Here is a 140,009-nt window from a genome sequence, read left to right as displayed (position 1 = left end):
ATTAGGGAGTCCCATGATGACATGATAACCTATGAATAAACCTGCTATTCAACATGTTTGACTTACAGTATTCTTGGCTTGGAGTCTTGCAATGGCAGTCTGGCTGCTGTGGTAATGGCAGTAATACTGGAGGAGGTCCTTGGTAAGGATATAGTGTTAATATGTTGTCAGGCCTTATCTATTCAGATTCGCCAATGTCCCCCATTCTGAGAATATTGAGACACCAACGAAAAGTGAGGTTGAACCTCACAAAGCAATCAGTCTATGAAGGAACAATATATTTTTCTGTTATCAAGGATTCAACAGTCTTAGTCAAGGGTTTAATAAAATTGGTTTTATTTAATCAGGTACTTTTTCATACAGTATATTAACTGTTCTCACATACACATTACGCACGCACACACACATACTTGTTTATATGGTTTATGAGGTCAATCGGTTAATAACATGGTTTTTGGGGACCCACCTTTCCCATGGTCCTATCAATGTAATGTGATTTTATATGTAGAAGACATCTCTGACTTCAGATTTGTTGATAGGATCATATTGAAATAACATGCCTGTAAACACATACACACACCAGTGGAGACTGCTGAGGGGAGGACAGCTCATAATAATGGCTGGAACAGAGCGACTGGAAAGGCATCAAACAAATGGAAACCAGGTGTTAGATGTACTTGATCCCATTCCACTGATTCCGCTTGTCATTACCACGAGCCCGTCCTCCCCAATGAAGGTGCCACCAACACTTGATTTGATATCATTCTCCTCACTCCTACTCTTGAGGAGGGCTGGATGGAGGCCAACTTCAACCTGAAAAACACATATTGTCCACATACCTTCTCAGGTTGTACAATGCATTTAACACATTTGTCTGGAATAAAATATTTACACAATCGTTGTGTCAAATGCTTTGTATATCAGTTGTACAACCTGAGCATGTATTGGGACATTAAGGGAAAAAAAGACATTAAGTATTCAAGCTGTAATTTCAAGAAGCTGGAGATTTGTAAAGTCATGTATTGGTTGGTGGTGAGATATGACTTACTTCACTTTTAGCTCCTAGTGGAGCATAGGGCCTCACTAGCATTTAGGGTTCAGCCAACAGGGTCATGGAGACGTGATGCTGCTGCCCTACCACCACTGCGGACAGTCAGGTCCAATTATTGGCACCCTTGATAAAGATGTGCTCAACAGCATCATGAACTTTACCTAGCACCAGGACATTTTAGCCAAAAACCTGGTTGCCTCTGCCAGGAGGCTGACACCTGGCCGCAAGTGGATTTTCCAGCAAGAAAATCAAATCAAATTCAAATCAAATTTATTTATATAGCCCTTCGTACATCAGCTGATATCTCAAAGTGCTGTACAGAAACCCAGCCTAAAACCCCAAACAGCAAGCAATGCAGGTGAAGAAGCACGGTGGCTAGGAAAAACTCCCTAGAAAGGCCAAAACCTAGGAAGAAACCTAGAGAGGAACCAGGCTATGTGGGGTGGCCAGTCCTCTTCTGGCTGTGCCGGGTGGAGATTATAACAAAACATGGTCAAGATGTTCAAATGTTCATAAATGACCAGCATGGTCGAATAATAATAAGGCAGAATAGTTGAAACTGGAGCAGCAGCACAGTCAGGTGGACTGTAAAATAACCCCAAGCACACATCAATATCCACAAAGAAATTGTTAATTGACCACAAAATCAATATGTTGCAAAGGCCATCCCAGTCTCCGGACTTGAACCCCATTGAAAACCTGTGGTTTGAAGTGAAGAGGGCAGTCCTTAAGCACAAACGAAGGGCATCAGGGATCTGTAAAGATTCTGTGTGGAGGAATGGTCTAAGATCCCTCCCAATTTGTTCTCCAAAGGCTCAGTTCCGTTAGCGTCACAAAGTGAGGTATTGAAAAAGGGTGCCTGGTTAAACAAAATATTTTTCTCTAAGCAATTGTATTAATATAAAATAATATAATTTTCCCATACTTTGGAGCATAAGTATACTACTTGTATTATTTATTTTATACAGTATTTTTTGCTCATCATTCATTTTGAACCTGACTGCAACTCCAGCTCCAGTAGGGTTACATTTGTTATGTGCCTGGGGTGTGGATAAACTCTATAGAGATTGTTGAGCTTGGATGAGGCAATCATAGCAGATAAGCACTGTCTTTTCTGGTTGCAGAAAACCCTTATCAGGTCGCTCTTCCTCTTGCAAGTCCAAAAATATTGCAAGCATTCTGTACCTGGTGAGATGGTTTGGGGTAGAAAGCAAAATCATAACATTTTCTAAAAAAGGTTGTGGAATGAGAACAGCTCAACAAGCCCAGGGGCATCAAAAAGAAATGTAGTATTTTGTCCATTATTACACCATAAACCCCCAACAATGATCATGCCTTAATTTGGAGAAAAAAATGAAATTTGTGAATGCTATTCCTTTCTATATGACCAAAAAGGGTCACATTTTTACTTCAAAGACCCTGTTTATCATGAACAATGTCTGGATTAACAAAATAACATGAACAGATAGAACATTGTAGTAAGAAAAACTGCAAAACAAAGTAAGTTCACATAGAAAGAAAATCACATTTATTATAGGAAATATTTGGTTTAAAAGTATGCCATTTGTGTCACGCCCTGGTCTTAGTATTTTGTGTTTTCTTTATTTATTTGGTCAGGCCAGGGTGTGACATGGGTTTTGTATGTGGTGTGTTTTGTCTTGGGGTTTTTTCGTACGTATTGGGATTGTGGCTTAGTGGGGTTTTCTAGGTAAATCTATGGCTGTCTGGAGTGGTTCTCAATCAGAGGCAGGTGTTTATCGTTGTCTCTGATTGGGAACCATATTTAGGCAGCCATATTCTTTGAGTGTTTCGTGGGTGATTGTTCCTGTCTCTGTTTGCACCAAATAGGCTGTATAGGTTTTCACATTACGTTTGTTTTTGTATTGTTCGTTTTCCCGTCATCATTAAATATGTATCAAGAATACCACGCTGCATTTTGGTCCGACTCTCCTTCACCTCAAGAAAACCGTAACAGAATCACCCACCAAAACAGGACCAAGCGGCGTGGTGACAGGCAGCGACAGCAGGAGCTACGAAGTCTGGAGTATACGACTTGGGAGGAAATAGACAGGTGGGCGGTCGACCCAGGGAGAGTGCTTGAGCCCGCCTGGGATTCGCTGGAGCAGTGCGAAGAGGGTTATAGGAGAATGGCGTTGGAGAGACAAGCACGGCGGCGCGGACGGAAGCCCGAGAGTCAGCCCCAAAAATGTATTGGGGGGGGGGGGGGGGGGGGGGGCTCAGGGAGAGTGTGGCAGAGTCAGGAGTCAGACCTGAGCCAACTCCCCCTGTTTATCGTGAGGAGCCAAGGAGGAGACCAGAACCAGAGCCGGTGTTGGAGGTGAGCGAAGCAGAGACTGTGAAGGAGTTAATGGGGAAATTGGAGGAGAGAGTTATGAGGGAGTTGCTGTGTTGGTGCTTTAGGTACGGAATTCGCCCGACGGAGCGTGTCGGGATTTGATGGCACCTGGGTCAGCGCTCCATACTCGTCCTGAGGTGCGTGTTAGTCGGCTGGTGAAGATTGTGCCAGATTCACGCACCAGGCCTCCTGTGCACCTACCTAGCCTTGCACGTCCTGTGCCAGCCCTACTCTCAAGCTCTCCAGTACGCCTTCACGGTCCGGTCCATCCTGTGCCACCTCCACACACCAGTCCTCAGGTGGCAGCTCCCCGCACCAGGCTTCCTGTGCGTGTCCTCGGCCCAGTACCACCAGTGCCAGCACCACACATCAGGCCTACAGTGCGCCTCGCCTGTCCAACGCTGCCAAAGCCTTCCTCCTCTACAGCGCTGCTGGAGTCTCCCGCCTGTTTAGCGCTGTCAGAGCCTTCCTCCTCTCCAGCGCTGCCGGAGTCTCCCGCCTATCTAGCGCTGCCAGAGCCTTTCTCCCCTACAGCGCTGTCGGAGTCTCCTGCCTGTTCAGCGCAGTCGGAGCCTTCCTCCTCTCCAGCGCTGCCGGAGTCTCCCGCCTGTTTAGCGCTGCCAGAGCCTTCCGCCTCTACAGCGCTGCCGGAGTCTCCTGCCTGTCCAGAGCTGCCAGTCTGCAAGGAGCTGCCAGTCTGCAAGGAGCTGCCAGTCTGCAAGGAGCTGCCAGTCTGCAGGGAGCTGCCAGTCTGCAAGGAGCTGCCAGAGCTGCCAGTCTGCAGGATGCCGCCAGAGCTGCCAGTCTGCAAGGAGCCGCCAGAGCTGCCAGTCTGCAAGGAGCCGCCAGAGCCGCCAGTCTGCAAGGAGCCGCCAGTCAGCATGGAGCAGCCAGAGCCGCCAGTCAGCATGGAGCAGCCAGAGCCGCCAGTCTGCATGGAGCCGCCAGAGCCGCCAGTCTGCTGGGAGCCGCCAGAGCCGCCAGTCTGCATGGAGCCGCCAGAGCCGCCAGCCTGCATGGAGCCGCCAGAGCCGCCAGCCTGCATGGAGCCGCCAGAGCCGCCAGTCTGCATGGAGCAGCCAGAGCCGCATGGAGCAGCCAGAGCCGCCAGTCAGCATGGAGCAGCCAGAGCTGCCAGTCAGCATGGAGCAGCCAGAGCCGCCAGTCAGCATGGAGCAGCCAGAGCCGCCAGTCAGCATGGAGAAGCCAGAGCCGCCAGTCAGCATGGAGCAGCCAGAGCCGCCAGTCAGCATGGATCAGCCAGAGCCGCCAGTCAGCATGGAGCAGCCAGAGCCGCCAGTCAGCATGGAGCAGCCAGAGCCGCCAGTCAGCATGGAGCAGCCAGAGCCGCCAGTCAGCATGGAGCAGCCAGAGCCGCCAGTCAGCCAGGATCTTCCAGATCCGCTATTTAGCCAGGATCTAGCAGCCAGCCAGGATCTGCCAGAGCCAACTACCTGCCTAAGCTTCCTCTCTGTGCTGAGCTTCCTCTTGGTGCTGAGCTTCATCTCAGTCCCGAGCTACCCCTCAGTCCCGAGCTACCCCTCAGTCCCGAGCTACCCCTCAGTCCCGAGCTACCCCTCAGTCCCGAGCTACCCCTCAGTCCTGAGCTGCCCCTCAGTCCCGAGCTGCCCCTCATTCCAGTGGGGTCCTGGGTGAGGTTTACTAGGCCAAGGTCGGCGGCGAGGGTCGCCAATCAAAGGACGCGTTACAAGGGGACTAAGACTTGGTTGGAGTGGGGTCCACGTCCCGAGCCGGAGCCGCCACCGTGGACAGACGCCCACCCGGACCCTCCCCTATGGGTTTAGTTGTGCGGCCGGGAGTCTGCACCTTGTGGGGGGGGGGGGGGGGGGGTTCTGTCACGCCCTGGTCTTAGTATTTTGTGTTTTCTTTATTTATTTGGTCAGGCCAGGGTGTGACATGGGTTTTGTATGTGGTGTGTTTTGTCTTGGGGTTTTTTCGTACGTATTGGGATTGTGGCTTAGTGGGGTTTTCTAGGTAAGTCTATGGTTGTCTGGAGTGGTTCTCAATCAGAGGCAGGTGTTTATCGTTGTCTCTGATTGGGAACCATATTTAGGCAGCCATATTCTTTGAGTGTTTTGTGGGTGATTGTTCCTGTCTCTGTGTTTGTTTGCACCAGATAGGCTGTATAGGTTTTCACATTACGTTTGTTTTTGTATTGTTCGTTTTTCCGTCATCATTAAATATGTATCAAGAATACCACGCTGCATTTTGGTCCGACTCTCCTTCACCTCAAGAAAACCGTAACAATTTGGGCAAATTATTAACACGTTATGTAGACTTGATTACTAAAATATCTGCGAAGCTAAGTGACATTCACAAGAGGTGAATGGCCATACCTCTCCTCACTCTCCCTACACCATGCAGTTATCTAGGTAACACACAGTACATGGCACCGCTCAGTGAACCACATGATATCCTGTCCTTTAATTGATATGATCTAAATACACTGATCTAATCATCCCCAGCTTACAATTGGCTCATTCATCCCCCCTCCTCTCCCCTGTAACTATTCCCCAGGTTGTTGCTGTAGATGAGAATGTGTTCTCAGTCAACTTACCTGGTAAAATAAGGGTTAAATAAAAATAAATAAATATAAAGTCACAAATATAGGCTATATTCTATTTGAACACACTACATTGCCAAAAGTATGTGGACACATGCTTGTCGAACATCTCATTCCAAAATCATGGGCTTTGATAAGGAATTAGTCTCCCTTTTGCTGCTATAACAGCAGCCACTCTTCTGGGAAGGCTTTCCACTAGATGTTGGAACATTGCTGCAGGGACTTGCTTCCATTCAGCCACAAGAGCATTAGTGAGGTCTGGCACTGATGTTGGGCGATTAGGCCTGGCTCGCAGTCAGCATTCCAATTAATTCCAAAGATGTTAGATGGGATTGAGGTCAGGGCTCTGTGAAGGCCAGTCAAGTCCTTCCACACCGATCTCGACAAACTATTTCTGTATGGACCTCGATTTGTGCACGCAGGCATTGTCATACTGGAACAGGAAAGGGCCTTCCCCAAACTATTGCCACAAAGTTGGAAGCTCAGAATCATCTAGAATGTTTGTATGCTGTAGCGTTAAGATTTCCCTTCACTGGAACTAGGGGACCTAGCCCAAACCATGAAAAACAGCCCCAGATCACTATTCCTCATCCACCAAACTTTACAGTTGGCACTATGCATTCGGCCAGTAGCGTATTCCTGGCATCCGCCAAACCCAGATTTGTCCGTTGGACTGCCAGATGGTGAAGCGTAATTCATCACACCAGAGAAAGCGTTTCCAATGCCCCAGAGTTTGGAACTTGGTAGTGTTGCAACCGAGGACAGATGATTTTTACACGCTACGCACTTCAGCTGTCTCGTTCTGTGAGCTTGTGTGGCCTACCACTTCGCGGCTGAGCTGTTGGTGCTCCTAGACTTTCCCACTGCACAATAACTGCACTTACAGTGACCGGGGCAGCTCTAACAGGGCATAAATTTGACAAACTGACTTGGTGCTACATTGAAAGTCACTGAGCTCTTCAGTAAGGCCATTCTTCTGTCAATGTTTGTCTATGGAGATTGCATGGCGGTGTGCTAGATGTTATACACCTGTCAGCAACGGGTGTGGCTGAAATAGCGGAATCCGAATAGTTATGAATATATAGTGTATGTTCCTTTTTATTATATTTGTATCATGCATATCAGAGTTCAATTGTCTTCTGCCATGTGAATGAATTAAATAAATTTGTACCGAAAAATAAGGACAAAGCACTCGTCATGTGTAATAGATATGTCACTGTGTAATTTTAGCCATGAATTTGCCACAAGCCACAGCATCCTGATAAGTTTTGTAGATTGCTTGTCATCTGCACTCCGTATTTGGCTGACAAGGCTCCTTTGCTATCACAATATGACAGGGTAAACAACATTAGCAGAATGTCCTTTATCTTCTCCCAATGTATTTACAGCTATCGTATACACAGAAGGAAGGGATAGAAGGAAGAGGCTCAAGAATATACAATCGGCTTGTGAAATTGCCCAGTGTGAAGGCTACTTACTATAAGGCAATGTTGTGCTTTGAATTTGAAGTGGAGATCTAATTGTATTGTGTGAGATTTTGCCACCATTTCAGATTGGTGAAATTGTACTTAACATGCATCTTTCTCTCCACGGCCCTCCTCTCCACAGCCCTCCTCTCCTTGCGCATCCTCTCTCCTTGGCTCCTGAATTAGAGAGAGAAATATGAATAGATACATGCGTAATTGATCAGATACATTATGAAACATATTTACAAAAACATTTGAGGTTTTAATAATTATTAACTCTAACACACACTGAGGAAATAGTCTTAACTTACGATGATGCAGATACTGCCATCTCCTTAAAGCCAAGGCCTTGTGATAGACTAGCATCCTGTGCAGGGGGTGTACTTGTACATCAAGATGCCTCACACTACAGAACCGGAAATAGGCTCCTGCTCCTGTGAGTCGTTCCAGCTCGCACAAGCCAAGGCTTGTGCAAGGCTACTTTACTTTAAAGCCAAGGTAACGTATGACCTGCCCTGTGGGTGCTAACTGATCATCATCCAACCCTGCCTATAATAAGTAGGCCTAGTCAACTTACCATGACTACTCTTATACCTGTAGCTATGTTGTAGAGTAATTATATAGCTTGCCTACCTGCAACAGGACATTAGACACTATTCAACCATGTGGAGTCAAGCGCAACACTTACAAACCCTCCTTTGTATTAGTCCTCATACTGTTAGCTGGGACAGAAGCCTGCACACCCTGTGGAGTTCCAGGAACAGGGTTGGTGACCAATGCCCTACATGCCATGCCCGGAAAGCCTGATCCCAACTAACCCTTGTATAGGCAGCCCTACTATACCTAATAGCACTGATAGTCTCTTGTTATTGTGGTGTTGGCCATTAGACCACATGAATGCAGTGATGATCTGGGTCTGGACTCAGAGCCCAGGGTCTTGGTCCATTGGTATTAATCCCTGAAACACAAATAAACCCATAGCCCCTAGAAACTTGTTGTGTACATCTGGAAGTATTGGATATGTGTAAGCAATTTGCTGGTAGCTCCATCATGACCTCTAATAGGCCAGGTTAGATTAAGGAAATGTCCTGTTGTGTGTTGTCTTTGTATTTTATATACATATATATATATTTTACAGAAGCTAGTTAGTAAGTTTTCAAAACGTGCTTGCTGGAGCTCTAATCTTGACACTGCTTATATCTGCAATATAGTTACAGGTAGGTACCTAGGTATACGTGCAGGTGAATGTAATATAAAACCACTTCTAACACTCTTTGCCCAGTTTATTAACACCGTAAATATGCAGCTACAGCAGCTAGCTATTTGCAGCTAAACAATCACAGCTGATCGTTTTGTGAATATAACTCGTGTGCATCACATTCAGGTTTACTTTGTTATATAAAAAAAAAAAAAAACGTGAAATATTTGTGTTGCTAAGTAGCTACATTATCTAGCTATATATCTGTCTGTACACATTGTTGATGATCCATTAACCTCATCCTTGTGTCTTCTGTTAAAGTCCAAACACGTAAAAGACACACCCTATCCCTTCAAATTAAGTGGACACTTCTGATGACGTTTCATGACGTTTGACGAGAATACACTTGCAGGGCAAGAGGCAAGGGAGGGAGGATATTGTACCCCCTAGCTCGATTGTACATTGTATATAATCTATATATACTTGTGTTCCCTCATGTACTTTCTGTATTGATTTGTTGTTTAAAAAAAAAATTGGCAAGGGAGGAAGGAATCATTTTTAAATGGGCCACCCTTGACTGGAAATTCGTCACACGATAATTATGTTTTCAGCCACGGGTAGCTTGTGGGTGCTTTATATTCGCGACAGTCAATTATGAGTGCACGTCTACTTATATTAAATATATAATTATTAATATACGCCAATTGTATGATAGCTAGCAAATTAATTCGCTAACTAACGTTAGCCTGCCTAGCTGGAACATCTGAAGGACCTTTTTTTTATTTCTATTTTTTTTTACATTATATTTATTCCAAAAGATAACCAAACAAAAACATATTTACGAGACATGTTTGTGCATTAGTAGCACAAATTCGAACTTATTTGCATTCGTTTTAATTACACTTGTATAAATTATGTTCACTTCAGGGCCTGAAACTCCCCACAATTCACATAACTTCTCCATTGATGTTGTTTTTAAGTTTTCGCGGACTTTTCTTAGCGGATGTGCGGTCGTCGCGAATTGTATTACGGGGAGTTTCAGGCCCGGAAGTGAACATAATTGTACACTCGCAAAGCCGAATGACAACGAGGGCGGAGGGGATTGCTACGGGGATTCTCTCAATGGTACAAATCTAGGGTGTGTATTTTAAGTGTTTCGACCGTACTTTTAATCTACTGTACAGGGTTATGAATCCATGATGTCTTCACGGCTAAATCGCAAACTAGATTCCAGAAACCTAAACAAATCCGGACCAATTAAATATAACCGAAGATTTGTATAACTAACCCAAGACAGACCACTGCCCTTCGTTTCAAATGGAAGCAAGTGAATCATAGTGGACAGAACAAGCAAGGAGGTGGGCAGAGACCGTCACGCCTATTGGTGCGTTATAGCATATATTTGCATTTTTCCTATAGGGATCGCCTACTCTGAAGTAAATTCGCCCTTGCATTTAAAAAAAAACTTTGGCAAATGGTAAAGTCTATAAAAATGTATCCACTCTGTTCGTAACAGATTACAGTTTCGTTTCTAAAACTAGATTTTGATCAAGTGTTTTATCGATGAGAAAATTAGCAGAATGTCGGCCAAAATCCATCTCGCTGCATCTTCTCCCACTGCCGGCACCGGGCTTCCTCTCACCACCATATTTGATAGTGAATTGAAACGCCAACCGGATGCTTCACATTTATACATCCGATGAAATATCTGTCTCATTGTTCTATCTGTGCTAGAGCTACTTAGTTCGGACTTCACATACACATGTCCATATATGGCAAAGCGTTGGCAGCCTGGATTTCTTATCCAGTGATATCCCTGGAACGGGGACCGCGTTACACCTCCAGAATGTTGCAGACTATTTGTCAGATAAAGGAGAGCTGGAAGGTATGTGGCTATATTGCTCAGTTGTTACCACAGCGCTAATGAAGGCCAGGAGTGGAAAGATTCTGTCGGATTCCAAAACAAACCACAGGGAAGCCAGGGCATTGCCATATGCCATGTTGGTAAATATCTTTGTAGGCACACTGATGATTCCAAATCAAAATTCCAGGTCACACAGCAACATATTTGAGGGCATATGCGACCGAAATGGTGGTACATTAGAGCCATGCTGCTACCACTTTATTCTGATAGGATGGGAACAATGGTATTTTGTCAAGGTCAGACAGTTTTAGAACAACACACTTTATTTATTTAGAGAATGTAAACAAACATGAAATACAACAGAGTTCCTTTAGTCTCTTCTCTATACCGTGGCAGGGAGGAATGACTCCATTACAGTGTGCTGTAGGAGAATAGTTTGAAAATCAAATGGGGTTTCCTGCAGATGAGTGAATAAATTGTAGTAGAGTGTTCAAACCTGACATACAAAGACGTGGTCAGTTCACCGTAGCCGATCATTTTCAACCAAATACATTTATGTTTTTGTATCATCATGTGGGAGACACGTAGAAAATGCAAGAGCTTTCAAAAACTAGTGTTGTATTCTGTTCGCTCTCAGGGCCTGTGTTTGCCATAAATATGGTTTATTTCTCAGTGACAACAATACAAGATGAAAGAGTATGAACACAGAAATATGAATACAGGACAAATGTCGGTTGCATTATGATGAGCGTTAGTCCTAAGGGAGGAAAGGGAAAAACATTCTGAAATGGAAAAGCTTCATATAACTATCTCTGTACCAAATCTTAATTCAACAGGCAGTCCATCAAACATTATCTCCTCAATAAAAATGTAGGCAACCATTTCAGCATAAATAATGAATAAATTAACATACAAGAAGGCGGTTGAAAATAATTTGTATCAACAATCTGAAGCCATGTTCCATTCTGGTCCATTCACATTCAATTTGGTCATCTGGGTGATCATTGACCAAACTGTCCAATTATTTCACACAGTACCAAAACGTATTATGTACTCCCAATACAGTTTTATGAATATTACGTATAACAATAGATACACTTTCTGTACATCTGCCTCACACAAATTTGGCCATGAAAAGCTGCTTCTCTATGAGCTTGCAAAGTGTGTATAATGCAAGGTGACAGTGATTAAGAGAACAGGTGGCGCTCTCTAGTGGTTACTTGTCCCATAGTACTTTGGGCATAAAGTACATCTGAACTTGAGATGGAGAAGGATGATTATAGCGTTTGGGAAAGATGAAATTCTGGTCATGATCACTTAAAATAAAAAAGTATTTTGATACCTTCAGAGCAGCAGCTTGAAAAGACTAATGCTAACGAAACATGTCCATGTACAGTAGCTAAGAAGGTGTCGGTATTTTATGTTACAGGTTCAAGTGTGATAACTCAATGCCATGGCAAGGGCTCAGTGTTAGGACAGACTGACAGTGACATTGTCCTTGCTTTTCTCCATGTTAGAGTCTTTGTCTGTGGGGGCAGATGCTGTCGTTCCTCTGGGAGAAGTTTGACCACTGTTGGACTGTCCGGAGGCTTTGTTTGGGCCATCTGCCGTGGACCCTGACTCAGGCTCTTGCTGTGAGGCTGTCGCTACAAAAGGAGAACAGAAATATATAACTATGCAGTTGTAAGACCATTAGTACCTATATTCAGATGGAATCAATGTTCTTTAACTAGTATAAATCCAGCTTTGAATATGGCTGGTGTGTGTTACCTGATTGTGTGCAGGACTTCATGTGTTCTGGCCAGTGGGCTTGCTGGCAGGGGTAGTCACAGTAGCTGGTGTTCCAGCAACAGTAGAAGATGGCTTCCTTCCTGCAGTTGGCACACCACTGTTTCTTTTTGGTCTCATCCACCACCTGCTGTTTCTCCACTTCTGTCTGCTTCTTTACCTCCGCCATCAGACGCTCCCTCTCCTGCTCCAGACTCTGCCTCATCTCAGCCATGGTTAACTCTGCACATGTACACACAGCAGACAATAACATAACCTTTTCTATAGAATAATGTGATTAATTCTCCTCAGTCAATGACATCCATTGTTATAGACGGGTTGGCTGACAACCTCGTGAAAATCGCAGTTGTGGAAAAAGTACCCAACTGTCATACTTGAGTAAAAGTAAAGATACCTTAATAGAAAATTACTCAAGTAAAAGTGAGTCACCCAGTAAAAATACGACTTGAGTAAAAGTATTTGGTTTTAAATGTACTTAAGTATCAAAAGTCAATGTAATTGCTAAAATATACTTACAGTTGAAGTCAGAAGTTTACATACACCTTAGCCAAATACATTTAAACTCAGTTTTTCACAATTCTTGATATGTAATCTTAGTAAAAATTCCCTGTCTTAGGTCAGTTAGGATCACCCGTTTATTTTAAGAATGTAAAATGTCAGAATAATAGTAGAGTGTGATTTATTTCAGCTTTTATTTCTTTCATCACATTACCAGTGGGTCAGAAGTTTACATACACTCAATAAATATTTGGTATCATTGTCTTTAAATTGTTTAACTTGAATCAAATGTTTTTGTGTAGCCTTCCACAAGCTTCCCACAATAAGTTGGGTGAATGTTGGCCCATTCCTCCTGAAAGAGCTAGTGTATCTGAGTCAGGTTTGTAAGGCCTCCTTCCTCGCACAGGCTTTTTTTGAGTTCTGCCCACACATTTTCTATATGATTGAGGTCAGGGCTTTGTGATGACCATTCCAATACCTTGAGTTTGTTGTCCTTAAGCCATTTTGCCTCAACTTTGGAAGTATGCTTGGGGTCACTGTCCATTTGGAAGACCCATTTGTGACCAAGCTTTAACTTCCTGATTGATGTCTTGTGATGTTGCTTCAATATATCCACATAATTTTCCTTCCTCGTGATGCCATCTATTTTGTGAAGTGCAGCAAAGCACTCCCACAATATGATGCTGCCACCCCCGTGCTTGACGGTTGGGATGGTGTTCTTCAGCTTGCAAGCCTCCCACTTTTTCCTCCAAACACAACGATGGTCATTATGGCCAAACAGTTCTATTTTTGTTTCATCAGACCAGAGGACATTTCTCCAAAAAGTACGATCTTTGTCCCCATGTGCAGTTGCAAACCGTAGTCTGGCTTTTTTTATGGCGGTTTTGTAGCAGTGGCTTCTTCCTTGTTGAGCGGCCTTTCAGGTTATGTCGATATAGGACTCGTTTTACTGTGGATATAGATACGTTTGTACCTGTTTCCTCCAGCATCTTCACAAGTTCCTTTGCTATTGTTCTGGGATTGATTTGCACTTTTCGCACCAAAGTACGTTCGTCTCTAGGAGACAGAACGCGTCTCCTTCCTCGGCAGTATGACGGCTGCGTGGTACCATGGTATTTATACTTGTGGACTATTGTTTGTACAGATTAACATGGTACCTTCAGGCGTTTGGAAATTCAACCAGACTTGTGGAGGTCTACAATTTTTATTCTGAGGTCTTGGCTGATTTATTTGGATTTTTCCCATGATGTCAAGCAAAGAGACACTGAGTTTGAAGGTAGGCCATAAAATACATCCACAGGTACACCTCCAGTTGACTCAAATTATGTCAATAAGCCTATCAGAAGCTTCCATGACATCATTTTCTGGAATTTTCCAAGCTGTTTAAAGGCACAGTCAACTTAGTGTATGTAAACTTCTGACCCACTGGAATTGTGATACAGTGAATTATAAGTGAAATAATCTGTCTGTAAATTTTTTGGGGAAAATGTTTGTCATGCACAAAGTAGATGTCCTAACCGACTTGCCAAAACTATAGTTTGTTAACAATAAATTTGTGGAGTGGTTGAAAAACAGGTTTTAATGACTCCAACCTAAGTGTATGTAAACTTCTGACTTCAACTGTAAGTATCAAAAGTAAAAGTATGAATCATTTCAAATTCCTTATATTAAGCAAACCAGTAGGCACAATTTTCTTGTTTTTAAAAAATGAACTGCTAGCTAGGGGCACACTCCAACACTCAGACATTATTTACAAACGAAGCATTTGTGTTTAGTGAGTCCACCACATCAGAGGCAGTAGGAATGACCAGGGATGTTCTCTTGATAAGTGTGTGAACTAGACTGTTCAGCTAAGCATTCAAAATGTAACGAGTACTTTTGGGTGTCAGGGAAAATGTATGGAGTAGAAAGTACATTATTTTCTTTAGGAATGTAGTGAAGTAAAAGTTGTAAAAAATATAAATAGTAAAGTATAGATACCCCAAAAAATGACTTAGTAAGATATAAATAGTAAAGTATAGATACCACAAAAAACTATTTAAGTAAAAATACTTTAAAGGACTACTTACAGTGCCTTGTGAAAGTATTCGGCCCCCTTGAACTTTGCGACCTTTTGCCACATTTCAGGCTTCAAACATAAAGATATAAAACTGTATTTTTTTGTGAAGAATCAACAACAAGTGGGACACAATCATGAAGTGGAACGACATTTATTGGATATTTCAAACTTTTTTAACAAATCAAAAACTGAAAAATTGGGCGTGCAAAATTATTCAGCCCCTTTACTTTCAGTGCAGCAAACTCTCTCCAGAAGTTCAGTGAGGATCTCTGAATGATCCAATGTTGACCTAAATGACTAATGATGATAAATACAATCCACCTGTGTGTAATCAAGTCTCTGTATAAATAAACCTGCACTGTGATAGTCTCAGAGGTCCGTTAAAAGCGCAGAGAGCATCATGAAGAACAAGGAACACACCAGGCAGGTCCGAGATACTGTTGTGAATAAGTTTAAAGCCGGATTTGGATACAAAAAGATTTCCCAAGCTTTAAACATCCCAAGGAGCACTGTGCAAGCGATAATATTGAAATGGAAGGAGTATCAGACCACTGCAAATCTACCAAGACCTGGCCATCCCTCTAAACTTTCAGCTCATACAAGGAGAAGACTGATCAGAGATGCAGCCAAGAGGCCCATGATCACTCTGGATGAACTGCAGAGATCTACAGCTGAGGTGGGAGACTCTGTCCATAGGACAACAATCAGTATATTGCACAAATCTGGCCTTTATGGAAGAGTGGCAAGAAGAAAGCCATTTCTTAAAGATATCCATAAAAAGTGTTGTTTAAAGTTTGCCACAAGCCACCTGGGAGACACACCAAACGTGGAAGAAGGTGCTCTGGTCAGATGAAACCAAAATTGAACTTTTTGGCAACAATGCAAAACGTTATGTTTGGCGTAAAAGCAACACACCATCCCCACTGTCAAACATGGTGGTGGCAGCATCATGGTTTGGGCCTGCTTTTCTTCAGCAGGGACAGGGAAGATGGTTAAAATTGATGGGAAGATGGATGGAGCCAAATACAGGACCATTCTGGAAGAAAACCTGATGGAGTCTGCAAAAGACCTGAGACTGGGACGGAGATTTGTCTTCCAACAAGACAATGATCCAAAACATAAAGCAAAATCTACAATGGAATGGTTCAAAAATAAACATATCCAGGTGTTAGAATGGCCAAGTCAAAGTCCAGACCTGAATCCAATTGAGAATCTGTGGAAAGAACTGAAAACTGCTGTTCACAAATGCTCTCCATCCAACCTCACTGAGCTCGAGCTGTTTTGCAAGGAGGAATGGGAAAAAATGTCAGTCTCTCGATGTGCAAAACTGATAGAGACATACCCCAAGCGACTTACAGCTGTAATCGCAGCAAAAGGTGGCGCTACAAAGTATTAACTTAAGGGGGCTGAATAATTTTGCACGCCCAATTTTTCTATTTTTGATTTGTTAAAGTTTTAAATATCCAATAAATGTCGTTCCACTTCATGATTGTGTCCCACTTGTTGTTGATTCTTCACAAAAAAATACAGTTTTATATCTTTATGTTTGAAGCCTGAAATGTGGCAAAAGGTCGCAAAGTTCAAGGGGGCCGGATACTTTCGCAAGGCACTGTAAGTACTTTACACCACTGTGAAAATGATGTATGTGCATCATGATTCTGAATGGTCAGATAGCTAGCAACAAGCAACTGCCATGTGGGGAATTGTAGGTAGCTCGTTTCAGCTCATTGTATCTTGTTATTGATTCCATGTCTTGTTTTGAGGTGTTTTGGCTGATTTCATGTAAATGCTAATATGGCAAAATTTGCTAGCCAGCTAACCAACAACTCTAACAATGCATTTGAGAAACAACAAGTGCTTATTGTGCAAATGCATTTATGATTTCAATAAACATTGTTTACGTGTTGTCAATGCTAATATGGGAAAAAAAATGCTATCTAGCTACAACAATAGCAATGTATTTGAGAGACAAGTGCTTATTGTGCAATTGTATTTATGATTTCAATAAACATTGGAGGTGAATATTGTTTACGTGTTGTCAACAATCTAAGCCAACCCTGTCTGTTTTGGCACATAGTTGCGCACACGTCGGTTTTGTTGCTAAATAACCAACCCGTCTATACTGAGAGTCCTTTGACCCAGAATTGTCTGGGTCATCTGCAGTGGAAGCTTGAGTAATGCAAAGGTCCTTACCTAGATTGTGCTTCATTTCTGACAGCTCCTGTTGATGAAGCCACTGCAGTTTTTCTATTTCAATTCTCAATCGTCTAATCTATGTGGGAGAGACAAGGACATACATTCACTCCCCAGAGTCATACAGCTAACTATTATATGCAGGGTGTTATTCGGTGCCAGCAGATAGATCGACCAGCAGATAGATACATACCTCTGCTATTGTGTTCCCTGAAGTGCTTTTGGAAAGCTCGGTGTACAGCTCAGTCATCGTCCCTTTGATTGCATCCACTATCTGAGGAAAAAGGAGAAATGAAGCAAAAATGTCCAATGTACCCAAGAGACCGCTGACTAGTAATAACTTCATTAAATAATAACTCATATTTGATTGGTTGAGAATCTTTATCACACATCCATGCAATCTCCATAGACCAACATTGGCAGTAGAATGGCCCTACTGAACTCAGTGACTTTCAATGTGGCACTGTCATAGGATGCCACCTTTCCAACAAGTCAGTTTGTCACATTTATGCCCTGTTAGAGCTGCCTCGGTCAACTGTAAGTGTTGTTATTTTGAAGTGGAAACGTCTAGGAGCACCAACGACTCCGCCTCGAGGTGGTAGGCAGCACAAGCTCACAGAATGGGGCTGCCGAGTGCTGAAGCACGAAGCTTGTCTGTCCTCGGTTGCAACACTCACTACCAAGTTCCAAACTGCCTTTGGAAGCAATGTCAGCACAAGAACTGCTCGTTGAGAGCTTCATGAAATGTGTTTCTATGGCCGAGCAGCCGCACACAAGCCTAAGATCACCATGCTCAATGCCAAGCTTCGGCTGGAGTGGTGTTAAGCTCCCCACCATTGGACTCTGGAGCAGTGGAAATGCATTCTCTGGAGTGATAAATCACGCTTCACCATCTGACAGTCCAACGGACGAATCTGAGTTTGGCGGATGCCAGGAAAACACTACCTGGCCCAATGCATAGTCCCTACTGTAAAGTTTAGTGTAGGAGGAATAATGGTCTGGGGCTGTTTTTCACGGTTCGGGCTAGGCCCCTTAGTTCCAGTAAATGGAAATTTTAACGCTACAGCATACAATGACATTCTCGATGATTATGTGCTTCCAACTTCGTGGCAATAGTTTGGGGAAAGCCCTTTCCTGTTTCATTATAACAATGACCCCGTGCACAAATCAAGGTCCATACAGAAATGGTTTGTTGATATCGATGTGGAAGAACTTGACTGGCCTGCACAGAGCCCTGACCTCCATTCACCTTTGGGATTAATTGGAACGCCAACTGCGAGCCAGGCCTAATCTCCCAACATCAGTGCCCGATCTCATGAATACTCTTGTGGCTGAAATGAAGCAAGTCCCCGCAGCAATGTTCCAACATCTAGTGGAAAACCTTCCCAGAAGAGTGGAGGCTGTTTATAGCAGCAAAGGGGGGACCAACTTCATATTAATGGAATTAAATGTTTGACGGTGTCCACATACTTTTGGTCATGTAGTGCATGTAAAATTGTCACCCAAAAGTCTGTATGCTTCAATAAGCTCTGCTCCAAGCCCCAAACTATCGTAACATACTGTTAGTTAGTGTAGTGTACATCCTTCAGTTTGTTTACTCTGTGGCCATCAGTCCAAGTCTTGCATACTCACTTTATTAGTGTACTTGGCGATGTCAGCTGCTACGTCTGCTGATGCGGTAGGGATCTGGAAGTCCCCTGCCATGGAGGTGGAGGGGCCATTGCCTACTCCGGGAGCTGCCATCATGGCCACAGAGGCTGGGATACTGGTCACCAGGGTAACAGCCGACGTGGACGTACTGAGTGGGGGGTCTTTCTGCTGGACAGCTACAGTAAACAACAACAATCAAAACTAATCATTGACTTCACAGTCATGGTATTTAGGCCTACGGTTGCACTCAAATAGTTTTTTTAGCTGTCTCCCCTTTTTCTGTAGTGTGCTAATTTAATGATCAACTAATACGGTGGTGTACCTTTGACAGATTGCCTGGTCTGGTACCGCGTGCTTTGGGAAGGTTGCTCTGGCGATAATGATGATGAAGATGTTGCAGAGGCCGGCGTTTGGGGCAATTTTTGTGTCTGTGGCTGGTCAGGTGATGCTGTCTGCAGCTGAGGCGTATCTGGCTGCGGATTCTGCTGCTGCCGCTGCACCTTCTGCATGTGCCACTTCTGGGAGGACGTCTGGAACTTGTTGGTGGGGTTCCACACCACTGCCCGCTGCACCACCGGGACAGTCTCCCTGGGCAGCAGAGGGCGCTGTTTCTTTACTGCTGTGGTGGCGGAGGAGGCTGTGATGGGGGCTGTTGATGTGGCACTGGCCAGGGTGGTCGGGCCAATGGTGGTGGGAGCAGCAGTAGTGAAGGGCACCATGTTTAGAGGGATGGCTAGTGGAGACTGTGATGAATCTTTCACACTGGGGGTTAAGGAAGGGGCTGTGTTGTTTTGAGATGGAGTAAGGGCACTTGACAGGGTGGGGGCTTTACCTAGAATGGAAAGAAATTAATTAATAATAGCATCTATTATTTTTGTCAAATAGTGGTAGAGAATAGGAGGACTCTCACCCTCTGTCTTATTGGTTGGTGGATCTTTGGATGCGTGTGCATCTTTCCTAGTCCTCTTCCGGTCTCTGCCCCCCTGGTCCTCCCCCAGGTCAATCACCAGCTCCCTCTCAGAGTCGGAGTCATCCACCAGAGAGGTCTGCCTGGCCTCCTGCTTCACCTGGGGCTTCTCTCTGGGGGCTAGGGATGCAGGGACTGCTTTGGCTTTCTCTGGGGGCTCTTTGTCTGACACTACACCCTGCTTCTCTTTTGACAAGGATTCAGAGAGGGTAGATGGTACCCCTGCATCTCCCATGGTTGCCGTTGCAGTTGCTGGCCCTGGCCCCTCTGTTTTGCCCTCCTTGTTTTGGATGGGGGGCAGGGGGTCTTTGGACCCCCTCTTGGAAGTGTCCTTCTCGCCCTTGTCATTGGCCTCAGTGTGCTGGCCCCCTTTAGGTTTCTGTTCCTCATCGCTGGCGTACTCACTGTCACTCGAATCTGATTTATCAGAGTCCTCGGAGTCGCTGTGTTCCACTCCCTTATACACGTCCTCAGAGATCTCATCTATACCTGTAAGCAGAGAGGGGAAATTGGGGTAAATGTATAACATCAAAGGTTTCAGCAGTGGTTTTCATGGTTGTTTTGATAAAGTAAAAAAAAAGTTGAATTGTCCTGGTATCTTAATAAGCGGTTATTTTCTAGCGGTGCGATTAGGTCACTCACCCAGCTGGGCCTTGCAGCTCTTGATGGTTCTGTCCAGGTTGAGCTGGAAGCGGCTCCTGATCTGTCTTTTGGGTGAGGTGAGGACTGGTGGCACCCCCTGCTGTTGCTGCTGCTGCTGCTGCACAGTCTCACTCAACTCCTTTAGGTCCATCTCGGCTTTGCTTCGGTCTGAAAGGCCAGCACAAGAAACCACAAACAATGTTATGAGCTGGTTGAAATCAGCCACAATCACTAGATCATCAAGTAGGACTGCCTCTACATGTGGTTAAGGTTTCTAGGGTTTATGGATGGTGTTTTGCTGTCATGAAGTCTTACCCAGGTCAGGTGTGCTAAATAGCTGAACTTTGATGATGATTGAGGTTTTGATGACAGGTGTGTGGCAGCTCACCCAGGTTGAGATTAAGGATGCTCCCTGTGGGTGTTGCTTTCTCCTGCTTGGGAACAAGAGTCAGGGCAGGGCCCTGGGTGTGGAATGGTTTAGGGCTGTCCTTGGCACCAGAGACAGGATCAGGTCGAGTGGAAGCCGGTGATGCTGTGGGGAGAGTTAAGATATACAGTATCTATCAATGTCATGCTCTTCTTTGGATCTGCATTTAAGAGGTAGGTTTTATTAAAATAACTTATGGTAATTGAACTCAACATGCCCTTCGTTTACAGTACTTGTTTTAAAACAAAAACCAGAGTCTAGGTTGCTGTTACAGTATACTCCATAGTCCCAGGACTCTCCAGACCGTTAGAGAGGCAGTGTGCAGTACCTACCTGTGCAGTCCATGGACTCCTCCCCAGCACTGTAGTGGCTAGCAGGGGCTCTAGCCTGGCCCTTGTCTGGTGTCTCCTGCTCTCCATCAGAGCCTGTGTGACCAGAGGAGTTAGTGCTCATGGGCGAGCGGGGCATATCTGTCAGGGAGATCCTCCGGCCTGTACTCCCGCCAACCCCGCCCATGCCCCCGCCCCCTCCTGACAGCATGCTCCTGGACAAGGGCATATTGGGAGATGCAGTCATGTCGAAGTTGAACTTGATCTTTTCATGCTTCTCCGGCCGGACCGAGCCGGATGAGGGGTTGGCGGGGTCCAGCAGCATCTGGTACTGGTTGTCAGGGGTATAGGGCGTCCTGAAGGAGGCATAGGTGAACACTCCAAACTTCTTCCTCATGTTCTCCACGTAGACCTCCATTTCCTGCATGGCGCTGTTGAAGATGCTCTTAGTCTTCTTCACAGAGAAGGGAATCTCCTTGGACATGAGGTAGCAGTTGTTTAAGGGGACCCACGCCCTGGAAGGTGAAGAAACATAACACAACTAAACAGCTGGCTAGAGACAGAGTCTAGAGACAGAGAGTTGAGAAATGCAAATGCACTGATGAGTATAATTGACATAGGTAGGTACCAAAGGGGAATTACCTGTCGTGTTGCCCAAAGAAGCGAGCATCCACCTGCCCGTCTTTGTCCCGCAGTGCTTTGGCAGGCCAGAATGGAAACCCCTTCAGCTTGGCCCACACTAGAGGGTGAGGATCACTCTGAGCAAAGTAAGCAGGAAGACTAGTTATCACACTGAGACCATTATATAGGCAGCATTCAGTATACACAAGGCACTACAATTCCAATGTATGACTCGTTTAGCACAAGCTTTGATACAAGTAAATAAGAGAGTTTAAGTAACTGAACTCACACATGGCTCACAGAACCAGTTGTCTCTCTTTTGGCAAGCTGACAGATAGCATTCCGGACAGACTTCAATCTCATTCATCTGAAAGAGAAGAATCATTGTAGGTGTAACAATTGTAGGTGGCTTCTGAAGGCCTGAAATAATTATTGAACGCCTTCCCATACTCGCCTCATGTTCACAGATTTTCACTATGACCTTAGCTGTGGCAGTGAGCTTATGATTTCCTGGAATAAGAAGGTCACCATTAGAAATAACCACAAACCAGTTATTGAAACCAGTGAAAATCCATTGCAATCTAAACACGGACACTGACCTCCATTATAAATTATGCAGTTGTGCAAAATCCATTTCACATCTGCCAAGAAAGCTTCGGTACAGCCATACATTTTCTTCTTTGTATTCTGGAAAAATAAAATAGAAAAGGTCAGTGATCAACAACTGGTGAGGTTTGGGATTGTAGTTCTAACCCCAAAGAAATAAGCAGAGAACATTAACCTTCTCTAATGTACAGAGGTCCATGGCGTGAAAAATATACTCTGCGTAGTCCGGATGCTGTTCCAGAGATACTGGCTTCTGGAAGGGTTCCGTCTGGAGAAGATATACAAGAGACGTGCACAGTGAATTAACCTTCATATTCCAAATACAGGCCTCACTTAGGCCAAATCCTAACTTGAGACACAAGCACAGCTACAACTTTCATGTAATTATATCAAATTGGCATCAATTCCAAATTTAGGTCAAGATTTAAAATTGCCTGCCTTGCACGCATCTCAATTTAGGATTAAACTGCATGACCTCAACACACACACACACACACACACCTTATCACCCATACTCTACCACCCCAGGACAGACGACAGCAACTAAAAACAGACACACAAAACAAAAAGAACACTCCAAACAGGAGGGGGAAAAAACGAACGGAAAATATGATGGGGGTCTTTTTTTAGTGTGTTTGATTGATTACCCAATTAAAAGCCTTTCTCTGCGTGGCGGCTGCATGGGGGGAGTGAGATGACGAGCGTGGTTGGTCCTGAAAAAGAGTAAGAGGGGCAACTGTATCCTCACCACACCACGCTTTACAAACTGCACCCTTGGTTCAATGGTCCCTTTTCTCTTTATGCCATTGTAGAGGAGAAGACTGGCGAAAACAGGCTTGGGGTGGTTTAGTGTTGTTAGAGAGCTTCCTAACCACTTTGTAACCAGAACACCAAAAGATACTTCAGACTGAGTATAGGAAATCATTTGGCTGGGTGCAGTTCTCCATGTATTAGGGCAGGGGCAATGGACATCATCACTGATGGAAAATAAAATCATGAGTAAGCATTAAGCAGTCTTAGAATCAGACCATATCAACAAGCGCAAGACCATTCCATTGTGTTTGTGCGAGAGCTCTGTTCACTCGCATTGGCATTACTAATACATCTATCTCTGTTCTTCAATAGTCCAATATATCTCCTGTCAAAACAATTAGTCAATGACAATAGTTAGAAAAGGTAGAAATTAAATAGAGTTGTTCCATGACAATGTGGGGAGGGTGAAAGCAGAAGCACAAGCCATTGCAATACGTACTATATCCAGTTGAACAGACCTGATATTTGTTTATAGTGTTACTGGGACTAATCAGCCAGGTAGAGGAGGGAGGTCAGTGCACTTACACCTGGCTGTTTCATCTTCTGGAGTGCAAACTTTAGCAGGTAAGACAGCTGGTCTAGTGTTAGCATCGTCATTGCTTTACTCTGAGTCTCTATGCACTCAGCAACTGTTATTTTCTGAAAGAAAAGAGGTAGAGCGAAAGATGTTAGCTTCAAATGTATTTTGCCATCTCAAAGGATATTCTCAGTATCAAGCCTCATTTTACTACCTTGACAACATCATAAACCAACACGATCAGAATTTATTTTAGCTCCAAGATTTTGCTCAACTCTGTAACTTCCAATAAATAGGGATGTCTTTCATCATAGTCAGGACTCAACCCCCAGCCTCAAACCTCCCACGCATTTTAAAGTTGTCTTCCTAGTAGACAACTGGTTTCCAGTCCCACCCACAAGTGAGTACCTCACACTCAGGGCAGAACCAGTCACCCTCGGGCTCTGCGGGCAGTTTGAGGCACTTGGCGTGGTACACCCTCGGGCAGAGCTCACAGCAGAGCACCTGGCCCTCGCGGTGGCACAGCCAGCAGTAAAAGTCATTCCTGCCGTCCTGCGGTACAACATCAACAGGGTCTGTGGTGAGTGCTGGCTGCTTCGCATAGTAAAAGGGACCATGTCTTAGTTCTGACTGAAATGCAGGCAAGAGAAGGAGAAAGTTGGAGGGGTTCAACATTTAATTTAGGCGTGAGATTACATGAGCAGCACAAACATGCAAACATTTTTTTATAATCAACAGAAGTTACATAGTAACGGTCCAAAGCACAGACTGCTTAGAACCCTGTGTTGCAACATAAGGCATTCAAAAGTGTATTAATTGATAATTTCTGTTATCAAACTGGAAGAGAATCACTGTAGATTATATTGCAAATCCCCTTTCAAAGGTCAAGACAGTGAAAAGGATCAGTTTGAGAAACTAGCCTTTAGTATCACTTAATGATTGGATCTGAGAAGCTGTGTTTTGGTCCACACCCACTACTGTTTTGCATTGAGACAAGCTTTGGTCCATGGCTTATAAACCAATGTTGCTATTATAATTGACCATTTATAAAGCTGATTAAAAGTGTTAAACATTAATTGCATCAGTTTTTCTTTGAGCAATATCCGAAAACTCAATCAATTTCTTGATTTCAGTGGGCAAAATTAAGCATGCAAACACACATTAACGAAACAATAATAATTTAGATAACAATTGTATTAGGACATATAGGCTTACTGTAACACTATAAGAAAGTATAAACCCTTGGTCTCACAAACATCAAATAGTCCCATGGCATACCAAAAGACTCAATTGGAACCGAAAGTTAGTTTTTTTAGTAGGATATATTGCAGTGTAACTGCAGTGTAAACCCAGCAGCCTCACAGTGTGAGCACAGAGGAGAGTGGAGGGGGAGGTCGCACCTGGTCTTTACTGCTGCTGACTGCTCCTGGTTTCTTCTTCTTTTTGACCGGGCTGGAGGAGGTCTCAGCAGGGGAGTGACCGTTGGATGAGTGAGGGGGGCTGGGCACCTTTCGTTTCTGCGCCGCTCGCTCCACTAATCCAGGGACTGAAACTGCAGAGAGGGGTCAAAGGTCAGACATGACAGATGCAATATTTCTAAGAAGAAGGTGCATGTACTAGCCATAGAACAGTTGTTTTCCTACAGTACAGAAGATAAAACCAGTTGCCATAGCGATAAGACATGACAGCGATATGAACAGAAGCAGCACATTAGCCTCCATCTTGTACCTTGTATCGTTCAGCTCTGTACCAGACACACACACACATGCATGCACACATACAGTACACTCAACATGGGAGCAATAAAATAAACCCTTTCACCACATACTCCACACAGGCATAGGCAATAATAAGTAATAGTATAGCTCAGCTTTGTGTTTTTTTCTCACCTTTGGATCGTGTAGAGATCTCCATCCCCTCTACTGCATCTGACTCAGTCTTCACCTCCTCCTCAGCCACACTGACGCAGGGAAAAGAGGCACTATTAATGCCCTGTTATGACAGCACCTACAGAAAGACTCCCAACATAGATCATTTCATCCAATGCGTTCTACAGTTTGACTCCCTATGCTTTAACCAGACATAGCTTCATCCACAGTATGTTCAGTGTGCACTTGGTACCAATCATAAAATCACACTGTATAAGAGCATCTGCTGAAGTCTTACAAATCTTATTTGTGTGGATCTAGTATCATTTTCAGGGGAAAGACATAATCCCGTCTGGCTGTAAAGGTCTGCTTTAACACAGACTCACTTGGCAGTGAGACTCACTCTCTCAGTCTCACTACAATGGGGTGTTTCTTAGAGCGAGAGTCCATTTGGCCCAGAAGCAAACTCTGTCTCAACCAATTCTGACTGGACACAGACACACGCTGTTCATTTGGGTGCCGGCTCTGGCCAGAAAAAGTCCCTCTCTTATTGGGAGAAGGAAAATGTTTAGTAAAGCAATTTCAAAACAGGAAACGCCACGTATTCATTTAACCATTTATTAGAAAAAGATGACAACATGTAATACATTAGTCTTGGCGTTAGGCTCTGATCCTTTGGGGTAGCTCACTACGTGTGTCATGTTAAGATAATAATGATAATTACAGGCATGGCACAAGTTACGCTATACCAATCCCACTGCAAGAAGGAAACAGAACCAAAAAGGTGGAGGATGGGGTGGGTGCTAGAAAATGCAACCGCATACTATCAAGCAACCAACAGAAGTACAGGTAGCAGAGAATGAGTGAGTAAAACCGATCAGCTAAATAGACCACCATATTAAAGGTAGGAAGTGTTTGTAGAATATGATGCAACGTCAGTTGATGCATCAGCTAATGCATCGCAGAAGCCAACACTCGGGTTCCCTGTATGAATTAGCACTGCCCTTAATGTCTAGTAAAGAAGTGTTCCAATGTTAAGAGTTCCCGAGTGACAAACTGACAGAATGTGATTGGACTAGGTCAAATTATTTGTTTAGTTAATTAGGATCCCCATTAGCTACTGCACATTGAGCAGCTACTCTTCCTGGGGTCCACACAAAACATACAAATACATGACCGAGTACAGAACAGTTAGACAAGAACAACGTAAGATATTACACAAAATAAAAGTAAGAGTTATATATAGGAAAGACACAACAATAAAATGTACATACAGTTGAATTCAGAAGTTTACATACACTTAGGTTGGAGTCATTAAAACTTTTTTTTCTTCCACTCCACAAATTTCTTGTTAACAAACTAGTTTTGGCAAGTCGGTTAGGACATCTACTTTGTGCATGACACAAGTATTTTTTCCAGCAATTGTTCACAGACAGATTATTTCACTTATAATTCACTGTGTCACAATTCCAGTGGGTCAGAAGTTTACATACACTAAGTTGACTGTGCCTTTAAACAGCTTGGAAAATTCCAGAAAATCATGTCATGGCTTTAGAAGCTTCTGATAGGTCAACTGACATACTTTGAGTCATTTGGTGACCTCCACAAGTCTGGTTCATCCTTGGGAGCAATTTCCAAACGCCTGAAGGTACCATTTTCATCTATACAAACAATAGTCCACAAGTATAAACACCATGGGACCACGCAGCCATCATAACGCTCAGGAAGGAGACTCGTTCTGTCTCCCAGAGATGAACGTACTTTGATGCGAAAGTGCAAATCAATCCCAGAACAACAGCAAAGGACTTTGTGACGATGCTGGAGGAAACAAGTTACAAAAGTATCTATATCCTCAGTAAAACGAGTCCTATATCGACATAATCTGAAAGGCCGCTCAGCAAGGAAGAAACCACTGCTCCAAAACCGCCATAAAAAAGCCAGACTACGGTTTGCAACTGCACATGGGGACAAAGATTGTCCTTTTGGAGAAATGTCCTCTGGTCTGATGAAACATAACAACATAATAAAAAACATAATAAAACTGTTTGGCCATAATGACCGTTAGGATCGTTATGTTTGAAGGAAAAAGGGGGAGGCTTGCAAGCCGAAGAACACCATACCAACCGTGAAGCATGGGGGTGGCAGCATCGTGTTGTGGGGGTGCTTTGCTGCAGGAGGGCTGGTGCACTTCACAAAATAGATGGCATCAAGAGGCAGGAAAATTATGTGGATATATTCAAGCAACATCTCAAGACATCAGTCAGGAAGTTAAAGCTTGGTCGCAAATGGGTCTTCCAAATGGACAATGACCCCAAGCATGCTTCCAAAGTTGTGGCAAAATGGCTTAAGGACAACAAAGTCAAGGTACTGGAGTGGCCATCACAAAGCCCGGACCTCAATCCTATAGAAAATTTGTGGGCAGAACTGAAAAAGCATGAGCGAGCAAGAAGTCCTTCAAACCTGACTCATTTACTCCAGCTCTGTAAGGAGGAATGGGCCAAAATTCACCCAACTTATTGTGGGAAGCTTGTGGAAGGCTACCCGAAACGTTTGACCCAAGTTAAACAGTTTAAAGGCAATGCTACCAAATATTTATGTGTGTAAACGTCTAACCCACTGTGATGAAAGGTTGCAAAATCATGTGATGAAAGAAATAAAAATCTGAAATAAATCATTTCACATTCTTAAAATAACGTGGTGATCCTAACTGACCTAAGACGGGGAATTTGTACTAGGATTAAATGTCAGGAAATGTGAAAAACTGAGTTTAAATGTATTTGGCTAAGGTGTATGCAAACTTCCGACTTCAACTCAACCTTTTTATATTCTTAAATACAGTACAGTTAAATTAGATTTTATTTTTTAAACGAAGAGAGGCGCTGCGACCCAATATGTTTTTTAAATGTGTTTTTTAAAGCTAAACTTGCTTTTTGCCAGAGTAACCTCTGGTGGCAGAGCATTCCACGATGATAGGGCTCTATAGATAACTGAGTGACACATTCAAATCAGTTTTTGGTTTGGGTTTCGTGAAGAAACCCATAGTGACATGTCTGCTTTTATGTACAGTGGGGCAAAAAAGTATTTAGTCAGCCACCAATTGTGCAAGTTCTCCCAAGATGAGAGAGGCCTGTAATTTTCATCATACAGTGCCTTGCGAAAGTATTCGGCCCCCTTGAACTTTGCGACCTTTTGCCACATTTCAGGCTTCAAACATAAAGATATAAAACTGTATTTTTTTGTGAAGAATCAACAACAAGTGGGACACAATCATGAAGTGGAACGACATTTATTGGATATTTCAAACACTTTTTTAACAAATCAAAAACTGAAAAATTGGGCGTGCAAAATTATTCAGCCCCCTTAAGTTAATACTTTGTAGCGCCACCTTTTGCTGCGATTACAGCTGTAAGTCGCTTGGGGTATGTCTCTATCAGTTTTGCACATCGAGAGACTGACATTTTTTCCCATTCCTCCTTGCAAAACAACTCGAGCTCAGTGAGGTTGGATGGAGAGCATTTGTGAACAGCAGTTTTCAGTTCTTTCCACAGATTCTCGATTGGATTCAGGTCTGGACTTTGACTTGGCCATTCTAACACCTGGATATGTTTATTTTTGAACCATTCCATTGTAGATTTTGCTTCATGTTTTGGATCATTGTCTTGTTGGAAGACAAATCTCCGTCCCAGTCTCAGGTCTTTTGCAGACTCCATCAGGTTTTCTTCCAGAATGGTCCTGTATTTGGCTCCATCCATCTTCCCATCAATTTTAACCATCTTCCCTGTCCCTGCTGAAGAAAAGCAGGCCCAAACCATGATGCTGCCACCACCATGTTTGACAGTGGGCGTGGTGTGTTCAGGGTGATGAGCTGTGTTGCTTTTACGGCAAACATAACGTTTTGCATTGTTGCCAAAACGTTCAATTTTGGTTTCATCTGACCAGAGCACCTTCTTCCACATGTTTGGTGTGTCTCCCAAGTGGAGGTGACCAAATACAGGTGGCTTGTGGCAAACTTTAAACGACACTTTTTATGGATATCTTTAAGAAATGGCTTTCTTCTTGCCACTCTTCCATAAAGGCCAGATTTGTGCAATATACGACTGATTGTTGTCCTATGGACAGAGTCTCCCACCTCAGCTGTAGATCTCTGCAGTTCATCCAGAGTGATCATGGGCCTCTTGGCTGCATCTCTGATCAGTCTTCTCCTTGTATGAGCTGAAAGTTTAGAGGGACGGCCAGGTCTTGGTAGATTTGCAGTGGTCTGATACTCCTTCCATTTCAATATTATCGCTTGCACAGTGCTCCTTGGGATGTTTAAAGCTTGGGAAATCTTTTTGTATCCAAATCCGGCTTTAAACTTCTTCACAACAGTATCTCGGACCTGCCTGGTGTGTTTTAAATATCCAATACATGTCGTTCCACTTCATGATTGTGTCCCACTTGTTGTCGATTCTTCACAAAAAAATACAGTTTTATATCTTTATGTTTGAAGCCTGAAATGTGGCAAAAGGTCGCAAAGTTCAAGGGGGCTGAATACTTTCGCAAGGCACTGTAGATACACTTCAACTCTGACAGACAAAATGAGAAGAAAGAAATCCAGAAAATCACATTGTAGGGTTTTTTATGAATTTATTTGCAAATGATGGTGGAAAATAGTATATTGAAGTATTTGGTCACCTACAAACAAGCAAGATTTCTGGCTCTCACAGACCTGTAACTTCTTCTTTAAGAGGCTCCTCTGTCCTCCACTCGTTGCCTGTATTAATGGCACCTGTTTGAACTTGTTATCAGTATAAAAGACCACAACCTCAAACAGTCACACTCCAAACTCCACTATGACCAAGACCGAAGAGCTGTCAAAGGACACCAGAAACAAAATTGTAGGCCTGCACCAGGCTGGGAAGACTGAATCTGCAATAGGTAAGCAGCTTGGTTTGAATAAATCAACTGTGGGAGCAATTATTAGGAAATGGAAGACATACAATACCACTGATAATCTCCCTCGATCTGGGACTCCACGCCAGATCTCACCCCGTGGGGTCAAAATGATCACAAGAACGGTGAGCAAAAATCCCAGAACCACACGGGGGGACCTAGTGAATGACCTGCAGAGAGCTGGGACCAAAGTAACAAAGCCTACCATCAGTAACACACTACGCCGCCAGGGACTCAAATCCTGCAGTGCCAGACGTGTCCAGGCCTGTCTGAAGTTTGCTAGAGAGCATTTGGATGATCCAGAAGAAGATTGGGAGAATGTCATATGGTCAGATGAAACCAAAATATAACTTTTTGGTAAAAACTCAACTCGTCGTGTTTGGAGGACAAAGAATGCTGAGTTGCATCCAAAGAACACCATACCTATTGTGAAGCATGGGGGTGGAAACATCATGTTTTTCTGCAAAGGGACCAGGACGACTGATCCGTGGAAAGGAAAGAATGAATGGAGCCATGTATCATGAGATTTTGAGTGAAAACCTCTTTCCATCAGCAAGGGCATTGAAGATGAAACGTGGCTGGGTCTTTCAGCATGACAATGATCCCAAACACACCGCCCGGGCAACGAAGGAGTGGCCAGTCTCCAGATCTCAACCCCATAGAAAATCTTTGGAGGGAATTGAAAGTCCGTGTTGTCTAGCAACAGCCCCAAAACATCACTGCTCTAGAGGATATCTGCATGGAGGAATGGGCCAAAATACCAGCAACAGTGTGTGAAAACCTTGTGAAGACTTATAGAAAAAGTTTGACCTCTGTCATTGCCAACAAAGGGTATATAACAAAGTATTGAGATAAACTTTTGTTATTGACCAAATACTTATTTTCCACCATAATTTGCAAATAAATCATTTTGTCCGTCATAGTTGAAGTGTACCTATGATGACAATTACAGGCCTCTCATCTTTTTAAGTGGGAGAACTTGCACAATTGGTGGCTGACTAAATACTTTTTTGCCCCACTGTGTGTCAATTTGAAGTGTATGCAAATAGATTATACAAGTGGTTAGGCATTTTCAATACACAAATGTTTCTTAAAAAGACAAAGAGAAGAAGTAAATTTGTCGTCAACCATGAAAGACTATCATGTACTGTATGTTGTTGATGTTAGTTCTGTGTGTACACTTAAGGGCAAGGCGTGCTGCTTTGTTTTGAGCCAGCTGCAGCTTTGCTAGGTCAGTAGGTCTTTATTTGCTGCACCTGACCATATTACCAGACAGTAATCAATATGGGACAAGATCAAAGCCTGAACAACTAGTACAGTTGATCTGTGTGTCAAAAAACGCAGAGCCTTTTTTATAAGACATACAGTGCATTCAAAAACTATTCAGACCCCTTGACTTGACATATTGTTACATTACAGCCTTGTTCTAAAATGAATTAAATAGTTTTTTACTCCATAATGACAAACTAAAAACAGGTTTTTAGACAATTTTGCTAATTTATTGGGGGAAAAAATTGAAACATGACATAAGTATTCAGACCCTTTACTCAGTACTTTGTTAAAGCACATTTGGTAGCGATTACAGCCTCGCATCTTCTTGGGTATGACGCTAAAAGCAGATCCTCTCAATCTCTGTCAGGTTGGATGGGAAGTGTCACTGCACAGCTATTTTTAGGTCTCTCCACAGATGTTAGATCGGGTTCAAGTCCGGGCTTTGGCTGGGCCACTCAAAGGCATTCAGAAACTTGTCCCAAAGCCACCACTGCATTGTCTTGGCTGCGTGCTTAGGGTCATTGTCCTGTTGGAAGGTGAACCTTCACCTGTCTGAGGTCCTGAGCGCTCCGAAGCAGGTTTTCATCAATAATCTCTCTGTATTTTGCTCTGTTCATCTTTCCCTCGATCCTGACTAGTCATCCAGTCCCTACCACTGAATAACATCCCCACAGCATGATGCTGCCACCACCATGCTTCACCGTTGGGATGGTGCCAGGTTTCCAGACATGAAGCTTGGCATTCAGGCCAAGAGTTCAATCTTGGTTTCATTAGATCAGAGAATCTTGTTTTCATGGTTAGAGTCCTTTAGGTGCCTTTTGGCAAACTCCAAGCGGGCTGTCATGTGCCTTTTACTGAGGAGTGGCTTCCGTCTGGCCACTCTACCATAAAGGCCTGATTTGGTGGAGTGCTGCAGAGATGGTTGTCCTTCTGGAAGGTTCTCCCATCTCCACAGAGGAACTCTGGAGCTCTTTCAGAGTGACCATTGCGTTCTTGGTCACCTCCCTGACCAAGACCCTTCTCCTATGAATAGTCAGTTTGGCCAGGCGGCCAGCTCTAGGAAGTCTTGGTGGTTCCAAACTTCTTCCATTTAAGAATGATAGAGGCCACTTTGTTCTTCGGGACCTTCAATGCTACAGAAATGTTTTGGTACCCTTCCCCAGATCTGTGCCTTGACACAATCCTGTCTTGGAGCTCTATGGACAATCCCTTTGACCTCATGGCTTGGTTTTTGCTCTGACATGCACTGTCAACGGTGGGACCTTATACTGTATAATCATGTCCAATCAATTCAATTTACTGCAGGTGAACTCCAAGTTGTAGAAACATCTCAAGGATGATCAATGGAAACAGGATGCACCTGAGCTCAATTTCGAGTCTCACAGGAAAGGATCTGAATAGTTATAAAAATAAGGTATTTGTTTTTTTATTTGTTTTGAACTGGTTTTGCTTTGTCGTTATGGGGTATTGTGTGTATTTAATCAATTTTAGAATAAGGCTGTAATGTAACAAAATGTGGAAAAAGGGAAGGGGTCTGAATACTTTCCGAATGCACTGTACATCTTCAAAACAACTTCTGGTCAAAAAAAGGTACCAATCATCTGTCATTGTCTCATTGGAACAATGTCTCAGGGATTAGACATGCTTTTGTGAAGCCATGTATTTCATAAAATTGTGTTGAATCCTATTTACATGTGAACTCACACTTATGCATTGATGTCCAACCTGGACTCAGGGGTAGACATAACATAGTAAATGTAAATCCTGGACACTCCAATTGATATATGATATGCTACATTCCATATGGTATGTATTAATTTATGGATGTCCATTTTTTTATTTTTTTATTTAACCAGGCAAGTCAGGTAAGGTCAAATTATTAATTACAATGACGGCCTAGGAACAGTGGGTTAACTGCCTTGTTATGGGGAAGAACGACAGATGTTTACAGTGTCAGCTTGGGGATTTGATCTAGAAACCTTTCGGTTAATGGCCCAACACTCTAACCAGTAGGCTACCTGCCGCCCCAAGACTCATCCATTTTGTATGATATGTTACGAAGTATAATTCTTCCAATATGTTACGAATTGCAATTCGTACAGTATGTTATGAATTTGCAAAACATATGATATGTTACGAATTCCAATTAGTTGTGGCTAACATTAGCTAGGTGGCTTGGGTTAGGGGTTAAGGTTAGGGTTAGCTAACATACTAAGTAGTTGCAAAGTAGTTAAAATTGTAATTTTGTCTGATAAGATTCAAACACGCAACCTTTGGGTTGCTAGACATTCACGTTATACACCCACCCACCCTGACCAGCCTTAAAGACACACTATGCAGAAATCGCTGCACCATTTCCTGGTTGCTAAAATTCTAATAGTTTGCCTAATTTCAGTTTATGTGACAAAAACAGCAAGTATCGTATATTGAATCAATGTATCATCTAAACCACTGTGAAATATATTTTCCATAACCAATGTTTGAATCTGGTGTACAAAAGACGCAAAAATGAAACTTAAGCACGGAATGCATAGATATGGGGTACATAGAACAGATCTACCACTTCTTAGATTTGCTTTCAATGAGAATGACATATCTATAACTCACCTTTCTATGTGAATTTGGTCAGGTTGCACAAAAAGTTACATATTGCAGCTTAAAGTAACCTTATGTCTTATGTAACCATACCATATCATACTAATTTGAGTGTCAAGAGGTTTATGTTTATTATGCTACGTCTAGTCTATGAGACCAGGCTGTGAGGCTAAAAGGGGATTTCTCAGATTACCAAATTATACAGACATCTCATCTACTGTAAATGACTGGGCATGGATGGGACTGTATGTAACTAACTGGTTTGTAACCAACAGCTAAATGTGTCCTAGTTTCAACATGACTTGAAAAACAATCATGCATTAAACTCAATAGATCTTCTCCTTCCTGTCACCCATGAATCCTGAGCCCCCCACCCTTGGGTCCCATGACTGAGACTTCTGAGAGAGATGGGTCAAGGCTGAACTGAGGCAGGTGCAATGGAGAACCATCCGCTCTACAACTGCATGGTGACTACAATGCCCTCTATAATGGAACTATCCACAGTCCCAAAACCCCCTAAAATGCAACATCACACTCATGCGCATCATATCCCTCAAGAAAGAAGCGACTCAAACATTCCTGTTTCTTTGTCTTGCACAAACATAGCCCCAGCCCTATGCTTGTGCATCATTTAAATGCACACTTCCGTGAATTTAAACAGTACTTTCTTGTGGGAAAGCCACTGTTTTAATCAGTATCAGCTCAAGATCAACCTCCTTGTTATTCAGACACCAAATGTGTCGATCCCCTTATTTCAGCCATTTTCTTTGACGCCAAGTCACAAGCTACTGTCTCACAGCTCAGATGGGTTCCATTTCAAAAGCTTTTTATTTAGCTCTTGGGGAGAGCAGCATAATTAAAATGCGAGAGTGCAGGATACAAAGATAGCAGCTCCCTGTTAGAGCAGCAAATGTAGTCCCTTTTCCACCACCTCTCTATCCCCCTCTCTGTCTTAGTTCTCCTCTCCATTTCGGGTAGAAAATGACAGCTACATCTGCAGTGACAGAGCATTGGCTTTACTGGCCTCCACCTCTGACAACCTGTCAGCAAAGACAGAGATTTTCTCCCTCAGCTACATCCCCTCCTCCACAGGCCAGGAGAGCAGAGGGAGAGAACAGTGATACACACAATAAACACAAAAAATCAATGCCTCCCAATCTTCCAACAACACCCCTTCCTGTTGTTAAAGCATTGCAGAAAATACATTATTTTCATGAATATAGTGATATCACCCCTCCCATACCCTCTCTTGACACAAAACCCATGCTTCAATGTAGGAAATTGACAGCATACCTTTTTCCTCTTTACGCACAGAATTCTTCAGGCTTTTTTTTTTTTTTTTCAATTAGTGAGGCCGGTGGGGGATGAGACAAAGCAGAATTTTCCAGAAGGGCCTTGCTCTTCCTGCTGCTCTCTCTGCGATTGTCAATCTTTAACCTCAGCTGTGGGCTTCTGATTGGTTTGTGCGCCACACGGAGGAGTTGCCTGATTGGGCGCCCGGCTTAGTGTGCCACACAGGCTATCTTCTCCCCTCTTTCCTCAGACACAGTGCTGCAATGCAGAGAGGATTTCTCCTCACTCTCACAAAACCTCTGCAACCAAGTCCCTCAAAGTCCATATAGCCCTCACTGGCTGTGTGCATTTTCTAAAACATGGGGGATGCAGTTACACAGGCTTAGAGGGAGCGTATCAGATTCCCTCCCTCTTCCTCCACGGCTCTGAGGCAGTGTGTATGGCGTCCATTTTGAAGACATTCCCTCCCTGCCTGCTGAGCACACTGCACACACACGGCTCCGGCTGAGGCGAGCTGCTGTAGAAAGCACACACAGCTTACCAGTAGACGGCTCACAGGAATGCAGGAAGGGCCTTACAAAGACAGGGCTGAAAATGTCACAGGCCTCAGGAATCAAAATGGACGGCTGTGGTTTAGACTGAAGAACATGCAGCCAGTGCCAACACCCTTTTCCCTGTCCAATACGTTCCTACTGGCATTACCTCTGGTCAAATAAATCCTTAAGGGCTTGGACCTTAACAATGTGTCTATACTTTTAACCAACAGTGGTATTGCTATTACTTATTTTTTTATACCAGTACCAGATCTCTATTTGTAGTTAAATAAATACTAATGCTTCCATTAAGATTATAATGGACAAAAACAATGATGGTTTAACATGGAGAATAAATCTGAACAAGGTGAAGGTCGTTAGGAAAGGTCAGACTACTCAGGTATGGGGAATAATTAAAAATGAGTGCCAGCATGACATGGTTTTCTTGTTTCGTGTGAAACCGAAAGTGTCCAGTGGTTTAAAGTCTCTATAACATGGCACAGCAGCATTGGCTGTGTGTGTGAGTAGGCTTTGCTGCATGCGTTTGTGAGTATGAGGTGTGTGTTTTGTGTGAGTGAGTGTGTATCACCTGGTAGATGGCTAGTGATGGCTGTTAAACAGTCTGATGGCCTGGTAATAGAAGCTGTTTTTCAGGCAATTCAATTTGAGGCCGTTGACGTTACATGCCAGACAAGCATTTTGCATGGTTGTTGTCAAAACATCTGCCGACATACAGCATTCGTCTATGTGTGCAAATTCTATGAGTTCCACTAGAGACTTAGAGATTCTCATATCCTTTTTGGGATAATTATCTACTTTTGTCCAAGGCTCTGTCTGAAGCAGCCTTCCTTCCCTTCATCAGGCTTCACATACAAACACCCAGAGTGTCTAGACCCGAGGCACAGAGAGGGGAAGCTCTCTGAAATGGATGCCACTCCAAAGCAAAGAGAAAGCTGTGAACTGAAAAATAACATTAGGCAGATTTTCTCACCAGATACTAAACTGTTGAGGCATATAATCTAACATTCGGAGACATTTTATTTCAGCTAGTTGTTAAGAAAAACAGTACTATATATGTTGGTTTAAACCCAGACGAAACGTGTTCAATGATTCAACATGCTAAAACAAGAATGTGAATACTGTCCATTGTTATAAACCGTAGTCTGGAAAAACACCCTGACTGTACAGCCATCATAGTTCATCTTGATTGACTACTTCCTGCTTGGAGGGTGTAAGATTAAAAGTAGTGCCATGCACTAATACCACTCTGAGGCCTAAATCATTCTTGCTGTGCTGTCATTGCTGAGCTGTCTCTTTACCATCTGTTAAATCCACTGGGATCCCCTAATGAATGTTCTCTCGCCCTGCTACGGCCCTCTCCCCTCCCCACACCTTCCATTTTGAATGTACAGGCCTGTGACACAGTCATAAACACTTACAACCCAACAACAACCTAGCCAAACTGATCAATCCTGTGCCTTATTGCAAAAGGGATATATTCCTCTTGCCATGGTATATTCTGTACAAAGGAATGAAGACAGGCTGATCCCCTATGTGACCAGAGACATATACAGTCAGCAGAGGAGAGGCAGCCTGCTGTGCTCTGCTTTCCTGCCAGGCTCCACTCCTGTGTTCTAGGGACTAGCAGGCTCTCTCCCCCCTTCTCTCTCCATGAGACAAACCTGTATTCCTGAGGCACATAACATATACAGTAGCTGGTAGCTTATCAAAGAGGAAGTGAAATAATAAAAAATCAAGCTTACCTCTGTGGATGCATGGCTAACAAACTCAGTGTGTTATATGTCAATGCTTGTTAAAACATGGAGGACAAACAGCCCTCTAAGTCCTCACCCTGCTCAGAGCATAGCCACGGCTCTCCAGGCTGGCCGATGGGCTGCTAGGATAGAAGCCAGGTTGTGAGTGGCCTGCTCTCACTGGCATGATGTAAGGCTGCAGCTGATTGGCTGGGGCATTTCCTGGCTGCTAATCTTTTGTTCCACACAGGCAGGCTGGAGAAAGAAGCGCTGTGGACAGAGGAAGAAACAAGGCCCAAATCACAAGATAAACCATTTCACAGCGCAAATCAGGCAAGAAAACCACATGGAGCTGTAATCCATGTCTGACCCGTCTATATTACATGGACATTTGGTTGTATTTCACAAAGTACAGTAACAGCAGCATGAATACAGGACAGGCCCAAGGCCCTCATGTTTCAGGAAAAGCCTTTGTCTCAGAGATTACGCCGCAGTGAAAAACCATCCGCTGTGAAAAAAGTGTTGCACAAATACAAGCAAACAGCGAGAGACCGTCAGAGGGCTCAATCTCAAGGTTTCCTCCTCTTGAAAATGAGATGAACTCGTACAAATGCATACTGGACATCAACACATTACATAACAATGCAAACACAGTTTAACAGAACAAAGATGAGTTACTATGTTACCCTATTTGAAGACAGAAGTTGACACCAAGTTCTCATGCGGCCTCAAATTCTAATGTGGTCACATAAAAATGTACTTTTATGAGCAGATGTGATGGGTTTTTATCTCATCAAATAAAGAGAATGGCAGGAATATTTTTTTAATGTGATGCTATGGGTATTTAACAAAGTATGTTTCCTTGGCAAGTCAGATTTAACAGGGTTTCAAACCTGTAGACTACTTAAAAGCCAATGTACCAATGTTATTATTACTTCACTAACTAATACCAGAATTGGGATTTCTCTGCCTTCGTAAGGGACCTTTTCTTAAGAAAACAGACTAACCTGTGGCCTATAGCAGAACGGAGAGATTAAATATGTGGCTAATAAAAAATATAAAAAAGTCTGGTATTCCTCTCAGAATTCTGCAGATTGACAATGTAGTAGTCCCTGCAGAGCCGTGAGAGTTGGACCAGTGCGGGTTCTGCATTATGAAGCATTTACATGACACTTCAACATTCTATGGCAGCCATGTTAGCTCCCCATTATTATTACATGGAGAATACAATGCTATGTAACTGAATGTCTAGAATTTGAAAAATACAAACAATTCAAAAAGTTGGACTAACTCTCTAAATATATGTCTCAATAGAGTCCCTCTATTGCCTATGACAGACTATATTTTTGCCCCTTATCTGTTGCCTGGCTACCCAAACTAATTTCTCCGGCCAATCGCTATACCACGCCCATGGACATCCGTTTCTTCTCCACAATGGTCAAGTTTGTTTTTCATGACCTGGTGCCCCGGGTGAGCGGAGTTAACTCATTTTATGTAATGCCATTCCGGACTCAAACATTAAGTCTGGATCTGAGTCGCTGCAAGGCAGTTAACCTCCTCAACAACTGCGCCATTGAACGTTGATTAAAGCAGCCCCCCACAGCTCTCTGATTCAGAGGGGTTGTGTTATATGCGTTGTGCAACTGACTATATATCCCCTTTCCCTTTGGGCTGCGTTCAGTATGTTTGTACGTTCTGGGACATTCAATTGAACGGAAATGGTGTTGTACTGAACGATCAGTTGAAAATCTTAGAGGTTAGGGAACGCTGTCAGCATGGCTACTGCCCTTTAAATACGTCACTCATTGCTGCAAGCCACACCCACCAAATGGGAGCAAACGTACCTCAAAGGCTGTTCAACAATTTACAAGAACGTTTTGAGAACATTTCGCTTAGTACAAACCGTTCCGTAGGTAGCAAACATTCAAGTGAACTGCACGCACCTCAGATAAAACAACAGTTTGAAAATGTGTCATTGTCTTTGATACTCTGATTGGTTAGAGATGATTCAATCGTTAATTACTTTATTTTGTCCAATACCCCTCATTTTGACATCACAACAATGGCAGTCTCAAACTGAAGTATGTAGCCAGTGGTGTAGAAATACTTAAGTAGTTTTTGGGGGTATCTGTACTTTACTTTACTACATATATTTTTGTAATTTTTTTTACTTCACTACATTCCTAAAGAAAATGTGGTACTTTTTACTCCATACATTTTCCCTGACAGCCAAAATAACTTGTTACATTTTGAATGCTTAGCAGGACAGAAAATGGTCCAATTTGCACACTTTTCAAGAGAACATCCCTGGTCATCTCTACTGCCTCTGATCTGGTGCTCACTAAATACAAATGCTTTGTTTGTAAATTATGTAGGAGTGTTGGAGTGTGACCCTGGCTATACGTAAATAAATAAAATTGCACTGTCTGGTTTGCTTAATATAAGGAATTTTAAATTATTGTTACTTTTAATACTTACATATTTTAGCAACTAGATTTACTTTTGTTACTTAAGTATATTTAAAACCAAATACTTTTAGACTTTTACTCAAGTAGTATTTTACTGGGTGACTTTCACGTTTACTAATTTTCTATTAAGGTATCTTTACTTTTACTCAAGTATGAGATCAATAAAAAAGTGGTCAGATGAAGCAGATGCTAAGCTACAGGACTGTTTTGCTAGCACAAGACTGGAATATGTTCCGGGATTCTTCATTGGCTTCATCAATAAGTGCATCGCTGACGTCGTCCCCACAGTGACCGCACGTACATACCCTAACCAGAAGCCATGGATTACAGGCAACATCCGCACTGAGCTAAAGGCTAGAGCTGCCCCTTTCAAGGACTCTAACTTGAAGCTTATAAGAAATCCCGCTATGCCCTCCGATGAACCAACAAACAGGCAAAGCGTACAGGACTAAGATCGAATCGTACTACACTGGTTCCGACGCTCGTCAGATGTGGCAGGGCTTGCACACCATTACGGACTACAAAGGGAAGCACAGCTGAGAGCTGCCCAGTGACACAAGCCTACCAGACGAGCTAAACTACTTCTATGCTCGCTTCGAGGCAAATAACACTGAAACATGCATGAGAGCACCAGCTGTTCCGGACGACTGTGTGATCACGCTCTCCGCAGCCGATGTGAGTAAGACCTTTAAACAGGTCAACATTCACAAGGCCGCACGGCCAGACGGATTACCAGAACGTGTACTGCGAGCAAGAACTTACCAACTGGCAAGTGTCTTCACTGACATTTTCAACCTCTCCCTGTCCGAGTCTGTAATGGCAACATGTTTTAAGCAGACCACCATAGACCCAGTGCCCAAGAACACTAAGGTTAGCTGTCTAAAGGACTACCAACCCGTAGCACTCACATCTGTAGCCATGAAGTGCTTTGAAATGTGGGTCATGGCTCTCATCAACACCATTATCCCAGAAACCATAGACCCACTCCAATTTTCATACCGCCCTAACAGTTCCCAGATTATGCAATCTCTATTTCACTCCATACTGCCCTTTCAAACCTGGACAAAAGGAACACCTATGTGAGAACACTATTCATTGAGTACAGCTCAGCGTGCAATACCATGGTGCCCTCAAAGATCATCAATAAGCTAAGGACCCTGGGACTAAACACCTCGCTCTGCAACTGGATCCTGGACTTTGACGGGCCGCCCACAGGTGGTAAGGCTAGGTGACAACACATTCGCCACGCTGATCCTCAACACAGGGGCCCCTCAGGGGTGTGTGCTCAGTCCCCTCCTGTACTCCCTGTTCACTCATGACTGCACGGCCAGGCACGACTCCAATAGCATCATTAAATTGGCCGATGACACAACAGCGGTATGTCTGATAACTGACAACGACAAGAGAGCCGATAGGGAGGAGGTCAGAGACCTGGCCGTGTGGTGCCAGGAGAATAACATCTCCCTCCACGTGATCAAGACTAAGGAGATGATTGTGGACTACAGGAAAAGGAGGACTGAGCACGCCCCTATTCTCATCGAAGGGGCTATAGTGGAGCAGGTTGAGAGCTTCAAGTTCCTTGCTGTCCACATCACCAACAGACTAACATGGCCCAAGCACACCAAGACAGTCGTGAAGAGGGCATGATAACACCTTTCCCCCCCTAGGAGACTGAAAAGATTTGGCATGGGTCCTTAGATCCTCAAAATGTTCTACAGTCGCACCATTGAGAGCATCACTGGTTGCATCACTGCCTCGTATGGCAACTGCTCGGCCTCTGACCGCAAGGCACTACAGAGGGTGGTGCGTACGGCCCAGTACATCACTGGGGCCAAGCTTCCTGCCATCCAGGACCTCTATACCAGGCGGTGTCAGAGGAAGGCCCTAAAAATTGTCAAAGACCCCAGCCACCCTAGTTATAGACTGTTCTCTCTGCTACCGCATGGCAAGCGGTAACGGAGCGCCAAGTCTAGGTCCAAGAGGCTTCTTAACAGCTTCTACCCCCAAGCCATAAGACTCCTGAACATCTAATCAAATGGCTACCCAGACTATTTGCAATTCGGAAGAATTCTGTTTGAGTCGTCAGGCAACTTTAGCTGTGTACTGAATGACACATTGCCTTTTCTCCATAAGTACACAGGGCATTACTCAGACACCAGTTTGTCAACCCTGAGACATTTTTCTGCTCTTGAATATGTTTGCTGTCATTTAGTCACACCTCTGCAATTTTATCCAATTATAAACTCAGCAACAAAAGAAACTGTCTTTCGAAGATCATTCGTAAAAATCCAAATATCTTCCCAGATCTTCATTGTAATGGGTTTAAACACTGTTTCCCATGCTTGTTCAATGAACCATAAACAATTAATGAACATGCACCTGTGGAAAGGTCGTTAAGACACTAACAGCTTACAGACGGTAGGCAATTAAGGTCACAGTTATGAAAACTTAAGACACTAAAGAGGTCTTTCTACTGACTCTGAAAAACACCAAAAGAAAGATGCCCAGGGTCCCTGCTCATCTGCGTGAACGTGCCTTAGGCATGCTGCAAGGAGGCATGAGGACTGCAGATGTGGCCAGATGTTGCAATGTCCATACAGTGAAACGCCTAAGACAGCGCTACAGGGGGACAGGATGGACTGCTGATCGTCCTCGCAGTGACAGACCACGTGTAACAACACCTGCACAGGATCGGTACATCCGAACATCACACCTGCGGGACAGGTCCAGGATGGCAACAACAACTGCCCGAGTTACACCAGGAACTCACAATCCCTCCATCAGTGTTCAGACTGTCCGCAATAGGCTGAGAGAGGCTGGACTGAGGGCTTGTAAGCCTGTTGTAAGGCAGGTCCTCACCAGACATCACCGGCAACAGCGTTGCCTATGGGCAGAAACCCACCGTCGCTGGACCAGACAGGAATGGCAAAAAGTGCTCTTCACTGATGAGTCACGGTTTTGTCTCACCAGGGGTGATGGTCGGATTCGCGGATCGATTTGGAAGTGGAGGGTCCGTCATGGTCTGGGGCGGTGTCCGTCATCGACTGAACTTGTTGTCATTGCAAGCAATCTCAACGCTATGCGTTACAGGGAAGACATCCTCCTCCCTCATGTGGTACACTTCCTGCAGGCTCATCCTGACATGACCCTCCAGCATGACAATGCCACCAGCCATATTGCTCGTTCTGTGTGTGATTTCCTGCAAGACAGGAATGTCAGTGCTCTGCCATGGCCAGCGAAGAGGCAGCATCTCTATCCCATTGAGCACGACTGGGACCTGTTGGATCGGAGGGTGAGGGCTAGGGCCATTCCCCCCAGAAATGTCCGGGAACTTGCAGGTGCCTTGGTGGAAGAGTGGGGTAACATCTCACAGCAAGAACTGGCAAATCTGGTGCAGGCCATGAGGAGGAGATGCACTGCAGTACTTAATGCAGCTGGTGCCCCCACCCTTTGTTCAGATACACATTATTCCGTTTCTGTTAGTCACATCTGTGGAACTTGTTTCAGTTTATGTCTCAGTTGTTGAATCTTGTTATGTTCATACAAATATTTACACATAATAAACACAGTTGACAGTGAGAGGACGTTTCTTTTTTGCTGAGTTTAGTATCCAATAATATAGCTAGTGTTGTATATGTCATCTTCTGTCCTGAAGTTGAGGTGAAGTGAGATCTTTTGAGGACACATTTTTTACGAGGTAAGTGTATAAGTCCCTTTTGCCTGAATAGACTGTGCCATAGATGGGTTAGCTGACAACATCACGAAAACTATGAGCATGCTGAGGGTGCAGAGGTCTGTGAGTTGTTGTGATTCTGGGTGACCAGATAGCTACCAACAATGACAAGAAACTGCCTTGTGTCGAATCGTAAGTGCCTCGTTTTAACTAGTTTCATCTTGTTCTTGATACCATATCTTGTTGTGAGGTGTTTTTACTGATTTCTAATTATTGCTAATATAGCTACAATTCATTAGCTAGCTAACCAACAACTGTAACAATGTATTTGAGAGACAACAGGTGCTCATTGTGCAAATGTATTGTGTATTTGTTTTCAATAAACATTGGAGAGAAATATAGTTTACATGTTGTCAACAATCTAAGCCAATCTGTTTTGCCCCATACTGTAGTTACGAAAGTGTCGGTTTTGTTGCTAAACAAGCAACCCTTCAATATAGAGCTCGCCAGCTTGTAGTCACAGATAGTAGAACATCTTTGTTGTAGTCCTAAAACCGGGATATGTGTTACCTCCGACTCGTTCAGCCATCCCAATAGAGAAAATGAATGGGGAAAGAGTAGGGTTTGGGATAAACGCAGAAAATACGGTCTGAGGTTAACACACCTTTCTGAATTATGAAGCCTGTGGTGCTTTGTGTTTTTTGTTTATTACATAAATGCTTAAAAATTCACAAATTGACATTAGCTGATGAAGATTCTCATAAAACAAAACACATGATCTATGCCTGTATTTACCACATACCTTATTTTTGGCGTTTATCCCCCCCAAAAAATAACTCCATTAATTTCCCCATAGGCCATGCCGGAGTTGGTACCTACAAAAATACACCATGACTATTTCTAGTTTGTACAGTTTTGCCTTACCTGAAGGTGAATAGCGACCTCTTGTGGAGCCGTATGCTAAAGCACTGCATGTCACCCCTCGCTGACCTCTTTGCAAGTTGGGTAAATCTTTTTTCTTTGCTGTTTTCATGTAGTTTTATATTTCTTTAAAAAGACAATGGCTATGCACAATTTTGTCACAGTAGGCTAACTGTCAGGTGGATCCAGGTGCGAAATAAATTGCTGAAATCTTACTAGGCGATGAGAATTCTTTAATTTGCTGAAAAGCTAGCTATTAAGTATCACTGACTATATGAGAAGAATTCTCACCAAACATCTAGCTACTCAGTTGTGTAGTTAGTGAGTTGGCAGACTAGTAGTCTAACAGGGATGTAAACAAATTTGTGGCCAAAATTTTAGAGAAATAGGCTTTTGGAACATGGATGGAACATTTTAGAGATATTTAATTTCAGCTCATGAAACATGGGACCAACGCTTTACATGTTGCATTTATATTTTTGCTCAGTGTAATATGCTAAATTGATTCCAGATATGCTTCTCTTGGCCATATCCGAATCTTGATATGCTCTTTGATATGTTGAAAATAAGGACGATTTCTGATGCATTTCTGAGTTTTCGGCACATGCTTAATAAATGGACAAATATGAAATCCATATTTTTCTTTCATGCACAAATCATTTTGGGATTTCCTCTGGATATCATACATGGTATGGCCAGCTATTGACTCATTAGATATCCTGAGATAGGCCTATGTGGACATTTTACTTTTTCTATTTGATGACAAATACTGTACGTGTTTTTTTTCATCCATAACAAACAGGGGTATTGAGGGTGTGCAACTTTTATTTTCTGTCAAATATATATTTTTTGTAGAAAACATTGGCCTATATTTGCATCATTACAGAAAACATGTGTTGTGATTTGCTATGCTGTATTTGTTTTTATAGAAATAGCAGAGATGTGCTTTGGAAACAGCAACTTTGAAATATAATGATGTTTGCCTTTCCGTGCCTTGTATTTTATTACTGAATGTGGTGCACTTGTATGCTCAGATATGTCACCTTCATGTGAAGAAGCATGATCGGTTTAGGCACCTGAACAGGTAAAATAATTTGGGTGCTGGACATTGATTACGAGTCGAATTTAGCCCATTTTCAAACAGACATACGAGATAGTATCTCAAAATGTTTAGATATGCTGGCATGGAATCCCCTATCACAGATAGCAGAGAGCCCATTCTGGAAATGTGAAGTCCTTGTAGAGTATATTGTTTAAAACAATACATGTCTAAAAATGAACTAATTCAAAAAGAGTACTTTTGAGATATGACTATTAATAGAGCACACTTAGGAGTATAATGACTCACAGGTGTTGTCAGTATCATTTACGATAATTGGGTCTTACAGGTGGCATGTATAGGTCTAAAAAAGGGCCAATGGCCACTTTCATCATGATTTTTTTTTTTTATGGTTTGTGTTGCAAATGTAAAAAGCAAAAACATCCCTCCTCCCAATGAAGTTTCTATGTGAGAAATGTCAGGACAATTTGAGATCCCAAAATGTTTTTCAGACTATGCCGGTACGTAATCCCCCGATAGTATCTCAAAATGTTGACGTAAGTGTATATATACACTGAGTGTACAAAACAGTAAGTACACCTGCTCTTTCCATGACATAGACTGCCCAGGTGAATCCAGGTGAAAGCTATGACCCCTTATTGATGTTAAATCTACTTTAATCAGTGTAGAGGAGGGAGCATCCTGATCAAGCTCTGAGGCTGAAATTGAATCTGATCAGCCTGTCAGGAGTGAAGCTCACCCACTTTGTAAATGTAAAAACATTATCTATAAAATATGGTGTCCATTTACGTGAGTTTCTCGTGATCTCGACAAAACAACTTTGGTATGTTGTGATCATGAGAAAAAATATATTGTAATCTCGACAAAACAACTTTGGTATGTTGTGATCATGAGATAAATAATTAATGATCTCGACATAACGAGGGAATACTTTTTTTATTCATGTGTCCTCTGGACTTCCGTACCTTTGAGCACCTTTTTATCTCTTGAAAAGATCACTTTCTGAGCACTTCTACAATGGGTAAATATGTATGGAATGTTTTGTTCCAATCAAAATGGGTGTTGTCAAAAAGTGATTGGATTCACATGGATTTACCCCAATTGAAACCTTCAAGGACATGCCTACATGTAACTATGCCTACAATATCCTGTTGAACATGAGGAAATGTCTCAAAGAAATGTGTCATTCAAAATTCTGTATTAAACCGTCATCCAGCCTGCAAGTGTAGCCTGAGGTATTTCAATGAGACTTAAGACTTCTCTTTACTCCCAGAGGTAAACGCCTAGGACCCTAGGCTTTAGCACAGTGGACTAACAAAGGGCTCGTTCCTCTGTTCAGACGTTGTTTACGCCTGCCAGATCTCACAACGCCTGGATAAGTATTTTGCGTATCAGTTTACCACATATGTTATAGCAATCTGGTTACCGACTGCAGAGTCGGTGATGTGGTACACAACCATTGCATGCAGCCTCTGAGCAGGGGAACGTGACTAAATCGTTGTGGCATGTACAGTTGAAGTCTGATGTTTACATATCCCTTAGCCAAATACACTGCTCAAAGAAATAAAGGGAACACTAAAATAACACATCCTAGATCTGAATGAATGAAATATTCTTATTAAATACATTTTTCTTTACATAGTTGAATGTGCTGACAACAAAATCACACAAAAATTATCAATGGAAATCAAATTTATCAACCCATGGATGTCTGGATTTGGAGTCACACTCAAAATTAAAGTGGAAAACCACACTACAGGCTGATCCAACTTTGATGTAATGTCCTTAAAACAAGTCAAAATGAGGCTCAGTAGTGTGTGTGGCCTCCACGTGCCTGTATGACCTCCCTACAACGCCTGGGCATGCTCCTGATGAGGTGGCGGATGGTCTCCTTAGGGATCTCCTCCCAGACCTGGACTAAAGCATCCGCCAACTCCTGGACAGTCTGTGGTGGATGGAGCGAGACATGATGTCCCAGATGTGCTCAATTGGATTCAGGTCTGGGGAACGGGCGGGCCAGTCCATAGCATCAATGCCTTCCTCTTGCAGGAACTGCTGACACACTCCAGCCACATGAGGTCTAGCATTGTCTTGCATTAGGAGGAACCCAGGGCCAACTGCATCAGCATATGGTCTCACAAGGGGTCTGAGGATCTCATCTCGGTACCTAATGGCAGTCAGGCTACCTCTGGCGAGCACATGGAGGGCTGTGCTGCCCCCCAAAGAAATGCCACCCCACACCATAACTGACCCACCGCCAAACCGGTCATGATGGAGGATGTTGCAGGCAGCAGAACGTTCTCCACGGCGTCTCCAGTCTCTGTCACGTCTGTCACGTGCTCAGTGTGAACCTGCTTTCATCTGTGAAGAGCACAGTGCACCAGTGGCGAATTTGCCAATCTTGGTGTTCTCTGGCAAATGCCAAACGTCCTGCACGGTGTTGGGCTGTAAGCACAACCCCCACCTGTGGACGTCGGGCCCTCATACCACCCTCATGGAGTCTGTTTCTGACAGTTTGAGCAGACACATGCACATTTGTGGCCTGCTGGAGGTCAGTTTGCATGGCTCTGGCAGTGCTCCTCCTGCTCCTCCTTGCACAAAGGCGGAGGTAGCGGTCCTGCTGCTGGGTTGTTGCCCTCCTATGGCCTCCTCCACGTCTCCTGATGCAATATGATGCTGCCACCCCCATGCTTCACGGTTGGGATGGTTTTCTTCAGCTTGCAACCCTTCCCCTTTTTCCTCCAAACATAACGATGGTCATTATTGTCACGTTCGTTGGAAGCATTATCGGACCAAGGCGCAGCGGATGTTGAGTTCCACATTATTTATTAGAATGTGAAACTTAGCAAAACAATAAACTAACAACAAACCGTGACTACAGAGGTGCTACGTGCACTAACTCAAAACAATATCCCATAAAACACAGGTGGAAAAATTCTACTTAAATATGATCCCCAACTAGAGACAACAATAGTCAGCTGCCTCTAATTGGGAATCATACCAAACACAAAAATAGAAAACTAAACTAGAACCCCACATATAATAACTAGAAAACCCCCTAGTCACGCCCTGACCTACTATACCATAGAAAAACAAAGGCTCTCTATGGTTAGGGCGTGACAGTACCCCCCCACCCCCAAAGGTGCGGACTCCGGCCGCAAAACCTGAAACAAATGGGGAGGGTAGGGGTGGTGATTAGTGTTGGTGGCAGCTCTGGTGCAGATCGAAGAACCCGCTCATCCCGTGGATCCAGCCATGGACCCGGGCCGAACACTGTGCCTGGACTGGACCTTGGTATCAAGGAAGGCTCCTGCCATGGAGCGGAACTGGACACCAGATCTGGACTGGGCATTGACGCAGGGGAAGGCTCCCGCCATGGAGCAGGACTGGACGCTGTGCCTGGACTGGGCACCAACGCAGAAGAAGACTCTGGCCTTGGAGCTGGGGCCAGCACAGGACGTACCTGACTGGGACCACACACTTCAGGGAGAGTGTGAGGAGCAGGCACAGGACGTACCTGACTGGGACCACACACTTCAGGGAGAGTGTGAGGAGCAGGCACAGGACGTACCTGACTGGGAAGGCGCACTTGAGGGAGAGTGCGAGGAGCAGTCACAGGACGTACCGGACTGGGAAGGCGCACTTGAGGGAGAGTGCGATGAGCAGGCACAGGACGTACCTGACTGGAGACACACACTTCAGGGAGAGTGCGAGGAGCAGGCACAGGACGTACCAGACTGGGGACACGCACTTCAGGGAGAGTGTGGAGAGCAGGCACAGGACGTACCTGACTGGTGACACGCACTTCAGGGCGAGTGCAGGGTGCAGGCACAGGACATACCTGACTGGGAACACACACTTCAGGGAGAGTGCGAGGAGGAGACACATGACGTACCAGACTGGAGAGGTGCACTTGGTTGCACCAGACTGCTAACCGGATCCTCTGGTCGGATGTTGAGCAGAACACACTTGCACAACATCCCTCTCATCTCACTCTCTCCCAACTTCGCCATTGCCTCCCTGACAGTCTCTGGCTCTTCCCTCTGCTCAGCCGCCAGCTCCATGTGCCCCCCCCCCAAAAAAACACTTGGGGTTGTCCTTGGGCTTTCTGTAGCCGCGAGTTATATCAATATAGGACTCATTTTACTGTGGATATAGATACTTTTGTACCTGTTTCCTCCAGCATCTTCACAAGGTCCTTTGCTGTTGTTCTGGGATTGATTTGCACTTTTCAAACAAAAGTACGTTCATCTCTGGGAGACAGAACGCGTCCCATTCCTGAGTGGTATGACGGCTGCGTGATCCCATGGTGTTTATACTTGCGTACTATTGTTTGTACATATGAATGTGGTACCTTCAGGCATTTGGAAATTGCTCCCAAGGATGAACCAGACTTATGGTCTACAATTATTTGATTGTCTGATTTTTTTAAATTGTCCCATGATGTCAAGCAAAGAGGCACTGAGTTTGAAGGTAGGCCTTGAAATACATCCACAGGTACACCTCCAATTGACTCAAATTATGTCAATTAGCCTATCAGAAGCTTCTAAAGTCATGACATCATTTTCTGGAATTTTCCAAGCTGTTTAAAGGCACAGTCAACTTAGTGTATGTAAACTTCTGACCCACTGGAATTGTGACACAGTGAATTATAAGTGAAATAATCTGTCTGTAAACAATTGTTGTAAAATGTACTTGTGTCATGCACAAAGTAGATGTCCTAACCGACTTGCCCAAACTACAGTTTGTTAACAAGAAATGTGTGGAGTGGTTGAAAAACTAGTTTTAATGACTCCAACCTAAGTGTATATAAACTTCCAACTTCAACTGTATGTGACCCAGACCAGGTTCAAACACTGTCAGACACACATATCTATGATGGACTGCTTACTCTTTGAGGAAAAGAGACTAGTCGAAGACGTCACTTTAAACTACAAAGATGCAGCCCTACCTTGGGAGATTCTCAGTTGGGAAAAATTATGTCCTCTCCTTGACCCCTCCGTCCTCCTCTCCTCCGTGTCCCGGAAACCGATAAGTGGCCGAGTGGTTGAGGAAAGTATCAATTCATTAGTAGGCGGATGGATGAGTATACTTCCCTCCACAATTGACCTACTTATGTAAAGGATACACAAGAGGTTCCTACCAGCAGCTAGCTCAGAAGTGTTTTAAAATCTGCCACACCCCCTTTGAATCAGCTGTTGGTTTCTCAAAGGAGAAAAGCATATGCACACATTTCAATACGGTATTTTTGGTTTTATCTATAACATGTGTCACACCCTGACCATTGTTTACTTTGTATATTTCTATGTTTTGGTTGGTCAGGGTGTGATCTGAGTGGGCATTCTATGTTACATGTCTAGTTTGTCCAGTTCTATGTTCGGCCTGATATGGTTCTCAATCAGAGGCAGGTGTTCGTCATTGTCTCTGATTGGGAACCATATTTAGGTAGCCTGGGTTTCACTGTGTGTTTGTGGGTGATTGTTCCTGTCTATGTGTTTTCACCAGATAGGGCTGTTTAGGTTTTTGTTACGTTCTTTATTTTGTAGTGTTTGTATTGATTTGTGTTTTACGTTTGTTTATTAAAACATGGATCGCAATCGACACGCTGCATTTTGGTCCGACTCTCCTTCTCATACAGAAAACCGTTACAACATGTCTTACACAACTAGTTACATTTGATATAATCACTTTACACATTTATTTTGGTATTCCACCCCTGTAAACATAATTTGCTTGATAATGTGGGTGTGGGGAAGGAGAGTCTCATTTCATACAAGCACATTTGTTTCTATGTTTACTGTCCTCGCCTTTGCTCTTCGATTACCTTTGAGGAGAGGAGGCAGGCAAAACCCATTGAGATTCTCCCCTTGACTTCTCTCCAAAGGGTAACCATCTCCCTCTCTGGTGGTCTATGGCTCAGTGTCTGTTAGAAAGCACTCCACTAGATGTCACCCTCCTGCTTGACTTGTAGCAGATATCTTGACAATTGTGCTATGAACAGCTGCCACAGGCCCCTTGCTGCATTAATAAATCACAACATTCACATAATGCCTGGGAAAAGCTTTCATGTGTAAAGGAGAGAAAAAAAGCTGTGAATGCTCTGAGGGAAAAGGAGGAACATTATTAGTTAAGGTACGCATGTCATTGCTTCTTGAAGAGCACTGGTTGATGAGTGCATTCTTTTTTTCAGTCACACTGTATTTAGCCTACCGTATTAATCTTTAATCCACATCTCACCTATCCAAACCTATTGGATCTCATCCCATAACTGCAGAGGAATGGCACACCTAAAAGCAGTCATCATTTTGAGATAAAATAGCCGGGTGACAAGAAATGGATGTGTAGTTAAACAATAAGGCCCAAGGGGGTGTGGTATATAGCCAATATACCACGGCTAAGGTCTGTTCTTAGGAATGACGCAGAGGTGCCTTATTGCTGTTATAAACGGGTTATCAATGTAATTAGAGGAATAAAAATACATATTTTGTCATACCCGGCTGTCAGCCAATAAAATTTGATTTGATTTATAAGCAGCTTTCAACGACCTGTCAAGAAAGAAAGCTACTACCAAGTTTCACCCTTTTCCCCTGTGATAGGAGAACTCATCATTGAATGGCCATGATCTACAGTATCTCTATATACAAGCCATGGGTTTAGATACATAGTGATCACTTTAGCTCTGTATAAAATATTATACACTGCCTGATCCAATGCACAATAGAAGCATCCCTCTCAATTGTTGTGGGCTGCGCAGACCTTGTGGAAGCCATCTTCCCATCTGAAGTTAGATATATCTGAAATATGGAGTTCATGGGCAAAGGTTTCTAGGAAGGAAAATTTGACATGGATGCTTTTTGAACTTTTCCCCAGTGATATTTCAATTATAGAGTTGTATTATTTTCTCGGTGGAAAATCTTGACATCTTGACATAGGGAAATGTTGTCTTTATCTACACAAATCAAATCAAATGTATTTTTATATAGCCCTTCGTACATCAGCTGATATCTCAAAGTGCTGTACAGAAACCCAGCCTAAAACCCCAAACAGCAAGCAATGCAGGTGTAGAAGCACGGTGGCTAGGAAAAACTCCCTAGAAAGGCCAAAACCTAGGAAGAAACCTAGAGAGGAACCAGGCTATGTGGGGTGGCCAGTCCTCTTCTGGCTGGGCCGGGTGGAGATTATAACAGAACATGGCCAAAATGTTCAAATGTTCATAAATGACCAGCATGGTCCAATAATTATAAGGCAGAACAGTTGAAACTGGAGCAGCAGCACGGTCAGGTGGACTGGGGACAGCAAGGAGTCATCATGTCAGGTAGTCCTGGGGCATGGTCCTAGGGCTCAGGTCCTCCGAGAGAGAGAAAGAAAGAGAGAAAGAGAGAATTAGAGAGAGCACACTTAAATTCACACAGGACACCGAATAGGACAGGAGAAGTACTCCAGATATAACAAACTGACCCTAGCCCCCCGACACACAAACTACTGCAGCATAAATACTGGAGGCTGAGACAGGAGGGGTCAGGAGACACTGTGGCCCCATCCGAGGACACCCCCGGACTACACTAAATTAGTCTCCTTGTTGATTTAATATATTTCAGACTTGAAAGTATATTAATTTGTTCTGTAGTTTTATTTCATGCAATGATGGCACCTGAAAGCAGACATAATGTATTCACATGGAACTAAAAGGTGTGCAAAAGAAGGAGCAAAAAAAATCTATAAAAAAACCCAGACAGTAAAACGTCAGGTGAATGTTCTGTCCAATTACATGGAAATGAATTTGGTGACATCGGCATACAAATACACAAAACAAAGTATCACATGCTGTACGGAAAACTGGAAAATTTGTACACAATTTACTTTCCACATATTCAAAGTGTCTGTGGCCTACTGTCCGACCAAGTAGTGGGCCTGCATCTGTCCTATGTTCCACTGTTCAGCAGCCTGCTGGCTGATGGAATGAAACTTGCCCTGCTCCTATTCTTACTAAACAGTGGGACCCTTAATCTCCTTCCGGAGGGCAGCACCTCAAAACATTTGGGCAAGATTGTGTGTGGGGTCCTCTATGATGTGTTTGGCCGTGCCCCTTGCCCGTTTTATCATAGAGGCCCTTAAGCCCCCTGCAATGCAGCCTGCAGAGCTTGGACCCCAGGTTCACAGTCTGCTTGAGGGTACCCTTATCAGCAACTGACAGCCTACTGTACCAGGCAAGGAAACAGAAAGTCAGCACACTCTCTATATGGCAGGTGTAATAATTGGATCCGGGTGTTGGTATTAATTTGTCTCAGTCTGCGCATAAGGTACAGTTGTGCTTGGCATTTTTGATTGATGTTCTCTGAGTGTTGGCATTAAAAGAGAGTGGGCTATCCATGATAGTTCCCATACACTTAAAGCTCCCCACTCAGTCTACCTCTTCACCACCCAGGACTAGGTGGCTCACTGGGTCTGCCTTCCTCCGGAAATTAATGAGCAATTATTTTTTGCGGTTGATGTTGAGTGTGAGGTAGTTGTTATTGCACCAGACATGAATCCTGTTTACTTCTATTTGGAAATGCTGTGTGTCATCTGAGAGGTTGACAAGGGTGGTGTCATCTACATGTTTCGTTGCCAAGCAGTCTCTGTCGGAACATCTCAGGTCATTGGTGTATATGGAGAATAGCACTGGAGCGATGACCGTTCCTTAGGGGTAACTGGTAGGAATGTTGTGTTGTTGAACTTGATATATTGTCCCCAATCAGCAGGAAGTCCAAGACCCAAAAGGTAATACTGGGGTCCACCTGTAAGTGGGAGAGTGTGTCACAGAGAAGGTGAGGCTGCATGCAGGTAAAAGCCAAGGAGAAGTCCAGGAAAAGGATGCACACCAATGGAGGCTGGTGCGAGGACCAATAGAAAGACTGACTCATTGTAATGGCTGGATAGCAATGAATGGAATAGTATTGGACATATGGAAACCACATGTTTGACTCTGTTCCACCAATTCCTTTCCAGCCATTACAATGAGCCTGCCCTCCTGTAGCTCCTCCCACCAGCCTCCACTGATTCACACATAAGAGTGAGGCCTCTCCATGTGTGTCAATGCACTGTGCATCTCCGTCAGGACTGCATCCTCCACGGATCTGTTCTTTATGTATTCAAACTGCATTGGGTCAAGGGCTCCATCCACATGAGACCTGAGATGTGTGGGTATCAAGCGCTCAAGGCACTTCACAACGACTGACGTTAACGCCACAGGACAATAGTCATTCAGCTCCGCTGGATTGTTCTCCTTTGGAAATAGTCGGATCTCAGACGTCTTCCAGAGTGAGGGAACCATGTGTTCTGATAAGAAGCTGTTAAAGAGCACGGGGAATATGTCTGCCAGCTCATCTGAGCATTCCTTCGGTAGCTGTCCCTTGATGTTGTCTGGTCGGGGTGCTTTGATGGATTTTTCTCTCTTGAAGACCCATCTCACCACCTCTTGGTGGTTGACGCCTCCCCTCCATCCAGAGCCTGGAATTCCAGTTGTTCCCTCAGGCTTCTGTTACAGTGGAGAAGTTGTGATTATCAAAATGACAGTAAAAAAGTGTTGAGTTCATTGACAAACTGTCCCTAGTCATTTATGTTTTTCCTTGGGTTTTTTGGCTTGCCCTGTGAGGGTTGCCAGACCCTGCCAGGGCTGCCTGAGATTCCCATGATTTACACTTTTTTTTGTAGTTGTCCTTAGCCTGATCTATTTGTTCTTTCACTGTCCTCTGCAGGGTTTTCACTTCCTCTTGGTTGCCAGCAGAAAATGCTGTCTGTTTCATCTTAAGTGTCTGTTTAAACTCTGCAGTAATCCAAGACTTGTGGATAGCATTTAACCATCTTTGTGGAGACTAATATGCCCTCACAGAAATGTATATTTGCAGTCACTGCTGATACTGACTCCTCAAGGGTATGGTCCACTATAAAAAAATGTCCCAGTTTATACAGGCAAAACAGCCTTGCAGGCTTTCTACAGCTTCCTATGACCATATAAGGACTGCCCTTTCCTTAATATTTTCCTGTTTCAGTTTCAATGTTGCCAGTAATTTAATTGCATAGTGGTCCGACGTGTTCACTGGGGGCTTCTGCAGTGACTTATATGCCCTTTAATATTACCAGCACAAATCCAATTTACTATCTCCCCCTATGCTACAAGTAACACACTGTTCATAGTTTGGTAGGACAGTGAGCGAGAGTTAAAATAAACGGGTATGGTTTTGGGTGCATCAGGGGACATCTTCCAGCATGTTGATGCATTGGTAGATGGTTTGAGCAGCAGTTGTAGTATCTGGTACTGGTGGTAAATAAACAGCTGTGATAAACACTTGTCCAAATTCCCTTGGGAGATAAAGGGCGCAGTGAAATGCATAATAGTTCAACATCTTTTGTGCAGATACTGCTCTTGATGGTAATGGAAGAAAACCAACATTTGTTTACGTAAAAACACACCCCTCCTCCTGTTGCTTTACCGGTGATTGACGGGTCACGATCTGTGCGATTGGGACCATAAAATCCATTCAATTTCAGCGCGTCATTAGAAATGTCATCAGATAACCAAGTCTCTGTAAAACAGAGAATGCAAGAGTCTCTATATTCACTCAGAAAGCGGGAATTGGCACTGAGCTCATCATTTTAGTTTCTTATTGATCTCACGTTGGCAAAAAGGATGTTGGGGAGTGACGGATTGTTCTTGTGTTTTTGAAGTTTCCTTCGCAATCATCCTCTTGTCTCCTTTCCTTAGTCCTCCTTTTAGTCTCTTCCATTGAACATTCCATGTTGTATTGATCTCCTGTGGCAATGCGCTTGTGCCATAGTTTTCTCTGCTGGTCTATGATGATTTGATATCAACAAGTTTGTGTCTGGTGTACCTGATACTCCATCGATGTATTCCACCTGCATCTCCAAACTTTAAGGGGACCTCCACAAGCAGATTCAGGCATGTGATCAAAACAAAAGCCAATTGTAAATCCATCTTATGTAGGCTACTCCCCATGAAATACGTTCAAGAATCATTAACATGGGAATGATGAAATATTTGTCTGTGAGTTCAACTGAGCAGGCCTCTAAAGCAAACCATCAAACACCTATCATTCTCAAATGTATATTTGAATATCTCTATCAGCTGGAAAAAAATAAATGTATCATACTGTGTGTGTGTGTGTGTGTGTGTGTGTGTGTGTGTGTGTGTGTGTGTGTGTGTGTGTGTGTGTGTGTGTGTGTGTGTGTGTGTGTGTGTGTCTTTCTCCCTCTCTCCCTGTAAGTAACTCAATATTTTCCTTGAAAATAACTAATTAATTCAATATTGAACATTCTCTGCCCTTTTCATTTGTGCTTTATCTAACAATTTCACATTTCTTTGTAAAATCAAATTCATAAATTGTGCCCATGTACTGCAATGGACTCTATCTCTGTTTGTCTTCATCATGATCCTAAAGCCTTGAATCTGAGTGCAATTGAAACAAAGTGGGGGAGTGGGAAGGGGTGATGAGCTGAGAGGCATCCGATTGGTTGTTTGCAGGTAAAGCAATCTGCAAATGCATTAATTATTAGGGGGCTATCTCCTGTCCTTTCAAACTGTTATCTCCTGTCTTTTCATACTAGAGAGGCAGAGTGGGAAGGGGGTTGGGATGTAGCGTCTCACACTCACTGACAGAGGGGGAGGTCAGTTTGCGGTGTGTTATGGGGGAGGGGGCACAAACAGAGGGCCATGGGCCCCTTTTTAGGTCTCTGTGGAATGTAATTGAGGCTCACTCTTTAAAACACAAGCAAACAACCAGGAAAACAGATAATTCATGATTGCTGTGTTGGCTTTCTGGCTGTGGTGATATCTGTTATAAACATATCATCTCAGTTGAATGCTGTTTATCAAATGCAAGTGAACTCTTGTAGCATAATATTATGAGAAAGAGTCCATATCAAACTTTCTCTGTCAAGACTAAATGTCTGTCTAGTGTCACAAATAATACTTCCTTTTGTGTTTTGAGTTCATGCGGATCAATAACCTAAATAAAATTGCTATGTTTGACGTTAAAATCTGTATACAATTGGCTGGACTGCATACATCTCTTTGAGCTTGAAACTTGGGACTCAGCTGAGGCAATGAACTTCACAGATTTTTTTCAACAACACCCCTTTGAAGGTGACATCAAAGAGGCCTTGCATGTAAGTAAAACTTTTAAGAGACACACTGTGTATCAGGTGGGCTATTTTTTCCATTATATATTATTTCTGTCAACGTTTCCCCTTTCATTTGTAGACTGATTAAGGTCAAATATGCCAAGACAGGAAACAGCAAGCAAGGAGCTAATTACCAAGTGTTACGCCAAAGACAGTACAGTATGAAGATAGGCTAAAACTGCTTCTCCAATAGAAATCCCCGATCAAACTTATAATGTTCCCTCTAAACTGAGCATGTGTGCAGGCACGCAGCTCCCCGGGAATGCTGTGCGCTAATAAGCAAGAGATAGAACTTTACTCAACGTTCTAGAGTTTTCCCCGTTAACACTATCAACGTTTCCCTTTAATGTGGGAATAGTGATCGAATCAACGCAATTTTAGCCACATTCAATGCATTATACCACAACAAAACAAACTATGTAAGACTTTTAGTATGCGAAGCTAACTATGTAAGGTATTTTGTTGTAGGCAGGAAGCATCGGAGTAGGATTATATTGCATTGACAGGCAAGACTCTGGTCCATACTCTACAGTCTACACAGACCGGTGTGCCTTAACCAATCAGAGCTGCAGTAGGCCTATATGCATTCACTTTGAACTGGACTGTTTTTACAGCATGAGCGGTCGTGAGTACATGTACTTATTTTAAGATCAAAGCGAGAGCTACATGTAGCGACATTTGTACATTTTGATCATATCTTTCGCTAGTTAGTGGGTTATTAGCCCAGTTATAGATAATTTGTAGACAGCAATAGGGGAGTGATTGCTTCCCACAAGAGCACAAAATGTGTGCATTTTTAGACATTTTTGAAAAGTGAGTCAGGCAAAGAGTTATTTTTATTTTTTTGTCTTAAAGGGTCGGTGTATTTTGAGACAGGCTTGAATAAATTGTGTAGCCAATAGGCAGAGGGTAGCGTAGTTTGTCTGATTCTCTGTAATAATGGTATGGAAAAAAAATAATGCATTTTATTTTGTAAAGTGGTTTCTTGCATCACACAACAACATTTTCAGTCACCTCCTTGTCTGAAGGACAAGTGGATTAACAGGTTAATGTCAAGACTTGCATGTTTGTTTCAAAAGTCTCATGGAATGTTGGCGTACATTGAACACCACACATTGGCTGCTACTGCAGGCTGAATGATAGAACAGCTATTTCCATGTTAAAATGTTATGGGATGCATTTTCTCCATTGTTTTTGATGGTAGGCCACTCTGGTAGGCCTACATTATGATCAAATAGCCACAGTAGCCTACTTGACCACTTAAAGCGGGTACAGCCTCAGTGTCGACAGGAAACACACTGGAAGTTGCACAGAATTTTCATAACATTCAAGTTTGTGCTCAGCAGACCTGAAATTTGTTCAGTGATGAAACATTTTTCAGGGAACATTGCTTTTAGGCGATGTCATGGTGACGTTGGCTAGCTAAGCTCATGCATAGAAACAAGTCACCGGGTTTAACAGTTGTCTCGCGCTGAACTTCGCATGTGCAGGCCATCAAATCGAAGGCACTCCTTCGATATAGTTATTTTTGACAAATGAAAATGTGTCAGTTTGTCACTTTCATAAGGTTGGAGTAATAACATGTTCAACTACTTAAGTCATTTGAATATATAAAATTAACCACTAACTAAAAATGTTTCGCTTGATCGGTTTGGTCTGTTTCGCAAGCATTCCCGGAAGTCTCCCGATGATGCACCTCTGGGTGGTTAGACTGTTTCTCACTGGCGCTATCCTCCAACCATTCCCTCTTTCTACCCCTTCTCCTTCCCCCCTTCCCTCCCTCCATCTTTAGCCCTGACTCCCTCCGAACAGTTGAAATTCTACACTGGTGTGCTGAGAGATCACCATAGAGACAAATTCGTCATTATCTTCTGTGGCTCTTCTCCAGAGGGCAGTTGGGCCTCCCGAGTCACTTCATCCTCCTATAGGGCGATTTGACTTCATAGTGTTTGCTACATAATTGCAAATTGTACCCTGACCACCGCTGCTCTCCAATCCCAATGTGGCATATGGATATTGGCCGGTTTGTGTGTCAGTAGATAACATGCATGTTTTATATCCCCCTTATAATTGAAATAGTCATACTTGGAAACCCGCAATGGTTACAACGGACCATGTTGAAAAATTAACCAACAATCATACAGTCAAAGAAAATATGTAGACCTATATGAAATTTGGGGGGTTCATTCTAGCCTTGTTACAATTGCAGACCGAAACATTAGACCTGTCAATATCAATTTGTGAGACCTCATAGAATGATGTGTCTATAAAAGAAAATAGTTTGACTTGGCCTAATGGAAAATAGCATGTCACAACGGCCACGTGCACCGTTATCATGCATATCTCCATGAGCTACTTTGGTGAGCTATAAATAAATGCATTGCTGCTGCCTGTCTCATAGGTAGGTTATTTAATTCGTGTACGTGTAGTCCATATTTAGAAAAGCCCATACATCTTTACGCTAATAGAGGAGGAAGACAACTACCCTACCCAGAATCCCTGTCGCTCTGTTGCAAGCTGGGTTGTATAAGTCAGTACTCCAAACAATTGCTAAATGTTCCGTTTTGCAACGAAAAATAGCGTTTCTATTGGACAAGTGCAGCCAATGGGAAGGTACCTACCTAAATCTGGCCAATAGAAACACTAGTGTTCGTTGTAAAACAAAACGAGAGTTTCTATTGGACAAATTCAGGTAGGTCCCTCCCCGTTTCGTTCCGTTTGCTTTCGTTTAAGAAACGTTTTGCAACATAATCGGCATAATGAATACGCCCCTGGCTTCTTGCGCTTTGGGAGTGTTTCCCATTTAAACAAGCACAGTGGTGAAGATGGCGGAGAGTTAATAGTGGCAAAAAAGAAACTGGTCTGGTGTACTCAATGAATGCATTGAAGCGGGTGAGTTTTTCTGCTAATAGTCGGTGTTTTCTTTTCAAGTTTTTAAAGTGTTTTGTTGGTAACACTGATTTGGGGTTTAAACATGTGGCAAATGTTCCTGTTGATCTGATGTGCCGAGTTACTTGGAATAGGTAGAGGTTTCACCCGTCTTAGTATACCTCAGTGCAACCAACCAACCTACCTTGTAACGTTAGTTCCGATCGTGTTCGTTTATTTACGGAATTTTAGGCTGTGTGAAGTGTTCTTTCTACCTGCTGATGCGAGACCAAATTTGTCGTTTTTAATGTGCGTTCCTCGTGGAGGTTTCGGACTGCTTTCATACCACCTACTCTTTTGTTACAAAGTTTATCCGAGGGGCAATTGATGGGCCACGTTCAGAACCAATTCTATTTAATTTCGACTGTGAGTGAACTCTTCCATTTGTGTAGTCTTGCAGGTTAAGTATCTCTGTGATTGTAACGGTTAATGACCCAGCACTACTATGTACAACGGAAAGGGGAGGGTTGGATACGGACGTCAGGCCACCCGTGAAACCCTCTAGTCTATGCTACATGTCACACATCGGTACAGAATAGGCTACTTATGACACTATATGTCTCAAGTTCACAGGCTACATTTTAATTTACTGTAGTGTAGACATTTGATGGGACATGGTGTTCGTATCAATTCGTGTGTGTATGTGTGTGTTAGCGAGAACGTGTACTCTGCAGTACAAACTCCTCATTGAGTTTTGGTTTTAAAAAAAGGTTAACAACTACTGATATCTGTGTATGCTGAACATTCACTTTCGGAGGAGGTAAGGGAGCATTCTTCCGAGAGCTTGCTCATGTAACTCGACAGACAATGGAGCGTGAGTCATGTCGCTTGGATTTGTAAGGTTCAGGTCTAGGTGTGTGCAGTCAGTCTTTGCTTGCTGGCACAACACGTGAATCACAAGCACCTATACGCACACATACAGGAGGAGGACCTACCCATCTCGTCTTGCAAGACTCAATGCTCTGTGTCTGGCTTCAGACATTTTTTTTATTTTTTTGAGGCAGGGGCAAATTAAATGAAATCTGCCCTAGAATAACTATTGAATCACATGCATGCTTTAGGTATTGGTTTAGAAGATGGGGGTTGTGTTATAAGCCATGTCTGTCAGTTTTCTAATTAGGGCCAGGAGTTTTTCCTAACAATGTGACCTGACCAAGAAAAGCTTGAGGCCCGAGTTATAACACATCCTTTCTCCTCCACACTACTACCCACACATGTGACATGTAAGGCTGGCGAGCATGGTATTTATTTTATTTTTTTTATTTTACCTTTATTTAACCAGGCAAGTCAGTTAAGAACAAATTCTTATTTTCAATGACGGCCTGGGAACAGTGGGTTAACTGCCTGTTCAGGGGCAGAACGACAGATTTGTACCTTGTCAGCTCGGGGGTTTGAACTCGCAACCTTCCGGTTACTAGTCCAACGCTCTAACCACTAGGCTACCCTGCCGCCCCACCTGGTATCAGGTGAATGTGTTTTTTTTTTTTTTTGTTGGCTTGTTGGCATGGAGTATGGATAAGGCCACTGAGCTAGCCTATTTACCGGGTGGTCTTCATGGTCTCTTAATTTTGAGATTATTTATTAATGATAAATAAATAGGCCTAATTAAATGTAATGCACACTTACATCTTCTCTAGCAGTGTAGGCCTATATGTGTTAGTATGTTTGTAGGAGGGGAACAGTGGCCACTGTGGGAAATTACCCAATGAACTGCTGCTGCTACTCATATTCTTAACAAATGGAGCCCCTTTTTCTCTCTCCCTTTCTGTCACACACAGGGTGTCAGGCTGCATTAACAATGAATCAATCTTCTGGGAGATTCTTTGACTACAGATGGGCTGAAGTGACTTGGATGCATTGCTTTTGCTCTTTGTCCATTTTGCTACTGTGTTCTCATTAACGGGCTTCGTCTCATGGGAGCGGGAACATCTCTCTATGTGGTGTCAGAGCTTTGTAGCAGATGAACCAATCCAATGATTTCCATGGCATATTGATTGGATACTGTTGGTGTGTTTTTGAGTTGGTGTTTGTCAGCAGTTAGACTTTAGGATTTGAAAGAGCATTCTTGGCCTTATTTAATTGTTAGTATAAGAAAATTGCCCTCATCCTTGCCACCTCTGAAAGCGTGGACTTTTACTTCCATCAATAAGAATGAGCGGGAAAATAAGCGAATGCCTCATCACCTTTTGTGTGGTGGCGAGGCCCTTTTTGATAACTACCTCCACTCTGTCTTTGTCACGCTGCATTTTTTGCTCCATTGATGTCTGAATAGATGGCATTCTTTTAGTGTGTCGTAAGGGGTGTGTGTTACTGAGAGAGGATGTTAGATCAAAGGTATTTTGTGTGTGGCATTAACAAGATGAATAGTGGGGAGAGCGGAGTAGTGGCTGCGGAAGGGCTCTTGATGACACAGCGAGCTGAAAGGAAAGCCTGATTGTTTTCCTAATTGGAATTTTGATTCTTTGGCCTGTATCTTTTTTTTTTTTTTTTTAGGGTAAAATAGGAGTGGTAGTGAGGAGCTTAAATGGAAAGGCTACATTGGGATTTGGGCAATATTTCCCCAATCAAATTAACTCATGGATAACATTTTTGTCTCTGCATCCAGTATGAAGGAAGTTGAAGGTAGCATTGGCTCATGAAACTAACTAGCGTTACCACAATACCTGGAAGTATATGGTATCTACTAGCACGATAGCAGTTACCATAGACTTTAAGCATGTAAATCTTGGTTGGGTAACAAACAAAAACAAGTGGGATGCAAGCCAGCAAAGCCACTACACAAAACTAATCGATACATGAATTGCACTATAACGGTGACAAATGGTACCCACAAACAGCCTACATAAAGCTGTCCCAACAGTAGTCCCAACATTTTACCACCGATACACTTTCAGCAAAACAGTTCATTCTGCCTCATTTACTGCCTTAAAAAAAACATAGCTGATATGGCTGACTTGCTTAAACAAATGTGGTTTCTAATGACAATTGAACTATGGCATAAGGGGACGACAAGCGGATAAGAGTCAATCCGTGATTTAGACATTAATGAGCGAGCTAGGACGGACGTAGTTATATTGACTATTTGTTTAGCACTTTTGAAATGCACCGCAACAGAATATAGAACATGGGCCGGCCGCTCTTAGTGTTCTCCCTGTACACCAAGTCAGAACCGTAGGATAAATAAAGGGGGCATATAAGCAGACAATTAAAGCGCCTACAATATTCAATGGTTACATTTCTCTAAAACGGGTTATAGGCTACATGTGAGCTACCAAGTCAGAACAGTATGTGAAATTAAGAGGGGTAAACAGACCAACTTATTAGGGTGAGAGAAATGAGGTTGAATCATGATGACATCATTGATCTTCAGGTCATAGCTCCAGAAAGTGGCTGGAATTGAATGACTGTTCAAAATGTATTTTTGCAGTTGGAGCTCGTTTATTACTGACTTCCCAGTTGTCTTGCACTCACTGAAGTCAATTTTTCAGTTCCGAGTTATCGTTTGTTTTGAGCGCGGCACAAGTCATGCTTCATTGACAGCATGGCCAATGTTGAATGTTTATCATTAGTGATACACCGATATATTTTTGGCCGATAACGATATCCAATATTTCCCTTGCCAAAAAACCCCAAATAGGATATTTAAAACTTGAGTGGCCTTTTAAGCATTCTAGTATAGTTAACACACACACATGGATGCAGCGGTCTAAGCCACTGCATCTCAGTGCATCTCAGTGCAAGAGGTTTCACTACGGTCCCAGACTGTATCACATCTGGCTGTGATTGGGAGTCCCATAGGGCGGCGCACAATTGACCCAGCGTCGTCCGGGTTTGGCTGTGGTAGGCCGTCATTGTAAATAAGAAGTTGTTCTTAACAGACTTGCCTAGTTAAATTAAGGTTACACACACACCACACTGACCAAAAAGTTATTTTGTTATCATTTACATCATCAAACCTATTTCTCTCACTTACATGCTGTGCCGTTTTGTTTTTCAGTCGTTTCATTCTCAACCAGGATTTTTTGGGGTCTTTGCATGTCAAAATATATCGTATTTGTCGTGTCAAATAACACTATTTGACCAATCAGGACCTGAATATGACTGCACGTCAAACATTTTTGTATGTAGTTATTATACTCGTATTTCATATGTCACGGCGATTCATCGATACGTATGCTATGATGCTGGTAAAGGTGTCTCGCGCACCTACAGTGCTGGCAATAAAAAAAGCTAGCTAGCTCATGGATGCAAACAACGTTCTTCCCCAAAAATATAGCAATGTGACAATCTGTTTCAGTAGCTATAGTTAGCTAACTATATAGGTAGGTACCATCATCTAAAATATCCCAAATTTATAAGACTGTTCTTATTTGATTAATGGTGGTCTGAGATCTTTGAAGCTAGCCACAATAAGGATTAGCCACACAAGTGGACTTTGTGGTTTGCCTTCAAAATAAAAGTATTGGTGCTAGCTAGGTACCACAGAAGTTGCGGTCAAACAAATTATGCTTTATTACCAACACAGTATTGTAAACATCGTTCATGGCCGGTGTTTGCTGACTTTTTTTTGTTGTACTGCTTTGACAGTGCTACTGTATCTTTTTTGACACGCAAACGACGTTCCATACTATGTATGTCGGGATGCTAATAGCAGTGACGCTATTACTGTGTAACTCCGATAGGGCAACATCGGAAAAATAGCGCACTTGGTAGTGTTAAACGGTGCTCAACCAGTTGGCGAATGCCAACATCACCCACGACAGAACAGTTGATTTTCAAGGGCAATGAATTCAATATTTGGCTTTAATGGATTTCGCCCTAGAGTTCTCTCGCTGACATTTTGTTACTCTTTCAAATGACTGCTTGACTTGTTGACAGCTCGATCCACACAGCAGATATTGTGGGCTAGTTTAGGAATGCTGTGTTGCACGTATAGAGCAAAATATTATGCCATGTACCTTCGTTATATACGTATGCACATCAGCTTTGACATCGGTTTTGCACATCGGACGTTAAGATGGACATGGACAATACATCGGTGAACATATCGGAATCAGACGATATTAGCTTAAAAATGCCAGGATTGGTATCGTCCATCCCTATTTATCATTTTAAACTTGGAAAAGAGCCCCTTAATCCCATATTTGGGACCACACAGCCACTCCACTGAATGGCAGGCTAGTGATTGCTTTGCAAACGACTCATTGTTAAATTAGCAATTTCCAACTTGTGTCATGTTTATGGCCGATGAGCACCGATACATTTTAGCTATAGTTTCTCTTCATTACTTATTTTCAAATAACAAGGAATAAAAAGGATTTGCCAGTAGATTGTCGACTTGATTCATGATGTCGACTGCTAGCTAAGATTTTGCAAGTATGATGTTGACATGATCAGTCCAACCAAAGCTGCTGTACATATAACTTGATTTGATGTCATTTTATCTGTGGCCACTGACCTTGAGCCTTCTTGGGTGGGCACTTCTAATGTAACTCTATGGCAGCACTGACGGGGCTAGAATTTTCTAGCTCTACCCTTAGACTTGGCGATGACGTAGTGTCCCCATGAGTGACAGAACACTGACCCAATCACGGCGCAACGCTCTCTTTTCTGCTGTTTTGCCCCATGACAGAAAGCACTGAGCTAGGCTGAAACACCTGCATTTTTGGAGCTGCCTTACTCAAGAAAGCAAAAAAGAGTGTTTGTTTGCGGCTTTATTAACTAAATTATATATATTTTTACATTGTTTGCAAACTGATATGTGACACGTATTAATGCAAAACAGGCAAGCCCCTCCCCCAAACTGCATGCAGAGACAAATGAATCTAACTCTGGGGAAGTAGATAAAGGGTTTCATTGTCAAAATCCTGAATTATCCCTGTAGGTGATCCTTATTAACTTGGAATAGGTAGGCTTTTTCTCTTGTGGAGTTAAGTGTAATTTTCTTGTTGGGTGTCAGTCACACTAGGGTTACACAGAGTTTACACAAATCCTCAAAGTTCTACAGCTGCATCATTTGAGAGCGTCTTGACTGGCTGCATCATTGCTTGGTATGGCAACAGCACCGCCCTGGATTGCATGGGCGAACAGATTGTGGTGCAGACAGCTCAGTACATCACTTGGGCTGAGCTCCCTGCCATCCAGGACCTCTATATCAGGCCCAGAAAATCATTGGACTCCAACCACCCAAGCCATAGACTGTTCTCTCCGCTTCGAAATTGCCGGTGCATCAAGACTGACACAAACAGGCTCCTGAACAGCGTCTATCCCAAAGCCATAACTTTGCAAAATTGCTAACAAAATGGCTGCACGGACGATCTTAGTTGACGCTCGTATTTTATTTAAACGTTTACATGCCCTCTTCACACTCACAGGACTCTACGCGTGCACACACACAATCATCATTTACACTTTTGCTACTCTTTTTATCGTACATCCTGATGCCTAGTCACCTTATCCCTATACGTACTGTATCTACCTCTATCACTCCAGTATCCCTGCACATTGTAAATATGGTACTGGAACTGACCCTGTATATAGCTTCTTGCTTTTCTGTGTTCTCATTTTTATTTCTCATGTGTTTTTGTTCTGCCTTGTGTTTATTGTTAGTGCTATATTGATGTTGATTACTGCATTGTTGGGTTTGGAGATTGCAAGGAAGGCATTTCGCTGTACTTGAAACATTTAAATATTAGTAATTTAGTAGACGCCCTTATCCAGAGTGACTTGCAGTAGTGCTTTCATCATAAGGTAGCTAAATACGACAACCACATCTCAGTCATAGTATATTGAACAAAAATACATTTTGCAACAATTTTACTGAGTTACAGTTCATATAAGGGAAATAAATTCATTAGGCTCTATTCAATGGATTTCGCATGAATTGGAAGGGGCGCAGCCATGGGTGGGCCTGGGAGGGCATCGGCCCACCCACTTGCTAGCAAGGCCCTCCCACTGAATGGGCCTGGCTCCCCAATCAGAATTTGATTTCCCCTGCAAAAGGGCTTCATAACAGACAGAGATACTCCTCAGTTTCTCCGGGTGGCTGGTCTCAGATGATCCTGAAGGTGAAGAAGCTGAATGTGGAGGTCCTGGGCTGGCGTGATTACTCGTACCCTGCGGTTGTGAGGCTGATTGGACGTACTGTCAAATTCTCTAAAACAATGTTGGAAGCAGCTTATGGTAGAGAAATGAACATTACATTGTCTGGCAACAGCTCTGGTGGACATTCCTGCAGGCAGCATGCCAATTACACACTCCCTCAGCTTCTTTTTTTATTTCACCTCATGAAACATGGGACCAACACTTTACATGTTGCGTTTTATATTTTTGTTCAGTATAAGTCAACTTTTTTTTTTTATTAAAAAAAATCTACAGTTAACTCAAGGTGTAACATTTTAGTTCTGGTTCTTCTTTGGCGAGAGCGCTAAAGTAGCATCCAGTTGTATGACGCTACATTTCCGTGACGATACAGTCCTGCACAACAAGCTCAAGGTCAGTCATTCATGTGGTGACAGTAGACTGTATCACTGCATGTCAACACACACCTGAGGGGAACCAAAGCCCCACATCTTAACAAATACACACAGGTTAGCTGGTTGAAATATTTAGGATTAAATTTCTGACAGTGAGTTAAATACCGGATGTGTAGGAACTGCAGAGCAACTTAAACGGCAGAATTTCCTTCAATAAAAACCACCAAACCCTAGTCTCTATCACTTCGTGCAGTCTGGCTCTACTACTATCACTTCGTATTAAATCATTCCCCCATTCACCTCTTGTTCAACTCTGAGGTAATACCCAAATGCAGGGGTAATTCTGCCGTATGTGAGCCATCCACACTTATGAAGGCTAAACGTGCAGCCTGAAGCAATCATTGCACCAAATTCCAATTTATAACCAGCAAGGCTTTGTAACAGTTCTGTTGTAAAGGAGGGGGAAGGGGGTTGCACAGCGCTCTACCACCAGTCTCTACTTTCTCTCCCTTGCTTGTAAAACTGGTTCACCTGAACAACTGAATGGGAGGGTAGCTCCCTGCCCTGGTTTTGTTACCATTGTAAATTGTTAGCAAGACTATTTGTGTTTTGTTTAGGGCCCCCTCTTTCTAAAGTTGGGGAAGAAAGGGGTGGGGGGGGGAGAAATGTTACCAGATGCTTTTTGTCATGTGGGCAGAGTAAGTTCTGGATGAACTTCTCAACTGCTACACTGCCACCTTGCCCGCCCCACGTCTGCCTCCACAGCTAGAAGTAGAGCTAAGTTTTGAGTGACACAGAATTCCACCCTGAAGTGAGAAGGCCCCTGCTATTCCGGGGTCGATCAGCAAGCATACTGCAGATTAACAACACTGTCAACATCAAATTCTGACCACATTTTATTGTAACTTTTACATTTGTCCAACTACGTACAGTGAGGGGTAAAAAGTATTTGATCCCCTGCTGATTTTGTACATTTGCCCACTGACAAATGATCAGACTATAATTTTAATGGTAGGTTTATTTGAACAGTGAGACAGAATAACAACAACAAAAAATTCAGAAAAACGCATGTCAAAAATGTTATAAATTGGTTTGCATTTTAATAAGGGAAGTAAGTATTTGACCCCCTCTCAATCAGAAAGATTTCTGGCTCCCAGGTGTTGTTCATACAGGTAACGAGCTGAGATTAGGAGCACACTCTTAAATGGGTGCTCCTAATCTCAGCTTGTTACCTGTATAAAAGACACCTGTCCACAGAAGCAATCAATCAGATTCCAAACTCTCCACCATGGCCAAGACCAAAGAGCTCTCCAAGGATGTCAGGGACAAGATTGTAGACCTACATAAGGCTGGACTGGGCTAAAAGACCATCGCCAAGCAGCTTGGTGAGAAGGTGACCGCAGTTGGTGTGATTATTCGCAAATGGAAGGAACACAAAATAACTGTCAATCTCCCTCTGCCTGGGGCTCCATGCAATATCTCACCTCGTGGAGTTGCAATGATCATGAGAATGGTGAGGAATCAGCCCAGAACTACACAGGAGGATCTTGTCAATGATCTCAAGGCAGCTGGGACCATAGTCACCAAGAAAACAATTGGTAACGCACTATGCCGCGAAGGACTGAAATCCTGTAGCGCCCGCAAGGTCCCTCTGCTCAAGAAAGCACATATACATGCCTGTCTGAAGTTTGCCCAAAGAACATCTGAATGATTCAGAGGACCAGTGGGTGAAAGTGTTATGGTCAGATGAGACCAAATGGAGCTATTTGACATCAACTCAACTCGCTGTGTTCGGAGGAGGGGGAATGACCCCAAGAACACCATCCCCCACCATCAAACATGGAGGTGGAAACATTATGCTTTGGGGGTGTTTTCCTGCTAAAGGGACCGGACAACTTCACTGCATCAAAGGGACGATGGACGGGGCCATGTACCGTCAAATCTTGGGTGTTTTTGGAATATATTAACATATTCCCACCCTTGCCATTTCTGCTCAGTTGCTACCGTGATGTCACTCTTCTTCATGAGGTTTAAGGCAACACCCAATCCAAGGGTTGCTTTCCGATACCTGTCGATCCATGTTTTAAGAGCAGGCCAGCATTGCTGTCATTTTCCCCACAGATGTAGAGCAATGAGATGAAACACAGGCGCAAACCCATTTTGGTGGTCTTGGCTCTGCATTCATGCACCTCAACTGATGATCTGTACCAGGAGTCTGGACTCTACTTGTGCTCCGTTCCCGTATTGCTACTAGCCTGGCAAATGAAGCTTTCTTTCCCTATGCGCAAAAGAGGCCCCCAACATCGGGAGGCTCTGCCATCATACTTTATATTAAGATACCTGAGGAAACACCATGTAGAGACACCTTTTGAACTAAACCCATGTCAGAGGTTATATTTTAAAGTGCAAGCCAGAGCAAATGCCCTTTGACACTTCACTATTCTAAATGGGTGGTGAAAGCCGAATCTTCCTCAGCTGCCTTTTTGTAGAACATTAATTAATTCATCCTGCCATACTTGAATGGGCTTTTGCACATAGATGCAGTTGAGAAGATTTGTAATCCTGTGTAGTTCTTAGAACCAACATGATAGGTGGATTTTTTTATGGTCATTTCCATGTAAAATGACCTATGAGCACCAACATGTGAAGTCATAGGTGCATGTCAATTTTTGGAGGGGAAATTAAGGCATAGCCAAAAAATAAAATAAAAATCGTTCCCCACTTTTTCATCTTAAAAATTAGACGGTGGCTTTTTGTCTTTATTTCACCTTTATTTAACCAGGTAGGCCAGTTGAGAACAAGTTGTCATTTACAACTGCGACCTGGCCAAGATAAAGCAAAGCAGTGCGACAAAAACAACAGTTGCACATAAACAAACGTACAGTCAATAACACAATAGTAAAATCTATGTTCATTGTGTGCAAATGTAGGGAGGTAGGCAATAAATAGGCTGTAGATGTGAAAAATAATTACAATTTCACATTAATACTGGAGTGATGGGTGCAATAGGGTAAGTAACAATATGGGGTGTGCTATTTACAGATTGGCTGTGTACAGTGATTGGTAAGCTGCTCTGACAGCTGATGCTAAAAATTAGAGGGAGAGCTAAGACTCCAGCTTCAGTGAATTTTTTTTTTTTTTTTTTTTTTTTTTTTTTGTGTTTTGTATTTCATTCCAGTCATTGGCAGCAGAGAACTGGAAGGAAAGGCAGCCAAAGGAAGTGTTTGCTTTGGGGATGACCCGTGCAATATACCTGTTGGAGCACGTGCTACAGGGTGTTGCTATGGTGACCAGTGAGCTGAGATGAGGCAGGGCTTTACCTAGCAAAGACTTATGGATGGCCTGAAGCCAGTGGGTTTTGTGACGAAGATGTAATGAGGGCCAGCCAATGAGAGCATACAGGTTGCAGTGGTGGGTAGTAATTTGGGCTTTGGTGATAAAACTGCTTCCAATTTGCTGAGTAGAGTGTTGGAGGATATTTTATAAATTACATCACCGAAGTCAAGGATCGGTAGGATACCCTTGTAAAACTGACTATGTTAGGCAGCGTGAGTGATGGAGGCTTTGTTGCGAAATAGGAAGCCGATTCTAGATTTAATTTTGGATTGGAGATGCTTAATGTGAGTCGAAGGAGAGTTTACAGTTTAACCAGACACCTATGTATTTGTAGTTGTCCACATGCTAGGTCAGAACCATCCAGATTAGTGATGCTAGTCAGGCGGGAGGGTGCAGGCCGTAATCGGTTGAAGAGCATGCACTTAGGTTTACTACCATTTAAAAACAGTTGGAGGCCACGGAAGGAGTGTTGTATGGTGTTGAAGCTCGTTTTGAGGTTTGTTAGCACAGTGTCCAAAGAAGGGCCCCATGTTTACAGAATAGTGTCGTCTCCGTAGAGGTGGATCAGAGAATCACCAGCAGCAAGAGCAACATCATTGATATATACAGAGAAAAGGGTCGACCTGAGAATTGAACCCTGAATTGAACCCCTATCTAAGAGGGTGCCCATGGTTATGGATTTAGGGTTGTACCTGGTATGTTCCTTTGATTTGTGTGAGATTATGGGGATCTAGCTTAGATTGTAGGACGGCCAGGGTGTTAAGCATGTCCCAGTTTAGGTCCCCTAATAGTATGAACTCTGAAGATAGATGGGGAGCGAACAATTCACATATAGTGTCCAGGGCACAGCTGGGGGCTGAAGGGGGTCTATAACAAGCGGCAACGGTGAGACTTGTTTCTGGAAAGGTGGCTTTAAAAAACATTTTTTAAGTAGAAGCTTGACTTGTTTGGGCACAGACCTGGATAGTATGACAGAGCAGTAGAGCGCAACTCTGCCCCCTTTGGCAGTTCTTTCTTGTCGGAAAATGTTATAGTTAGGGGTCGAAATTTCTGGATTTTTGGTGGACTTCCTAAGTCAGGATTCAGACACGGCTAGGACATCCGGGTTGGCAGAGTGTTCTAAAGCAGTGAATAAAACAAACTTGGGGAGGAGGCTTCTAATGTTAACATGCATGAAACCAATGCTTTTATGGTTACAGAAGTCAACAAATGAGTGCCTGGGGAATGGGAGTGATGCTGGGGGTTGCAGGGCCTGAGTTAACCTCTACATCACCAGAGGAGGAGTAGGATAAGAGTACGGCTAAAAGAACTGGTCGTGTAGTGCGTTCGGAACAGAGTTAAAGGAGCAGGTTACTGGGCATGGAAGAATAGATTCAAGGCATAATGTACAGTAGGGGTCGACCGATTATGATTTTTCAACGCCGATACCGATTATTGGAGGACCAAAAAAGCCGATAACGATTAATCGGCCGATTTTTAAAATATATATATATATATATATCATATGTATTTGTAATAATGACAATTACAACAATACTGAATTAACACTTATTTTAACTTAATATAATACATCAATAAAATCAATTTAGCTTCAAGTAGATAATGAAACCTGTTAAATTTGGTTTAAATAATGCAAAAACAAAGTGTTGGAGAAGAACGTAAAAGTGCAATATGTGCTATGTAAGAAAGCTAACGTTTCAGTTCCTTACTCAGAACATGAGAACATATGAAAGCTGGTGGTTCCTTTTAACATTAGTCTTCAATATTCCCAGTTAAGAAGCTTTAGGTTGTAGTTATTATAGGACTATTTCCCTCTATACCATTTGTATTTCATTAACCTTTGACTATTGGATGTTCTTATAGGCACTTTAGTATTGCCAGTGTAACAGTATAGCCTCCGTCCCTCTCCTCGCTCCTCCCTGGGCTCGAACCAGCAACACAACGACAACAGCCACCACATCGAAGCAGCGTTACCCATGCAGAGCAAGGGAAACAACCTCCCCAAGGCTCAGAGCGAGTGAAGTTTGAAACGCTATTAGCGCGCGCTAACTTGCCAGTCATTTCACTTCGGTCACACCAGCCTCATCTCAGGAGTTGATAGGTTTGAAGTCATAAACAGCGCAATGCTTGACGCACAACGAAGAGCTGCTGGCAAAACGCACGAAAGTGCTGTTTGAATGAATGTTTACGCTTCTGCCTACCACCGCTCAGTCAGATACTTAGATACTTGTATGCTCAGTCAGATTATATGCAACACAGGACACGCTAGATAATATCTAGTAATATCATCAACCATGTGTAGTTAACTAGTGATTATGATAAGTTTAATGCTAGCTAGCAACTTACCTTGGCTTACTGCATTTGCGTAGCAGGCAGTTTCCTCGTGGAGTGCAACGAGAGGCAGGTCGTTATTGCGTTGGACTAGTTAACTGTAAGGTTGCAAGATTGGATCCCCCGAGCTGACAAGGTGAAAATCTGTCTTTCTGCCCCTGAACGAGGCAGTTAAACCCACCGTTCCTAGGCCGTCATTGAAAATAAGAATGTGTTCTTAACTGACTTGCCTAGTTAAATAATGATTAAATAAAGGTGTAAAAAAAATAAAATAATAATCAGCGCCCAACAATACCGATTTCTGATTGTTATGAACTTGAAATCGGACTTAATTAATCGGCCATTCCGATTAATCGGTCAACCTCTAATGTACAGACAAGGGTATGGTAGGATGTGAGCCAGGTGTGGTCAATATAAGGGCTAGCTAAGGAATATTGAGCAGGGCTGGAGGCTCTACAGTGAAATAAGAGAAATTACTAACCAAAACAGCAATCGACAAGGCAGGGAGAGGCATGTGTAGCTGAGTGATCATAGGGTCCAGTGAGTAGCTAGGTGAGCAGACAGCTAGCAGGCCGGTGCTAGCAGATGGGCCTGCAGGGGACGCCTGTAGAAACCCCCTCAGACGGTTATGTCAGCAGACCAGTTGTTATGGATCGGCGGGGCTCCGTGTCAGCTTTAAAGGGTTCCAGGACAAATGGCAAAATAGGTATTGTAGCCCAGGAATTGGCTGATGGATCTCTTCGGCTAGCCGGGAGATGGTCCTAGCTCCAGGCTAACTGGTGCATTTTTTGGAGATGGCGACGTTAGCCAGGATTAGTCACTCGGATAGCAGTTAGCTAGCTGCGATGTTTGCTGTAGGAATCCAGAGATGTGGTAGGGAAAAACAGTCCGATATGCTCTGGGTTGATATCGCGCTGTGCAGGAGTTGACAGTGCTGAGGCTGACTGATGTCTGAGTTGATGCCGGTGATGACCGCTAGCAGTGGCTAACTGACTAGTAGCTAGTTAGCTGGCTAGCTTCTGAAGGGGGTTCCAGTTCTAAAGTATAGAAAATAGCAGATCCATACCACATTGGGTGAGGCGGGTTGCAAGAGTATGTTCAGTCCATAGATGGAAATTGAGATTAAAAATATATATACGAAGAAAAACGATATATACAAGAGACGGGACAAGACCATCAAAGCAGACATCCCACTGCTACACCATCTTGGAAGCTTTGATTTCTGGTCAATCAGATGGAAAGGGGCTCTTAGAAAAATTCTTAAGGTATTAGAAATGCATCAAACCACAATGTTGAAGTAAAGACCCCTGCCAACTAATATTTTATATTTAGTTTAAAAAAAGTTGTTCTGTAAGTTTAGGAAGCATTGTCTTGTACCTTGTTATTCGGTTACCAAAAACTCAAATATTTTAAAGATTATTTAAAAATAAAAAAAAAGAAATCTCCCACGTGAGGGAGGATAATGAAAGTTCACAGAAGTAACAAGTAAAGGTGGAACTACCAATCGTATTGTTTTAACTGATATAAAGATAAGTGATTTTAAAACTGTAATTCTGTTACGAAGTTGAAAATGGAATTACAAACTGTGTAATGGAACTACTGCAATTGAATTGGCTACATTGGGAAATCATAGTAGTCTCAAATCAGTTTGGTAACGGGCTAGTGTCCTCCCTTACACTGGCATACTGTTATGTTAAGCTCATAACTCTTTCTTTCTGTCATCTAGTGTTCAAAGCAAGCAGTGTGCACCGACTCACTCCTGAGTCGCTCGAGCAAATCCCCATCGGATAGCCCCCAAAAATGTATGGATATTATTTGAATAGTGAAATCATTTCAAATGTCCATCCCTACTACCATGAAATCTACCCTCTTTCCATTTACTGTAACGAGCATGCTCACCCACTAAGCACCGACTGACACCGAATGTCAATGGACGCTGAAAAGTAGTTAAAATTGGGTCAGTCCGCCCTGGCCGGACAAAATCTGAACCAATCAGAGGTCTGTTTCACAAGTTTGGACAGTACAGTAGACCACAGTGTAATGTACTGTATTCGATTGTGCCCATTCTGTGGAGATAAATGGATTGACCTAATTTGACGCATTTGATCAAGTTCACCACTTGCAGCTATACATGTAGTGTTTCTTTTTAATTATGGGAATTCTGTGTTTAACTCATGAGTCACCTGATGTAATATTATTATTATCTGTGAAGAAGACAAATCGTCCTCTTATTTGAAAGCTACTGCGTGTGCTTCTTTCTCTCTGCACAGTCGGAAATGCTCTTTTTCCCATAAATTCTCAAACAAACCAAATTGGCAGAGTAAATAAAGAAAAGGAGGAGTAAGGGGATTGGGGGGGGGGGTAGTGGTGAAACTGGCATCAGACCTTTTTGACTGGAATTATTTGCAGGTGTCATAGTTCAGCTGCTGCGATTGGCTGAGGAAAGGTAACATTTAAACCACGTTAAACTTTTGACCCCGCAGGAGCTACACAGGAACGCCCAGGTCTGGCGTGGAACAGAGCCTGCTCTCTTCCTGTGTTTACTCCACAGATCCATGAGGGAGGAGCCAGCGAGGAGGAAATCATGTGTCGTGCTCTGAAATGAAAGTTGGCTTTTCAGCTGAGCAACACCGTTAACACTACACACTGCTCCTGCCTGGGTGGTGGAGGTATAAAGTTAACCCTCCTCTCTCTGTAGACTGGTGTGTTTTCATTGTTCCTATTATTGACCCTCGAGTTGAAACTTGTGGTAGAGATTTTATATTGTTCTTCAAATTATTTTCCTCATGAGGTTGATAAATTACCATGTGTTTTGCTTCTTCAATAGGAGTCTGAGAAGAGCTGGTATGTTATCTCAATAGGCAGAATGGAGGCATAGCAGGCTTGGCGCTCTGTGCTGTCAGATAAAAGGCTCATTGGCCATTGATTAATGAAACCAGTAGCATAATATTAGCCCTGCGTGATCAAATCACACACACACTTGTTTCGGCCATGGTCGGGTTTCTATCGGTTGCATGATGGTGTGTGGGAGGGTGGGTGCCTTCTCAAGAAGAGAAGCTGCTGTGCTCTGAATGATCTTTCTGCTGTGCCTCTTTCTGCTATGCCTCTGCTGTGCCTTTCTCTTTGTGTATTTCTCTTCCCCTGCACTGCAGCACCACCAATTCCCTCTAATGTTCATGTGCACACACTCGCACCTCGTCAGAAAACAGCACGCAGACAGACAGGCAGAGAAGACACACATGCTGACTGGGTCCTATGTAGTTGGGTTGTATCTAGAGTGGCATATCCCTTTTACTGTTGCACCTCTCTGAATAAGCCCGAAGAGCCCATTGGCTGTTACACTGCCTGGCCCTTTGAAGAGGTACAGGTATGGTTGTTTTCTTGTCCCGAATCTCTGCCCTCCTTCCTTTTCAGTTCTTACCTCCCCCTCTTTCTTTGTCTCTTCATACTGAGTGAGAGAATAGGAGTTTGTGAAAGGCTTGTTTTTATTCTAATGTGAGCTGTTTCTCCATGAGGCTGGGGGTGTGTTTGAACTCTACTGTAAACCTTAGCTACTGCTGTCTCCTGTCTGACGGAGGTGCTGGCATTTCACTGGATAAGATAAAGCATTTTTGGATGAGAAGAAATCACGCTTCTACATATCTTTGTGTACTGAAGCTTCTTTCTCCTCCCATCTCACTCAGTCATGTTGGTTACAGAAATGGACAGGACTGTGGCTAACGGTACTATGGGGCTGGTTTTGATGATCTGAATACAAAAACAGCATGTTTAATTTACAATGACCAAAATGCATACGCAACATGTAAAGTGTTGATTTCGTGAGCTGAAATAAAAGATCCCAGAAATGTTCCATATGCACAAAGCCCCCCCCCCCCCCCCGACGGGTGGCATAATCCATCCACCCAACGGGTGGCATATCAAGAAGCTGATTTAAACTGCATGATCATTACACAGGTGCACCTTTTGCTGGGGACAAAACATGGCCACTCTAAAATGTGCAGTTTTGTCACACAACACAATGCCACAGGTTTCTCAAGTTTTGAGGGAATGTGCAATTGGCATGCTGACTGCAGGAATGTCCAGCAGAGCTGTTGTCAGATAATTGTATGTTAATTTCTTTAGCTGCCACCAATGTTATTTTTGAGAATTTGTCAGTATGTCCAACCGGCCTCAACTGCAGACCACGTGTATGGCGTTGTGTGGCTGAACGGTTTTCTGTTGTGAACATAGTGCCCCATGGTGGGGTTATGGTATGGACAGGCATAAGCTACGAACACAATTGCAATTTGAATGCACAGAGATCCGTTGATGAGATCCTGAGGCCCATTGTCATGCCAAATGGGGGTCACATCAGTCAGTATCTGCTCTTTTCTGATCCACGCCCCTATTTAATTTGTTTTAATGTGTCTGTGACCAACAGATGCATATCTGTATTCAGTCTCGTGAAATCCATAGATTGGGGCCTAATGAATTTATTTCAATTGACTGATTTTCCTTGTTGCGTTTTTATAATGCAACTCTCTTGGGATGGACAGAGGGGACGTCTCCAGACTGTCCTGCCCTCAAGTGCAGACTGCGAGAACAACAGCCCCCCCCCCCCCCCCCCCCCCCCCCCCCCAATGCTCAGGGCTTGGTTGGAATTCCGAGCTGCCAGTCCGCTTCCGACTGGATAATGGAGTCTTTCTTACAGTTTTACAGCTGAGCTTTTTTAGAAGTCTGCACAAGTTTTCACATGCTTGGCATGTCTGCCTCGCTGTACTTCAGTCCCATTTGTGAATCACATTTCTTTCTTTATCATAAGTCATAGTTCTGTCTCAACGACCCACTATTTTCATGAGAATCATGTGTTTTCACAAATGGATAAAACTGTTCAGATTCTGTAGCTAACTCGGTCACCTGTTTACATGGATGCGACAACAAAACAAAGGATTTGTTGATGTGCACGCTGTCAACTTCAGCTATATAAAATGGATATGACACGGGTTGAGACGGGAGAAAAGTTCCTGTAGTGTGAGCAGCAGCTATTGTAGCCGTTGTCATCCCAAAGTGGCTGAAAAATGTGTGTTTTGCTGGGGTGGAGGTGGGGCTGGTCTTTGAAGAAAAACAGGAAGTCATTCTGTCCTCTTGTTTCCTTTTGCACTTGACGTCCCAAACTCTTGTTAGATGCCTTTTTGTTTCTTTATGACTGTGGGGGTGGGGGTTGGTTGAATGGTTGAATACAGGGTAATTGCGCCAAATGTATCTGCCACTGCTTTCATATTTGAAGACCAAAGACAGGTGGGTCAGTTGGTGACGGTTTGTCTGCTTACGATGTTGCGGTTATGTTTAAGTTTACGTGTGGAGAGCTGTGGTCTGGTCAGTCCGTAGTGTGTGGTGTCTTTGTTGTGCTAGCCTGCGTATCACAGTTCAGATTACAGGCTTTAGTACAAGCGCAGCTAGAATGTCCTCTTCTGATCCTGACTTAGTGACACTGCAGCTCTTGAGCTCAGCTCAACTCTTCCTCCCTTTTCCACCCCTTCCTTTCTCTCTTTTTACAGTACCTCCCCTGTCATATTCATGTCTTCTGTTGTTATGAAAATATGCCACCTCATTCAAAAAATGTGTGTGTGTGCGCCCCTTGTCAGACTTGTGTTACCAGTTTATTGGCCGCCGACCTGAAGTAATGCATGTCTAGAAGGGAGATGCAAACAATTTAGCCTTGGTGCTTGACTTGAAGTGGCACACACTCTCCTCCCAACATCTCTCGTTCCTCATCCATTCTCTCTCTTTCTCCCTCGCTCTGTTTTAATTATTCAGCTGCACCTTTAGCTCAGTTGCTGTGAACCATTTTTGGGGTTTGATCTGTGTGGAAGATCCCATAGGAACACACAGGTGGTGCATCGCTCTACTTTTTTTGTGTGCGCAGTGTTTCCCCTATATGCACCACCGCTGCTAAATCGTGGCTGCCACTGCAAATCAATAAGAAAATTATTTTTGGGACCCCATTGATATTATTATGTTTTGAGTCACTCAGATGGCAAAAAAACAAAGCATAATCAATGACAAATATATAGTATAGCAGGAAACTAGCTTTAAAACAGCAAAATTGTCTCTACAGCCAAGAGAAGAGCCTCTTAAACCTTGCCATTGGTACATTTCTCAAATGGACTGTAAATATAAAATCTTCCCTGTCATGTTGTCCGGTGCCACATTTTCCTAACGGAAACCTGTGAATAATGTTGAAATTAAGTATCTAAGTCATCAAGGGAACTGACAGAGGATAGCTAAGCTTAGCGTTGGAAAGTTGCTTGGTACTGCAGTAGTGGACTCTGACAGCCAACTGAGGCCAGATAGTCCGTATCAGTCCCTTTCCCCACTCTATGTAAATGTCGTGGCTGGGAGGCCATATCCAGGAAGTGATGACGCAGGGGACCGTGAGAGAGGATGCAAATAGGATGCTGTCTTCTGTGGCTTCCTGTATCTTTTTTAGAAATAATGGTTCCATGAAGTTCTACCAAAATATAAAACTTTTCCACGGGAAGTAGAGAAGTGGGTTCTGTTCCATCCTGTATCAGCCAGCCAACTGGATGACTCTTACTGGCGTGCTTCGGCGGGACATACTCCACATGAAAACCTCTCCAATAAAATCAAATCATAAATCAAATTTTATTGGTCACATACACATGGTTAGCAGATTGTTAATGCGAGTATAGAGAAATGCTTGTGTTTCTAGTTTCAACAGTGCAGTAATATCTAATAATTCCCCAACAACTACCTACTGTCTGTGTGGGTGGACCATTTCAGTTTGTCTGTGACGTGTACGCCGAGGAACTTCCCATCTTTTCCACTGCTGTCCCTTTGATGTAAATAGGGGGTGCTCCCTCTGCAGGTTCCTGAAGTCCACGATCATCTCCTTTTGTTGACATTGAGTGAGAGGTTGTTTTCCTGGCACCACACTCCCAGCGCCCTCACCTCCTCCCTGTAGGCGGTCTTGTTGTTTGTAATCAAGCCTACTATTGTGTCTGCAAATGTGATAATTGTGTTGGAGGCGTGCATGGCCACACAGTCATGGGTGAACAGGGAGTACAGGAGGGGGCTGAGCACGCACCCTTGTGGGGCCCCAGTGTTGTGTATCGGAGGATGCATGACTTTCAGCCTTCGTCTCTCCCGAGCCCGTACGGGAGTTGTAGCGATGAGACAAGATAGTAGCTACTAAAACAATTGGATACCACGAAATTGGGGAGAAAAGGGGGTAAAATAAATAAAATGACTGTTAATTTACTACAGCTCAGCATTCAAAACCATAGTAAAACCAAGCTCATCCAAGCTCATCATAAAGCTGGAGGCCCTGGGTCTCAACCCGCCCTGGGGCATTGGGTCCTGGAATTTGACTGGTGGTGAAATTCAATTCAGTGAATTTCACCACCAGTCAAATTCCAGGACCCAATGCCCCAGGGCGGGTTGAGACCCAGGGCCTCCAGCTTTATGATGAGCTTGGATGAGCTTGGTTTTACTATGGTTTTGAATGCTGAGCTGTAGTAAATTAACAGTCATTTTATTTATTTTACCCCCTTTTCTCCCCAATTTCGTGGTATCCAATTGTTTTAGTAGCTACTATCTTGTCTCATCGCTACAACTCCCGTACGGGCTCGGGAGAGACGAAGGCTGAAAGTCATGCATCCTCCGATACACAACCCAACCAAGCCGCACTGCTTCTTATTAACACAGCGCCATCCAACCCGGAAGTCAGCCGCACCAATGTGTCGGAGGAAACACCGTGCACCTGGCAACCTTGGTTAGCGCGCACTGTGCCCGGCCCGCCACAGGAGTCGCTGGTGCGCGATGAGACAAGGATTTCCCTACCGGCCAAACCCTCCCTAACCCAGACGAAGCTAGGCCAATTGTGCGTCACCCCACGGACCTCCCGGTCGCGGCCGGTTATGACAGAGCCTTGGCGTGAACCCAGAGTCTCTGGTGGCGCAGCTGGCGCTGCAGTACAGCGCCCTTAACCACTGCGCCACCCGGGAGGCCCATGAACAGCATTCTTGCATAGTTATTCCTCTTGTCCAGATGGGATTGTGCACTGTGATGGCGATTGCATCGTCTGTAGACCTGTTGGGGCGGTATGCAAACTGAAGTGGGTCTAGCTAGGGTGGCAGGTAAGGTGGAGGTGATATGATCCTTGACCAGTCTCTCAAAGCACTTCATGATGACAGAAGTGAGTGCTATGGGGCATTAGTCATTTAGTTATCTTTGTTTCTGTACCCAAGAAGGTAATGGTTGCCATCATGTATCATGTGGAGACAATGATAGGGAGCGATTGAATATATCCTTAAACACACCAGCCAGCTGGTCTGCGCATGCTCTGAGGACACGACTAGGGATGCTATCTGGGCCAGCAGCCTTGCGAGGGTTTAAATGTTTTACTCATGTCAACCGTGGAGAGGGGTGGAGGTGCGCAGTCCTTGTTAGCGGGCCGCAACGGTGGCACTGTATTATCCTCAAAGCGAGCAAGGAAGGTGTTTTATTTGTCTGAAAGTGTGACGTCGGTGTCTGTCACGTGGCTGTTTTTTGTGTGTAGTCTGTAGTTGGTGTGTTTTAATTTTTTCCTGTAGTCTCTGCCACATACGTCTCGTGTCTGAGCGGTTGAATTGCGATTCCACCTTCTCTGTACTGGCATTTCGCTTGTTTGATTGCCTTGCGTAGGGAATAACTTCACTGTTTTTATATTCAGTCATATTCCCAGACCTCTTTCCATGGTTGAATGCGGTGGTTTGCTCTTTCAGTTTTGCGCGAATTCCGCCATCCGTCCACTGTTTCTGGTTAGGGTAGGTTTTAATAGTCACATTGGGTACATCTCCAATGCACTTCTTTATAAACTCACTCACCGAGTCAGCGTATATGCCAATGTTGTTCTCTGAGGCTTGACCGGAACATATTCCAGTCCACATGATCAAAACAATCTTGGAGCGTGGCTTCCGATTGGTCGGACCAGCGTTGAATGGTTCTCGTCACTGATACATCCTGTTTGAGTTGCTGCCTATAAGACGGTAGGAGCAAGATGGCGTCGTGGTCGGATTTGCTGAAGTGAGGCCGGGGGAGGGCTTTGTATGCATCGCGGAAGTTAGAGTAGCAGTGGTCGAGGGTATTGCCCATGCGTGTAGCGCAGTCAAAATGCTTGTAGAATTTAGGTAGCCTTGTTCTCAAATTTGCTTTGTTAAAATCCCCAGCTACAATAAATGCAGCCTCAGGATTTATGGTTTCCAGTTTGCATATAGTCCAGTGAAGTTCCTTGATGGCCGTCTTGGTGTCTGCTTGAGGGGGAATGTACACAGCTGTGACTATAACTGACGAGAATTATCTTGGTAGGTAAAATGGCCAGCATTTGATTGTAAGGAATTCTAGGTCGGGTGAGCAGAAGGACTTGAGTTCCTGTATGTTATGATTACACCATGAGTCGTTAATCATGAAGCATACACCCCCTCCGCCCTTCCTTTTCCCAGAGAGGTGTTTCTCTGTCGGTGTGATGCATGGAGAAGCCCGGTGGCTGAACCGATTCTGACAACATATCCCAGAGAGCCATGTTTCCGTAAAACAGTGAATGTTACAATCTCGGTCTCTCTGGAAGGCAACCCTTGCTCGAATTTCGTCTACCTTGCCCACCGTCAGTGAACATAAAGTAAACGGAGCCAAAAATTAAACGTATGGTTTGTGTTGAGTTATACATTTCAGGCGGCACATTGGGCTTGGTTATGTTTGTTCACCAACTCATGTCACAGTCCTGTCGGTCTGACTCCAGTAGCATTCATTGGCTCGTAACTGCTGTAGTCCGTGCTTTGGTCAGCGTGCATGATATGCTGCAGACCTGCTAATGTGGTCTCTTCTGTCTTTTATAACAGGCTGTGCTAAGACATTGAGACCCTAGACTGTGAATGGATTTTGATTGGACACAATCAGGTGAAGGTGAGTAGACCAGTGCGCTAGAGTCCATGTCACTTACACTGGGCCTCATTTATCAAAGGTGCCTGCGCACAAAAAAGTTTTCCTGCAAAGGTTGGTATTTATCAAACGTGACGGGAAAGTGTGTGTATCTCCACGCACAGCTCAAACCATGCACCCGCACAGCTTCTAGTGGTTGATCAATTTATATTTCAGGGGGGGGTGAAGGTGTTTGATGCACAGGACTTATAATAATGGTAGGCTAATAAACATTTTACCATTTTAATGATAAATCTGCATTTGCCGTTGGTAAGGACATCGCATAGCAACATGTAGTCTATTATATTATCTTACTTTTATTATATAGGCCGCAAGCACATTACAGGACATGTCTCTCCTTTCTGACATGACCAGATTATTCCTGCTACACAACAAAGCCATGCTCAAAAGTAAATGGACCTGTGGTCTATTCAAAACGGTTGACAATATGGGTAAGCAACAGTATTGATACGAGTGCAACACCATAGCATATTTAAACTTAATATGGAAGAACAGTTTGTTTTTTGTATCGAAGTGAGGGCCGTAGTATTTTTAAATTGCTCGACTAGACAATCATTTCAGAATGCACAGCCTGTGTTTCGGACTCGCTAAGCATTTTTGGATTGAAAAAGTCACTGCAGGAGTTTGTAAAAAATTAAATGATAATAATCTGCCCACACTTCTACAGGTGATTTGAAATTAGCCTTTGCGCTTTCTTTTAGAAACTGTCATTGCCCAGTTCTAATTTCTCCAAATTATACAGCAAATTAGCGAACCTTTTATGGTGTTTTCCATTTGGGGTTGTAACAGTCGTTCACGAGCACACACATTCATTTATATTTTTTATAAATCCCAATTTGTTGAGCATGCAAGTCTTAGAATCTCCATGTACGCTAGAATTTAGTAGGAAATGTACACACGGATGATAAATGAAGCCCCTGATCTTCATTCATCTTGGTCTCCATTAGTTCAACAAACTGTAAGCCTATGCTGTCTTGTACAACCAACTGCTTTTCGGTACCTATCACTTTAAAATCTGCCCCATATCTGATGGAACAAACATCTATCTATCTCTGGGCAAGTTTCACATTGTCAGAAGTGTCTGCTTCAGGATCATTTGCATAATGCCAGGCCTGTTGTGACTCATTTGTGGTGCGCTGGCTGCTGTTTTCAGTCGACGTCTCTGAAATAGAAAGGGCACAATGTTTGCGTTCTCTCCAGAGTATAGGCCTACTGTCTCTCCCTAAGCGTGATTCACTGCAAGGTTTCAAAGTCAACAAATTTACTGGGGAAAAAGTTGAGGAATAAAGGCGAACAACAAATAAATGAGGCATGTTACAAACATGCATATACTGTTTGATGCCATGGTAGCATGGTTGTCAAAATACTGGAGAAAATTGTTTATGTTCAAATGCTTTACCATCACCACAGTATGATTGGCAGATTCTATACAAGGGGAAAGATTTCTACAAGGGAATAAAACATTTCACTGCGGTCACCTATAGCAGAGTTTCCCAAACTCTGTCCTGGGGCCCTCCCTGGGTACATGTTTTTTTTTTTTTGTTTTTGCCCTGGCACTATACAACTGATTTCAAATAACCAATGCTTGATGATCAATTAAAATATTATTTGTCACATACGCCAAATACAACAGACCTTAGAGAAATGCTTAGAAGCCCTTATTAACCAACAATGCAGTTTTAAGAAAGTGTTAAGTAATAAATAGAAAATAAAAGTAACAATTAAACAGCAGCAGTAAAATAACAATAGCGAGGCTATACACAGGGATTATTTGAATCACCTGTGTAGTGCTAGGTCAAAAATCAAAATGTGTACCCAGGGCGGGCCTCTGGACCAAGTTTGGGAAACCCTGATCTATATAACCACTTCCTTGTTCTTTTCCACCGATATACTGTATACATGTGAGCTACATATTATGCCTTCTCTATTATTACCAGCAAGCAGCACTCTAGCATGTGTTTGTCTTTCAAGATGTGAAGCTGACTGAGGTTTGTTGTCATCATTCTCCACAACTGCAGAGATCAAATCAAATTTATTTATATAGCCCTTCGTACATCAGCTGACATCTCAAAGTGCTGTACAGAAACCCAGCCTAAAACCCCAAACAGCAAGCAATGCAGGTGTAGAAGCTTGGTGGCTAGGAAAAACTCCCTAGAAAGGCCAAAACCTAGGAAGAAACCTAGAGAGGAACCAGGCTATGTGGGGTGGCCAGTCTTCTTCTGGCTGTGCCGGGTGGAGATTATAACAGAACATGGCCAAGATGTTCAAATGTTCATAAATGACCAGCATGGTCCAATAATAATGAGGCAGAACAGTTGAGACTGGAGCAGCAGCACGGCCAGGTGGACTGGGGACAGCAAGGAGTCATGTCAGGTAGTCCTGAGGCATGGTCCTAGGGCTCAGGTCCTCCGAGAGAAAGAAAGAGAATTAGAGAGAGCACACTTAAATTCACACAGGACACCGAATAGGACAGGAGAAGTACTCCAGATATAACAAACTGACCCTAGCCCCCTGACACATAAACTACTGCAGCATAAATACTGGAGGCTGAGACTGGAGGGGTCAGGAGACACTGTGGCCCCATCCGAGGACACCCCCGGACAGGGCCAAACAGGAAGGATATCACCCCACCCACTTTGCCAAAGCACAGCCCCCACACCACTAGAGGGATATCTTCAACCACCAACTTAGGAAGCCAGTGTAGGGAGGCTAGCACTGGAGTAATATGATCAATTTTTTTTGGTTCTAGTCAGGATTCTAGCATCCGTATTTAGCACTAACTGAAGTTTATTTAGTGCTTTATCCGGGTAGCCGGAAAGTAGAGCATTGCAGTAGTCTAACCTAGAAGTGACAAAAGCATGGATTAATTTTTCTGCATCATTTTTGGACAAAGTTTCTGATTTTTGCAATGTTACGTAGATGGAAAAAAGCTGTCCTTGAAATGGTCTTGATATGTTCTTCAAAAGAGAGATCAGGGTCCAGAGTAACGCCGAGGTCCTTCAGTTTTATTTGAGACGACTGTACAACCATTAAGATTAATTGTCAGATTCAACAGAAGATCTCTTTGTTTCTTGGGACCTAGAACAAGCATCTCTGTTTTGTCCGAGTTTAAAAGTAGAAAGTTTGCAGCCATCCACTTCCTTGTGTCTGAAACACATGCTTCTAGCGAGGGCAATTTTGGGTCTTCACCATGTTTCATTGAAATGTACAGTTGTGTGTCATCCGCATAGCGGTGAAAGTTAACATTATGTTTTCGAATGACATCCCCAAGAGGTAAAATATATAGTAAAAACAATAGTGGTCCTAAAACGGAACCTTGAGGAACACTGAAATTTACAGTTGATTTGTCAGAGGACAAACCATTCACAGAGACAAACTGATATCTTCCCGACAGATAAGATCGTGCAGTGGCGACAGGATAGGGCGCGTGCAGTGGCGACAGGACAGGGCGCGTGCAGTGGCGACTAGGACTGTGTCAAAGAGGTGGCGCTATACAAGTCCATGCCTGCAGTTTGGACTGGGGTTGCATAACCACTCCCATCCGTTCTGCAGTATTCCACTCCGGAATGATGCGCTCATAGCTGTGTGTGTGCTCTTTTAGAAAGCCAGTGTATGTCTGTGTGTGCCAGTTTGCTTGCCCACCCTGAGATGTGTGTCTGTCATTGCCTACGTCTCAAGTGCTGGAACAATGAACTCCAGTGTTTTTTTCTGTGTGGAAATTAAAAGAGCAGTGGCCTTAGTGTCTACCTTCCTCTGGTGTGAACCCTGAGGGGGTCAGACGCAGTGCAAGGCTGGGCCAGGGGAGGAAAACAAGGGCAGGATCGCCCGGACGGCCAGCAGCAGCACGCTCAGAGAGGGGGGGAGGGGGGGGGGGGGGGGGGGGGCGGGACAGGAAGAGGAATGGCCAGAGAGTGTACGAAGAAGGGGAGAGCGGATATAGAGAGAGGATTTGGGGGGAGGGGGGGGGGGGGGGGGGGTTGGGCGGGACAGGAAGAGGAATGGCCAGAGAGTGTACGAAGAAGGGGAGAGCGGATATAGAGAGAGGATTTGGGGTCAGGGAGCAATTGGAAGTTGGAAATGTGAATGTATCTTGCGGTTCAGTTAGGTTAAACAGAGCAGTATAGCCTAACCTTGGGACATCTCTGTTGTTCTGTAGGAACGCAATCCAGCTTGTGCTTGTCCCTGTGCTGGGGGTTTATTGACCGTACTGTACTATTAGAGCACGAGGAGTGGTGCAGGCACAGGATGAACGCAGGATGACCCATTTTCCCCAGAGGCTCTAAATCACTACATCATTGTCAGTCTCTCCTCACACTGGAACAGATGAGATTTCTCTCCTATCAAATGCAATGAAGGGAGACTCGTGTAGCTACTAGTGCTAGAGCGATTAACCAAAATTTGTTTTTGTTTTTTTTAAACAATTAATTGTCCAAGTCAGTTCAATTATTTGAATTCCATTTAATTTTTTATTTTTGTGAGTTCAATGCGCACATTGCACAATTTCTCTAGAGATAAATCAGATCCAGCTTGAACTGTGCGATGTAGGGAGTTGTAGTTTCCAACAGGCCAATATTCTACATAGTTTAGAGCATAAACCGTGGTAATTAACTGCAATGCCTATCATCCATTGCGCATTTACTTGTCCGGTCTGTGGTTCTTTTAATGCCTTCTACTGAAGAAACAAGAATGCAAGATCATGAAGGGATAAAGAGAGCAGCTGTTGCTTCGTGACTTCTCCACCTGCAAATACATGATCAGTGATTTGATTGTTGGTATTCAGCAGTCATAAAAGTATGCCTTATTTCCATTGAGCTTCCAAAATTGTGATTTTTGTCAGACAGCAGCTCTGTAGAGATGAGATGACTTGGAATTAAATAAGTCATCAAATAAAATACATGTAATATACATGACTGAAGTAATTTATTAAGGTAATGTGAATAAGCAGTAATGGGCAGTCACTACCATGGGACTTTTATTAATTGTTTCAGTTATAGCATTCAACCCAAAAATCTAAAATACAGTGTGTCTCTGTCTCCCAGGTGTTGACATGCGCTGAGGATGAGTGAAGTGGCAGACAACTCGCTGGAGCCCATGTGCTCCGAACGGAAACGCAAGATCTCCACCTGCGATACACCAGGCATGGGGTGAGTCACTGTCGGGAGCGATGTCTCCATCTTCCTTTCTGTCGATCTTCGTGTGTGACACTGTCTGTCTTATGGGCAAAGTGTGTCCTTTTCTCTCTAGCCTCTGTTAAATTCCCTCAGCTTCAATATCTGTTCATGTAGAAGATTTCTGTGGTGTCAGCATTTTAACTCAAGTATACAGCAGGTCATTATGGAGGGAGAGGTGTGGTTGTCATGGTGACATATCTGACTATGTCCTATTTTCTCCCCCCCCCCCCCCACTCCCTTTCCCTGCAGATGTGACAAGCGCAGGAAGGAGCAGGAGAGTAACTACATGGAGGAGCTGGCCGAGCTGATCTCTGCCAACTTCAGCAACATGGACAGCTTCAACGTGAAGCCAGATAAATGTGCTATCCTCAAGGAGACCGTTCGGCAGATCAGGCAAATCAAAGGGCAAGGTACCAGCTCCCTAACAGGCTGACTACACTGCTCGTGTCGTGTTCTCGAGCGTTGCAAAATAAATTTAGAAATCTAGATTATTCAATTATTGCACCCACACTGCTCGCTCGCGCCTATGATCGTCTGCGTTGCCACGGGCTAAAATAGAAGTCCTGCCTCTCCTATCTCCTCATTGGTTTATAGAAGCAGGTACCCACGTGCCATCTCCACATTGGTTATACCCACGTGGGTGACTGAAAGGCGAATGAGGTCAGTGGCGGTAATGCACCTCATTTATGAAAGTTGCCAATCGCAATATAAAGTCAAGAGAAGAAAAGGCCTGGACATTATCCCAGGACAAATTAGCTAGCAACAGCAAGCTAGCTACAGTGCCTTGCGAAAGTATTCGGCCCCCTTAAACTTTGCGAACTTTTGCCACATTTCAGGCTTCAAACATAAAGATATAAAACTGTATTTTTTTGTGAAGAATCAACAACAAGTGGGACACAATCATGAAGTGGAACGACATTTATTGGATATTTCAAACTTTTTTAACAAATCAAAAATAGAAAAATTGGGCGTGCAAAATTATTCAGCCCCTTTACTTTCAGTGCAGCAAACTCTCTCCAGAAGTTCAGTGAGGATCTCTGAATGATCCAATGTTGACCTAAATGACTAATGATGATAAATACAATCCACCTGTGTGTAATCAAGTCTCTGTATAAATAAACCTGCACTGTGATAGTCTCAGAGGTCCGTTAAAAGCGCAGAGAGCATCATGAAGAACAAGGAACACACCAGGCAGGTCCGAGATACTGTTGTGAAGAAGTTTAAAGCCAGATTTGGATACAAAAATATTTCCCAAGCTTTAAACATCCCAAGGAGCACTGTGCAAGCGATAATATTGAAATGGAAGGAGTATCAGACCACTGCAAATCTACCAAGACCTGGCCGTCCCTCTAAACTTTCAGCTCATACAAGGAGAAGACTGATCAGAGATGCAGCCAAGAGGCCCATGATCACTCTGGATGAACTGCAGAGATCTACAGCTGAGGTGGGAGACACTGTCCATAGGACAACAATCAGTCGTATATTGCACAAATCTGGCCTTTATGGAAGAGTGGCAAGAAAGCCATTTCTTAAAGATATCCATAAAAAGTGTTGTTTAAAGTTTGCCACAAGCCACCTGGGAGACACACCAAACATGTGGAAGAAGGTGCTCTGGTCAGATGAAACCAAAATTGAACTTTTTTGGCAACAAAGCAAAACGTTATGTTTGGCGTAAAAGCAACACAGCTGAACACACCATCCCCACTGTCAAACATGGTGGTGGCAGCATCATGGTTTGGGCCTGCTTTTCTTCAGCAGGGACAGGGAAGATGGTTAAAATTGATGGGAAGATGGATGGAGCCAAATACAGGACCATTCTGGAAGAACCTGATGGAGTCTGCAAAAGACTTGAGACTGGGATGGAGATTTGTCTTCCAACAAGACAATGATCCAAAACATAAAGCAAAATCTACAATGGAATGGTTCAAAAATAAACATATCCAGGTGTTAGAATGGCCAAGTCAAAGTCCAGACCTGAATCCAATCGAGAATCTGTGGAAAGAATTGAAAACTGCTGTTCACAAATGCTCTCCATCCAACCTCACTGAGCTCGAGCTGTTTTGCAAGGAGGAATGGGAAAAAATGTCAGTCTCTCGATGTGCAAAACTGATAGAGACATACCCCAATCGACTTACAGCTGTAATCGCAGCAAAAGGTGGCGCTACAAAGTATTAACTTAAGGGGGCTGAATAATTTTGCACGCCCAATTTTTCAGTTTGATTTGTTAAAAAAGTTTGAAATATCCAATAAATGTCGTTCCACTTCATGATTGTGTCCCACTTGTTGTTGATTCTTCACAAAAATATACAGTTTTATATCTTTATGTTTGAAGCCTGAAATGTGGCAAAAGGTCGCAAAGTTCAAGGGGGCCGATTACTTTCGCAAGGCACTGTAAATATGACAAATTAGCTAGCAAGTGCAAGCTAAATTGGCATAAATGTTTAATGCTTTTCGACCTGTCCCCAACTTAATATAATTGGTTCAGAGTTGTTTAAATATTTTAACCTGCATGTTGTGATCGCCTTTGGGAACAAAATACATTTATGCACGATGGCGCACGCGCACAGCCGGTTCCGTGTAATGCTAACGCTAGCAGTCATCTGAATATCAGCATGTTATTGCCATTGGATTTAGCAAAAAGAGGAAGTAGGAGAACATGATTTGGCATTAATTGAAATCCTTTCTGTAGTATTAGCTCAGTTTATGGTTGCATGGTCAGGAGGATGCCTCTGCCAACCAGGGCTGTAGAGACTAGGTGGTGGGTGCATGGCCATGTGGCCTGCCTGGCCTCTGTGTTTGGGGGAAATTAACACCAGTAGTTGAGTTGTGGTGGTGATGGCTCAAGGCTGTGGTGCTCCAGGCTCATCTGTCTGTTTGCACTGGAGTAGCAGGCCCCAGACTGTGACGTGACGGATGGGACTGGAGAGCAGGGTGGGAGGGCTGGGACAGGTGAGGGACCCCATAAATCACTCAACCCCCCCCCCCCCCCCCCCCCCATTTCACTGTTACCGATCTGAAGTGGTTGGATCGGTATAAACTGTATTAACTCCACCCAGCCTTCTGGTAGGTTATATGCAATCTTATAACTATGCAGTCCAATCAGATAAGATCAGTGAGGAGGAAGGAAGGAAGGAAGGAAGGGAGGGAATTATTGGATTGGAATCCACCCCAGGGCCACAGATGGCTGCTGCTGGCAGGAGCTTTGTACAGCTAGGTTCCCATAGTTACAGGAAGTAAATGATGAAGGCTGTCCTTCTCTCACCGGTACCTTTTTTAACCAGCTCTCTTTCACCTATCCATTTACTCCTTAGGTCATCTTATTTAGGCAGACTCTATCCTCTCGTCCCTTACATTAGTGTTAGCCTTGAAGCAGCCTTGAAAACCAGAAGCATTTTTTTTGTCATTCTCTTCGTAGCAAGTGAATCTCTTCCCTCAGAATCAGAATCTGACTCATAATTCCATTTTAAATCATGATATAGTTACATTTTTAGAACTGTAAAAGCATTGGTAATGCTGCCTCCTGGTGGCGGACAGTAAGTCATTACAGTAACATGGTTGGCTGGATCACTGGTCTCTGTATTGTATGCTAATTTTGGCCTCCAGTAAAACCGTTTTGCAAGTAATGTTTCTCATTTCTCCTCAAATTTCCACAATGTATATCAAGCTGCTTGTTTACAGAGGGTGTACATATCCTGCTGTGTGTTGCATTGTTATTAGATTTACCTTATCTATACTGTGAAGTGACTGGGGGTCCTTGTCCCTCTGCAGGGAAGAGCTCGTGCAGCGATGACGATGTCCAGAAGGCAGATGTGTCATCCACCGGTCAAGGGGTCATTGACAAGGACCATCTGGGACCGTTGCTGCTACAGGTTAGCCTGAGGACAGGGTGGGGGGGTCAAAGGGCAGTGGAATTAGCTTCACCTTATGTTGAATGGGGGACATACAAGACTCTTGTATGTACAGGGGTGCAGCTGGTCACACATTTAGTATAGTTATTGATTGATAATTAGAATTTTGTGCATCTTTCCTCTGGCTCAGGCCCTGGATGGCTTCCTGTTTGTGGTGAACCGGGAGGGCAGCATCGTATTTGTGTCTGACAATGTGACCCAGTACCTGCAGTACAAACAGGAGGAGCTCATCAACACCTCCATCTACAACATCCTCCATGAGGACGACAGGGAGGAGCTGCACAAGAACCTGCCCAAGACCAGGGGTACGCAGACGCACACAAATGCAGTCACGATAATACATGTACATATGCCATTGGACTTGGATTTAGTGGTAATGTAGAACGGTAATCTTCCCAACCCACAGCATGAAAGCAATTACTGTGTCCCCTTGCCCCTTCTAGCACCCAACGGTGGGTCATGGGGAGGAGAGGCACCGCGGCAGAAGAGTCACACCTTTAATTGTCGTATGCTGGTGAAGTACGGTCACGGGCAGAGCCATCAGAACCATGGTCCGTCTGAGGAGGGGCCCAACAGGCAGCGCTACGAGACCATGCAGTGCTTCGCCCTGACTCAACCCCGCACCATAATGGAGGAGGGAGAAGGTAGGGGAATGTCACAGATGTGTTTCTATTTATGATGCAGACTTGCTGTACTCTTCACATTGAGTTGCTGTAACTTGATTATGGGAAGTTGGACTAAAGTGTTGTCAAGCCTGATATAGGTTCATTAGAGAAGAATTGTGGATACTGACTGGCAATGTTCTGTGTGTGTGCAGACCTGCAGTCGTGTATGATCTGTGTGGCCCGGCGCGTCACTGCAGTGGAGAGGACCGAGAGGTTCAGCACCCGCCATGAGCTCTCAGGTGAGATGACTGCAAACACACTGCGTTCACGTGTTCATTCTCTTCAAATGCTCTTTCCCTTCATTCAATCTGAGCAAAATAACACACTCTTTGACTCTTCTGGGATTGCCTATTGATCTGCAAAAATGTAGGAGTATACAGTTTAGTTTGACTAGATTATAATATTGAGATGCAACATTTTGTTGCTCAAAATTAAATAAGAATATAATTGCCATGTGAACTCAGCAAAAAAAGAAACGTCCCTTTTTCAGGACCCTCTCTATCAAAGATCATTTGTAAAAATCCAAAACTTCACAGATCTTCATTGTAAAGGGTTTAAACACTGTTTCCCGTGCTTGTTTAATGAACATGCACCTGTGGGAACGGTCGTTAAGACACCAACAGCTTACAGACTGTAGGCAATTATGGTCACATTTATGAAAACTTAGGACACTAAAGAGGCCTTTCTACTGACTCACCAAAAGGAAGATGCCCAGGGTTCCTGCTCATCTGTGTGAACGTGCCTTAGGCATGCTGCAAGGAGGCATGAGGACTGCGATGTGGCCAGGGCAATAAACTGCAATGTCTGTACTGTGAGATGCCTTAGACAGCGCTATAGGGAGACAGGATGGACAGCTGATCATCCTTGCAGTGGCAGACCACGTGTAACAACAATTGCACAGGATCGGTACATCTGAACATCACACCTGCGGGACAGGTACAGGAACACACAACCCCTCCATCGGTGCTCAGACTGTCCGTATTAGGCAGAGAGAGGCTGGACTGAGGGCTTGTAGGCCTGTTGTAATGCAGGTTCTCACCAGACATCACCGGCAACGGCGCCGCCTATGGGCACAAACCCACTGTTGCTGGACCAGACAGGACCGTGCTCTTCAAAAGTGCTCTTCACTGACGAGTCGTGGTTTTGTCTCACCAGGGGTGATGGTCGGATTCGTGTTTATCATTGAAGGAACGAGCGTTACACCGAGGCCTGTACTCTGGAGCGGGATTGATTTGGAGGTGCAGGGTCCGTTATGGTCTTTGGCGGTGTGTCACAGCATCATCGGACTGAGCTTGTTGGCATTGCAGGCAATCTCAGTGCTGTGCGTTACAGGGAAGACATCCTCCTCCCTCATGTGGTACCCTTCCTGCAGGCTCATTGTGACGTGACACTCCAACATGACAATGCCACTAGCCATACTGCTCGTTCTGTGTGTGATTTTCTGCAAGACAGGAATGTCAGTGTTCTGCCATGGCCAGCGAAGAGCCCAGATCTCAATCCCATTGAGCACGTCTGGGACCTGTTGGATCGGAGGGTGAGGGCTAGGGCCACTTAGTATCTGGTGTGGCCACCAGCTGCATTGACTGTTACTTTTGATTTTGACCCCCCCCCCCTTGTTCAGGGACTCATTATTCCATTTCTGTTAGTCACATGTTTGTGGAACTTGTTCAGTTTATGTCCCAGTTGTTGAATCTTGTTTTGTTCATACAAATATTTACACATGTTAAGTTTTCTGAAGAGAAACGCAGTTGAGTGAGAAGACATAAAAATTTTTTTTGCTCCGTTCATTTGACCCTTGCCCTTTATGCTGTAATGTTGTCTGATAGGTAAACTGATAGAGATCGAACAGCAGAGTTCTCTCCACACCACCATGCGGCCAGGGTGGGAGGACCTGGTGAGGCGCTGCATGCAGATGTTCCTCCATCGCAGTGAGGGCCATCCCTGGTCCTACAAACACCACTACCATGAGGGTACTTCTCTCTCTGCTAAACCCTCTTCTCTGGCTCCATGCTCCCTGCTATATCCCCATGTCTTCTCACCAATGTTTGACCTTGTTACTCTGCTATAAATGCACAAGTACAATGCATCTCTACTCCTAACGAAGGCTACTACTCGGTGATGAGCACGTTGGTCGGTCAGTCTCATTTTCTCTGTCTTCATGGTTTTCTCTCTGTCCTCTCCAGCCTTCCTGCATGGCCGTGCCGAGACGCCGTCTTACCGGTTCTCTCTCTCCGACGGCACCCCGGTCACTGCGCAGACCAGGAGCGAGCTCTGTCGTAGCCGCGCCGCCAATGAGCCACCCACCTTCCTCTCTACCCATCTGCTACAGAGGTTAGTCTGTCAGTTTGGAGCGCTCCGAGACATGGCATCAATATCACTCACTCCGTGTAGGATTTTACTGTTTTCTTTTCCCAGTTGTAGTAGATAAAAATTGAACATGTTTTTTTTTTTTAATACTGTAGAGTAGTGTTTTAAGGAACTTTTTCCACTCCTGACCCCTCATTCTCTTTCTCTCTGTCAGGGAGCAGAATGGTTACCAAACCAACCAGGGGGGAGTGATGAGGCCCCAGGGCATGGGTGTCACCAACCCCAACACTCAGATGAACATGGCCCCTGGAGGGGGCAGTGGTGGCATGAACAGGGGCTACGGTATGGGGGCAGAGCAGGGGCACATGGGACAGAGAGGCAGCCCCTCGTACACAGGGGGAAATGGGATGAACTCCATGAATCCGATGAATCAAATGAACCGCTCGTTGCATCAAATGAACTCTCAGACGAATTCAATGGGTCAACCGATGCACAACATGAGTCAGATGAATTCCATGAATCAAATGAACTCCATGCGTCCAATGAACTCTCGGATGAATTCCTTGAACCAGATTAATTCTATGAGTCGGATTAACCAGATGAATCAAATGAACCAGAGGAATCAGATGAACCACCCTGGAATGCAGCAGCAGTATCCACAGCAGCAGCAGGCCCCATTCCATGGAGCGGGATACAGCATGGGGGGCATGACCAGCCCCCCACAGAGCAGTCCAGGGATGAACGCCCCCCAGCAGAACATTGGCTCCCCTAGAGTAAGGAGGAGCCCCAAAATAGGTGCTAGCCCCTTCTCCCCAGGAGGTATGCATTCTTCCATGAGCTCGGGTCATCCAGGTGGTCCTGGAGGCACAAGTGGTAGCACCAGTTTCTCCAGCAGCTCCCTGAGTGCCCTCCAGGCCATCAGTGAGGGGGTGGGCACCTCTCTACCCTCGGCCCTCCCCACGCCCCTGAACTCTCCCCCCACACACAAGCCTGACAGCTGCCTCAGCGCCAACTCCACCCAGCAGGGGCAGTGCCATGGTGGAACCTGTAAACAAGGCAGTTCAGACTCCAAGAGCCCGGGCAACACTCTGGCCAGTGGAGGAGAGCAGCAGCGCACCCCCACCACAGAGGTGACCCCAGACAGCCAGGCCAACAGTGAGGGCCCAGCCGGGGGAGAAGCCAGCCGACCGAGCCATGACAACAATGGGGGCCACAAAAAGCTCCTGCAGCTCCTCACCTCCCCTACGGAGGAGCTAGTGCCCCCTAACCACCAGGCCGGCCCTGGCAACACTCCCATGGGCTTTGAGTCCAAGGAGGGATTGGGGGGTTTGACCAGCCCCTCTACAGGCGTATCCTCTTCCACGGCTGCAGTAGGACAGCAGGGCCTAGGAGCAGCTGCTGCAGCAGCACACTTTGCCAACCAGTCCCTGCAGGAGAAGCACAAGATTCTCCACAAGCTGCTGCAGAATGGCAACACCCCAGACGAGGTGGCCCGCATCACAGCCGAGGCCACTGGGAAGGTCACAGATGGTGGGGGTCCAGAGGCTGGGCCAGGAGATCCAGAAGAGGGACCAGGGGCGAGGGGGGCTGAGGTGAAGCAAGAACTTCACAGCCCCAAGAAGGAGAAGACCCACGCCCTCCTCCACTATCTCCTCAAAAAAGATGACTCCAAAGAAGCAAGGGGTGATGTCCAACCAAAGGGCAGAGGAGCCCAGGGAGCATCCTCAGTGGTCACGACGTCTGAACCCAACCCCATTGTGGAGCAGGTCAAGACTGAACCACCTGATGAGGTAGGGAGGGACATTGTGCCTACGGTCAGGGCTCTAAATTGCAACCAGTGTGACAAAATACGTAAAAAAAAAAAGGTTTTTATTATTGTTGTAGTGATGAGGCTTTGCTGTACCATTTGTTTCTCACGCACAGATTCATTAGCGTCATGCTTGCACCATTAATACAGCAAAAACTGCTTGTTTCTAAACCAAATACTTCAAAAGATCTGACCCAGTTTTCTTCCTAACAACCTGGTAACTTGATCAGTATATCCAAACATTTGGGGGCACAGAAAGGAAGGAAAGGGATAGCTTCTTCGGGAGATCAATGATCATTGCGTTGAATGAATGACAGATGTCATCAAGAACTTGACGCTCTTAAGAGACTTTTTTACAATTTTTATTGTAATGCATCTCAATAGGAAAATAGTGCTTCTACATAATGTAGAAACCTAATATTATTGGGGCCTCCTGAGTGGCAGAGGGGTCTAAAGTACTGCATTGCAGATGCTAGCTGTGCCACTAGAGATCCTGGTTCGAGTCCAGGCTCTGTCGCAGCCGGCTGTGACCGGGAGACCCCATTGTCCCTGCGTTGTCCGGGGTTAGGGGAGGGTTTGGCGAGCAGAGATGTACTTGTGCCATCTTGCTCTACTGACTCCTGTGGCGGGCCGAGCGCATGCACGCTGACACGGTCGCCAGGTGTACGGTGTTTCTTCCCGACACATTGGTGTGGCTGGCTTCCGGGTTAAGCGGGCAGTGCAGCTTGGTTGGGTCGTGTTTTGGGGGACGCATGGCTCTCGACCTTCGCCTCTCCCGAGTCCGTACTGGAGTTTCAGCGATGAGACAAGACTGTAACTACCAATTGGATGTCATGAAATTGGGAAGAAAAAGGGATAAAAGTAAAAAATTACTTTATAATTTCAATTACTGGTATTTGTATCAACATTTTAGCATTTCAATAATAAACCAATGCACAACATGATTCAGAAGTAACTAAAATTCATATCTATATCAATTCTAATTTAATAAATTCTGGTGCTCCTAACTTTTTACAGTTGTGAGCACCAGTGCTACCAATTGAAAAAGAAATGTGTGCCCTGCCTACGGTTAATTACTTTCTATTATTTATTCAGCAAAGAGCAGCTTGTTAATTAACAGTAACGTTTGTTTTTCTTCCCAGTTGGAAACCCTGGAGACAATTCTCGGAGGCCGCAGGAACTCCAGCTCCGGGTTTAATCCCGAACCGGACTCCAGAGCAGGAAAAGAAGGGGGAAACCAGCAGGGAAATGGCCCAGGCAGTTTCCATGGTATACCAGCATGAGTGGATTCTAATTTAAATTATGACTAGATCAGAAGTGCTAATATGTTGGCCATTTAATTGACTGTTATGCAGCAAACCAGACATCCTTACTATAGTGTTTGTCCTTTGCCTGTACTGACCCTTCTGCTGTGTCTTCCAGATGTGGAGAGAGGAGCCATGCTGCCTGCCCGGCGTGGGCCCCTCCAGAGGGCTCTGTCAGTGGACGCTAAACCCCTGGTTGGTGGTGGATGCCTGGCTGGGAGGAGGAATGTTCCCTGCCCCATGCTCATCAAACAGGAGAACGTGGAGGCCCATATCCAGCCAGGCATGACCAACGGCTTCCCTGGACCAGGAGGCATGGGTGTGTGTCCATTACGGGGTGGTGCCGGCACAAGTAACTTACCTCCCAGTACTACTCTTCCCAGCTGACTGGAACAGTGTGAAGGCTACAGTTACTAGACTGTGTCTAGTTCATGGATAATAACTGCACTGTTTGTGTTCCCCTGGAGGTATGAACAGGGGTATGGGGATGCCACAGCGGCCTCCCATGGCAGGGCAAGGTGACTGGGGGATGCCCAGGTCCAGTGGAAGTCCTGTGGGGGTGCCAGGTCACCCCTCAATGGGCCGGCCAGGGATGGACTTCAACTCCAAGGGCATGATGAGAGGCCCCATGGTCATCAGGTCCAACAGTTTACCTGGCAACACCAGGTCTATGCTGCAGCAGCAACTCGTAGAAATGGGTATGTACTGACGCGTGTCTGTAAATATTACCAGCTGTATGTGTGTTCTTCCTGTTGGTAGATGTTTGATTGGTTCATGCTGAATTCTACTGCCTCTATAGGTTCCAGTGAGGTGAATATGGGGATGAGTCCCTTCAGTGGGCAGGGTCCTCCACCTCTGTCCCCCTCCTGGCCTGACAGTGCAATGGGAATGGACGGACCACCAGCTACCACAAATAGGTGAATAACCATCATCCACACACACTTGTACACACATCTGTTCGCTCTGTCTCCTATTAACCCACACATCAATAACATGCGGTGTGGAGTACATTGCCTCCCCGGTATACAACAAGTGCCTGCACTGACCCCCTCCCCCTTGTTGTGTACCAGGCGTCAGTTTGGAAACCCCCTGGATGAGCTCCTGGTGCCGCCCTCCACCAGCCAGGGGCAGAGTGATGAGCTGGCGCTGCTGGACCAGCTGGACTCTCTGCTCAACAACACTGATGTTATTGCCCTTGAGGAGATCGACCGGGCCCTGGGCATCCCCGACCTCGTAGGACAGGTACCTTATGAGGACAATCGGATAACGTCCTCTATCTACAGTCCCTATAAACCATGTGACAAGAACCACATTGTTATTTTGATCATGTCTGACCTCTCTCCCTCCCAGAGTCCTGGTCCAGAGCAGCAGCCAGGTCCTGTCCCAGGACCAGACACCTCCATGGGGATGGAGCAGAAGCCCATTTATGGCCAGGGGTACCCAGGACCCCCCTCCATGGGCTTGCAGTCAGCCTATGTGGCCAACCCCATGCAGGGCCAGTCCCCTTCTGGCTTCAACCCCATGAACCAGATGGGGGCTCAGGCAGGCCCAGGGGGCTTCCCTGGCATGGGGGGCATGAGTCACCCCCGTCCCAACATGAGACCCCGCATGATGAGTGCCACCAAGCCCCTCCGACTGCAGCTGCAGCAGAGACTACAGGGCCAGCAGGTATTAGCATATGACACACATGACTTAGAAGTTGCGGAAGAGGCTATATTTGATTGTGATAGGTCTCGATACAGAGCCACGTATAAAAGCAGGCAGGTGGGTGACCTATATGGATGGCAAATGGGAGTAACTTTTGTTCTCTCCCGCTGTAGTTCATGAACCAGACCCGTCAGGCCATGGGCATCAAGATGGAGAATGCCCCTACAGGAAACCCTGCGACACGGCCTGGGATGGAGCCCGGCATGAGCGGTCAGGTACACACCTGCCACATCTTGCTCCATTTAAAATCAACATCTGCTAGGGCAGACCACTGCAGACACACACTGAAACCCATGCAGTACTTGCAGTAATTTCAGTGTTTTCCCCTGTCTGCTTGGTCAGCCTGGCTTCTTGAATGCTCAGATGATGGCTCAGCGCAGCAGAGAGATGATGACCATACAGATGAGGAGACAGCGGATGATGATGTTAATGCAGCAGCAGCAGCAACAGGCTGCAGCAGGAGGCTTCAGCCCCCCTCCTAACGTAACAGCCCCTGCAGGCATGGACAACCCCATGGCAGGACCACCCATGAACCAGCCAGGACAGCAGCAGTTCACCTACGGTGGAAACTATGGTGAGCTATCTGACCTAAATTCATATCCATTTATTTACTAGCCTTGATGAGACTCCTACGTTGACTATTCTCTAAAATAGAAGGCTATGTTCACAACTATTTCCCCTTCTGACCAGGAGTTTTTCCATTCATAGGTGTTGTAACGTAAACTGACTTTCTCTCTTTCTAACTTATTTCTAACAGACTTTACAATGCAGACATGAAATAAGACCTGTTTCTGGCTGTGCATACAGGAATGAACCAGCAGGGAGACCCCTCATTTGTAGGCGCAGGCAGCAACATGATGCCAGGTCGCATGGGAGGGCCTCAGAATCCCGTGATGCAACAACACCCCCAAGGCAGCCCCATGTACCAGTCAGCAGATATGAAAGGCTGGCCACAGGGTGGCATGGCACGGAACAAGTATGTCTGATACACTGATATAATGGCAAAAAACACTCCCGTTATTTCCTTCTCTATCTCCTCTACTTTGTTCTTTATACCTCTGTGTTTCAGCTCATACCCCCAGCAGCAGTTCACCCAGCAGGGGAACCCAGGCCAGTTTGCGGGGCCCATGATGATGAATGGCTCCATGGGCGGGCCAGGTCCGATCAGTGGTGCTGGTAGAGCACAGATGGTCCAGATGCAGGGCCAAATGTCTGGGCAAATGCAGGGGCAAATGCAGATGGGCACGAACTCCATGGGAATGGGCAGAATGCCAATGGGACCTGAACAGGTAAATAGTTTGTCATTTGTAAGTAAATGAAGATAGTTATAAAGGTCACAACTTAACTTTTAGTTATTTTAAAGCTCAGCCTGAACTGTGTGAATGTATTGTAACAATAGCCTACATTTTTTGTCATTTACAGAAATATTGCTGAAAACGTATGTAATCAATAAGCGCCTTCACCAGGAAGGCAGCAGAGACTACAGTGCACCACCTGGGTGGGTGGGAGATGGCCTGGCCAGGGCCCACCAGACACAGCTCCAAGATCTGCTCCCGCCACTGTTCTCAGACCTGTGTGTAGAGAGACTCGAAAGAAGCCTCAGTGAGAATGAGAGACTGAAATAAAGACACATCATACCTAATGCAGCCTCTCAATGTAGGTTTCTTCTCTCTGGAGGAGTATATGAGTGGCTTAGTTCAAGAAGACGCCATGCTTTCTCTTCCTCTAACCTGTGGGAGTGTGATCGGCGTCCTGCCTTCTACACCAGAGGAGGCCTCATCGTGTGTGTGTTAGTCGGATTCCGTTGCAAAACATTTTGCAACAGATACCGTTTACTCTTGGAAGCAAACGGAGCAAATGGAACAGAACTGAGGGACCTACCTGAATTTGTCCAATAGAAACTTGTTTTTGTTGCACAAAAAAATTATCCATTTGGAGTAAACTGTTTCCGTTGCGAAATGTTTTGCAACGGAATCCGACTAACACCTCTTGACCCCTGGAGCTAGCTGTCATGCACTATTCAGCATCAACACTGGTAAACAGAATCTATTTGATACAGGATGGGATACGGTACAACTAGCTATGGCTGCACTTTACCAGAAGGCTTCTATGTAAAAGGATTGTTGCAATATTTCTTAGTCATTACAGCCTTACCAGCGATTCAATGCTTTCACAGCATTGGTTTTCTTTTCCTTTTATCCTTTGGATGCACCTCATTTTATGTTTAAGTCATCAGGAGCTATAAGCACAGGTTATTTCTATATATTATGCAGATTCAAGCAATAAAACATCTGCTTTAAACGTGAACTGAGCGTCATGAACTCCTAAGCAAACGGTACTCCAGTATTAGATCAAATTAGTCACGAATGTATTCTATGTGAATACAAATTGTAAATATGCTATAAATGTATCATACATGCTTTTTATAGATCACTTTTTTTTGCACAGTGTAAGACTTGGTCAAATTCTAACTCATCTTTGTCTAGAAGGTCAATACACTTTTAGTTTGCAGTTAATTTGAACCTTTTGGAACATGAGTGAGGGTGTGGGTTTCCCATTTTCCACTTAGTCCTTGTCCTCTGAACTTTTTTTTTATTTTTATTTTTTTTTACCTGATAAAAGCCATCTTTCTTTTTAGAAGCACTTTTACTTCTGATTTGGTGTGTTGACTGTTTGGAACTTCTGAAATTATCAAAAGGTTTGATGGTGAATGAAGAAAGGACAGTCCCTCAAATGAGCAGATGGTTGGCAAGCTGATGTGTAGGATACAGATATGTAAACGTTGTAGAAAAAGATGGTATGGGGGGACAGTTTCAGGAGTTAACAAGGGACTGTTCCTAAAGTAGTTATTGTTCCTTCCCTAGCTCTCGCCTTCATCATTTCCTTTGACTGTTACTCTTCACTCTGAGAAATCTACCTTAACAGTGCGCAATCCAAAGATATTTTTCCAGTTCATTGTATAGCTTCTGACGTTGACGGTGTACATTTTTTATCTATGCATTGTATATGCAGACAGTTACCGGGTACATTTTATGAAATGATAAATGCATATTTTGATTTTGGACTGAAAGCATAGGGGACTGCGTATTGTTCAGAGGCCAGTGGGTAGTTAACAGTAGCAGTAATGTGGATCTATAATTGACTGGCAAAGTCCTTTGCTGTGGAAGAGGAATACCATATGGATTTTTATTTTTTTTCTCAAAATATACATTTTCAATGTCCTGCTTTTAATCACTTCATAAAATTACCTAGGTAGAATTTGAATAAAGAGCAAAAACAAAGGATCTTTTCACCTGGGTATTCTTATTTTGTTTCCTTTTTTATTTTATAGGATGTATATGACAGTTTGTACTGATTTTGATGTAAATGTTTATTTAAACTCATGAGTCCCAACTGTAGTTTCTTTTGCCCGCTGTTCATTAATAAAGAAGAATTGAGGGGAGTGCTCCTAATCTCAGTTTGTTACTTGTATAAAAGACACCTGTCCACAGAAGCAATCAATTAATTAGAATCTAAACTCTCCATGGCCAAGACCAAAGTGCTCTCCAAGGATGTCAGGGACAAGATTGTAGACCTACACAAGGCTGGAATGGGGCTCCATGCAAGATCTCACCTCGTGGAGTTGCAATGATCATGAGAATGGTGAGGAATCAGCCCAGAACCATGGGACCATAGTCGCCAAGAAAACAATTGGTAACACACCGTCGTGAAGGACTGAAATCCTGCAGCGCCTGCAAGGTCCCCCTGCTCAAGAAAGCACATATACATGCCTGTCTGAAGTTTGCCAATGAACATCTGAATGATTCAGAGGACCAGTGGGTGAAAGTGTTGTGGTCAGATGTGACCAAAATGGAGCTCTTTGGCATCAACCCGCTGTGTTTGGAGGAGGAGGAATGCTGCCTATGACCCCAAGAACACCATCCCCACTGTCAAACATGGAGATGGAAACATGCTTTGAGGCTGTTTTTCTGCTAAAGGAACAGGAGAACTTCACCGCTTCAAAGGGACGATGGACAGGGCCATGTACCGTCAAATCTTGGGTGAGATCCTCATTCCCTCAGCCAGGGCATTGAAAATGGGTCGTGGATGGGTATTCCAGCATGACAATGACCCAAAACACAAGGCAACAAAGGAGTGGCTCAAGAAGAAGCACATTAAGGTCCTGGAGTGGCCTAGCCAGTCTCCAGACCTTAATCCCATAGAACATCTGGAGGGAGCTGAAGGTTCGAGTTGCCAAACGTCAACCTCGAAACCTTAATGACTTGGAGAAGATCTGCAAAGAGGAGTGGGACAAAATCCCTCCTGAGGTGTGTGCAAACCTGGTGGCCAACTACAAGAAACGTCTGACCTCAGTACTTGGTGTCAAAGCCCTTGTTGGCAATCACAAAGTAATGTTTTGCAGAGGGGTCAAATACTTATTTTCCTCATTAAAATGCAAATCAATTTATAACATTTTTGACAAGTTTTTCTGGATTTTTTTTGTTCTGTCTCTCACTGTTCAAATCAACCTACCATTAAAATTATAGACTGATCATTTCTTTGTCAGTGGGCAAACATACAAAATCGGCAAGGGATCAAATATTTCTTTCCGTCACTACTCATTCAAGGGTTTTTATTTTATTTTTTACTATTTTCTACATTGTAGAATAATAGTGACTATGACATAACACCTATGGAATCATGTAGTAACCAAAAGTGTTAAATCAAAATTATATTTGAGATGATTCAATGTAGCCACCCTTTGCCTTGACAGCTTTGCAGACTTAGCATTCGCTCAACCAGCTTCATGAGGTCGTGTAATGCCTGTAATGCATTTGAAGTAACGTGTGCCTTGTTTAAAGTTAATTTGTGTAATTTCTTTCTTTCTTAATGTGTTTGAGCCAATCAGTTGTGTTAAGACAAGGTAGGGTTGGCATACAGAAGATGGCCCTATTTGGTAAAAGACCAAGTTCATATTATGGCAAAAACAGCTCAAATAAGCAAAGGGAAACAACAGTCCATAACTTTGACTGACCTTCATGTCTTAATCTGTAAAATTTCACGAACTTTGAAAGTTTCAAGCGCAGTCGCAAAAACCATCAAGCGCTATGATGAAACTGTTTTCAAGAGGACCGCCACAGGAAACGAAGACCCAGAGTTACCTCTGCTGCAGAGGATAAGTTCATTAGAGTTACCAGCCTCATATTCGGCAATTAACTGCACCTCCGGTTGCAGCCCAAATAAATGCTTCACAGAGTTCAAGTAACAGACACATCTCAAGATCAACTGTTCAGAGGAGACTGTGTGAATCAGGCCTTCATAGTCCAATTTCTGTGAAGAAACCACTACTAAAGGACACCAATAATAAGAGTCTTGCATGGGACAAGAAACACAAGCAATGGACATAAGACTGGTGGAAATATCTCCTTTGGTCTGATGAGTCCAAATTTGAGATTTTTGGTTCTAACCGCCATGTCTTTGTGAGACGCAGAGTAGGTGAACGTATGATCTCTGCATGTGTGGTTCCAACCGTGAAGCATGGAGGAGGAGGTGTGGGGGTGCTTTGTTGGTGACACTGTCCGTGATTTATTTAGAATTAAAGGCACACTTAACCAGCATGGCTACCACAGCATTCTGCAGCAATACGCCATCTCATCTGGTTTGTGCTTAATGGGACTATTATTTGTTTTTCAACAGGACAATGACCCAAAACACACCTCCAGGCTGTTTAAGGGCTATTTGACCAAGAAAGAGAGTGATGGAGTGGTGCATCAGATGACCTGGCCTCCACAATCACCCGACCTCAACCGAATGGTTTGGGATGAGTTGGACCGCAGAGTGAAGGAAATGCAGCCAACAAGTGCTCAGCATATATGGGAACTCCTTCTGTTGTAAAAGCATCCCAACCTTATGAAGCTTGTTGAGAGAATGCCAAGAGTGTGCAAAGCTGTCATCAAGGCAAAGTGTGGCTACTTTGAAGAATCTCATAAACAAAATATATTTTGATTTGTTTAACCATTTTTTGGTTAGTACATGATTCCATATGTGTTATTTCATAGTTTGTATGTCTTCACTATTATTCTATAATGTAGAAAATAATAAAAAAATAAAGAAACCCTTGAATGAGTAGGTGTGTCCAAACTTTTGACTTGTACTATACAGTTGAAGTCAGAAGTTTACATACACCTTAACCAAATACATTTAAACTCAGTTTTTCACAATTCCTGACATTTAATCCTAGTACAAATCCCCTGTCTCAGTTAAGATCGCCACTTTATTTTAAGAATGTGAAATGTCAGAATAATAGTAGAGAGAATAATTTATTTCAGCTTTTATTTCTTTCATCACATTTCCAGTCGGTCAGAAGTTGACATACACTGAATTAGTATTTGGTAGCATTGCCTTTAAATTGTTAAACTTGGGTCAAACGTTTCGGGTAGCATTCCACAAGCTTCCCACAATAAGTTGGGTGAATTTTAGCCCATTCCTCCTGACAGCTGGTGTAACCGAGTCAGGTTTGTAGGCCTCTTTGCTTGCACACGCTTTTTCAGTTCTGCCCACAAATTCCTATAGGATTGAGGTCCGGGCTTTGTGATGGCCACTCCAATACCTTGACTTTGTTGTCCTTAAGCCATTTTGCCACAACTTTGGAAGTATGCTTCGGGTCATTGTCTATTTGGAAGACCCATTTGTGACCAGCTTTAATTTCCTGACTGATGTCTTGAGATGTTGCCTCAATCTATCCACAGAATTTTCCTGCCTCGTGATGCCATCTATTTTGTGAAGTGCACCAGCCCTCCTGCAGCAAAGCACCCCCACAACATGATGCTGCCAGCCCCGTGCTTCACGGTTGGGATGGTGTTCTTCGGCTTGCAAGCCTCCCCCTTTTTCCTCCAAACATAACGATGGCCAAACAGTTCTATTTTTGTTTCATCAGACTAGAAGATATTTATCCAAAAAGTACGATCTTTGTCCCCATGTGCAATTGCAAACTGTAGTCTGGCTTTTTTATGGTGGTTTTGGAGCAGTGGCTTCTTCCTTGCTGAGCGGCCTTTCAGGTTATGTCGATATAGGACTTGTTTTACTGTGGATAGAGATACTTTTGTACCGGTTTCCTCCAGCATCCTCACAAGGTCCTTTGCTGCTGTTCTGGGATTGATTGGCACTTTTCACACCAAAGTACGTTCATCTCTAGTAGACAGAATGCATCTCAGCGGTATGACGGCTGCGTGGTCACATGGTGTTTATACTTGCGTACTATTGTTTGTACAGATGAACGTGTTACCTTCAGGCATTTTTAAATTGCTCCCAAAGATGAACCAGGTCTACTATTTTTTCTGAGGTCTTGGCTGACCCATTATGTCAAGCAAAGAGTCACTGAGTTTGAAAGTAGGCCTTGAAATACATCCACAGGTACACCTCCAATTGACTCAAATTATGTCAATTAGCCTATCAGAAGCTTCTAAAGCCATGATGTCATTTTCTGGAATTTTCCAAACTGTTTAAAGGCACAGTCAACTTAGTGTATGTAAACTTCTGACCCACTGGAATTGTGATACAGTGAATTCTAAGTGAAAGTATCTGTCTGTAAACAATTGTTGGAAAAATTACTTGTGTCATGTACATAGTAGATGTCCTAACCGACTTGCCAAAACTATAGCTTCTTAACAAGAAATTTGTGGAAAGGTTGAAAAAACAAGTTTTAATGACTCCAACCTAAGTGTATGTAAACTTCCAACTGTATATATTTTACTGCAATAAGAAGTATAAAGGTTTTGGAGTGATCTTTGAACTGTAAAGAGTGGTGTAAATCCCAATAACATTGCACAGTGCATGTTTTACACATGACTCCTGTGGTCAGATTGAGACATATAATGTTCTTTGGGTGGTAGCTGAGTTTCAAAGACTGTAGTCCAATGAGCGGCCACATGGGAGCAGTATATTATAAGGCATTCCAAAAAACATAGACTAACAGGCTACACACTTATTGCCTGGCTGGCTACCCACCCACACTCCTAGATAAAGGATGTAATTAAAGCAAATATGCAATGTTGGTTATATCACTGTGTAGGATATGCCCTATCTGTAGCCTATCCAACATTCCGAGGCAGAATTATGTAAGAGGGCTCGTAAACTTCCTCTGAAAGAATGTGTGATTGAAAAGTCAAATCAAATGTGAAAATATCATTGTTGAATGAATATACATATAAAAACACTGGCATGTGGGGCCTCCCGAGTATGGCAGCGGTCTAAAGCACAGCATTGTAGTGCTTGAAGCGTCACTACAGACCCAGATTCGATCCCAGGCTGTATCACAACAGGCCTGTGACCAGGAGACCCATAGGGCGGCGCACAATTGGTCCAGCGCCTTCCGGGTTTTGGGGGGGGGGGGGGGGGGGGGGCTTTACTTGGCTCATCGCACTCTAGCGACTCCTTGTGGTGGGCCGGGCGCCTGCAGGCTGATTTTGGTCATCACTTGAATGGTGTTTCCCCCGACACATTGGTGCAACTGGCTTCCAGGTTAAGCAGGCGGGTGTTAAGAAGCGCGGTTTGGCGGGTCATGTTTCAGAGGTTGCATGACTCAACCTTTGCCTCTCCCGAGCCAGTTTGGAAGTTGCAGCAATGAGACAAGATCGCAATTGGATATCACAAAATTGGGGAGAAAAGGGGGTAAGATAAAAAATAAACACTGGCATTTAATCCACAACTAAGCATAGACCTACAAAACACACATATTTAATTTTAAATAGTCACACTTATTTAGTTTAGTTCTATGTTTCTTAACTCAAATAAAAAAGTGAAAAGTATATATTTATAGCTGTATGTCTCCTATGTGTGGGAATATAATCTATAATAGAGAGCGAGTCTCTTTCTTGGCAGAGCGCCCGGCCCATCTGCGGCCTGGCTCGTGGAGTACTGTTTGTTAATGTTTCAATCAGCTGTGTGTTGAGGAATGTGGAGCTATTTAACCTGAACTTCCCCAGGTGTGCGGAGGCGCCGCTCAGTCTGGGCCCCGTCGCCCTCCCCTGCCCTTGGCACAAAGCTATCACACAAACACAATCACACACTGGCCGTGCCTCAGAACGCCGGGGCTGCAGCTGTGCGCATCGCACCGCAGGGAAATGGGAAAAACATTGCACCAGGGGAGACAGAATAAATATTTTAAAGAATTGCCGATTTAACTCCTGCCTTTCCGAAATAAAAAAGGATCCTGAACTAAAACACAATTATTGATTTCAGTGTTTTATAGTATATCCCAATTTATCTATTTTTGATGAATTCCTGATTAGACCGAATACTTGCCTATACCTTTCCTAATGTGTTTGACAGTGAGTTCATAACATTTTCTATAATTCCGCACATATTTTCTGCATTCTAGTTATCATTGTCAATACCATCAAGACATTTTGACTTAACGCTCAAGACTTCGCGGTGTTATTTGATGTTAACGAGGCCTATAAAAGCAAAGTACAAGTTAAATGTTAAGTCATTATGTAGGCTACCAGCGGTGGTCCAATTTCATTTCAGGAGCTGGGACAGCTAATTCTGAATAGTTAATGACAGTTCAGGGAATGTTTGTTTCCCTCTTCTCTCAGCCTGTACATCATCTTATGTGCACTTGTAAACACTATAGTAAATGTATAATGTCTAACTGTAAATGTGATGTGACGGGGTAATGAAATGTGACACACACACACAGACCATAAACATCAAAAGCCATGTTTAAAATAATTGCCTTATTTTAATAAAAACACCATGAAGGTACATTGTAAAAAAACAACAATATTTTTCACATAGTGTGGCATTGTAATATACAATACATTTTGTCGCTCAGGATACTGAGAAAATGGAATACATTTTATTTTACAAAATTTTGAATTTCATACATGATTTACAAAACGTAAGAGAAACGTTGTCTTTCTTGAGAAAGTCAACACAACAACAGGCGAAGCTGTTAGCAGTAACTGCCATGGTCCCATGACTAACACAGTCTATTACGACCCACTAGTCTCCATGAGATCAGAGACCTCGGGATGGATCGAATGCCTTGAGTGACAGTTCCCCTCTTCTTGAGAATGTCCATCAAAAGTATTTTCTAGCATGGGAGTTTGCAACTCCCTACTTGGCTCAAGGTTTGTTTGTGATCGAATGTCACATAATGTAACCTTGTTCTTTCTTCGCGGTGCTCGCTCTGGAACAATACATGGGGCGATGCTCGGAGAGGTCTAGCGGCACATGATTCTGTCATCCGAGCATCCATTCTGGAGAGAGAAGATAAAAACGTTAGGTCCGTGTTTGCTGTGAAAGTACTTGCCTACTAGTTTCAATGCAACATAACTTTATTCAGTTATAAACCAACTTTACGCACGGCTACAGACTATTCATATTTAGGCTACTTCCAACAGTTAGGTCAGATATTGGGAGACACTAGGTAGCTCTTGCATAAACTCATAAAGGCATGTCAGAGTGATATTTACCTCGACAGTGATGCCTGCCAGCTCTGAATTCAGGGTGGTCAGAGGTGTGCGGGGCACGCTGCTCTGCTGACGACTCTTCTCCGGTTCATCCAGCTCGACCTGCAGGTCCCAGATGTAGTCAATGACGTGCTGGAGGATCTCCACCTTGCTGGCCTTCTTGTTGGTGGGCAGAGTAGGTACCAGCTCCTTCAGCTTGCTGTAACAGCTGTTCATGTCTTGCAGAAAGACGGTCATCTGCTCGTCCAGCAGCGGGATCTTGCATTTGGAGATGGACAGGCTCTGGTCCGCGAGGCACCGCACCATGTCCTCGCTGCCAACCTTACTCTTCAGTGCGCAGGTAGGTCCGACAACCTTCATATTGGCTGAAGGTGTAGCTGTAGTTTCCAAAGATAATAAAAATATGGTGTGTAAAAGCTATAGAGATTAGCAAAGGCTCCAAAAGTATTTTTAGTAGTAATGGGAATATTGTCTCAGCAATGTTGACAGTTCTCAACAACGCACGAGTGTACCGCCTTGAATTTATAAGACTAGGACTTGGGGGCGTGCCCAAACTTGTCCTGTTTGCGGAGCGAGGGCCTATAGCGCAGCCGTGTTAGTGCTAGGACGTTTCACAACTGTTTTCTTAGCCAATGGGAGCCTGCGCCTGATTTTAAGGATTTCGAATATGTTTGAGAGAAGGCGTTACAAATGGAAACAAATGTGTATTTTTACGGGTGATGGGCCTATGTGGGAATCCAGCTGGCCATGGCTTGGGGACTCTGCAGGTGTAGAGTGCCTGGGGACACTGAAGGGTTGGTGTTGTGTATGGCTATGGGGGTATATGTACTGTGTGTCGGATGGGATGAATAGCTGGTTATAATAACCATAGCGCCTGAGACTTGCCCACCCAACAGTTAGAGGGCACCTTAGATGACCACGTTATAAAGGTGCCATAAATCAAGAGATATTCAGACTATGAATAATAACTGGTTTATTACCATTGGGTATGGTGTAATATGATTAAAGTCTATTCAAACAATTAGCTCTATATCTATAACACTCATGTGTGCAATTTATGATTCAGAACTTTACACACAAGGGGGAAAACAACATTCACAATTTAGTGTAGCATTAGTTATTATTTATTATAAAATGTATTTATAGGTCCCGCCTACATGTCTGTCTTTGGCGCACTTTCTCCCGTTATTCACCATAGCTGGCTGAGAATGTGTGTTAAAAGTCACACTAAGCTTTCTTTATACTTACAAACTGCACTTTTTAGCACAGACTCTCTTTTTCCTCTCATAAGGGAAGCCCCTGTGAGCCACTTCACGGATTCCTTCACATGTTCTCCGTGTGTGCTCAGCCTTGTGTGCACATTGAAATTGCATTGCTCTGTTCTGAATCTTTCCCCAGATTGTCTAAACAAGCCAAGGCAGACAGGCAGGCGCCAGCGCCGTGACGTCACCCATTCATCGGAGCCTTGACGCCTGTCAGCCTGGCGCCGAGCGGGCGGTCGCTATGGAGACCTCAAACAACAGGCTCGCACTCCACTGTTCACCTGAGTAGAGCGCCAACGGTCCATGCTATTTCGAATCCTTGGGACGTTGACATTTCAAATATTTAAGATTAGGGTTAGGTAAAGAGTTATGGTTAGGGTATGGACGTCCCAAGGATCCCATAATGCACTAACCACGCGCAAACCCTGAGAATAAACTGGCATCAGAGTTCATAATTCATTTATCACTTTAAATCACTTTGATGAGATTACCGCCCCGCACACCTGCAAACGGTCATTGTCGCCAGTTTACTCAAGCATAGTATTTTAGGAAACGAATAAGAAAGAGAAAGAGCGAGTGCTGTAAAGTGAAACCATGCATTTGTACCGCATTTGTACGCAAATTGATAGGATAAATTGCGGCAGCATTCCTTCACATGAAACTCTATGGAGGCTGTATGTGAATGTCTCCTAAAATCAACACACAGCAGCATAACCAGCTAAATATCTTATATGAAACATGCAGCTTTTCTAAAAGCTAGAATTTCCAAGAAAAGTTTATATCAAAAAGTGTTATACAATTATATAAAATGCAACATTTTAAAACAAATGTAGGAGCTACTGCCGCAAGTTAAAACAGTTCCTTAACTTTGTTCTTACTAATGATAATAGTTAACTTATGTTGAACCCTATAGCAATGGGTTTAGTTAATAAATTGAAATAAACTTTTTGAAGAAGCGACTTATTGCAATTAGCCTATATGTATGCAAATTAGCCTAGATATCACTAGAACAACTATGGAACAAACGAATTAAAAGCAGAAAATAGTCAGTTTAAAGTAATTTTAGCCTACTGTCTTAAACGTAATTTAGTATTGTATTTTTTTGCACTCTGTCCCAGGTTGCAGCTGACAGGGCGGAGGGGGGAAGGGGGAGGGCCGGCTGCCAGAACAATGGGAGTGCGGTGAAGGGATTGTGGGAGAGAATCTAGGCTGGAGCCACAGTGTCTGGAGCGCCCCTCCACTCCCCTCATCCAGCTTTTGTTCAGCTGCAAAAGCTATCAGCACTTCCTATTGACACCAACAATAACTCTACACAGCTGGGCCCTTTTTAGCCTGTTTACAGCACATCAAGGCAAGGACAGAGAGAGGGAAGAGAGAAAAGGGAAGAAACAGATGAGGGGAAAAGAAAAGTGAAGGAAATTAGCTCCTGATTTTAAATGCCCCTCACCACCATCCAACTACCCCAAACCCTGTTTTCCATGGTCATTCATTCATTCATTTGAGTTAATACTGAAATGCAAACAGGCATTTAATTGCCAAATGAATTTTAATGACATATCGTAAAAATCTGATCCCACATTGTATTTAATCTTTGTGCATTGTATTCTGAACGTATCAATGTAAACATGCTATTAGAGCATCTATCAAAAAGGCTGATATGCAACAGTTGCAGTCTGTTGCTTAGAAGGAACACCGTGTATAGTGCAGCAGTGTTTTTTTTTAATTTTTATTTTTTTATTTCACCTTTATTTAACCAGGTAGGCTAGCTGAGAACAAGTTCTCATTTGCAACTGCGACCTGGCCAAGATAAAGCATAGCAGTGTGAACAGACAACACAGAGTTACACATGGAGTAAACAATTAACAAGTCAATAACACAATAGAAAAAAAAAAGGGGGAGTCTATATACAATGTGTGCAAAAGGCATGAGGAGGTAGGCGAATAATTACAATTTTGCAGATTAACACTGGAGTGATAAATGATCAGATGGTCATGTACAGGTAGAGATATTGGTGTGCAAAAGAGCAGAAAAATAAATAAATAAAAACAGTATGGGAATGAGGTAGGTGAAAATGGGTGGGCTATTTACCAATATACTATGTACAGCTGCAGTGATCGGTTAGCTGCTCAGATAGCTGATGTTTGAAGTTGGTGAGGGAGATAAAAGTCCCCAACTTCAGCGATTTTTGCAGTTCGTTCCAGTCACAGGCAGCAGAGTACTGAAACGAAAGGCGGCCAAATTAGGTGTTGGCTTTAGGGATGATCAGTGAGATACACCTGCTGGAGCGAGTGCTACGGATGGGTGTTGCCATTGTGACCAGTGAACTGAGATAAGGCGGAGCTATACCTAGCAAGGACTTGTAGATGACCTGGAGCCAGTGGGTCTGGCGACGAATATGTAGCGAGGGCCAGCCGACTAGAGCATACAAGTCGCAGTGGTGGGTGGTATAAGGTGCTTTAGTGACAAAACGGATGGCACTGTGATAGACTGCATCCAGTTTGCTGAGTAGAGTGTTGGAAGCCATTTTGTAGATGACATCGCCGAAGTCGAGGATCGGTAGGATAGTCAGTTTTACTAGGGTAAGCTTGGCGGCGTGAGTGAAGGAGGCTTTGTTGCGGAATAGAAAGCCGACTCTTGATTTGATTTTCGATTGGAGATGTTTGATATGAGTCTGGAAGGAGAGTTTGCAGTCTAGCCAGACACCTAGGTACTTATAGATGTCCACATATTCAAGGTCGGAACCATCCAGGGTGGTGATGCTAGTTGGGCATGCGGGTGCAGGCAGCGATCGGTTGAAAAGCATGCATTTGGTTTTACTAGCGTTTAAGAGCAGTTGGAGGCCGCGGAAGGAGTTTTGTATGGCATTGAAGCTCGTTTGGAGGTTAGATAGCCAGTGTCCAATGACGGGCCGAAGGTATATAGAATGGTGTCGTCTGCGTAGAGGTGGATCAGGGAATCGCCCGCAGCAAGAGCAACATCATTGATATATACAGAGAAAAGAGTCGGCCCGAGAATTGAACCCTGTGGCACCCCCATAGAGACTGCCAGAGGACCGGACAGCATGCCCTCCGATTTGACACACTGAACTCTGTCTGCAAAGTAATTGGTGAACCAGGCAAGGCAGTCATCCGAAAAACCGAGGCTATTGAGTCTGCCGATAAGAATATGGTGATTGACAGAGTCGAAAGCCTTGGCAAGGTCGATGAAGACGGCTGCACAGTACTGTCTTTTATCGATGGCGGTTATGATATCGTTTAGTACCTTGAGTGTGGCTGAGGTGCACCTGTGACCGCCTCGGAAACCAGATTGCACAGCGGAGAAGGTACGGTGGGATTTGAGATGGTCAGTGATCTGTTTGTTGACTTGGCTTTCGAAGACCTTAGATAGGCAGGGCAGGATGGATATAGGTCTGTAACAGTTTGGGTCCAGGGTGTCTCCCCCTTTGAAGAGGGGGATGACTGCGGCAGCTTTCCAATCCTTGGGGATCTCAGACGATATGAAAGAGAGGTTGAACAGGCTGGTAATAGGGGTTGCGACAATGGCGGCGGATAGTTTCAGAAATAGAGGGTCCAGATTGTCAAGCCCAGCTGATTTGTACAGGTCCAGGTTTTACTTTTAAAGAATGACCAGGCATCCTCAACTGACGGGATGAGGTCAATGTCCTTCCAGGATACCCGGGCCAGGTCGATTAGAAAGGCCTGCTCACAGAAGTGTTTTAGGGAGCGTTTGACAGTGATGAGGGGTCAACAAGACTGCTATGATACAACAGTTTGTGCCAGAACAGAAACTTTTCCCCACAGATTTGTCACTATACTGTAGTAAATTGTGCCATTTGGACAGGGAAAGTGTATTGGCTAATACACCCTCTTTATTGCTACAGAAAGTAGTTCCACAAAAGCAAAGTGCAGGATGTAGTGAGGGGAAAGCTGGAGATCAGAGGGGAAAGGACATTCGGTATTAACCCTGTTGCTACTGTTATAATTACCATGGAACAATAGCTACTGCTCATAGGGCTTCCTGAAACATGGATATTCTAATTCTAGGAGTCAACAATAATGTGGGATATCATTTTTAATTGTAGACTTCACACTTAACGATTATCATTCAAACATATAACATGACATCATATAGTAGAATTTATTTTATGATGTAATTTAATTGAGAAGAAGCAAGACACACATTATTTTTCTAATCTTGTGGGAATAAACAATTGATTCCCATTCAAAATCCTATTTTCCCTGACCCCTAACCCAAATTATAACCCTAACCCTAATTGTAACCCTAAACACACACACACACACACACACACACACACACACACACACACACACACACACACACACACACACACACACACACACACACACACACACCCTCTTCCTGCAGCTGTGGGATTAGTTTGCAATTCCCAGTCTGGCTCTTCCTGTTTGGTCGATAATGATCACACCTGTGCAGGTGTGTGGAGACGAGCATCGCCACTCATATGGGAGTGGTGGGGTGTGGTGTCAGGTATACATGGTGTGTGATAGTCAATGTCAAATGTGTATTGTTGATAGTGATTGAGACACATTAGGAGCAGGGGAAATAAAGATGATAATAAGTGCCTGCAAGATGGGGTGGTTGGGCTGAGTGTGTCATTTCTGCTTACTCAATGGGTTTGTTTTTTATTGGTTCCCTCCTGTTCCCTGTGGTGACTGTCCTGCTTTGCTCTGCTCTGCTTTGCCCTGCTCTAGCCTGGTCAGCCCTGGTGTCCCCCTGGGGAGATTGGCCTCTAATGAGTTCCTGGCCGTGGGGATTCAGTCACATCCTGTCCAATGACAGGGCAGCCCCTGTTCACAGATGTGTCATCAGCAGAACCGGCTTTCTGCTAAAAGGTCTGGAGCGTCTGAACGGTCACTGTATGTATGGCTATATTTTGCTGTTTATCATAGCAGTCTTGTGGACTTTGATACTGGCAAATCTCTAGATTACATAAGAGTTGTGTAGACTGATAGTAAGTGCTGCACAATAGAGATCCATCCAGTCCCACAGATGTCTTGGACTGTATCCTTGGCCCTGGACTGGGGATGGCTACCCTCTCCCTCACACTCAGGGACAAGCACAGTTTGGGCACTTTGCAGCCAGCAGCAGCTTGTGTGCCTGCACATTCACAGTGGGACCAGCGGACCCCAGCCTAACCCCCTGGTTCCCACACACACTATCAAAGCCCTTTAATGGCTTCTAATTAGCTCCCCATCTGCTGGTGACAGCGCACTGGTGGCATGCAAAAGCACCCATTCAGAGCATCGGCATTGTACTCTGGAATACTTTCCACTCCACTGGCAATTGCCTGGAGAGAGTTTTAGCGAGGGGGAGTGTTCTATGGTCAGGGGTTTGGGGGAGGGCATTGGTGGAGGGACACACAATGGGAGACAGTGTTATGGCTTGCTGCAAATCTAATAATGCCAGAGTTCCTTCCGTCCCTGGACCCCCCGCCCCCCTATCTCTCCTCTTGCTCATCTGCAACATATTGGCCTCTCTAAAGTGAATCTGGTTCACAGCACTGTGCTCCATGGAGAAGGTGCTGTTCTATGTTCTGTTTTGAGAATAGGTAATAAACCTGATAAGGTGTTCCAATCCATTGTACTGCATGCGACCCTGCAGCTCTACCTCTCCAGAGGGGGAACAATGGTTTTACCTCTTTAGAAACTGTGATGTCTTCCTAATGAGGCCTAGTCATTAGCAGCTCCTCCAGTGGTCTGCTATGCTATCTGTGAATAGGGCTTGTGTTTGGCCTACATGGCCCCCACACAGACAGACACATAGACAGTGGGGCCCAGGTCCAGTGGATCCGTTAGGGGGGACCAGCTGTTCACAGCTGGGCAGCAGGGGGAGGACTATGGAGGACTGTGGGGACCAGGGCCCATTGCTGCTGGGCAGCTGTCACCACCAGCAGGGAGGAAGATAAAGGGCAAGCAAAGTGCTGCTGCTGAAAATCATCAGCTCAACCAGACAGCTTCCTCTGCCTCCCCAGAGCAGAGCCCATCCTCACCTCAGGCTGCATAGCGCATTCAACTGGACATGGATGGCTCCTAGTCATCTAGCTAAGTGGTGTAAAGTAACTAAGTAAAAATACTTAAAGTACTACTTAAGTAGTTTTTTGGGGCTTTTGTACTTTACTGTTTATATTTTTGACAACTTTTACTTCACTACATTCCGAAGGAAAATATAAACTTTTTACTCCAATAAATTTTCCCTGACACCCAAAAGTACTTGTTACATTTCAAATGGACAGGAAAATGGTCCAATTCACGCACTTATCAAGAGAAGGATCAAGGATGTGGTCGTCCCTATAGCCTCTGACTCACTAAACACAAATGCTTTGTTTGTAAATAATGTCATAGTGTTGAAGTGTGCCCATGGCTATCCGTAAAAAAACAAAAAAAATGTATGGAAACGTTTTTATGGAAATCTTAATGTAAGGAATTTGAAATTATTTATAGCATTTACTTTGACTTTAGATACTTAAGTATATTTAAAAACAGATACTTTTAGACGTTTACTTAAGTAGTGTTTTACTGGCTAACTTTCACTTTTACTTGAGTCATTTTCTATTACGGCATCTTTACATTTACTCAAGTAGGAAAATTGGGTTATTTTTCCTCCACTGATCTAGCTTACATGCCTACACACTGGGACCTTGTCATATCTATGTTAAATGATATGACAGAGATGATATGACAGAGATGGTACACTCTTCACCTGTGTGGAGGAGGCATCAAGACATTGAATTCAAAATTAGATCAAATGTTTTGGGGTTAATGTCTCTGAGGCTTTTCAAAACCAGTTTCAGTAACATAGGCATGTACTCATAATTGAGAATATTTAACTTTTAACATAGAGAGCCTGGCTTTCAGATGATGCGTGAGTGCCTCTGTGTAGGCTGTGTTGTGTATTCATTTGTGTGACAAACAGTCAGTCACCTGACCTCTCTCCCTATCACACACACATCCCCACAGCTGCACAGAGGTCTCCAGTCAGCACAGCCAGGGGACATGGGAGCCAAACCCTAAAGATGGAGCCTGGACAGTGGCAGCTGGGGAGCTCACAAAGCCCCATTCAGAGGGCCCAGGCCTGGGGACAATGGCTGGGCCAGGCTGAGCCCTCTCCTCCGCTGTTCCACCCAAAGATTAATACTTCAGATCGGCTTCCCGGTGGCAGGCTGGGCTAAAAGGAGAGCCCTCCTGTTTGTCAGTGGGTATTGTGCGAGTTGTCTGAGAACCAACCTTTTGGATGGGCTTGACAAATGAGCTCTGCCATTGACAGTGAACAGATTGTGGCATGTATATAATCAGGTTATTTGGGTGTTGGTTTTTTGTTTCTCTCCCATGAGGCCCTTGACATTTCTACACTTCTGAAAGGGCTATGATGGGCCAAGGTTTCCTCTCTTGTTTATTGCTTTTGTTTATCAAAGCTATGTTGAATGAACATCCCAGTCATGATGGTATTGGATGTTGGAGATCCTACATCCATTCCATTCATCCTCCACCTTTTTCTGAAGAGGAGGCACAAGAGGAACAGGTGTGAGCGTGAGTTATAGTCAACAGACCTACATTGCTTTCTTATTATTGCTTTGTATTCTGTGCAGGCTTCCCTTTCTACCTGCCCTGAACACAGTGTTAGAAAGAACACCCTCAGTGTGGGAAGCACAGTAACAAAATACAGTGTTAGGTGAGGTGGTGTGACGTGGGATACCACAGCACAGTGCCCTATGTTAGGCCTCGCCCTCAGCCTGGGAGTGGAGTGCAGGTGTTTAGCCCCCAGCAAGGCACCGTTTCAGGTTAGACTAAAGGAATCCCGCCCTGCCCTCTCCACGTAGGAAACTGTAGGTGTCCACTAAGCAACACACACAGTCAGTCAGTCACACACCTGTGCCCACAGGAAGTGAGCTACTCTGTTTGATTACACAATACAACAAAATATTTCATCAGGACAACTTGAGGCAAAGAAATGTTGTCGTCATTAATTATCATGGCTATGAGATTTGTCTTTTAGTGGCAACTCTTAAGATCTCTTAAGATGTTTTACAACAATGAAAATCAATGTAATAACAGTTTAACATATTACTCTATAATGATTTAATAGTGATACAGTTATGATGGTTTGTGAACAACCTTTGACCTCTAATTGATGACATTAAAGGAGGACTCATCAGGCCCTTCTGTCCTGTTTGTCCCTGTGTGTTGGCTGTATTCTCACGATAAAAGAGTGTACCCACCACATAAACATAGACTCTCCTACAAGCCCCCTATCCCCCCTCCCTACGGCCTCATTCCCTCAACGTCTAAAGACACTAGTCTGTTTCCCTGTCTCCCCCATCTCCCTCCCCTTATATCCTCTGACTCCCTGTTCTTCCCTACTCTTCCCTGTCTCCCCCCTCTCTCTTAGCCATAGCACCACTCTCACAGTCACACCGCAACAGCACCTTGATGATGCTCTTGTGTTTCCCACGTTGTCTGAGGCACGCTCAGCTAGGACATCGCCCTGCTTCTCACAAAGCCAGGACCCACTTCCAGGAATCCGCTTGTGTGAAACTAAATGCAACAGAAGGTGCCCTAGTTTGAAAGTTCATTCTTCTCCCTGGGATTGTTTCAGGGAGTTAACAAAGGGGGAGAGAGGGTGTGTGTGGGTCAGCAGGGGTGTGTGTGCGTCTGGGCTTTACTCGCCAGTGTGTGTGTGTGTGTGTGTGTGTGTGTGTGCACGTGAGGGTAGGGGTGTAGGATTATAAAGAGGAAGTGTATTGGAAGTACACACTCAGTGACCGAATGAGAGGGAGACATTCCTTCGCAGGCCCTTCCCCTCCTCCCCCTCTTCCTCCATCCTCTCCTCTCCACTCCTCTATCGTTCGCAGGCCCTGGGAAAATCAAACAGGTGGTTTGTCCCTGGCAGAAAAGCTGGCTGGGCCCGGAGTATGCAGGCTACAGGCTGCTGGGGGCTACCGAAAGCTCTTAGGCCCAGCTTTAGGTCGGAGCTCTGAATGGCCCTCCGCTTCATTATCATGTGAATTCTGGGAACTGTCCTGGGCTCCCAGTAACACCAGTGAGCTTCCCATATGGTGTTCGCTTGGCAACTAGAGAGCCCCCCCCCCCCTTGTCCCCTTACCCCTCACTCTGCACTGCTCCCTTCCATTCCACCACTCTTGATATCAAAGGAGGACAAGAAGGAGAGGGACACTGAGGGGCCCTGCGGCTGGACCACACAGACTAATATTGGACAGGCCTCATCATGGTCGTTTGACGCTGCGTGCTGCCCTGGAGGGCAGGTTTAGCATCCTGATGAATTCAAGTTGTAGTTATGATTGACAGAGACACTGTGAGCCTTCTGTGAAGAGGTGTCCCTCCCTAATCAATGGGAATTTCACAGATCGCTTTCCCGATATCAAATCAAATTTAAATTTGTCACATGAGCCGAATACAGCAGGTATGCTTACTTACAAGACATTAACCAACAATGCATTTCAAGAAATAGAGTTAATAAAATATTTACAAAATAAACTAAAGTAAAAAATATATATATATATAAATAAAAAAAACAATAACAAGGCTATATACAGGGGGTACCGGTACTGAGTCAATGTGCGGGGGTACAGGTTAGCCGAGGTTATGTGTACATGTAGGTGGGGTAAAGTAACTATGCATAGATAATAAACAGTGAGTACCAGCAGTGTAAAAACGAAGGGGGTATGGGGGGGTGTCAATGTAAATAGTTTCACAGATCACTTTCCCCATATCTTACTCTGGGAGAATGACAGTGTAGTGTGTAACACAACAGGATCAGTGGAGTGTGCCAATCCAAACCACCCACAACGACTTGCCTCAGCCAACCTTCATTGTTTTTGTGTGACACTTTTACAAACATTGGTGTATTGAACCTAAACACAATCGCAAAGTGATCCACTTGAGCTGGAAATAATATGAAGAAGACTATACTTATTCATATGAGTAATGCAACATTGTGATGATTCAAATTTCCCAAGACGATGAGACCACTTCCATTATCTATTGCAGTGAAACATCAGTCATCAGTAACAACATGCTAGGGAATGCTCTGCTTTGGAGCCACCTGTGGTTGAAGGGCAGGAAGGAAGTCTCTGAACAGTATGTCACATGTGCTACATGATCTCATGATGATGCAGAGAATGTGTGTGTGTGTGTGTGTGTGTGTGTGTGTAATCTCTTGGCTTACTTCCCTACTTGCACCTGTGATAAAGGGGGAGAGGCATGGATGGAGTGAGGGAGAGAAGGGGGGAAGTGGGAAAGATTTGAGTCTGAGCCTAGGTCAGAGGAACTCTCCTGATGACTCATGTACTTGCACATGGAGCGATTCACTCCCTCTGCAGCTGTCCAGCCACATGCGCAATATTATTTCACAAGATCTTCCCTGTCCTTGAAAATTCACCCCCCTTCTCGTCCTTCCCTCTCCCCTTCCACTCTCTCACCGCCCTGGCTCCAGTGAAACACCCTGAGTAGGTGCAGGTGCAGGCGTTACTCATGCACTCTTCCCCGAATCTGCCTGTGCTGCATGTCATTTAATAATCTTCTCTATTCCACAGAAACCTGACGGCCTCAGGTAAGTGTTGTAATCACCCTGCCGGACCACGCCCTATGTGTAAAAACACAGCTTGTGACATCGATGATAGTACTTTCATCACATAGATACTGATAATGATCCATCATTTTTATTTTCCAGATTCTAGTGTGTGTGTGTGTGTGTGTGTGTGTGTGTGTGTCTGTGTGTGTGTGTGTGTGTGTGTGTGTGTGTGTGTGTGTGTGTGTGTGTGTGTGTGTGTGTGTGTGTGTGTGTGTGTGTGTGTGTGTGTGTGTGTGCATCTGTGTCTGTGTGTGTCTGTGTGAGTCTTTGTGTTTCTGTGTGTGTTTTTTGTTTTACTATCCTTGTGGGGATCAGAAGTCCCCACAAGAATAGTAAACAAACAAAAATTTGACCAACTGACATTTTGTTAGTCCCCATAAGGTCAAATGCTATTTCTATGGGGTTTAGGGTTAAGGATATAATTTGTGTTTAGGGTTAGAATTACGTTAAATGTTAGGGTTAGGAGCTAGGGTTAGTTTTAGGGTTAGGAGCTAAGGTTAGGTTTCGGGTTAGGAGCTAAGGTTAGGTTTAGGGTCAGGGTTAAGATGATTGTTTTGGGTTAAATTTAGGGTTAGGGTAAGAGTACGGGTTAGGGTTAGAGTTAGGGGTTAGGGAAAATGTGTCCCCACAAGGTTACCTGTACAAGACTGGTGTGTGTGTGTGTCTCCACACACACATGCTCTCTATGTATACAGTATCTTTCTAGGTCTGGAGGACTCTGCCTGCTCTGGTCCAGCTCTGGACCAGGGGAACGCCTCTTCGTTCCTCCCCAGATGACGTGTGAGTGCAGCAGCCGTGACTCATCACACAGCTGCCTCTAGACTCTAGACTCATCACACAGCTGCCACCCATCCTGGAGGAGTAGACCCAGTCAGACCAGGTCACAAGCCAGTGGCATGACCACAGTGTTTACTGCAGCAGGCCTAATGGAATAATGATGCCTGTGGAATGATACACATTACCCGTGTAGGACTACTGACTGGTACTGATAATATTACACAGCAAATACAACCAGTTGAACAGGCCCGTCATGGGATCGATCTCTACTGACTAACACATTCTTCATATGGCTTCACCTGTATCTTCACTACAACATGGTAACATCATGTCTCTGTGAGGAGGGTGAATCATTGATTCTACTCACACGTCATGATGACTCTCCAGTGTTAAACAGTGAATGGCATTTTAGTGGAAACAAATGTTATATGCAAGTCAAAATAGAGTATAGATATTCATATGGAAAATAACACCTTTCATCCAAGAGATGAATTCACCAAACCCCCTCCTCCCGCCAAAACAGAAAGAGAATGAACCTCGAATAAGAGAGAGATGAGGGGTTGAGTGAGGAAAGAGTGAGAGAGGAGAGGGAGTGAGAGAATGGACGGATCCTTTTCTGTGGGCCCTAAAGATATGTTTCCCTCAGATGTTGGGTCTTCTTCAGATGCTAATGGTCCATTTTTCATTCTAAAGCTTGCCTTAGCATAACAATGCTATGGAAGTGAAAGAGCTAAACCTCTGCTTTCTTTAGGAAGCCAAAGCTGGTCATTCTTTTGGACTAATGCCCTTCTCTCTTTGTGCAGAGAGTGAAAACCCTCTGGAACGCGATGGCAAGGTGATCACAGCGCTAACTTGAAAATGAGACTGAAACAACACGTGATAGCCACCCAAAGTACCATCACTAAGTGATTATAATAAAATACATGGCCAAACACAGCTCTGTGTAGATAGCCAGGTGCACTTACTTTCAGAATATGATGACAGAGATGGTTTCAAATATTATTGGGCTTTGTTGTTTAAATCTTACATTTCTGGTGAATGACAGTACCAGTCAAAAGTTTAACAGGTTGTATTTGCTGTGTAATAGTATCCCTGTGAGAACGCTGGTAAAATTGAATAGATGCAGAGTCAGGCGCAGGACACAGTTCTGAGTAATAATCCAAGATTTACTCAATAAATGGTAAGATTCCAACAAGGAACATATACAATAAACTAAAGCATGAACAACGAGAACCCACATGACAAACAATAACGCACAAAACAGAGAAGGAAATCAGAGGGTTAAATAATGAACATAATTAATGGAATGGAAACCAGGTGTGTAAATAATCAAGACAAAACAAAACGAACATGAAACATGGATCGGTGGTGTCTAGAAAGCCGGTGGTGTCTAGAAAGCCGGTGACGTCGACCGCCGAACACCGCCCGAAGAAGGAGAGGGACCAACTTCGGCCAAAGTCGTGACAATCACACCTACTCATTCAAGGGTTTTTCTTTATTGGTACTATTTTCTACATTGTAGCATAATAGTGAAGACATCAAAACTATTTAGTAACACATATGGAATCCTGTAGTAACCAAAAAAGTGTTAAACAAATCAAAATATATTTTAGATTATTCAAAGTAGCCACCCTTTGCCTTGATGACAGCTTTGCACACTCTTGGCATTCTCTCAACCAGCTTCATGGGGAATGCTTTTCCAACCGTCTTGAAGGAGTTCCCACATATGCTGAGCATTTGTTTGCTGCTATTCCTTCTGTCCTGTCTGATGAGTCCAAATTTGAGATTTTTGGTTCTAACGGCCGTGTCTTTGTGAGACGCGGAGTAGGTGAACGGAAGATCTCCACGTGTGGTTCCAACCGTGAAGCATGAAGAATGAGGTGTGATGGTGTGGGGGTGCTTTGCTGGTGACACTGTCAGTGATTTATTTAGATTTATATGCCATCCCATCTGGTTTGCGCTTAGTGGGACTATCATTTGTTTTTCAACAGGACAATGACCCAACACACCTCCAGGCTATTTAAGGGCTATTTCACCATGAACGAGAGTGATGGAGTACTGCATCAGATGACCTGGCCTCCACAATCACCCGACCTCAACCCAATTAAGATGGTTTGGGATGAGTTGGACCTCAGAGTGAAGGAAAAGCAGCCAACAAGTGTTCAGCGTATGTGGGAACTCCTTCAAGACTGTTGGAAAAGCATTCCTCATGAAGCTGGTTGAGAGAATGCCAAGAGTGTGAAAAGCTTCTTTGAAAGAATCTAAAATCTAAAATATATTTAGAATTGTTTAACACTTTTCTGGTTACTACATGATTCCATATGTGTTATTTCATAGTTTTGATGTCGTCACTATTATTCTATAATGTAGAAAATAGTAAAAATAAAGAAAAACCCTTGAATGAGTAGGCGTGTGCAAACTTTTGGCTGGTACTGTGTGCCTGCTGGAATGCTCAAACCCAAAAGTTATGACTGCATGTCTCACACTCAAAACACCAAAATGATATCTGTGTTTGAAGAAAATTTGGAAGACTGACCATGATGATTACAATAGATTACTTTTGATCAACTCTGATATGAGAAGTTCATGGCTTTTCATTTCTTTGCTTAAAACAGGTGAGCCTTCATTGAGGGTGTGTGGTTGAATGGTTGTACAGATATCATCTCTGTATCTGGTTGATGGAGACTTCATCCTACTTCTGCCCCTCCCGATGCACGTTTTAGAAATATAGGTGCAAATTGCCCCAAATGTCGTTTAAAGTTTTTCCCCATTTTAGGCTATTTATTAATTGAGAGGCAGATTCATAGGAATCTTTTTATGAGTTTGTTCATAGAATATAATTATATATATATTATAATCCCACGGTCAAGATGTATGAATGCGTTATTCATAGAATTGTTACTAGCTTGCGGGAGTGGCTGTTTTTGTGATTTTTTTTTTTACAGTAAAAAGGAGGATAACAGAAATGGTTTGATTAGAGGGTACGATCCACCAGTTGAGTCATGAGACTTTGTGTCTGACATGGGTCACATCGGTAGCAGTAACACAATGAGGCTTCATCTGTTGTTCCTATTGGCAAACAGGATGCATGTTTTTCAATATTTTCTATTCTGTACCTTCTTTGTGGAGTGTTTGTACATTGTTTTGATCCATCCTCAGTTTTGTCCTATCACAGTCATTTATCAGAACTCAGGATAAGACACAAATGCAGACAGCTACAATCAAAGATGTTTATTGAACCAAACAGGGGTCAGGCAAAAAGACAGGTCAAGGCAGGCAGAGTTCCGTAATCCAGGGCAGTCATAAAGGTACAGAACGGCTGGCAGGCTCGTGGTCAGGGCAGGCAGAGGTCCGTAATCGGGTCGGAGTCAGGCAGGTACTGAACGGCAGGCACGCTCAGGGTCAGGGCAGGCAGAATGGCCAGAACCGGGGAAACTAGGAAACAGAAACTTGAGAAGACAGGAAAGAATGCTGGTAAGACCTGACAAGACAAACTGGCAACAGACAAACAGAGAACACAGGTATAAATGCACAGGGGATAATGGGGTAGATTGGCGACACCTGGAGGGGGGTGCAGAGAAGCACAAAGACAGATGAAACTGATCAGGGTGTGACATCATTAAACTCTGTAACTGTTTTAAAATCACCATTGACATCATGGTGAAAACCTTGAGCTGTTTCCTTTCTCTCTGGCAACTCAGTTAGGAAGGACTCTTATTTATTGTAATAGCTTCACAGGGATAGTCCGCGCCTGCTTTTTATTTACATTTTTTACCCATCTACCAATCAGTGCCTTTCCTACCAAGGCATTGGAAAAGCTCCCAGGTCTTTGTTGTTGAATCTGGGCATTGAAGTACACTACTAAAGTGAGGGACCTTACATATAATTGTATGTGTGGGTACAGTGAGGTAAATCCATTTCAATACCACTTTAAAATCACTTACCTATGATAGGCACTATGTATCATCTGCATTTTACGTTTTTACATGTATAAATGGCTCCAGTCACAACAGTGTGTCCCTCCTCCCATCCATCAAACACACCTGTGCTCACAGATTTGCTTAATTAACCTGCATGCATTGTGCATGTAAATAGAGTGTGTTGGCATGGTTTAGGAGGTGCTAACTTCCTCTGGGCTGCACCTGGCCCTGGACCTGCTGATCTGATTTGCACAGATAGATTCAGAGACAGGAGGGGTGAACAGGAGAGGTGTTAATGGGATAAGGACTGTTTGTTGTGGGGTACTTAAGCAACAATTGCAACAAGGCACTAAAGTAATACTCCAAAAAATGTGGCAAAGAAATTATCTTTTTGTCCTGAAAACAAAGGGTTATGTTTGGGGCAAATCCAACACAACACACCACACTCCACATTTTCAAGCATGGTGGTGGCTACATCATGTTATGGGTATGCTTGTCTTTGAAAAGGACTGTGGAGTTTTACAGGTTAAAAAGAAACAGAATGGAGCTGAGCACAGGCGCAATCCTAGAAGTAAACCTGGTTCAGTCTTCTTTCCACTTGACACATTCCCCTTTCAGCAGGACAATATGTTCCTCATTAGCTGAGTTACAGTTTTGACTTAAATCTGCTTGAAAATGATCAACAACCATCTTGACTGAGCTTGAAGGATTTTGAAAAGAATAATGGGCAAACAATCCAGGTAATTGTCATGATAATACATTTTATTATTGAATTTTCCTTCCACTCTGACAGAGTATAATGTGTAGATCATCGACAAAATAATAACATTTAAATCCATTTTTATCCCACTTCGTAACATTGAAATATGAATAAATCTTATGATAGTTATTGGTTATTATACTATGTAATGTGTGTTATGTATTGGGCAAATGCTGCATTTCATTAAGGCTTATTTGCTGTGCCCTTTTTATTTCTCATGCCTTCATACAGTATGGCATGGATAACACTTCATTTATGCATGGAACAAAACACAGTCAGGGCTGTTTTTACTTGTGTTTAAGTGAATACTGTGTGTTCTTTCATGTGTATCCCTGTCTGCGTATTCTTGTGTGTGGGTGGGGGGGTTAAGAGGATGTTAGTGGTGACACGATGCATCCATTTAAAGCAGGGAGCTCAGCACCAGAGCATCAGGACTCAGTGAATGACACAGCTGGTTCTGTGGAGATAGCTGTCACTGCCATAACTAGGCCCTGCTCTCTCTCTCTCTTCCATTCCCTCTTTCTCTATATCTCTACTCCTTATTTTTCCCTGTATGTACCTCTCCTCTTCCCTTTCTCCCTCTCCGATGTTGTGATGCGCTCTCTCCCTCCTCCCTCGCTTCAGGGTCCAGACTTCATGGAGCCGAAGCTGCAAACTCACTTCCTGGAGCTGGCGTTCACTTCCTGTCTTTTTGTGTGACTTCCTGCCCTGCCTCTGTGATCAGGCCCTGCGGAGCCGCCTCTCTGGGAGAGACTTCCTGTTCCACAGACAGCTGTGGAGATAATTCCCCCTTTTTGCTGATTTTTCTTTTTTTTTTTACTCAAGTGTCTTCTTTTCCATGCGCTGTTTTTCCACTTACTCTGCTTGGCTGCAGGTTTATTTTGATATTAAGTGAACCGAATCAAATCCCCCTGAGCTATGTCATCTCAATTTTTGGAGAGTAGACCTGTCGGGGCTATTGAAGCAGAGCAATAAAATGAGATGGAAATATAACATACTACATGATGAAACACAATATAGGCACAAAGTACATATTCAACATAGTGATGTGAAAGACTAACTACAGTATTGCACCAGTCTATCCTCAGTGGACTGTGCATTCCCATCAGCTCTCCTCTCCTCAGAGCATTCCCTTAGGCCTTCCAGGAGCCCTGTGTGCGTGTGTAGAGGAATGCAGTGGGTGTGGTGACTGTGGGCCCCGGTAGAGACAGGCGCTGGTTGGTACATGAAGCTCCACCACAGCCTCCCCTGACAGGCAGAGCAGAGCAGAGACAGCCTGCAGGGAGGAGGGCTTCACTGGGTGAGGGATCACAGGCCAGAGGCAGAAGGGAGAGGTGGAGAGGGAATACAAGGAGAGGGAAAGAGGGAGCAAAGGAGGGGGAATGAGGGAGCGGAGGAAGAAATGTGGATGAGGCTCTGCTTTGGGTGCCTTGCTGTCTGGGATTGCAGTGTATCACTCCACCCAGCTGAAATGGTTTACAGTATGTACCAATGTATATTTGTGTGTGTAGATGTGATGTGTACACCAGCTGATATGAAAGACTCCACATGCTCTACGTCCAAGGAGGCTGGTGGGAAGAGCTATAGGAGGATGTGGTCATTGTAATGGCTGGAATGGAACAGAGTCAAACACGTTGTTTCCATGTCTTTGATGTGTCCGGTACCATTCCATTGATTCCATTACAGCCAATATAATTTTCCCGTCCTCCTATAGCTCCGCCCACCAGCCTCCTTTACTCTACATTGAGATGGTGCCGCTATCCCAGGGATCATCAACTAGATTCAGCCGCGTACCAATTTTTTCTTGAGTGGTTGATCGGGGGGCCGGAACATAACGAATAATTTGTAGAATGCAAATTGACCACCAGAAGCCCAAACAGAATGTTTGACTAACACAATAATTTCAAACCTTGCTTACATTTGTATACGATCATGTGTCTCTATTAAGCGTGGGACTACTTGGAAGCAGATTTCCAAAATTAAAGTCACTTGGGGCTGATTTCCTGGTGTTTTTACAGTCTTTGTTTTATTTATTTTTTGTTCAGAAAACTTTGGGGGGTTGCAAATAAACAACCAACGGGCCAAATTGAGATGGTGCCAGCTGGGAAACACTGCTCTAGGCTGTTGAATCTCACTCGCAATCCATCCCATTCCTTTGTCAAGCCCACTGTAGGCTACATTATCTGTCTCCCCACTAACTAAAGGTATCCGCATACTTCCCAGCCTTAACAGTTCAGAAGAGTTTCTGCATTATAACAACATTTTGTAACGTTTTTGTTCATTTTGGACTTCGGGTGAGATATTTTTTCGGCTGTTAGGCCACAAAAACAAAATTCTGGAGGCAAGCCGAAGTTTGGAGGCGAAGTCTACGTACTGTAGGGATTATTCAAAAAAAGTATTTATTGTCATTCTGTTAGGTGGAGCGAAACCCAAGAGCAGACTCAGACAAGGAGACGGGGATTAACCTCTCTAGGGTAGGTGAGACGCTAATGTCCCACCAGGCCAACATCCGGTGAAACTGCAGAGAGCTAACATTCTAAATACACCATTTGTTATAGTAAACATTCTTGTAAATACATGTATCTTACATCATTTAAAAGATGAACGTCTTATTAATCCAGCTGTGTAAGGACATCAGGGATAAAATTGTAGACCTGCACAAGGCTGGGATGGGCTACAGGACAATAGGCAAGCAGCTTGGTGAGAAGGCAACAACTGTTGGCGCAATTATTAGAAAATGGAAGAAGTTCAAGATGACGGTCAATCACCCTCGGTCTGGGGCTCCATGCAAGATCTCACCTCAGGGGGCATCAATTATCATGAGGAAGGTGAGGGATCAGCCCAGAACTACACGGCAGGACCTGGTCAATGACCTGAAGAGAGCTGGGACCACAGTCTCAAAGGAAAAACCATTAGTAACACACTACGCCGCTCAAGCCAGCGCATGTCCAGGCCCGTCTGAAGTTTGCCAATGACCATCTGGATGATCCAGAGGAGGAATGGGAGAAGGTCATGTGGTCTGATCAGACAAAAATAGAGCTTTTTGGTCTAAACTCCACTCACCGTGTTTGGAGGAAGAAGAAGGATGAGTACAACCCCAAGAACACCATCCCAACTTTGAAGCATGGAGGTGGAAACATCATTCTTTGGGGATGCTTTTCTGCAAAGGGGACAGGACAACTGCACCGTATTGAGGGGAGGATGGATGGGGTCATGTATCGTGAGATCTTGGCCAACAACCTCCTTCCCTCAGTAAGAGCATTGAAGATGGGTCGTGGCTGGGTCTTCCAGCATGACAACAACCCGAAACACACAGCCAGTGCAACTAAGGAATGGCTCCGTAAGAAGCATCTCAAGGTCCTGGAGTGGCCTAGCCAGTCTCCAGACCTGAACCCAATAGAAAATCTTTGGAAGGAGCTGAAAATCCGTATTGCCCAGCGACAGCCCCGAAACCTGAAGGATCTGGAGAAACACACAGCCAGTGCAACTAAGGAGTGGCTCCGTAAGAAGCATCTCAAGGTCCTGGAGTGGCCTAGCCAGTCTCCAGACCTGAGCCAAATAGAAAATCTTTGGAGGGAGCTGAATGTCCGTATTGAAACCTGAAGGATCTGGAGAAGGTCTGTATGGAGGAGTGGGCCAAAATCCCTGCTGCAGTGTGTGCAAACCTGGTCAAGAACTACAGGAAACGTATGATCTCTGTATTATTGCAAACAAAGGTTTCTGTACCACATATTAAGTTCTGCTTTTCTGATGTATCAAATACTTATGTCATGCAATAGAATGCAAATGAATTACTTAAAAATCATACAAGGTGATTTTCTGGATTTTTGTTTTAGATTCCGTCTCTCACAGTTGAAGTGTACCTATGATGAAAAATGACAGACCTCTACATGCTTTGTAAGTAGGAAAACCTGCAAAATCGGCAGTGTATCAAATACTTTGCTCAGCTATTGTTGCCATCTTATGTTATTCATTCAAATCATCCACAGCATCATATCTGTATGTTTGGCTGTTGGTCATTTGGTCATTTGAAAGATGATGCAGCAACAATAAAAACAGAAAACGTATGTTTATTTCTTTTTTATTTTATTCTACCAGATCTATTGTTTTATATTCTCCTACATTAACACCCCAAAGAAGTTAAGTAACCAAGTTATTTATTGGAACACAGGGGGGAAGATGGAGTACCGGTCAGTGGAAGCTCGGGTGGATTGCTGGAGACCAGGTGCGGAATTGGATAGAAAACACTCTAAAGTTTCCAAAACTGTTAAAATAGTGTCTGTGAGTATAACAGAACTGATTTGGCAGGCGAAAACCTGAGAAAAATCCATTCAGGAAGTATTTTCTTTTTTGGTTTTGTAGTTTTCTATTCAATGCCATTACAGTATCCATTGACTTAGGACTCAATTTTCTGTTCCTATGCCTTCCACTAGATGTCAACAGTCTTTAGAAATTGTTTCAGGCTTGTATTCTTATAAATGAGTAAGACCAGTCTGACGTGTCACAGAGCTTTTTCATGCGCAATCCCGAGAGAGTGCATTTCTTGTTTACCTTTTATATTGACAACGTTATTATCCGGTTGAAATATTATAGATCATTTAGGCTAAAAAAACAACCTGAGGATTGAATAGAAACATCGTTTGACATGTTTCTATGAACTTTACGGATACAATTTAGATTTTTTTTTTGTCTGCCTGTTTTGACTGCGTTTGAGCCTGTTGATTACTGAAGAAAACACGCTAACAAAATGGAGGTTTTTGGATATAAAGAGACTTCTTCGAAGTCAAAGGAACATTTATTGAGTAAATTAATGTCTTCTGATTGCCACCATTTGAAGATCATCAAAGGTAAGGGATTAATTTTATCTCTATTTCTTAGTTTTGTAACGCTTCTGCTTGGCTGGTTACTGTTTGTAATAATTTGTCAACTGGGCTATGTTCTGGGCTAGGTATGTTCTGGGCTAAGTATGCTTTCGCCGAAAAGCATTTTATAAATATGACACTGTGGTTGGTTTAACAAGAAGTTCATCTTTAAACCTATGTAAAATATGTTTTGTTTTCTGAATTTTTATAATGAGCATTTCTGTAATTGAATTTGGCGCTATGCAACCTCACTGGATGTTGGCCAGATGGGACGCTAGCGTCCCACATACCCCAGAGAGGTTAACAGTGATATGATTCAGCCCACGGAAGTCCATGCACGGCCTCAGTGACCCATCCTTCTTCACAAAGAAAAACCCAGCACCCACCAGGGAGGAAGATGGCTTGATAAGTAATTGCCAGCAGCATACCACCCTGCATACCTCTGCTGGCTTGCTTCTGAAGCTAAGCAGGGTTGGTCCTGGTCAGTTCCTGGATGGGAGACCAGATGCTGCTGGAAGTGGTGTTGGAGGGCCAGTAGGAGGCACTCTTTCCTCTGGTCTAAAAAAAATATCCCAATGCCCCCAGACACTGCCCTGTGTAGAGTGCTGTCTTTCGGATGGGATGTTAAAGGGGTGTCCTGACTCTCTGAGGACATTAAAGACCCCATGGCACTTATCGTAAGAGTAGGGGTGTTTACCCTGGTGTCCTGGCTAAATTCCCAATCTGTCCCTCAAACCATCATGGTCTCCTAATAATCACCAATTTACAATTGGCTCATTCATTCCCCTCCTCTCCCCTGTAACTATTCCCCAGGCCGCTGCTGCAAATGAGAATGTGTTCTCAGTCAACTTACCTGGTAAAATAACGGATACATTTAAAAAAAAAGTCCTGCAGCCAGAGAATCCTGTATGTAACTCTCCATAGCCTCTTGCTCGGGATGAGGGAGGTTAAACAACCGGCTACTGGGGAGAGGAGCACCAGGCTAGAGATCAATGGCGCAGTCGTACGGCCGATGCAGCGACAGGGCGTGGTGCTTGCTGAACACAGGAGCTAGATCGCGATACTCGGGAGGAACAGATGACAGGTCCTGAGGTTCTGGAATGAACTGAGGCACAAAGAAGGCAGGGGGAAGGGCCGAATGTAAACAATTAGTGACAAAATTAACTCCAAGTAGTGGTGACCTTTCCGGAGGGCCAGTCAATCTGTGGGTTGTGTAGCTTTAACCATGGATGGCCAAGAACCAGGGGAGAGTAAGGACAGTTTGTTTATGTGGAAACCGATCTTTTCCTGGTCATTTCCAGAGAGACGCAGGATGACAGGGACGGTTCTCTCACAGGCGAGGAGCTTTCCATTGAGAGCCTTGGCATCGAGGGGTGAACCGAGTGGAACAGTGTCCAGGCACAACTGGGTAACGACACCTCGGTCCAGGAAGCGCTCGTCTGAGGCGGAATTGATAAGAGCAGACAGAGGAAAAGTCTGACTCTGCCACACAAGGTTGCCTTCATGCAGAGGTCTGGGGGAAGATGGGCAGGTGGTTTGTCTCAACAGTATATCCCCCACTACTGCCAAGCCCCCTCTTTTGCTGGACGCAGGGAACAAGTGGAGACAAAGTCACCAACCTGGTCACAGTATAGGCAGCTCTTAGTGCCGATTCATCATTGACTCTCCTCTGGAGAGAGACGGGCCCTGCCCAGCTGCATGGGTTCAGGATCTGGACATGCCTGGGGATGGGATGCAGTCGGAGAAGGTGGGCAAGGCACTGAAGCAGATGTTATGGGACATGCAACCCTACCTACCCTCTCCATCCGACACTCACAGAGACGGTTGTTGATGCGGATAGCAACAGAGGTGAGTTCATCAAGTCCATCAGGCTCATCCCTGAACACCAACTTGTCCATGAGGATCTCAGCGAGTGTGTTCCGGAATGCTCCCTGAAGGGGCTCCTCATTCCAGCCGCTCGGCGAGGGTGCGAAACTCACATGCCATCTCAGCAACACTATGGGGGCCTTGACAGAGGGACAGGAGTCATTTAGCGGCATCCACTTTTAGCGGCATCCATTTAGCGACATCCGACCGGGTGCTCGAAGACCTTCATCTCCTCCGTGAATCTGGAGTATTAGAAGCAGATGGGGGACTGTCTCTCCCAAACCTCTGTGGCCCAGGAAAGCGCTGCTCCATGGAGGCAGCCAATCAGAAAATACATCTTGGCCTGTTCGCTAGCATAAGAGTAGTGCTGTTGCTCAAATACTAGTGAACATTGTACCAAAAAGGCTCTGCAAGCTCCGAGATTGCCATCATAAAACTCGGGAGTCAGAACAAACGGCTCCCGGAGTGGAGGAGAAGGACTAGAAACTGGTTGTGAGCTCTGAGCGAGGGGTCGGCCCAGTAAGTCAGACAGGCTCTGTGAAAACTCCTTGATGTGCTCCAGAAGGGTCTTCAGTGCTTGGACATGTTGTTCGAGCAGGGCGCCTTGGCCGACGAGGGTTTGGTGGAGAGTAGCAGAGTCTGCTGGGTTCATCTCTAGGGCCAGATCGTACTGTTAGGCGGAGTGGAACGGGTGAACCCACAAGCAGACTCGGACAAGGAGACGGGGATGAAGTAACCAAGATATTTATTGGAACACAGGGGAACGATGGAGTGCAGGTCAGGGGAAGCTCAGGCAGGTTGCTGGAGGCCAGGTTCTAAGGCTGGAGCGAGAGGGGTTGATATAGGGTAAGCAGGTCCGGGGAGGAATCCACATTCAATGAGAACCTGCTTTCATGCTCATTTTTTCATTGAGAAATACTGCACCAAACATCTTAGTTAGATGTAAAATTGGCAGACGAAGATCTCCTCAGCAAAAGCATCAACATTTATGACTGATTTCTTGAGTTATCTTAGATTAATTTTGACTATTTTGAGGAAGTATTTACTTGCACTGGCGTATCAAAATGGACAAACAGTTTTATTGCGACTTTTTTCACATTTTTCAATCGGAGGTCTTTTAACGGAAATTGCCGGCACACTCGTTCAGTTCGGCTAAGCACCAGCTCCAGTCGTACTGGTTAGCATATGTTCACCTTATGCCCTCAGTGTGTCCATGTGGCCACCTGCATGGGCCAGGGATGACAGCAGGGTTGGCTGCCAGGGTCAGGGCCTGGGGAGAGGGGCTGGTGCTTGCGGAGTCAGCCTGGGGAGGGTACAGGCCCGTCGGAATGTCTCCCCTCGGAGAGGGCAAACTTTGAGTGTCTCCTTTGAACCAGAGGACATGGCAGCCACATGGGCTTCTCATGGGGCGGTCATGGTGTCAGTGTGATCAGATGGGATATGGAATGGACAAATGGATATGATGAGTACCCAATGAGCACAAATGTGTATGAGTTCCCTCAGATTCACTGACGTATGTTTAAGGATTTCTAGGGGTGATATGTTAGATGCATTCCATTTAACTCAACAATGAATAATTAGACAGGATAAATACCATCATTTATGGTTGTTCTACCTAAGCAATACATTTGAGACCACATAACTTAGGGTCTGTCTAGTCATGCCCATGGTATCTTAAAGCTTAAGTTGCCTCAGTTATCTATACAGATAGCATCTAAAATCTAAGCTATGTGAACAGTCCTGGACAAGGACGGCTGAAAATCCACTATCGGTGCTTAAGAGAGAGGAGCTTTTGGGAAGAGCCTGTGGCATTTCACTTTCCTTACACAAGAACGAACAGCTAGGATACAATCTCAATCCATCACAATTAGGGGGTGTGGGTGGTTTTAAGAGCTAGCCTTGAGCTGATGGGGTTGAAGCCTCTACCCACGACAAAGCATCCTGGGCATGTCCTGACGGGATCTCCCCTGGTCCTGGCTCTGCCTGGTTGTGCTGAGTGGCAGGGGCATACATGGGCCTCTTCACACGTACACCACTTCCTGCTACTGCTGGGCACTGCACTGCACCCCTCAGGACCAGCAGGAGGCCACTCACAGACAGACAATGGTTTGTCGTCTTAATCAGTAACAGTAAAGAATATATGAATAAAAGTTAATCAATTTTGTATGAATGTGAAATGGCAAGCATATGCTGTCTCATTGCATTTGAACTTGTTGATCCCCTTATTTGGACCATATTCAACTCTATTCTACCCCAGCCACATCGTTGTGATAATGGCATCTGATTTAACTCAATACCAGCTAATGAAAAACAACATCTGAAGGCAACAACAAAATATGGCACATTTAGCAAGATAATATACACTTGCATAAAGCCTTTGGTATGCTGAGGCTTAATTGGCCTAAACCATGACAATAAAGTGAAGAACATGAATCAATAGGTTAGTTACAATGACATTTTCAACTGGAAATACATCAGAAGCATCAGAAAAATCATGAACACCGTAGGTGAAAAACACCCAACAATGGTCAGTTATCAAAATGTTACCTAGCAAAAAGACTGGGAAATCGAAAGAGCAGTGGAGAGAGAGAGAGAGAGAGAGAGAGAGGGAGAGCGAGACTGAATGTGTAATGAGCTTGAAATAACCCTGTGCTTTTTTGGCTTTTTTTTCTCTCTCTCTCTCTTTGGGAAACATGCCTTTCCCAGCTGCACAGCCCCCACAGTGCGAGGCCAGGCCAGGAGCACAGCTGGCCAGACATGGTGGAGCCAGTCGACAGGCGCATGGAGCGCCGCCCGCCCAGGCCCTCTTCCTCCGCAAACATCCCCAGGTGTGGGGCCTCCGAGCTGGGCTTCTGATCTGCACCAAACAGGGTTGTGTGTGTGTGTGGGGTGAGGGGTGTCAGGGTGTGGAGGGGGTGTCCCGCTGAAGCTGTGTCAACATTGAGAGAGAGAGAGAGAGAGAGAGAGAGAGTGTGTGTGTAACAACGATTACTGCAGTGTTGTAGCTCAATTGTAGCTAAATTGTTCATATCACTTCATACCTAACCTACTTAAAGCCATGCCAGAGAAAGGTACATAGGGGATAAGTGGTTTGCAATGGCTTTGATTTAAAACATATAATCAAATACCAATATAGGAATTTTGGTTGTTACAGTTGAATGAAAAACATAAATAGCCACCTGCAGTACACACACACACACACACACATTTAGACACAAACACATACCTGCGTAAAGCCACAGCCACATAGCCTGCACAAACAAGGTTCCAAAAAAACACACCTTACACTTTAATGACATTACCTGTAGAGATCTGATATGCAATTTTATTTCAGAACCTCAACTGATGATGACTTCACCCAGCTCTCATCCAAGTCAAGCATTCAACACGCACGCACGCACGCACGCACGCACGCACGCACACACACACACACACACACACACACACACACACACACACACACACACACACACGAAGGCCAGAGTAACAGGAGGCATATGAGTGGAGGTCAGATCAGATAAGACATTGCCAGACACAGATAAGGCCTTTGAACAGCTTCATCTCAGGAGAGAGAGCGAGAGAGAGCTATATCACCCCTTCAGCCTTCTCACATGGGCTGTTTGTTGGGCTGTTTGTAGCCAATCCATGCTACTAATTAACTGGGCCAGTAAATTCCCTCAGTGCCTGTATGGTCTCCAGTCTCCCCCCTTGCACACGCAAGGTTAGAGCGTTGGGCCTGTAACTGAAAGGTTTCTCGCTCAAATCCCCAAAACAAGAAGATGTAGTTCTGCCCCTGAACAAGGCAGTGAACCCACTGTTCCCTGGTAGGAAGTTATTGTAAATAAGAATTTGTTCTTTACTGACTTGCCTAGTTAAATATTTTTTTATTGTAAATACTGAACACCAACTCATCACCCTGTGAGTCCCTCAGTTTCAAGGAGTGCATGTGGCCCCCTTGTGGTATAGACAAGACACTGCAGAAAACAGGAGGAACCTTTGTGTTTTCTCTCTCAGTATGTTATGAGGCAGATTCATTCTGAAGTCAACCTCCATCTATCCATATGCAAACATGTCCATGTCACTGTCACGGACCATGAAACATTTGCATATAAGGCATAGCAGAGCTCCCTCCCACTGTCAGTGGTGTAAATCACTTCAGTAAAAATACTTTCAAGTACTACTTAAGTAGTTTTCTTTGGGTATCTGTACTTTACTTTACTATTTATATTTTTGACAACTTTTACTCCACTACATTCCTAAAGAAAATAATATATTTTTTACTCTATACATTTTCCCTGACATCCAAAAGTACTCGTTACATCTTGACAGGAAAATGGTCCAATTCAGGCACTTATCAAGAGAACATCACTGGTCATCCCTATTT

At 44.1% G+C, this 140,009-nt stretch overlaps 3 protein-coding genes and 1 long non-coding RNA gene across 21 annotated transcripts; 2 read left to right on the top strand and 2 right to left on the bottom strand.

Moving 5' to 3' along the window:
• Window positions 1-9,678: 9,678 nt before the first annotated feature.
• LOC149982546 (uncharacterized) lies at window positions 9,679-14,794 on the top strand. The gene is made up of 2 exons (XR_016497261.1): window positions 9,679-9,793; window positions 12,037-14,794. It is a non-coding gene; the product is annotated as an uncharacterized LOC149982546 (long non-coding RNA).
• LOC110527921 (MYND-type zinc finger-containing chromatin reader ZMYND8) lies at window positions 10,821-38,685 on the bottom strand. Of its 9 annotated transcripts, none has more exons than XM_090241064.1 (22): window positions 37,886-37,968; window positions 35,590-36,106; window positions 25,519-25,589; window positions 25,030-25,181; window positions 24,038-24,181; window positions 23,638-23,751; window positions 22,947-23,012; window positions 22,475-22,567; window positions 22,293-22,380; window positions 22,148-22,203; window positions 21,983-22,060; window positions 21,715-21,830; window positions 21,076-21,587; window positions 20,705-20,848; window positions 20,317-20,484; window positions 19,618-20,163; window positions 19,030-19,539; window positions 18,690-18,883; window positions 17,251-17,331; window positions 17,058-17,136; window positions 12,290-12,529; window positions 10,821-12,165 (listed from the first exon to the last, which is right to left on the bottom strand). In XM_090241064.1, the coding sequence occupies exons 3-22, from the start codon at window positions 25,541-25,543 to the stop codon at window positions 11,990-11,992; spliced, it is 3,582 nt and encodes a 1,193-aa protein (XP_090097190.1). In that variant the 5' UTR covers window positions 25,544-25,589; window positions 35,590-36,106; window positions 37,886-37,968; the 3' UTR covers window positions 10,821-11,989. The 9 variants fall into 9 exon arrangements, with proteins under 9 accessions (XP_090097190.1, XP_090097186.1, XP_021465219.1 ...); XM_090241060.1 differs by having other exon boundaries at window positions 24,038-24,259; window positions 37,886-37,967; XM_021609544.3 differs by lacking the exons at window positions 35,590-36,106; window positions 37,886-37,968 and adding an exon at window positions 37,974-38,426 and having other exon boundaries at window positions 24,038-24,259.
• Window positions 38,686-60,934: 22,249 nt separating this feature from the next.
• Window positions 60,935-104,537, top strand: LOC110527920 (nuclear receptor coactivator 3). 10 transcript variants are annotated; one of them, XM_090241059.1, is made up of 22 exons: window positions 60,935-61,070; window positions 84,127-84,190; window positions 89,266-89,370; window positions 89,647-89,807; window positions 93,166-93,266; window positions 93,436-93,610; window positions 93,749-93,949; window positions 94,123-94,209; window positions 95,797-95,940; window positions 96,154-96,301; window positions 96,492-98,067; window positions 99,227-99,353; window positions 99,507-99,707; window positions 99,856-100,086; window positions 100,188-100,305; window positions 100,459-100,630; window positions 100,739-101,056; window positions 101,209-101,310; window positions 101,459-101,669; window positions 101,903-102,071; window positions 102,165-102,384; window positions 102,518-104,537. In XM_090241059.1, the coding sequence occupies exons 3-22, from the start codon at window positions 89,285-89,287 to the stop codon at window positions 102,527-102,529; spliced, it is 4,560 nt and encodes a 1,519-aa protein (XP_090097185.1). In that variant the 5' UTR covers window positions 60,935-61,070; window positions 84,127-84,190; window positions 89,266-89,284; the 3' UTR covers window positions 102,530-104,537. The 10 variants fall into 10 exon arrangements, with proteins under 10 accessions (XP_090097185.1, XP_021465215.2, XP_021465214.2 ...); XM_021609540.3 differs by having other exon boundaries at window positions 101,438-101,669; XM_021609539.3 differs by having other exon boundaries at window positions 99,507-99,740.
• Window positions 104,538-110,796: 6,259 nt separating this feature from the next.
• On the bottom strand, window positions 110,797-114,697 carry LOC110527919 (DNA-binding protein inhibitor ID-1). Its single transcript, XM_021609534.3, has 2 exons — window positions 111,553-114,697; window positions 110,797-111,336 (listed from the first exon to the last, which is right to left on the bottom strand). Exons 1-2 carry the CDS (start codon window positions 111,907-111,909, stop codon window positions 111,301-111,303), a joined length of 393 nt encoding a protein of 130 aa, XP_021465209.1. The 5' UTR covers window positions 111,910-114,697; the 3' UTR covers window positions 110,797-111,300.
• Window positions 114,698-140,009: the final 25,312 nt, after the last annotated feature.

The sequence above is a fragment of the Oncorhynchus mykiss genome, chromosome 7, assembly GCF_057628025.1.
Source record: "Oncorhynchus mykiss isolate SJ-2025 chromosome 7, ASM5762802v1, whole genome shotgun sequence".
Taxonomy (NCBI): domain Eukaryota; kingdom Metazoa; phylum Chordata; class Actinopteri; order Salmoniformes; family Salmonidae; genus Oncorhynchus; species Oncorhynchus mykiss.
The sequence above is the reverse complement of the archived record's forward strand: the minus strand, read 5'-3'. Positions and strand labels throughout refer to the sequence as shown.

Coding starts and splice junctions, on each gene's coding strand:
- LOC110527921 (XM_021609542.3), bottom strand. Junction 23,752..24,037: donor GGTTCTGCCCTGAGTGTGAG/GTACTCACTTGT, acceptor CTTTTCTTTCAG/AAAATAACAGTTGCTGAGTG. Junction 22,381..22,474: donor ACCTCTGTACATTAGAGAAG/GTTAATGTTCTC, acceptor TTATTTTTCCAG/AATACAAAGAAGAAAATGTA.
- LOC110527919 (XM_021609534.3), bottom strand. CDS start 111,909: ATGAAGGTTGTCGGACCTACCTGCGCACTGAAGAGTAAGGTTGGCAGC. Junction 111,337..111,552: donor TGGCAGGCATCACTGTCGAG/GTAAATATCACT, acceptor TTCTCTCTCCAG/AATGGATGCTCGGATGACAG.
- LOC110527920 (XM_090241055.1), top strand. CDS start 89,285: ATGAGTGAAGTGGCAGACAACTCGCTGGAGCCCATGTGCTCCGAACGG. Junction 100,306..100,458: donor CCACCAGCTACCACAAATAG/GTGAATAACCAT, acceptor GTTGTGTACCAG/GCGTCAGTTTGGAAACCCCC. Junction 101,057..101,208: donor AGAGACTACAGGGCCAGCAG/GTATTAGCATAT, acceptor CTCCCGCTGTAG/TTCATGAACCAGACCCGTCA.